This window comes from Nymphaea colorata, chromosome 4 (assembly GCF_008831285.2).
Source record: "Nymphaea colorata isolate Beijing-Zhang1983 chromosome 4, ASM883128v2, whole genome shotgun sequence".
NCBI lineage: Eukaryota > Viridiplantae > Streptophyta > Magnoliopsida > Nymphaeales > Nymphaeaceae > Nymphaea > Nymphaea colorata.
The window spans coordinates 20,736,870-20,855,810 of record NC_045141.1 but is presented as its reverse complement, the minus strand read 5'-3'; the positions used below and the strand labels follow the sequence as shown (position 1 = coordinate 20,855,810).

Below are 118,941 nucleotides of genomic sequence, written 5' to 3'. Positions count from 1 at the left end.
CACCAAGTTAAATAAGATCAAGAGCTCAGCACCGACGATTTGTGTTCACTGGTGAACCGATTGGTCTGACTAATCCCAGCTTGTCCAACAAAAGAAGGTAAATTGCAAGAACATGCGATTATTTTAAGCATCGTCTATTTGATATGGGATGCATATGTCAACGTTCTCCATCTATAATGAAATCCGATATCCCTTGCAGATGAAAAATCTCTCTTAAATAGTTCTACCTTATACCGAAGGATATACAACTCGGTGCTAAATTGAGGAACTAATACAAGATAATCAGCCAAGCCTTTAGACCTCCGCCTCACTGCTATGTTTTAGAGTCTAGACACCCTTGAAGGCTTCAAGCCCAACACAGTTAGCCCCAAGTACAAAGAAGTCCACTCCCTATGCGGCAGAAGCGCCGCTGAAGGTGGAATGTTAACTTGTATTTCACGATGAATAAAGTTGATTGAAGCTATATCACGCCTCGGCCTCTCCCGAGTATCATTGTTTGGTATAGCTTTGCCGCTTTGATCTGTTTTAGTGTGGGTCCAGTGTCTTTTGATCACAGAAATTTGAGATGGATGGAATATCAGATCGAGATATTTTCTCGTGAAACGAATGGTGCTGAGACCGACTGAAATGCCCATCTTCCCCAAAAAGAACTTGCTTCGAAAAGAAGTAAACAGACAGAGGAAAGCAATGGGGCAAAGGAACGCCCCACACCATAGCAACACGAGAGTCATTGGTGACACATAAACGGCAATGCTTGTGCAACATTATCCGCCTTGTTTGGATGATACTCTTCATCTAATCTATTCTATTTTTGTGAAAAATTGATTTTATGAAAACAAAATTTTTTAATGAGTTTTATTTTTTATTTTTAACTTGGTTGGCAAACCCAATGTCTGGTTCTTGAATAACCTATTGGGGTTGGGAGGAGGGCCTAGTGAGTGTTGATGGCACCCTCCAAAAAAACTTGGTTTTATGAAAACCAATTTTTGAGAAAACATGGTTAAAAAACTAATTTTGTAAACTTAGTTTGGATGTTTGGAATCTTCGGATGATAAATGAAAAACTTAGTTTATTGGCAAAAATCAGTTTTGCCTTAGTTTATTGGCAAAAATGAGTTTGCCCGAAAACTGGAGGAAGGGAGACAGGTTTTTGAAGCTCTTTATGAAAGCAAGGTTCCGCCAAAACTGGGTTTTGACAAAACCAAGTTTTAATATCAGCCAACATTCTTGAAACGGTGTTTTGGGAGACAAAACCTGGTTTAGGCTGTCATCCAAACACCCCAAAGGTTTTTTTCACTTTCTTTTACAAAACCAAGTTTTGTGAAAACACAACTTTCCTGAAACCCAGCTTTGACGAACCCGAAATACTCTAAAATCTTGATTTTAAAAGCAAAACCAGGTTCGGCATCCAAACCAGGTTTTTGGCTGTCATCCAAACATCCCCATCATCTTTTTATCGACATCACTCAATAACGACGAGACTTTTATCTTTTCAATTCCCTAAATATAAAGGCACCTCTTGCCCTTCTTATGGACTTTCCAGCTGCATGATAAAAGACTCTTTGGAACCCCAAGAGACTTCACTTTTGCACAAATAGGGCATGGCCCTACCCTCAACAAAGTTGGATGGACGGGCTACCGGCTAGGGCCCTCCGTAATTGCGCTGACCCTTTGTGGTCATTTAATGATGAAACTTTCCTTGAAAGCAATTTCTTCTCATCAACAAGTGAGTTTTTTGTCATCTTTAATTCAATCTTTTGGCATTTATGTGTGTCTACGCAGTGTTGAAAATGACTTCCCACATTTTTAAAAGCTTCAACAACCATTGCACCAGTTTGGGGCCATGAATATAATAGTCACATAGATGTAGCGGCGCATTTGTCATATGTGTGTTGAAAATCATGGTTAGAGAGAGAATGTGAAATTGAAGCAAAGTTCAACGTTTCTAAATGGTATCCAAAGCTCTCCTTGTACTTCCATTATAAATGAAGCTCTGCTAAGGTTTTCTTATAAAGGAATACATTCACATATTAATGTGAGTGTTTCATGAATTTACTCTAATTTTGAACCAGATTCATTCATGAAACATTTGCACCTTGTTACTAATGCCAAACTCCCCAAATGAATTTGGACCTGTTGATAGCGTGAGTAAAAGGTCTTAAGAAATGACTTGGTTCTCACTTCTCATGGTGAAGTTGGTGCATTCATTATATCTCTTCACATCTCTAGAGTTTTTTTATTTTTTATTTTTGTTAAGGGTTAATGATTCATTTCAACACTCCTAGGGTTTTCATAGAGCATGCTTCAGACTCTTTTACGGGGCAAACGTAGAGTGCACTAGAACGTGACAGTGACCACTTCAATACTCGAACCTGAATCCTTAGATAAGCGGGACCACCTTGCCGCTCAGTACACTACCACCCCTTGGGGTGACATCTCTAGAGCTTGATTAAAGCTTTCCCAATGACAATTTTTTCCTCCTCCTTAGTTAATAAATAATATAGGTAGCTATCTTTAGTCCATTAAAAGCCTGCCCGTCAGCCTACTAGGGCCTATCCTTGTAAGGACCCACTTCAAAAAGCAACACACAAGCCTCTAATTATTTGGATTGGATTCGCGGTGAGGTGACGTGTATTTATATATAGTGATTTCAAAACGTATATTTATCCGAAGCATACACACCGGCTTCTTTATGTGTGCATGCATGTGTGTGAGTGTACGCATGCACTAACACACACACACACATATATATTACCAGAGTCGGATACATTTGAGCCCCTAAGAAGAAAATCCAGCGTCCAACTAAGGTTCCGACGGACATGCCTGCCCGCTTGTCTGCCTACTTCCATGTGCTTCCACTCTAGCTTACAAGGATCAAACCAAACTTGCCCACCAAACAAAATAAGTGCAAAAGGAAACAACATGCATTCACATTCTGGTTTGACTTAAGGGTAGTCTTCTAAGTCTAGTCTAGCTCAGTCAAAGTCTTTTGGCCATGTCGAAAAAAAAGATTAGGGCCTAGAAGCAATGGCAGAGCCACATGCACGGCCCACACCAGCCACTTAAAATTTCTTTATTTTCACATTCGCAAATATATGTATATAGATATATACACACACCAATTATGAGTAATTTTAAACAAGTGTCTCTCCTGCCAATTTTTCCCGTTCTATGACTATGTGTAAGAAGAACTTACGATAATTTCTTTCGCAGATTGCATGCAAAGATTCAGGTTGATGCTTTTACTGGCCAAAGAACGTTTATGTTGTGTGAAGAATAAGGGAGACGTTCTTTCCTTGAAAAGATTGTTAAAAATATAGAGAATGACTGTGTGTTAAGGGACACATCACATCAAATGTACATGAACATGTCTTCGAATCATGGACTGGCCGTGCCCCTTAGGTCTGTGTGAGACTGCGATGTTGATGATTCTTTCCCTTCATGATGGATTCCATCTGCATCTGAAAAAAGATTCACCATTGCTTTGATTCCTTTGTGTATATTTTTTACAAGTAATCTCTCCCTCAAATAACTTACACTGAGTCCGTGTTGTTAATGAACATGGACTATGAGGACAGTGAAGAGAATAGCTGAGGTGCCATCACTAAATTAACTTACCCTGCTCAACACTTTTTATCGTTTAATAATTTATTCCAGCGTCATCGATCCATTGGACGTTGTAAATCGTAATACATGTTACTTTCAGTGCTTCTTTTGGGCAACTCTTTTGAATCTTCATTAACTAACTGTTCCGTGTTTCGCCGTGTTTTTATTTTTATTGTTTCTTTTAGATGATCCCCTCAGTGAAGAGCAACTGCAGTTTGATTTTCGTGGACCAACTTTCTGAATCTTTTTTCGGAAGGCATTGGATTCGAAGTCTTGGCTTCTTTTTACGAGTTATTAGATATAGGGGACCGGAGAAGGAGTCTAATTTGAATGCTGATATAAAGAAGGGTAGATGGTTAAGACCCCAAATATGTGAACAAAGATCTTAAAATAACAATAATTTTATATAAGAGATTTTAAGAAATATCAAACAGTTGCTTACAAGCTCGCATGTCATGTTATTAGTAATCTTAATTTGTAGCACATTCAAATACGAATTGATTAGGACAAGTCAAAATCTGACAAGCCAAATATTCGGGTTATTTTTTCGAGTGAGTGGAAGGAATATCCGACCATCCAAGTGAAAGCCGAAGCCGAGATGATGGGCGAATCCTTGTCGGAAAACCAATCTTATCTATAAGATATGATGAGTCTGGAACCCCACCCCCACTTTGAGTGGAAAGGAAGGCAGGGGTGGCATTTATAACAACCCGACCCACTTCCGAGCTCGGGCCCCTGGTTCGACGGATCCCAACTCACCCCCTAGCAATTTCGGTTTCAATCATAAAAAGGCTAGGAACTAGGACAATCATCTCATTAAAGCCTCCCTTTATAAGTCCTTGAAGATCACTCACAATCTTCGATACGGGACTAAACTTCTGCGGTGTTACAGGTGGCATCAGGCCTGGACCACGACTCGGGCTCATTCCTCCATGAACTATTTTGAAATTCAAGATTGAGGCCTGGACATCGAGTTCTGGATCTTAATTCTTGACCCATGCAAAACGGTGATTTAAAAATCTGTGGGCATCTGTGGAATTGTGTATTGATCAGGCTGTCACTGGGACCGTCTTAACATCTATAATCTTTAAGACTTTGTCTCTCTGTCTGTCTGTTAGATCTCAAATCCGCCGTGCTTTAGACTTGAACCGAACTGGAAGAACTAAAATTTTTTTGTGGTATCTGATCCCATTTGGTCGGATCCTCAGGCTTCAATCAAGGCCACTGAAAGGAGGATCTGGATCCTCCACCCAATTCAATGGCTTGGAAAACGTAGGCTGCCACTCGTGGACTTGCAATGAGTCGATGGGATTGGCAGTGGACTGCCCAAGATCCAAAACGTCAAGCTCCGGAACTGTTTGAGGTCAGGCTGATGTCAGCCAAAAGTTTGGGTGCCATCAATGCCAAAAGTTGTCGGACCCACCTCCACCGTCACCTCCTTACCCCAACTCGGCCCCTGTCTTCTTCTTCAAGTTCATACCCCCCTTATGGTTCATTTATTGAGCTAAATCGAGCCGAGCCGAGCCGAGCCTAGTCGAGTCGAGTTGAGTCGAAGTCGAGTTGTGGACAAACTAAGACTGAAAAAAAGGAGGAGGGCGGGGACGAGAGCTAAAGTTGAGCTCAGTCTTTCTCCAGCCGGTTGGTCCATGCACCACCCGCCGGCCGTCTACCAGCGGCTAGCCGGAGCCGGGATAGGGAGGGCGGCGCCACCTGTTTTAGCAGAAGATGACCAGGGGGGGTTAATCTGGCCCCGCCTCCGCTATACGACAAACTTTGCTTTTTTGCTCTCCGCGGAGTTGGTTCATTTGGTCATTAATGCCAAAAAAGGGTTGGGGAGGAAAGATTTTCCTTTGCCATCCCTTCTTTCTACTGAAATGCCCCTGAAAACGCGTGCTGTTTACTTTCCGACTCCTAAGAGTTGCGTCCTAGAATGAGTTGGTGGCGACCATTTTCTTTTCCTTTCTATAATATAACGAACAATTCAGGTGTTGGGTTTTCGTTATTTTAAATAGTTTTAAAATTACTTTCAAGTTACAGCTTGTTTTTAACTTCTCGATGATAGGGAGAAGCTTTGCTGGAAGACTCAGGGGCAGGAGCGTCAAATTGACTTGGGCTCTCATGTAATTTTAACTGGACAAGGACAGGACAGCCTTCGAACCAACTCCACCCAAAAGCTTTTTGCATTCAATTAAAGCAATACTTTGGACCTTTCCCCCACCGCAGAAAAGCCCTTCCCTCTTCCCAAAATCACTCGAATGCCATCTGCTGTCTTCTCCCTCCATAAGTCTGTCCTTATTTATGGGAAACGTCAGGGAGTGGCGAAATCCGAAGAAGCTCGCTACCAGAAATGGCGGAAGAATCTGATACACGCAGGCCACGCCGTCGACTGCACACCGGGTCCGAGCTGATCTCCGCGCTCCCCGACCACGTCGCACAGCTCATCCTCCACCGGCTGCCGCCGTCCCTTCTGTTCTCCGTCTGCCGCTCGTGGCGTCGCCTCCTCTACTCTCCCTCCTTTCCTTCGCCCTCCTTCTCCTGCCTCTACGCTCTCCTCTTCCCCGCCTCCGCCCTGGGCGGGGGCTGTGCCGACGGAGACGGCGAGACCGTCCTCCACCTGTCGGCTTTCGACCCGCTGTCGTCGAGATGGGGCCACCTCCCCTCCCCGCCGGTCCGTCTGCTCCTTAGCCACCCCTCCATCCTCTGCCACCGACTCCCCGTCCAGTCCCTCTCCTCCCGCCAGAGACTCCTGCTTATCTCTGCCACCACCGACCGCCTCCACCTCCGCCCGGCTCTGGACCGCCCCCTCGTCTTCCTCCCGGAGTCCCGCGCGTGGACGCCGGGGCCGCCCTTCACCTCACCACGCCGGTGGTGCGCCTGCGGCTCCGCTGGCGGTTCCGTCTACCTTGCCAGCGGCGTCTCGGCCGAGTTTTCCCAACACGTAGCTCGGTCGCTGGAGAAGTGGGACGTGGACTCACCGGACCGGAAGCCGCGATGGGAGCGGCGGGCTCCGCTCCCCAATTCGAAGTTCTGCCGTGACACGATCGAGGCCGTCGGATGGAGGGCCAAGCTGTGGATCGTTAATATCAAGGGCGGGCGCCACCGGGAGGGCCTGGTCTACGACGCCGGTTCGGACCGCTGGGAGGCCATGCCCATGGGCATGCTCGCCGGCTGGACCGGCCCTGTCGCCTCCGACGATACCGATGACTCCGGATCCGGGCCGATATATTGCGCCGACGAGCATCAGGGGACCCTCAAGGTCTACGACGAAACCGCCGATACATGGAGGGTCGTAGTCGAGTCGGAGCACCTTCGCGGCGCCACCCAAATGGCGGCCAAGTCCGGCAAGGTCTGCGTCGTGAGCAGGGGTGGTGGATCCATCAGCGTGGTGGATACGGTATCCCGGCCGGTTCGGGTCTGTGTGGTGGACCCACCGGCTGGGTTCGGTGTGGTCGCGGTTCACATACTGCCCAGGCCGGCCTAGCTAGACCCCGGGCAGGCTCGCAGCCACAAAAAAGGAAAAGGAAAAAGTTTTTCTTTCCCCTTTTGTTCTTTTTCCCTCTTGTCTTGTTTTTGTAAAGTTTATCTCGAACAAAGAGGATATACGATTCCTTGTTGCGATCCTAATTGTATCCAAACGGGACCGTCATATTTCGCCACTAATTGTACAAAAAAAAAATCTCTGACCTTTCCCATTTTTGAGTTCCCCAAGCCTTGACCCATCTCGTGGTTCACTAGCCTACACAAGTGTATTTTCGTTTTCATTTTTTATGGTTCATAGTGAGTGTTAATCTTGCTCCCTGAACAACTTATCCACGACTTTACTTTGAAAAGAAAGAGGCCTGGCTGTACTTCTCTTTCACGGGAATTGAATTGTTTGTGAATGACTTTTCCAGTGTTTGAATTGGGGAGAATGTCCTGTCCACGATACGACACCCCTAGTCTATGAATGAATAGTCATTACCAAGGGATCCAACTCAAGTCAGCAAATTATATGCTGTTACTCAATATATTGCATTTGATGGCCATCATAAATTGTCGACATTTCTGCAGTAGAAGGAGACAAAAAACACTTTTGGAACTAATACTCCAAATAATTTCGCCTGTTGTACTTCTTATATATATATATGTATATGAAGATTATAGTCATTTTCAAATTTAGGTCAAAACGCTGCAGATATATGTAATTTTTAATTGAGACAAGGGGAAAGAAAAGAGAGCAGAAAAGCCGTCTTTAACATGGCTCTGCCCAGGAGGATCTTGGTTTCAAATAAATCAATTGGTTTTTGGCTTCCTAACTCCATTTATGATTCATAATAAAGTCAAACTGAGCCGGCGATGTGTCGGTCATGGTTTCAATTCCGATATAGATTCAGATATGACTTTTCTTCATTTTTATTTTAATTGAATAAGGATAACGGAAACAACAGATAACAACCATGGTTAAGAGCAATTTTAATTCAAATCCGATCCATTTACATCTCTACCGGCACTGCAGGGCAATGGCAGAAAAAGAGATAAAGAAGCTGCATCCCATACCTAGTGATGGCCCTGGCAGTGGCAGCAGAGCAATGACAGGTAGATAGGCCATCTTTTGTCTGGTCATTGTAAATATGTAATTCGATTCCAAAGCTTAGACATTCACTGACTTGTGGTCAACATTTGCCGTCTTAAAAAGAGAATGTGTAGTGTCAGGACCATTTAATTCTTGAATCATGAGGTCTACAATGTATGCCTACATTCATTCTTACATACATATATTTTTATCATCAGTAGGAGGACCACCACATTGGACCAACTTTACTTACTAAGATTCCGGCAACTTTTACATGTCAATGTGCTTCTGCATCAAACTGAACCTCAACCTGCAAAACCCCAGAAAGGGATTCCCTCTTCGATAGTCGCCATGTGCCCTATCCCTTCATCTCGTAACTGTGAGGGGGCCCTAACCGCAAGCTGGGCTTTGGGAAATCCTGTGAGGCCGCCTATATGTGCCCAGCACTTCGCGATTTAGGGATTCATCGAAGGATTGCCCTGCTTGGTGCCTCACAGAAGCAAATCCGGCTAACCTTTTTTGTCTTCGTCTTCCTCTTATTCTCTGTCACAGCCGTTGCGGCTTCTTGACGTTTGAGTGTTCATCCTGGAGACCCCATTGGTAATCTTGTTGAGAAGACGAAGATCGGATCTAAAGAGCCACTCCGTTGCGACTCAAACATTCCCAACTCTAATCGGACAGACATGTTGTGTGTGGACAAAGCCCTCCATCCCCACGTCTTCATGTCATCCAATTGCAGAGGGAGCCAACAGAGAAGGCATTTGAATGAGTGTGGTTCACCTAATTGCATCCCACCTTTTTTTGCCGTCAATGTTACTTCCCACAAAGTCTAAGCTGGCTGGGACCAGCACGCTTCTTCCATAACTTTATCATTTTTCTTCCAGATTTTCTCTTAGCCTTTTATCTTATAAAGATCAATGGTCAAGATGGTGGTTCCTGATTCCTTATAAGAGATGATCACGTGCCTACCAATTTCTATATTATATACAATATATGTTCTTAAATTTAATAAATTTTAGCATATTTGCAATCGTTTGTCTGCCAATGAAAGAAGAAACATTTTCCTTTTCTTCTTAATAGATACCCGTTATTTCTTTAGAGTTTGACATCAATGAGGACTGTCTCTTAGCGAAAACATATCTAAAGTTGGTGGGTGAAGTGTCCCCTAAGAAAAAACTCGTTGTTGAATAAAGGACGAGGCAACTGTTATTGCTACATCTTTTTTCACATAGAATGACGTTAAGAAGTCTTCTTGCTTTGCTCTGCTCAACTAAAAAGAGAGAAAATCTTTTCAAAAACTGAAAGGTAAAGGAATATTGAAAATATACTGTTAGGAAAAACACTAACACAGAATGGGTTTGGGAAAGCTTTTCCATTTGTTAGAAATGAGAATATATATGTCCTATCTTTTTTTTTTTCAATAGGTTTATCCCATCAACAAGGCCCCAAGGCCCCATCATTCCCTCTGCCTTCAGAGTCGTGAACTGCGTTGGTGTCAGCGATAGCAATGGTGCACCCTTTAACTTGGTTATTGCGTCCTACCACCTTAAGATACAGAAACATAACACCCATAGAAATCGAACTAGAGACCGCCCCTAGCTCGACCAGCTATTCTATGCCCCTTGAGACTTTCAACCATTCATTTTTAAAAAATGACCAAGATAAATCTAACACTTAAGAGTCTAACACCTACCAATTTCTCTATAAATGTATATATTAGTGTCAGTAAGCCAAGTGTGTCTGGTCTCAACTAGGTCCAACTATGTTAGGTGTTCTCACTAGACCCAGGTCCATAGCTTGAGTCTCAAACTCAGCCTTCATTGAACAACAAATGGGTCTTGAATTTCCTTATTTGGTAGCCCAAATGAGTCCTGACTCTTGAGCCAAAAAATTCTAGCTGGACACTAAAAAACGTGAACTTTGTCCGATCTGGGTCGATATGTGTTGCCGTTAAGATGTATATTTCTCAATAAAGGACAGAAACTATACTTTTAGCATGCATGGACAAGTCCTAGTTTTGTTTTATTGTGTGCCGCAGATTTTGGGGATTCAAAAAGAAAACAGTGGGGAGCCGTTGGTTTGGTTTGCTTTTCTTTGTGCAGCAGCATTTAAGGGCGACACGCCAGGTTTGCAATCTAAAACTGGATCTTAAGCAAACATTCAACAACTTCACCAACTTTGTCCTGATCTGTTTCTTCATCAAACACGGTCAGGAGTGGAGCCATAATTTTCCAATTTTTGGATTCGGGTAGGGCCAATTGAATTCAAATTCAAAAAATACATTGCACAATTAAAAAATTTTATTTTTTTCAATGTAATTTTCTTTTCATTGGCCAGAGTAGGGCCATGACCTAGGTGACCCCCCCTCCCTCCGCCCCTGACTATGGCGTCTCGACAGTTGCAAACATTTAACGCGACAATCATTCTTGAATTTGAATTCCACTGTAGTGACTGTGCCAATAGAAACGCACTCTACTTGATATGTTCAGTTATGTTAACAACAACTGACTTCCTTGCCTAGTTAACAAGCAACCTCTAAATTAATCTTCGTTTATTTTTTGCATTTCCGTAACTTATGAAAAGAACATTATATTTTTGGAACACATGTTCCTCCATCACGTGCTTCAAAAGCACCATGTCCCTGTCCTAAGGATATTGTTCTTTAGTTAGTCGAAAAAATTAAACGCTGCACATTATAACACCATGAATCTTAAAGCAAGAACATGGTGCTTTGAGAATTTTATGTTCCATGTTGTTTTTGTTTGATACCTATCGAAACTCATTTTATACTTTCTGATCTTGCAGCTACCAAGCCCCAAAGTATGTTTGCTTGAACCAATGGCGGAGCCAGAAATTTTTTGTTATGGGGCACAACATATATAAATAAGTAATTTTAAGAAATCTATGTAAAAATAAATAAAAAATTTGTTGTTGACGTGGCTAGTTGCCCACACCTGCCTATATGTAGCTCTGCTACTGGCTTGAACCAAACATCGATATTTTTTTCATTGATCTTCCTTTTAGATATTTGATCCTTTGGTCTCCTAATCCGCAGGTGCTAGCTTATATAAGGCCCACATATACAAGGGCGGAACCATAAATTTTTTATGAGGAGGGTCAAACTAAAGTTTCTAAATTTTGACAAGGGTCGAAATATCATTTTTTAAAATTTTTATATAGAATAAGTGAAATTTTTTAAAATTTACATGTAGATAGGGACGAAGCTAGAAATTTTTTATGAGGGGGGCCGAATTAAAGTTTCAAAAGTTTGACTAGGGCCAAAATGTCATTTTTTAAAATTTTTATATAAAACAAGTGATTTTTTTTAAAAAAAATCATGTTTCTTTTGATGTGAGGCCATGGCCCATGCCGGCCCCACCTTGGCTCCGCCCCATGCACCTAAATGAATGGTAACAAAATATGAAAATTAAAAGATTGTGACAATTCATGAGTATGCTTTAATTAAGTCCACAGACAGCCAACCCAAAGTTAGTGCTTGTGAAATATGAGAACCAAAGAAAAGTGGCAGTTCATGAGAACTATTTAAGGCAACCTGCAACCGATCTGAAATGGACAATTAAATTGCTGATTGTCACACAACTCGCCATCACTCAAATAGTTTTCATATTCATCCAATATGTACTCTAAAGAAGTGCTTTAGTTAAAAGATTGAGGCAGATTCATGCATGAAACATATGTTCTAGTGCTCTATGAACATGTCTCGATCATTGACGCACATTCATAAAGCATTCACATAATGTTCATGCTGCCAAACGACCTCAAAATCACAAAAACTATAGATAAGAGATTAGGTTCACCAGCATTCCCCAATAGTTCCTTTATGAATTCCTTGAGAGGACCAACTATAGAAATGTGATCTACATGATGAAATTGAGAGAATCTACATAAAATGCAAGGTGAAGTATCTTAAGAAGAAGGCTCAACCTCAAAGAGTTAATAAATGTACATTAATTTGAAGCCCAAGAAATCATGTTATGTCATACAAAGGGAAGATTCAACAACCGATCTATCAGAGCAAAAGCATCTTTATCCCCCGATAACAAGGGCTGACCAATCGTCTATTTTATGGACGAATCGAACTGCTGATGCATAATATATATATATATATATATATATATATATATATATATATATATATATATATATATAAATTCCAGTTGAAGAGGCCCTAGAGGACTATGAGGAGTGAAGGTAGTAAATGAAACTTAAAGGGAAAGAAAGGGCTTCCTAAGCACTAGATACTTCTAGAGTTCCACTTGCATATGATAATAGAAGATGAGCTAACATTCATAAAGAACACCAAAGAAGGTCCCAATCATGCACAAAGAAAGGGTCTGAGCTGTGCCCTGCACCCAGAACCATCCAGATTGATCTACAAGGGAACACATGTCATTTTCTTATTGGCTTAACTTTGCGAAATTTCTCGCTTTCCGACCATTGGAAGAACTCATGCCAAGTGTTGGAATCGGATTTGATCTTGGGTCGTTCAAGAGAATGACACCAGCTTAGGGACTAATTTCACCAAGATTGTTTCAACACCCCAACAATGGCCAGTTCATGAGCAGGACCACTTTATTCATATATTAATTGCTAGCTATTTCACCATCAAATCATTTTCACTGTCTGCATCGCTATGTACGGCATCATTTTTAATGTCATGACTTCAGTGCAATTTATCTTTTGAAAATATTTCAGTTATCTCTTTTTCCACATCCACAAGTACTTCCTTTTTTCTCCATAAAGCTAGTCAAGTGGATGTAGTCTTCAAGTTTCAAAGCCTGAGAATTGACCCTGAAACTCATGCTTATATATATATATATATATATATATATATATATATATATATATGATTTTATTGGTAGTCACAGTTTGAGCTTTTTCACTTATGAAATCAAATGTGGGTTTGGAAAACAATAGAACTTTGATTCGATTCTTATATTGAAAGCCAAAAGACCACATTCATATAACTTGATTGGTGAAAAACACTACGGAAGTGAAGTCCAACCATTAAGTGTTACAATCAATCCCATTCTTTATATTTCATAATTTTTTCGTACTTGGCAAAAAGTTGTGAATTTTTTGTGTAGTGTACGCGACTACGCGTGCCTTCGAGTAACTCAAAGGGTCACTCTTTTATTGTGGCCGTGAAGTGGGCTCCGTCCTTACGGACCCATGCCGGGTTCCCTTTACCGCGAGGAAACATGAACCAAAGGGATCGGTGAAAGACGACGACCTTTGAGAAAATAAATCAAATAAATAATCGTTTACATCCAGAATGCTTGGATTTCGTGGGGGACAGCGGCACCGAAAGCCTAGCTTCTGATTCGAAATCGTGGTGCAACCTATATCTCCCAAAGTCATGGTACAGCCAGCTTGCTAGTTTGCTTACCTTGAATTTAGAAAGAAGAAAAAGTTAGGAATACAGAAACTCGTTATTGTCAAAATGAACGATCTGTAACAGTCTCGCCGGAAAATTTTCCGGCAGAGTTTGAGAGTATCCCATGTTGGTGATTGGAGCCATCACTTTGTGCATGTAATAAGAAGTAGTCCATATCAGGACTACTTCTATCAGGACCCCTGTTTCTGTTGCCCCTGAAATTGTAATCTTTCTGAAACACTGCTGATATTGCCACACCAACCATTCAATTTTTGCTTCTTTGCACAAAAGAGCACTAGATCAGAGTTTCCTTTTGGATGGCTTTTCCGGATTTCATGCTACATGATATAAATGACATATTGATGTACGCACTAGAATCATAGAGGACGAGGACAACAACAACAATCATAACAATGATGATGATGATGATAATACTATATCAAACATGCATCACTATTGATGTTGGTGCTGGTAGCACAGGCATTGAGAAGTATGGCTCCATGGATGTGAACTCTGCCCTTCCTCCAGCTTGGCCAGCATTGCAGTTGGTTCCAACAAAGACTTCTCTGGTCTTTCTTAGTAAAGAACTTACTGCAGATTTCATCCATCCTGGCCGGAGATGCCGGGAAAGCTGAACTGCAACTCTTTGCCTCCTCCTGAATGCTGTCGCTGATAAATTCTTCCCCCTGCCTCTGAACTTTAGCTTGCCATGTCTGGTTTCATCGAACTTCTTGGACATGTCATGGGCTGCAGAGTCTGAGACCTTTCTCCGACTAGATCGGCAATCAGCAGCAGGCCTTTTGGTTGAAGCCCTAATGAGCTTCTGGTAAGAGAATTGGAACCTGTGGGAGATGAAGGATTGGAAAGCCATTGAATTGCCTGGCTTTGGTGAACTGCATGGGTGATTTTTGAAGGCTGAGAGGGTAATATATATAGCATTGAGGATACTAAAAATGGGAAATCAAAAGGTTGTGAATGCAACATTTAATTCCAGCTTAGCTCTATGTGTTATATGGTGGACTATGTGTTTATTAATCACAAAAATGATCACATCACTGTTGAGAATGACTGAAAGTGAAGTCCTGACCCAACTAGCAGTGGTGGTAATTAAGAGTACTTCTCATCCATCCAAGCTTGAACCTGGCTATGAAAAGAGCACAATGAGCTTTGAAATAGTGATCTTTTACTTGAAACCACGAGAAAGATACCGATTACCAATTGGGAAGGCATACGCTATGGTGATAAATGTATAATTTTCTTACATGTATATGTGTACGTGCACGCCTGTCCACAAGCCTAATTGTGCAGAGCAGACAAGATTCAGGCTCGACTCTTTTAGTAAATCAGTAATATGGAGTTGGTCTTCCCATTGTGCAACCTTATTTGAGAGGCCTTCACCTTAGAATTTTACACCATCGAGATGGAGAGAGAGAGAGAGAGAGAGATTTTCTGTTATTGAAGAATATCTTAAGAGATTTTTTTGTGTTATTGAAGAATATCTAAGCTGTGGTTCCAATCAATCTTGCTTTGAAGTTAGTGGCACAGTTAGTTGGAGTTTTTTTTTGTGGAAGTTGGTTCAGAAGGCAAGAACGGATCTGGTCCTCTGCTAAATCATCGTCTCAGAGGAATCTCATTTCCTCACCATCGGTTGGTCTCCTGCAAATTCACTACTCTTTTCTCTTCACTAGCTCTTTGATTTGTCAATATTTCTCACTAAGTTGGCGTTTAACCCTTATCCGATGTCGATGCAGAAACAGATCTCACATGCAACAGCAGAACTACAAGCAATGATACTGTCATTAGAACCAACAATCTTTTTCAGAGCTTAAGCTGCAGCGATCTTCTCGATGAATCATGTGCTTAAGGCCATTGCATTAATTCTTTCGCTGAATCGACTAAAGTTTTACAAGATTACTTTTCTGTTATTTTTTCTGTTCCGGAACATTGCCGCTCACAAAACTTGGACGGGAACTCGATGGAAGAGCTGAATTTATCAGCAACCGACTCTTGAATTCAACTCGCCCTCCAAACCTTGTCAGGTTCTGGTTGGAATGGGATCTTGGCATGCATTGGCTTTGGCGGACAAAGAGATGACGATCACTTGCCTTTCAAATTCCTGATGTACCGAATTCATGCATGTGAAAAATTACAATTTTTTGTGGCTAAGATTTTGCTATTCGGACATCTAGAAGTGACGATTATCTGCACTTCCCATTGAAGCTGCGTTCAAATTATCACCGACAGTTAATTAAATGCAAGGCAACAGATACGGAAAGCCAAAGCAGCAACTTTACATTTGTATCTTTATAGGGAAAAGAACGGATTTTATATAGCGTATTTTCTGTTGAATATTGAGGAATGTGTGGCAATTGTAGACGAAGCAATAGATTGTAGAAATTACTGACAGTAAGGAGCAAAGAAATTCAACTCCACCACACACCAGATGGATCTCGAGATCTCTCTAACTTCTCATCGCATAATGAACACAGTTCTCCTCCTTTGATTCTCTTGTGTTCCTTTGTCACTTTGAATCTGCTGACTTCATAACCTTTCATTCATCTCAAAAGTTGCTCTTTCCTTTCTATGAATTTATAATCACCTTGTTATAATAACAAGACAATAAGTCAGCTTTCCATTGGTTAATGTTCATCCGATCATCTTTTCCTACCCATTCGGCGTCCGTTTTCGATGTGAGAATATGAGCTCATTTGCCTCCCCATATGCTTCAATTAATGTCTTCTAAAGCTCCCAACTATTTAATTTCCTGCACTTGCATTCACTGTTCGTTCATTACTTCACTGCCCACTTTGTTCTGTAATAACTAAGGATGCAAATGGGATTCACTTCCTCGCGGACACAGCAAATTGCAGCTATTTTTTAAGCTATTCCCTAAACTTGTGGAGGCATTTGGACGACGCTGCAAAACTTTTTCTTTTTTTTTTTTTGCCTCTAAAACCAAGTTTTTAGAGTATTGGGTGTTATCTAAATTGGGTTTGCCATACATTTAGTTTATTTATTGTATTTTATTGATTTGATTTCCCAATATTTCTTTTGTATTGACAATGGTCTCTCGAGCTAATAGAATACAATAGAATTCAATCGTAGATAAATCGATCTATTCTTGCGGTAAAACACAACAAAGAAATAAAATCATGCTTTTGGAAACTCGTTAGCTTTCATAAAACAAATTTTTTTTACAAAATTGGCTTAGCTGAGAGTGTCATGATTTTTTTTTTTTTTGGGATATAGAATAGAATTAACCATAGATTAGATGTGAGACTTAGATTAGATGAAATTTAGCAGAGTTTGCTCTGGTCATGCAAGTTGGTAATTTTTATCGAAGATCAATGGATTAGATTTTGATTGAATATTCGCTTGAAGCTATTTCACATCAGTTGCATGTGGAAAAATCTAGAAATCCAAGCTGAAACTTGGATATTGGAGAATGGCATCTACCATAATTCGATTGTGGATTTCTAGATATCTTACATCCAACTGCAGAAAAAAAAAAGGAAGCTTTTTGATGAATGCTTTCCGGGTTAATTAGGTTTTCAATATTAATGTCTCTTACATTCAAACTCAAGTTTAGATTCCATTGTATTGGATTTTCCATCTCAAGTCAGGTTTTGGATCGGGTTCAGTTGTGGTGTAATAATCAGATCTGAAAACGACTGACATTTTCTTCCTTTAAATGTGGAAACGGAAGTTCGACTATCTGATTAACCGGATTTGTTAGCGGATGCACCATATCCGAATCCAACGACATCAAATCACCACGGATCTATGGTCCGTCGACCCATTTTCATGATCTTAAATCCTCGGATCTTAGCCCTTCCCAATAAATATAATGCGTGTAGATGTAGATATATTTTGTTAATTATGAGGGAAGGTGACAATGTCATCGCATCGCATTGATATCTATCTTATCCTCCCGCTACAGGTGTGACATGGGGAGCCATATCATATGGCCCATTATTTAAAACCATGAGGCAGGATTGCCGCATGTGAGCCCATGAAGCTCCATCTCAGTTGACATGTTAATAAAACTTTAATTAAAAATCAATTTATAGTTGTCAAATTTCACGGGCCGGTGTCGTATCCATTGCTTAGAATTTGTATAATATAAGAAATCACGTCGGAGGAATCTCAAAAAGTTAGAAATCAATTTTTTTTTTTATAATAGATGATAAATGCTCACTCGTGATGTAATATTGTGGTGACCCTTACCATGTGCAGAAGATCCTTTTGGAAAGAGATAATTGGCAGGTCCAATATAGCAAGTTAAGTTGATTATATCTTATATGCATGTACAATTTCATGTATGTTTTACATAAAATAGTGAAAAATCTAAAAACGATGTTTTAAAAAATGAATAAAATTAGTCGAATATGTCATTGGTCCCTTCATTCAGTAGCCATAGCCATCAAATAATATGTGACCGCCCACCGACAGTGCATGGCAGCCGTCCATCCAAAGAAAAGGAAGACAGATGGACGGAGGAGATGTCGGATCTCTTGCCGCCAATCCACCGCCGCGGCCGGAAGAAACAAAAACCAAGTGCGAGGCAGAGCAGCGAGCGCGTTAAAGGCGCATATGGCTTTCTTTTCTTGCTTCGGACCCAATCAGCGTGAACTCCGCGTTAACGGGGCCCACTCTCTCTCTGACCAGCGGACGCCCCATTTACTGCGCCTGCTGACCCTCTCTCCCGAGATCCACACAAATCGAACTACCGCTACCGCCGATGAGGAGGTTACTTCCCATGGAATTCCGTTTTACTAATGAAAAATTTTCAGTACTTGACACGGAAAGCCAAGCGAATCACCCTTTGTCTTTGCGTTGGGTTTCTTCCTTCTTCCTCTTTTCTTTCTAATTAAGCAAAGAATTTACTTACCCGTCGATTTCACCGCATTGATGGTGAGCAAAAGCGAACGAACGCCTTCTGCTTTGATTCATGTGTTTCTGGTTTTCGGATTTCTTAAATGCAGAAGATGAAAAGGAACTGCAGGAGGCCGTAAATGGATAAAAGATGAAGCAATCAACGTGGTAGATTCAACGTTGGATCCGTAAAATCATTTGGAATCCGTTAGGAACTCCGTTTAATATTGCTGTTTTGATGCGCGCTTCTTTTCTGAGTGGAAGCCTCCAGGAGCCGAGTTTCCCGCCGAGGATCGGTGCCGCGAAAAGGTGAGAAGCTGCCTGGAAATTCAAAATCAGGTTAATGTCTGAGCTCGGTGAGTGCGTCCATGGACGAGGATTAAGCCGGGCGGAATGTTTGAATTCCAGCCAGCTGGTGCCGGTTTTCACTTTTGAGTAACCGAAGCTTGAGTTCCGGCTTTGGCGTTGAACGAAGGTTTGCTGGCCTTCAAACTGTTATGCTTTGATGGAAACGGGAATCTTTCTTCTAAAGCTGCTGATCATGATGAACGGATTCTGGTTGCTTTTTTCTTTTTTCCGTTCAATTTTCTTTCCTCTTTCATCTTTGAGAGTTCCCGCAGTCATTCGGGTTGCTCTTCTTTTGGAACCTCAAGCTGAGCGATCGGTTCTTAGTACATATTTCTTTGCTTATCGTTTACACTGCTGCTTAGTAATCTTTAGGAGCGGCCTCTCATTATTCTTTTTGAGCAATCGACTTTCTTTATTTACGACTTGGTTCACATCTGTAGCCAAGAGTGATAATTCCGCTGTAAGTTTTCGTAATTTATGGCGGAGATCGATTTTTCTAGGGCTTCTGGATCACGGCAGCCCCCTTTTTTTTTCATTTCTAGGGGAATTAATTTACATTTGCTCTTCTGTCTGCCAAGTTTCAGATCCACTCGGCGTCGCTTAGCTTTATATCATTTTCTTTTCTTTTTCCTTTTTCATTTCTGTTGGCAACGAATCGATTTTTTTTTACGCCGGATTTTTCTTGGAATGACTGTCCTCTGCAAGCTCCAGCTGCAGCTGTCCCAAAACTGTGGATGTGAAAGATTTCTCTCTGTCGTGGGCTTCATTTTCTTCCATTTTTCTTTTGCATGAGATTCTGTTTTAGTTGAGTACAGCTTATTTCAGTGAATCACAAATTTCTGTCCAGCCTCAGGTTTACCGGCAAAGCTGGTGGCCGGAGCTCACTGAACAACTCACGCTCTCATAAATAAAATTAGTTGTCTGCTTCATTGCTATCTCGCCACCTGTGAGTAGTTACGTTCTTTTTAAGATCTACTTTTGCTTTCGAAAATTTGCTCTTTCCTTTATGAAGGAACCACGTCAGAAAACATATCCTTCTTTTGTTTGAAGCTTTTGGAGGAGCCCGGTCGTATGGTACACTTTTTCATTGGCTAAAAAACTAAAAAAGACAGATAAAAAAAGGAATCTGCTGCACAAAGCTGGAGTTATCTTAGGGTTGATGAACCTCGAGTGCTAATTTGATCTTAGGTTGATTCTGCTTTCCTTTTGCTCCCATCAAGTAGACATTCTCGCTCAATTTCCATTCGCAGGCCATGTTCTGCTTTTTCTGTTTTCCTTTTCGCCTTCCCGCACTTTTTTCTGTTGGCGAGTGGTTGCAAATTGATAGTTTTTGGCTTTTCAACATGAAAGCATCCTCGCCCATCGGAAGAAGTGAGACATGTGAAGCGTGACTTTGATGACCTGGTAGTTGGATCGCTGTGGTGACTTTAATGAAATTAGCTCTTCATGTGCACATTGACTGTTTTACTCTCAGTGAGTTGCTCCAGTAATTTTAAGTCCCCACCCTCCTTCCCCTCCCACCACGATATAAACCCTCAGAGGCTTTGTTTCTTCTTGCGCAATTTCGTACTTGGCCATCATAAACCTTTTGCAATACTTCTCTCGGCTCCGAAGTGTCAATGTGAACCATCGAATCTATCCTTTATTTATAGGAGATCCAATTAATATCTATGTTCTGTATTCCGATAAACTGATCTACCTCTTCGGTTTTCTTTTCATCAGGGAGATGGCTGCAAAAGGAAATGGGCTTCTGTGGCTACTAGTCATAATCGCCGTGGTCTCACTGAAAGCAAATGCATTCTTTGTTGGCATGACCCTCGTTGAAAATGCAGTGGCAAAAGGGGCAGGTCATTAACGTTCTAAGAACTCCAAAGTTTCTGAACCAATTCTTCAGTATCATTTCCTTGTGTAAGCTTGTGTTATGGTGCAGTTTGCTTGGATGGAAGCCCACCTGCTTATCATCTCGACAGGGGCTCCGGAGCAGGGATAAATAACTGGATTGTCCACATTGAGGTGAGTTATTCCTTTGTTTAAGCTAAAGGGCCTCCAGTTTCCCTTAACATATAACCTATTAGTATGATTCCTTCTATTATTATGAAAAAGGTCATGCACAACTTAACATATAACCTATTAGTATGATTCCTTCTATTATTATGAAAAAGGTCATGCACTACAAAACAATCTTCTATTTTCTTAGTCTATCCCGCTCACGGCTTATCTTGGTTCATGCTCAATTCTTTTTGTTCTCATTTACTTGGCTATAATGTTTTTGTTCTGCGCATAAATGGATTGGATTGTCCAACATTATTGATTCGACCCATATTACGATCTTGCTTGAGTCCACATGTTGACCTTTGATAGGCAATCCACTTCAACATGGGCTATGGACTGGTAAACAAAACCCGAGGGCAAGAAAAGATTTCTAGAAAAATGCTTGTTCAGTTATCTGGAGCATATTTGAGATTTATGGGAGAAATTATAGCCCTTGTTGGTTCTGAAGGACCAGTCTGCACGTTCTCCATGGACACAACCTGTCTCACAGATATTGGTAAAATGTAAGGTGCAAAATATGTTCTTCCTGACAAGTCATGTATGGGCATCGCGGCTACCAGTCTGGAAGTCACTGGTGTCATTGTTTGTATCAAAAACACTATTGTTTGTGCATTTCGATTTTTCTTGAGAAATCTCTTCAAAATTTATGAAGTTGCTGAATAACCGTTTTCAGAATTTATGGTTATCATTCGACAAATGTTTAGACTGTTCTGCCATCTGCTGACGTAGTGTATCATTCGCTACTGCTTCACAGGGAGGAGGATGGTGCAACAATATTACCACCTGTCTTGCACGAAAAAGTACTCGTCTAGGCTCATCCAGTCACATGGTTAAGGATATTGCATTTTCAGGGATTTTGGGAAATAAACAATCACTTAATCCAGGTAATCTACTTTTCTCAATGCATAAGTGGTACAAACAATATGGAGAAACATGCACAATTGCCTAATCACTTATTTCATCAAACAGAAAGATGAATTTTGTTCTTAGTACTGTTTTATGATCCTGTTAACACGTAGCCATCATGTGAAGCTGCTCTGTTGACCAACTTACTTGATTTTGTTCATCTCCTTATTCCTTATGCTTTTCCTTTTGGACTCCGTTAGATTTAAATATCGATAATTGGATTCACAACGTCCCTAGTAATTTTAAATTTACTACTGCCACTTTCGTGTTACTCTCTAGATTTTTACAACTGGAATAGGGTCAAGGTCCGTTATTGTGATGGAGCATCATTCACTGGAGACATAGAGAAAGTAGATCCTGTAAGTACTTTTTTGTATGTCATCCCTGATTGTGTTTAATTTTGATCTCATATACAATATCTGGCACTGAGATGCAGCTCAATTATTCTTACTGCTTTTGAACAACGTTGCTTTCTTGTATTAGGCCTTAAATCTTCACTTCAGAGGAGCCAGGATATTTCGTGCTGTAATTGATGATTTACTGGCCAAGGGAATGAGTAAAGCAGAAAATGTATCATTCAAGTGCATTACCTTTTCCTTTCGTCTTTTCTTTTGTAATTTAGTTACGTACTTCTATTGCTTTGTGACCGACGATGGGATATAGGCTATATTGTCAGGTTGTTCAGCTGGTGGTTTGACAACCATACTTCATTGTGATAATTTTCGTGCCCTTATACCAACGGGTGCCAAAGTAAAATGTCTTGCTGATGCTGGATATTTCATTAATGCGTAAGTTTACTTTTGGCATACTTGTCAAGAAAATGAGGTTCTTTACCTTCTGTTAGAAGGATATGAACAATTGTTTTTCTCCAAAAGTTTTATTCACACTTTAATGGTGCAGATTAGATGTTTCAGGAGCTGCTCATATCGAAAATTACTACAACGAAGTTGTGACTTTACAGGTATCTATGCAATCCATTTCTTTATCTGAAGCAAGTGTCTTGGTATTCCTATAAGCTACAGCCACCTTTTATAGGAAATGGCAACCGAAGTGAAATTTGGCCAGTCTTTTGCGGAAGGATCTTATTTTCAATCTTCTTGGTTATTAATGAAAGCTGAGCAATGCCTTTCTCTCTTACAGGGATCTGCAAATAATTTACCATCATATTGCACGTCAAGAACTAAACCAAGTTTGGTATGCTACTTTTTCATACACGATTTCATGTTGATCATTTGTATTTTACTTAAAGTTGGATGATTCCATGCAGTGCTTCTTCCCGCAAAATGTTATACAACAAATTCGAACACCAATTTTCTTACTGAATGCAGCATATGATTCGTGGCAGGTACATATACATTGCTCTTTTTGCCTTCCAATTTCTATTATACTGCATTTCTTTGTTCCTCATAGTATGCATGGGATGCCTGGACTCAAATGAATTCACAGATTATATTTTATATCTTAGGATTTGATAAAATGACATACTGTCATTAACAATGCGACAGATATTTTTGAATACACACTTGGATGTTTCTGTGAAAATCATTGCCGGTATTACTGCAAACCAACGATTTAAAGACATAATAGTGTGACATAAGTTCCTGACCCTGCCTAGAAGACTCACACAAAAAAATGTGCTTTGGTAGTAGTATTCCCATTTTCACTTCATAATGGCAGTTTCATTTAAGAACCTAATAAAGTGTCTTTAAATTTCCAGATAAAGAACATCTTGGCACCAGGAGTTGCTGATCCTCATGGATATTGGCACTCCTGCAAGCTTGATATCAAGAAGTGCAATCCAAGTCAGATAGAGACAATGCAAGGTTTGCCACACCTAAACCCCTGAATTATTCTAGCTGTTCTTGAATTTTGCCTATTTGTGCATATTTCTTTTGAATTCAGTACTCCTGGAAACATCATGTGATAAAAGAACTTGATTTTTTTTTTTTTTGGTTTAGGAAGGTGCAAATTTTTTTTGTCTTTGTCCGTGCTAGATAGTTGTCATGATGAAATAAGTGGTTAAACTAAGCTGTTCTTGAAAATTATCCTGTTTTTTATGTTATTTTTTGTGGAACACATGGAAATGATCAAGCTCCTAGTTAATAGAGGACCTATTGATAGATCCTTCTATTCCAAACTAAACTAGATCAGTGTTCTTACAGAAAAGCATGAACATTTGGTCTGGTTCAATTGAAATACCTATTGAAGAGCTCATAGATTGGAGAGCACCATGACCATAGATCCTTAGCAATTTGCGAAAAAGCCAAACTGTATAAGCATCAAAACAGAGATGTTTTGATTTTGTAAACAGAAAATTGTATTACTTATTTAGAAACACATCAGCTGCCTTTTCTTCCGCTGCATGTTTAGATGATCAACATCGTTTTCTTGTTTTGCTGAATATTGACTCTCCTAGTCCCATTTCTGAACCTTCAAGTAGCACCTTCAACTGTGTAGATAAATGACCAAATTGGTCATTTATACTTCCTGGTAAGTTCCTTTCTTGCGCAGATTAACAGTGTGAAGTTTGTTTCCACCCACCTCTTTAGCTCCTTGTTCTGCTCTTGGAATTGCCATACAGATATGATAACAACCCGGCAAATATTATGAAGAGTTTATATTAGGGTGCCTAAGTTTATTTTGTCCAAGTGTTGAGTTTCAAGTAATAAATAATGTATCCTTAAATTCACTAGGACTCCAAATAAATATTGCGTTATTTGTAGGCATACATAGGTTTAAGGAAACATGGGTTCTTTAACGTACTGACATGGTGTCTTCTTTTTATGGTACTATTTTGAATTTGACTTGTTAAATTTCAGGGTTTAGGCAGGATTTCCTAAGAGCACTGCAAGGAGTTGACAGAGATCCAGCTAGAGGCATGTTTATAAACTCATGCTACGCTCACTGCCAGTCAGAGATGCAGGAAACATGGTTGAGATCAGATTCTCCATTGCTAGATAAAACTGTAAGATGACCGCTCATTTCTTTTTACTTTCATTATTTCCAACGTTAAGATTACCCAAGTTTTTTTTTTTTAATTCTCCTAGAACTGCACCATTACTTCGCCAAAACACAGCGCTTATTTGTGATCACTAGTTTATAAAGTCGCATGGACTGGGTGACCTATCCAATAACCAGGACAACTTGATGCGAACTTTGAAATTAAATCATCATTTGCAAGCCAAGATGGCAGGACATCAAGTAAAGGAGGGAGGGTGATATATTAGTTCAAATTCCCTAATGCAGTAGTTCTGCTCCAAGAAGCTCAAAGTCTTTTGTTTAACAATCAACATTTGAGATGGTACCTAGGATCTGGGAGGGTGATATATTAGTTCAAATTCCCTAATGCATTAGTTCTGCTCCAAGAAGCTAAAAGCCTTTTGTTTAACAATCAACATTTGAGATGGTACCTAGGATCTGGTTTAGGAGTTCAGCATACAGGTCTTCTCATCTTCTCCTTTGAGTTTCTTTATACAACCGACACGTGCATAATGCATGATAGCCTGATTTTTCAAAGTGATTGATATCAATCAACTATAATATATTGACATGCTGTCTTTTCTTTGCCTTTTTTGTTCTTTATTGGAAATGCCAGCCGATTGCAAAAGCAGTTGCAGATTGGTTCTACGACCGCCACCCATTCGTGCAGATTGATTGCCCTTATCCTTGTGATTCAACTTGCCACAACCGAGTGTTCGAACCATCTGAAGTTTCTTCGTCCTAGCAGACTTCCCCGCTTAGTCTTTTTACATTCACATGCATGATGTTCGTGCTAAAAGTGAGTTGGGCAGGAGCGAATGGATATGATTATTGACTTGCTATCAATAAACATCCACAGCACAGTTGCATGTGATGTGGCTGTTTTGTTCTTCAAGCTACAACTTGCAACAATAAAGAATATCTATTAGTTATACTACATAGGATTTGCACACACACACAGAGAGAGAGAGAGAGAGAGAGATTTGTGAGACTGCTACGCTTCTCATTCAACTGGTCGCAGATTGACAGCAAAATTTCATTGACGGCAAACATCTTGCTTGCTTTGAGATGGAAATGGTACAAAATTCCGATTTCAAACTAATCTTGAATATCTTTTCCAAATTTGAAACTATGCTAGTTATTTCTTTCCACTTTTATTGCATGTTTTTCCTACAAGATTTATATTGCAATTTTAAACTGAACTTGCTTCCCCAAGTACTAATCTATCTAGCCCACAGTGAAGTCTGTTTTGGCTTGGACCCTGACTGTCATTAGTTAAAAATGTTTGGTTGAGAATACGTTGAGAAAAGGTGCATAACTTTTAATAAATTACAAAAGCACCGTAAATTTCAAAAAGAAAATTAATCTCTATTTTTGTGCTTTATATTCCTTACCCCCGGCGGCGGAACGTTAAATGTTCAAATGTAAGTACATCTTTGTGCGATGTTCATATTTTTTTGCATCAGCAACCACCACGAACCCTAGAGGCAAGGGTCTGAGCCTCAAAAACTTAAACTTTAAACTGTTTCGGGGTCTCGCTGTGTATGTAAGGAAAACATGGAGTTCAAACTTAACTAACAATGAAGTTGGTTACTTCTTCAAATTGGTCTTGGGTAGACTTTCGACACAAAAGATGCATTTGTTAGTGCGATAAGTGTTCATGTCAAAGCTGAAAGAACAGAAAACAAATTTTACATGAAGTAGCTTCGGAACACCAAATTTTACATGAAGTAGCTTCGAAACTACTACAAGGTTTCTGACTTAGTTGCTCATTCTTCTTAAAACTAAAATTATATATCAAAACAAGAGACTCATTCCAAAACACCACAAGTTCTTACTTGTTTCGGTATTGCAACAACAAGCGGCCTTTGCGAACATTGTTTTGTGTTTTATGCTAAAATTACTGATCCAACTTTCTCCGGAAGCTATAGTCTTCACAAGATCCTACATTATGAAGGGGAGCTGATACGTTGAGGACGGGAAGAGGACGCCAAATCCAGTCACATCTAACTCAAGTAAAAACACCGACCCTTGAATCTAGAACTACCATATATCCAAGATAACTTTAGGAAAGATCGTATCATTCGAATGGCTTGGCCGAATGGGTTACGGCTATTAGGCCAAGCACTTGCAAGGCAATTGAGCGAGATTCTCTTCAGCTATAAAGCAACGGATAACTCCACAGTGCTTCTGCAGATTACCTTCCTAAGATCCAGTAGAACCAAAAGACCCTGGAACGCAGCATATGAGGTGAACCATTCAGATTGAGATCAGATCAGGCCCCTTCCCTGCTGGAATTACAGCCAGAAGTCAACCATGTTGCTTCCTTGACTAAGACGTGTATCAACTACTAATTTATCAGAGAAAACACTCACCAGAAAGTAAACAAAAATATACTTCATCGATTCATGTCATTATCTTTTCTCCAATAACAAATTTTGATTCAACGAGGCAGAGAAGATCCTGAAAATAAATATTGCCACCACCAGCATCGATGCCTCCTTAGGTTACATAGAATGATCAAGTACCTGCAACAATAATCCTACTAGCAGGAGCAGTGACTTAACACCAGACAGACGGGGAGGAACAAAATCGCTCGGACAATGTACATAAAGAATCGAATCATGAAAAAATAATGAAAAGCTTACAGATTAACCTCTATGACTACATGTCCACTTGACAAAAACTGAGCACCATCTCCGAGTTTTCAATGGACAAATTCTGCTGCAAGATCATGAACAGTAACAAAAGGGCGGGAGAATTAACAGAACGGTCCTGTAGATGCCATGTCCGGCAATTGCCATTGATCGAGAAACTTGCACTTACACGCTTCTCAAACCACAGGCTCTACCAAGTTGGCCTTCAGGCCACCACATTTGCTTGCCTGGTATTCCTCCATTTCCTTCACCCAGAGGTCAGCAAACTCACAATCCTTCCACCTCTCAAACCAAGGCCCCCCTAGCGTATAGTGAATGGCTTTGGGGAAAGTCTCAGGATCGTCCTCGACGACTCGATTGTGCCCAACAAGGAAGTTCCAGACGAACGGAATGTTGCCTATGTCGCTATCTTCGAGCCACGTGAATCTGTGCAGAAAGGCTCCAGTTTGGCTGTTCACCACTTCGGGCGTAAGAATTCGATTATTCGGGTGCCCGCAATTGTAGAGAACCATGGACGACCAATTCTTCCTCGGGTAGGTCGTTTGGATCGCTCCGTCCATCTTCGTCGTCTCCTTGGGCGCGTAGTCGTGCTGAACGCACATCACCGCGTACTTGTCGTCGGTCAATTCCACCAATTCCTTGATGTCCGTCGTGTAGAGGAAATCGCAGTCGACGAAGAGAGCCCAGCCGTCGAACCCAGCAAGGAACGGAGTGAGAAACCTAGTGAAAGAGAAGTCCGTGCTCTCCGTCGGCCCCCTCTCCCGCCAATACAGATTCCTGTTCCGCAGATCGGACTGCACTATCGGAGAGATCTCTACCGGAATAGAGGAACGCTTCAGGATCGAGTACCGGCACACCTCGAAGGCCAGGTCCTCTCGGGGATCGTACCCGATGAAGATCTTGAACTTCCGAAACCCCAGACTCTTCGCCGCGGGTACGCAGGAACTCCCCAGATCGCCACCGTTGGCTACCGCAGCGTCCAACTTCGAACTCTTGTGCAACGATAGATCGGATCCCGGTTCCCCCTCCCCCGGCTCGTCGAGAAGAACGGCCAAGCCTCGCCGTGGACCTTCCTCGCTCGAATTCTCCCTCATTTCTTGCCGACCCTTCGAGCTCTCGCCCTCCTCCGAGTTCGCGAGCACCGGAGACGACGGGAGACCAAGTCCAAGCCCCAGTCCCAGCACAGTAAACACATTGCCCAACCGATCTCTAGCGAACCTGGAACGGATAAGATCCGAAGATTTCGTGAAATTGTCAGCCAAAGATCCAGATCTAGCGAAGCTGTTACCAAGATGTCGACGGGACCCATAGCCAAACGGGGAATGCACGAAGCGAAGAATGCGAGGCAAAGAAAGAAGCGTCTCGAAGAATCGGCGGGTAAGAAGTGCCACCATGGTTTTCTTTCTCTCTTCTCCTTCTCAAAGTCTCGATTCTTGGGGGAAGGTCCGAAAGAAAAGACCGCAAAGAAAAACACCAACTTATTCAGGATTTTGGTGCGACTTTCCCCCCGCGATTTTGGGGAGCTGAATTCGCGGCAACCATGCGCGAGGATAACGCAAGTTTGCTTTTCTTCCTGAGGTCCAAACAGGACCGTTAGGAAATGAAAGGCCGTCAGTCCACTGTCTTAATAGATCGGGTTTAATTAGGTGGCGAGTAATGATCTTAAAAAGAATATATCCATATAATGTCGTTGTTTTATTTAATTTTAGATTTTGCTTCAGTGTATTATAAAATAAATAATGCAGAATTATTGGCCAATTCACTAGCTCTCCTGAATCGGTTGTAATTTGGCTAAAACTAATTAGCTTTTAAAAAACAAATGTAAATGTACAAAAAAAAAATCATTTAAAATATAATATCTTAGATATTTTAAAAATATAGTTAAACGGTGATCCGTGGCACTCCTGCAGCCACAAACGGGTGCAGATTCAAATAATGATTGGTATGAGTTGCGGAGGCCAGATGTAGGTCATGTGGCCACAAAAATTAACTTATTCTTACATTAATTCCTCCATAATTCTTACTTATGTATAGACAAACAAGTGTCTCAAAATCTAAATTCATAGGGAGCCTTTGGTAGGCTTGGATTTGATAACCCTGGGTTTAAGGTCAGACCTTTGATCTTCTCATCTTAAATTTTAAGATGTTTTTTCAACGAAAAGAAGTAAAATAAAAATCTTTAAGTGTAGATCTTAGTTAAGATCCTTAGTTTGATTGATCATCTGCCACATTAGTAAAAATCAAATCCAAAACAATCAAATTCCCCAAAAATACCTCTTAACAAAAAAAAAAAAAAAAGTTTCTGGTCCTCAAACGATTAAACTTGTTTGTTGAAAAAACATGTAGCTCAAGTCGATTTCAAGTGGAGTGGAGGCAGCCCGAAAAATCAATTCACCAAAAAGAATAAACGAGGGTGGGTTCTTTCAGCTGTCACTGCCAGAAAAAGTCTCACAATTCTATGCGTGCCACGTCAAAAGTGCCCCAAAGAATACTGAGGGTATTTTGAACCTTTAGTAAAAAGTCTCAGGGTAAGCAAGTAAAATATGACTGCTTCGTGGATAGCAGCCCAGCCCCTGACGCTCCCTCGCTAACCAACCAGTCCCAGCCCTCCTCTCCCTCTCAGCTCTGTCGCTTAATATCTCTCCCTCTCCGTGTCTCCAAGAACACCGGCCGGCCGGCGATGTACTGCGTCTCCGGCCGTTGCGGTTCTCCGTTCCTCCAGCTTCCGGTTTCCAAAGATGGGACTCTGGCTCCCGAGGGGCATAGACGCCAATGCAGGAGGAGGACGGCGCCTGCCACGTCCATCGTAGTCGCGCCTTCTCGGACTCAGAGGAGATCCGGGAAAGCAAGGGCGATAGAGGGCGGGCTAAACCTGCAGCAGGGGATAGCGGAGTTCTACGACGAGTCGTCGGGGGCGTGGGAGAGCGTGTGGGGGGAGCACATGCATCACGGCTTCTACGATTCTCAAGGCCAAGCCTCCCTCAACCTGGACGACCATCGGTCCGCCCAGATTCGGATGATCGAGGAGGCCTTGACCTTCGCCCGCGTCCCTGGTTCGTCTCCTTCCTTCTCTCTCTCTCTCTCTCTCTCTCCCTCTCTTCCTTCGGATGACCATTGAGTGGTGAGGTATGGAGCACGTCTTCGCCGTGCTTAATCTGTTTTTCTCTGTTTTACTGAATTATGCAATCAACTGCTTCTTTTTAAGCTTGTCGACGAGCGTTCGATGCCGAAAGAGGAACGCCGGTTTTCTTTTTATATTCGAACTTTTCTTTTGATGGGTTTCTATGAATACACAATTTGAGGTACCGGGCCAGGTTATAGTTTAGTGCCAAACCTGGGAGTAGATGTCCAAGGCTTGAGAAGACGGAAATGCTATTGTATCAGAGAAGTAAGAACCTACGGCAAGAAACACAAACTTCAGTTGTTCAACAAAACTTTTTCAGTTAGGAAAGTCGCTCTTTCATGATTTGGTGTTTTTTACTTTTTGAGCGAAAAAGAGTGGTGAACGGATAGGGCCACCTTTTCCAATCTCTGGGTCTTTGGTGTGTTGGAACTACCAATTGAGATTCATATTTGCCGCATCTTGTTTTAAGTGACAAATTCATGCATTTAAAGTACTTAGATCTGTAATTTCTACTTGGAGGTTTATGCCAAGTTACCCATTTCCCAATCTATACTAACCAAAGGCAAACCAGAGAGACCAAATTTCTAAGTTTTTAAATTTTTATATTGTTGTCGTTTTCAAATTTATTGTTATTATATGCCTCCGTTAGGTCTCCCATTCTTATGCCATGTCATATATTTCTCTCTCAAAATAAGGTTCCTTTTACTTTTGGAATGAAGCTGAGCATTTGAGTCTAATCAAAATATATCATTGCGTCGGGTTGCACTTGAACCTCCAGTAGCCAGTGGGTCAGTTGGGTCCTCTGGAGCTGGCTTCGGATCCTAGGCCTGACACACTGTAGACTTGCCAGTGGCTCATCCGAGTCTGGCTTGCCTGAGATGCCATCGTCTTCCCTTGATATTTAATGGTTAGGATATGGTGTTGAATCTTGGTTTTCTTAGGTCTTGCCTTTCTCATGTATATAATGAATCCAAATCTGAACTACTTTACAGTTTGTGAATAGCCAGCATTGTGAAACCACGAGAGGTTTCACTATTCGAACACGAGCAGCTGTCATGATTCCATCCCGACCACCAGTGGCGGAGGGCTTATATGGACAGTTGCCTACATGAACCCATACAATTCGGCTTATTACCTATTCATGCGCCCCACCATTTTACATTATATATGAAGGGTTCAAAATTTTCTGGAGGTTTGAAATTAATTACTATGTATTAGTATTCCTTAGCAAAAAAATTCTGACTACCCCATTGCCAAGCGCCAAACAGGAATGTCCATGTGCATGTGAGTTTTATTCACCGTTGTGAGGCCCACAAAATGCATGATACTTTGTATTTTTTTTAATACTCGATTCTAGTACTAGATCGAGAAACTGCATAAAAGCAGATAAGAAGGCATGGCATTATCTGTGAAATTCAGTTGCAGCCACTCAGACACATACCCTTCCGATTTGTCATGGTAAAGTTATTTTTCTCCATATGCGTTTGCAAATTTTCTTTCTGTGACAAGTTGGCTTCTTTGGTGAGGGTCACATCACTTCACGTCATTGAGTTAGTGAGACGTCACAACTTCAAATTTATATGGGCATGGCTTTGTGTGAGACTGATGCTGATGAGTCTCGCCGACAAGCAGCAGCCTCCAGCGCTGTTTGGAGAAGTCCTTTCTTTGGTCGTCGATGACTCGATGGGTGTCTTGTTTACCTTTCTTTACCAGCACCTGCCGTTGCTGTTAAAGCTTGTGAAAATGTCTCCATAGGGTCAACCTCTATATGAATCCAACCCTATATTTTAACGATTTTGAGGAAAAGGAAAGGAAATTTCTCCGAGAAAATTGGAAGACAAGAAGTTTCTACAAGGAAAACGGGAAAAATATGTTCTTAGCCTCTCTCAAAAAGCATTTATGCCCGAAAAACTAAAAGATCAAGGACTTAGGGATGGAGAACCTGCAAGATCTGATAGTTTTCTTAGGTATGTAATCTGGATAAGCACTAAGAGCAGAGTTGAGACCCCACCGGTTCGGTAAAAAATTTCTCTAAAGCACAAAAAAAAAAACTCTTCGTAGAATAGAGTTCCACATGTGTCTGTTTCCACAAATCAAAACCCTATCATAAGTTATTTACTGGATTAGAAAATAGTAATTCTATGGATTGAGCTAGTTTCTTAGTTCAGTGCGAAGAGCCAGGTATCTAATTCGTAAGTTGACGCCAATACTAGTCTAAATTCTTAAATGGTTCGCATCATGTTTTCTCTATATGGGCATTAATGCACCGACGAGAGTGAACTTCATCCTTGATTGAATCAAGAACTAAAGAGAATGCCAGCAATGGAGCATTTTCATCAGGCCTCCCATTTTCTTTCGGTTTCACAAAAAATCAGTTCTACCATTTTCTTCGGTTCCAACATAAAAAGGAAAGAAGTGCTTAGCATCACAATCAGAACTACCATCTTGAAAATGGTTCAAGAATTTTTGAACCGAATGTGCTTCTGCGTTTTCGTCCACACCTTTTCTCATGTCACATAATTTCATGGTCTACACAGAGCTAGTTGCATTCTGTTGACGGCAGTTCTGGAGACACCCTTGTAATACATAAGAACAACGTCTCCTTTTGCATTTTTCCGAGTCATAATCCGACTGATCAAAGGTTTGCAGATGATGCAAGTAGGAGTCCGAAGCACATTGTTGACGTTGGGTGTGGCATCGGTGGTAGCTCAAGATACTTGGCCAAAAAATATGGAGCTAAATGTCAAGGCATTACGTTGAGTCCAATTCAAGCTGCACGTGCTAACGAACTATCTATATCTCAAGGTCTTGACAATCTGGTAACTCTTCTCTCTCTCTCTCTCTCTCTCTCTCTCTCTCTCTCTCTCCTGCATCATGCTTCATCCGATCATCATCAAACATCCTCACCCCTTGTAAATCAACTTTTTCAATTGGAATGACACTGCAACCTAACCTGTTGGCAGGTCTCTTTTCAAGTTGCAGATGCCCTTGATCAACCATTTCTGGATGGACAATTCAACCTGGTTTGGTCCATGGAGAGTGGAGAGCATATGCCCAACAAGAAGAAGGTCTGCAGTGTTTCGCCAAATATCTTCATCATTTTATGAATGATAGAAGTTTAAGATTATTGCGATATGTGTATGCTCAAGGTTTGAAAGCTTCACCCAAAAATAGGGCTCTGGTTTGGAAATCTTTTTGCTTTCTAAAAAAGAAATATAGCTCAGTTAAAAGGACAATGAGGTACTTCGTTAAGTGCAACTGTGCAAGATGTGAATGATCGTTCTATCAAGTTGTTAAACCAAAGAGGTAGAACATAAGAGAAAAACCGCAGTTCTAGTCATATAGTTTCTGAAGACTGAGGCATATTTGGAGCATGCTGTTCAACCCATGTTGTCATGGCTAGAAATCAAGCAATTCACCTTATCATATTGGCTAGACAAAAGCGATTTTGGCTTGTGAAGAACCGGCTATCTTCCACTTATCTGCATTACACTGACAAAATACTTCCACTCTTCCAGTTTACTGAATATAATTTTTCTATTGTATTTTTTCTTCTTTTGACAGTTTATTGCGATATGTGTATGTTCAAGGTTTGAAAGCTTCACCCAAAAATAGGGCTCTGGTTTGGAAATCTTTTTGCTTTCTAAAAAAGAAATATAGCTCAGTTAAAAGGACAATGAGGTACTTCGTTAAGTGCAACTGTGCAAGATGTGAATGATCGTTCTATCAAGTTGTTAAACCAAAGAGGTAGAACATAAGAGAAAAACCGCAGTTCTAGTCATATAGTTTCTGAAGACTGAGGCATATTTGGAGCATGCTGTTCAACCCATGTTGTCATGGCTAGAAATCAAGCAATTCACCTTATCATATTGGCTAGACAAAAGCGATTTTGGCTTGTGAAGAACCGGCTATCTTCCACTTATCTGCATTACACTGACAAAATACTTCCACTCTTCCAGTTTACTGAATATAGTTTTTCTATTGTATTTTTTCTTCTTTTGACAGTTTGTAAGCGAGCTAGCAAGAGTAGCAGCCCCTGGGGCAACTATTATCATTGTGACATGGTGCCACCGAGATCTGTTACCTTCAGAAGGATCATTGGAGCCTCAAGAAGTGGATCTATTGGATAGAATTTGTGACGGTTTCTATCTTCCTGCATGGTGCTCTGTAAGCGACTATGTAAACATTGCAGCATCTCTTTCTCTCAAGGTACACCAGCCATCCATTTCTTTCAACATGAAAGTGCCACTTGTTCACTGTAATGAATCCCGACAAGTTTCAGAAACCAATTAAGATGTGTTCACACCCTATTAGTACTAAAACAGGGACCTTCGAACCGTCAGTTTAGCCGATGTGCTCTCTAATTTCTTGCTGATCGGTGAAGATAGATGGACAGACGAGCTCATGTTTTTCCATGTCTTATTGTTCTCCGTGACAGGACATTAGGACAGCAGATTGGACAGAGAACGTTGCACCGTTTTGGCCAGCAGTCATGAGGTCGGCATTCACCTTCAGAGGCTTCACCTCCCTACTAGGAACTGGTAATCTCCTTACAGAATCCGGTGTATTGCATACAAAGCAAGACCGACAAATTCGATGGTTTTCTTTAATTTGGTTAAATCTCTAGCGTCCTGCCATTATTGAAATCGTTTAGAAAACGTTGAACTAACTTCCCATGGGTGGGCGAAATAGGTCTAATTTGGCGTCGGGCCTGTCATGCTGTTTACTTCCTCAAGTAGGAAAATGAGATCCAATGGTATAGCTATGCAGGATGTATATGTATCTTGGAAATTCATTGTTCACCAAGTCTGTGTTGGATACAGATTAACCCTTCAAACTCCCTGCTTTTACTTTCCAACTAGTATAGATAGTGCACTAAAAGAGAAGCCGATATGGCATCAGAGTTGACATGTCATACTCCACAATCTGGCAGAAATTATGTTTTTCTATATAGTAAACTTTGAAAGGTGGGCTTAGGAAAACCCTACCAGGTCTATCTCAAGATGTATCCCGGCCTACTTCAATTTGAATGTCACACGGAGGCCAACTTCTTTCAGTTACCATCTACTAATTTAATTCCATGACTACATAGGATGGAAAACCATGAAAGGAGCACTCGTCATGCCATTGATGATCGAAGGCTACAAAAAGAATCTCATAAAGTTTGCCATCATCACCTGCAGAAAACCAGACTAAGCGATCCATAAGGAGAAATGTCACAGTTGCTGTTTTAAAGTTGTAAGCATTTTGGTTTGTACACAACCGTGCCAAAAATTTCTGTTCGGCATTTCTTGACCGTATTGATCTACCGATTTATTGCAGCCGATACAAATAGGTTATCACTTCTTTGTACAAAATTTTGGTTACTACTTCTTTGTATAAGGTGTCCACACAATTAAGATCTCAAGTTGAATGATTCCACTATCACGTTGACCGGATCGTTTTCCTTTTCTCCTTCGCTATGGCCCCGCAATTTTTAGGCCAAGAGACCGAAAGAGAAGTCGGCACTATGTCATTCTTTAAAATAAAATGCCAAGAATATTGAGATATTTAGCTTATTCTAATTTGTTGATAACTGCGCTAAAAATTCCGAATATTCTGCCACTGAAATGAATAATTTCACATCCTTCAGTTTTTGGGTGCGAACAACGGCTACATTCAACTCCCTAGGAGCTTAGACTTACACCTTCATGTTAGAAGGAGGTCAAGAGGTGAAGAACCAAGCCGCATTGTTGGTATAATCTGGTAGGGTTCGGCTTAACCCTAGCTTGCCTATGGGAAAAAAAAGAAAAAAAAAAAAGGCACCCGAAAATCAAAGATTGAATGCTTCCGTTCTAGATGTTATTCCACATAACAATGATGGGTTACAGCCTCAGACGGGACAGCGGCGGTTGTATCTTATCCTTCATAACCGTTCCCAGGAGTTAACCTGCGTCGCACCTACTCCTACTGGCAATTCAGAAACAAGTTGGATGACTCTCTCTCTCTCTCTCTCTCTCTCTCTCTCTGTCTGTGTGTATGTGTGTGTGTGCACGACATAAGCATATGAATATGAACAAAGAAATTGGACAGGCTTTTATCTGCACAGAAACCAAAACCCTAGAACTTGAAGAAACCTGCAAGAAACACAAGTTGGTTCCTTTCCTCACAAGATATTTGGCACCTGCGAATCTAATCTCAGCTGCAACTCCTGCACTTTGGAACACAGCTCCATCTTCTGTTCTTTATAGCTATGTAGGAGATAGTCTTTCCCTTCCATAACCTCTCTTAATTCTGCCACCTCCCTCTTCAACTTCTCAACCCTCTCTCCATCAGCTTCTTTCTCCTCTGCCATCAGAGGGATGCTTACAGCACCCAGTGATCTTGCCTCTAGTCCCACAGCGACGCCGTTAGCATAGCCATTCTGCTTTTGCCTGTTTCCAGAAAGCAACTGATCATGGTGTGACCTGGCATCGGCAGATGGACAATGGTCTACTATAGCTTTCCTCAGCCGTTGGATCTCCCTCTCAGCTTCTAGCAACTCCCTGTTGGCAGCATCCAGCTGTGATTGTAGGTGGGATGCATGCGTCATGCGCTCACTCAGAAACCTCTGCTGCTCTGTTATTCGGGCCTGCATCTCAATTATCATCTCATCCCTCCTCTTCAGCTGCTGCCTAAGCCTGTGTATGACTTCACGCTTGCTGAATAGATCAGATCCAGATTCTGACACACAAGGGGAGTCCGAACCAGCAGATTGATGATGAAATGGCCTCCTTGGCAGCTCCAGCCGCTCAGGAGACGACGCCCAGATAGCAGATGCTTCCTTTTCTCCCAGGTCAGAAGACTCTGCGGGCACACTCGTGACGATAGCTAACTGCCCAGGAAGTATATCAGTGTTTCTTGACAATGTTTCACTGGAAACATGCTTTGCCTCCATAGAACCTTCAGAAACACCTAAAATTCAACAGTTCAAAATCTAGTTTTTATGATTTCATGCTGCTTAACAATAATTGTCATTTTGTGACAACATAATATTAACACAATTATGGAGGAAGTGAGAGTTTGGCTCAGACGATGGGTGACCATAAAGGCCTCTAGGCAACTGATATAAATTTTAGTCGATAAATTTGGATCACTTTATTGAAGACACAGGCAATATGTCCTACGTTAGTCAATTGTTGTGATATACTACAGAGCACAATATGCTCCATCATTCAGACTCCCTGAGATCCCAATGGATCAGTCAAAACAAAAAATATAACGGTTTAGGAACAGACATCCAAATTGGAACCAGCCACCTGGCCGCAGTCAAGCACCAATTCTTAGATTAAAGATATATAATGACTTCAGTATATTCATGACTACAGGCATTTGCTGCAATAAAATTTAATAGAAAAACTAACCCTGTGTCTTGTTTCCAGTTTCCCACTTCATTCCAAATTCTAGCTGAATCCCTTTACATGTTAAAGCATCCACGTCCTATCTCTACTTGTTTAAATCCCTTTTTTTAGGTAATCATCACTAACTAAGGACTAAAGTTTTGTCTATTCAATTTCTACGTCTTTCCCTACCCCTTCCTCGTCCAATATTGCAGTCACTATGCAAACTAGTTAGAATTTATAGGTTCATTAGCCAATTGTTAATTCATGTTTTGGTTAAAATTTGAGCCCTTTAAGGACAAGTAATTCTTAGCCTATTAATAAACGGCCAATATCACTTGCAAGCCAAGTAACACTGAAAACCTGAGCTGACAAAAACCAAATGCAAGGCAATCCAATGCTCACTACTACTCACAAGTGCCATGTGAATTTCTTTTTCATAAACGATACTCATACATACTCTTTTCTAAAGTGTGTAATGATGCAATCCAAGGATTCCTGCAGACTAAAAATGCTATAGAAGAGTTGTGATTAGTTCCCCAAACCGTTATCTTGGTAGATACTGCATTAGACGACACACAACAATGAGAGGTAGCATGACATGAGAGGTAGCATAACATGATCAAGAAGCAGCACTGGCTCTCCTATGTCTCAGAAACCAACAGCAGGTGCTACTCCCATGTAAAAAGGAATTATTCACCTTATATCTATTGAACAATAATGCTTACCTACTATTTTCACATATTAACCATCACCACCGCTTAATGTGAAAATTTTGACAAAGATCCCACTCTGCCAACAAGATACTATATTCTTGTCTAGTGGTGCATTTCCATTTTCATGTTCAATCCCTTCCACAGCAAACTTGCAAAATGATTATTATCTTTTTTCTTCATAGGCAACTTCTCAGACATAGGAGTCAAAGAAAAAAAATGATGAAAAATGAGTTTTCAATTAGTGGATTTTACTGTTCACTTCATCCTTCAATTCCAGTTTTTTTTTTCATGTAAGCCAACAAACCCTATGCATTGCTGGAACTTAAAAATGCCATAAAAAAAACATGCGGAGCACTGCCACAAGCAATGAATGCAATTGGCAGTTGATTTTTAATATCACAGCATCGATCAACTTTGATACCTTAAAGGCCAGAACCTCACATCTTGTTTCATGTATACGTAAGCTGAACAAAATGAGGAAAGATCACAAAAGGGAGATAGCTTTATGGTTAACCTTGAACTCCAGACAAATAACACAGTAAAGTCTGGAAGCCCCAGATGCCTCATAATATGTTTCTGGTTGAACAAATGCGAGGGGAAAATATCTTTGACTCTCATTTGGTCATAAATCTGATCAATTTGTTTCACATAAAGGGCATGAGTGAATGGTGGGATTGAAAGGAAGCTTAGGCCCTTCAGAATATTTGTAACCACAGCTGATCTAACAACATACTTGAAGCCATTTTGCTTTTGTATCAAATTCGGATTTCATCCAAGGTGGGAAACTCTTCTCTTCAATAAGTAAAACACTTTACTGTCATTTCTCAAGTTGATAGCCTCACTTGAGCTCACTGTCAAGCTTCATCAATTGCAAGATATCTTCTAGTCTTCTTGAAAATTTTTGCCATCAGGAGACTGATTAACGAGAAAAATGCATACGCAACCAATAGCAGATTGCAGTCTTATAGCACCATTATATCTTTAGGTGAAAGATTTTGCTCCAACACTTTGATGAGTTCAATAATAGAATTGGTTTTGGAGATAGAATATAATTCTTAGATAAACAGCATTTGCAGTCTTTTAGCACCATTCTAACTTTATGTGAAAGATTTTGCTCCAACACTTTGATGAATTCAATAATAGCAAGGGTTTTGGAGATAGAACATAATTCTCAGATATGAAATCAAATATTGCTTGACTGCAATCAACAGTTTTTTCTTTTAAAAGGAAAATTTTGATGAAGAAAAATTTTCTTTCTAGAATCCAAAGTATGGCCTATTCAATGTCCTTAAATTCCAGATTAGGATCCATCTGTCTTATGATTTTGATAGTGGTTCAAGCATGGTAGCATTTGTAGAAATAGATCTCACATTGCATAAAATCAAAGAGATAGCTTGTCATGTAGTGAATCAAATCCAGGAATCTAATACTGGGTTTTCATTGAACCAGATAATACATTTTCGGTACTTTTCACGTATGCAACGCCCTAGAAGTCGATCAAAATCTTATCAGTTATTGTCTATTGATTCTTTCGTAGCTTGGCCATACTTACTATACTGGGTCAGTGACCCCAGAACCACAAGCCACAGAACAGCTACACAAAACCCTTCCGGCTTCCTGTTTCAGCTTAACAGATGTTTAAAAAGTCATTAGATCAATTTAAGAATCATCATAAATTCTTTTAGGGACAATAGATTTGGAGTATCCTCATTGGGAATTAAGACGAACATGATGACTGTATTTGTTAAGGCAGCAAAAACTCCACGTAGAAAACATAAAATTGTGGCCACAAAGTTGTAAGGATGAATGCAATCTCTGGATGGGCATTTTCAAACCTCAGCTGTATGATTTGAGGTAAGATGCCACTTCCTCTATGTGTTATAAAAAGCAAAGAAATCCTTACAGTAGGGGAGTGTAAGAACATGAAATAATGTAAATCCAAAGCATGCAATAAACTGATAATACATTCTGTGACATCCTGCATTTTTCCAATCTTTCAAGGATAAATTATAGCATAAAAAAACAAGCAAATTGGAGAAGAGCCTGAAAATCACCTGTCTATAGTAACATAAAGATTTTATCAGTTAGCTCTGTCACATAGGCATGAATGCAACCAAAAGGAGCAACATGATTAAAAAAGTGAAGGTACATAAATTTCTAACGAGGCAGGTGCATAGCCATATATCAATGTGATTTGTGTATATGCACGTGCTTATGACGATAAAACAGTATATGTATGCATAAGAAAGTTAAAGGTTATCAACCATGAACTACATTACGAAAGATATCAAAAGCATCTAACAGCTAATAGTCAACAAATGGTTAATGTAGTAGCACCAATGCCAACACAGGTGTCCACTTGAAGTAACTATACAATTACCATTTTGCCTTATTCATTGCCCTTCTGGGAAGTGGAAATGGGTATTAGAAAAGTCCATCCATTACTCTTTAATAATATTGCTATGTAGAACACATTTATTCATCTACATTGTGCATAAAACATGCTCGAATATGGCTATAACGCGAAATCACTATTCCTAACTTTACCTGAAACACAATGGCAACATCTGTCATCGTCATGTGTAAAACAATATGCATTGGAATGCAATGGGCAGGCTCCAGATCTCCTTTCAGGATTGGCCCTTGCATGCCCTAGTGCAAAAGAATATAAACTCAATCCTCACAGAGAAACAATGAGCAAAAACAGGACGTCATAAGATACAAAACAACAGACCTTTTGATAAGTTGCCAGCGTCAGTTGGTCGTCTGTCCAAGAGAACCTGTTTTATCTTGCAACCAGTCCTAATGGATAAGGTACCCAACAAAGCACCACATGCAATCAGCACCCAATTTGGTCCTCCCCCGTGCACATTACTGGTTCTCCGATCTCTTGAGAACTTCGCATTTGATTTTGAGTTCATTGTAAGCAGGACCTAGGTCTGGCAGCTGGGAACACTTACACATCTACCTAATGGACTACACGAGCAGATCATTAAATGCTATTAGATAAGACGAACAACATCAAACCCCAATCCATCACATCAAGCAAATGAGGCAAACATAACACCGATATTAAAACTAGCACAACAAGCAATCGTTTACTAATTACTAGTGAACTGCAGATGAAATAACAAGCGGAGTATCTAAGGATGGGTAACGCACTTCCAAAATTTTCAAAGAAAGAAGAATAAATCAGTTTTAACATCAAACTCTCGTTACCCAAATTTAACATTAACTAGAAAAGGAACATAATGAATTTTAGGTCACAACATGTCCAATCAAGATGGATAAGAGAAGCATCGTATCAACAACCCACTACGCACTTAACCAGAAAATCCAGAACAACAAAAGCGCAAAATGAAGACAATGGAGGAGTTAAATTTCGGGACGAGCTTTATTAAAGAAAAAACAGAACAACCTGCAGACCGAAGCAACGACACAGAACCCCCCAAAATCACAATCGTGGTCACAACCAAATGAAGGGACAAAGTGGCCAATAAGAGTAAAGGTCAAGCACCCAAACTGAGGATGAACGAAAACAGGAAAAAAAGCAAAAGAAAGTTTCAAATCAACCTCCCAGGGGAAAAAAGAGATAAAAAGCAAAGAAAAACCCATCTTAAAAAACCAAAAACAAAAAAGCAAAAGAAAAGAAAAGAAAACTAGAAAAAAAAAAAAGGAAGAAGGGAGTGCCAGTGAAGGATGAGGGTGGAGAAAGAAAAAAGAGAGAGAGTCACCTAATGATTCAGCCAACCTCAGGGGACTGGAGATGGTGATGCTGCTGCTGTTGCTGTCCCCTCACTCCCGTCATTACGAAACTTGGACAAACAAAAAGGCAGATTGAAAAGGGGAGAGGGAGGGTGCGGAGGGGACTATGTGGGGAATGGTGGGGGTTCGTTACAACTTACAACAAGGAAAACAAAAAGGAAAGAAGAGAAACGAGAGGGAGAAGGGAGAGAGAATGGAGGAAGGGAAGAGAGAGAAGAGACTGAGAAAGGGTCCTGGCTCCTTGGATTGGCGGCTTCGCCCGCGGTGATTTCGAAATGGGTCCGCCACCTCGGCTGCCACAGACGACTGTGTTGGGGAGGAAGCCCCACGAGCCAACTCCTCCCCACGAAACCCTGCTCCCCCTCTCTCTCTCACACACGTCCGCACACGCACAACGAGACTCACTCGTTAAAGTTAACTGAACGACATAAAAATAAGAGCAAGGTTCACTGAGAAAAATAACCCAGAAAGAACGTCTTCCAAAAGAATAACAACTTATTTGAAAATAAATTAGCAGACAACCAAACAAGGATCACATTTATGATGAATAATCCCGTGTGAGATGTACATACGTAAAAGTAAAAACGATAATAAGGTAAGTAAACGCGGCAAATAGCGTCATAAAAAAAAAAAAGATGGCGAGATGTTTCGCCCTTTAAACCGGAAAACCCCGCGAAATTTTCGCGACTCGTCCGAGATTTTGTGGAGGGCGAGCGCATGCACGTATGGACTTTGATTTGTCAATTTCCGATCTCGTTTAGATTAACTAACTCAGGTATCTCTTGCTGCCTGTTGATGGCAAATCCGTTAAATTTGCCTCGTTCTTGGGCTTTTGAGGTGTGACGGCCCCGCAGATACGTGTGAGCGTCACTGGGTGCTGACGAATGACGTTGGTGCCCTTTGACGCCTTCGTTTCGTTGCACCCTCTCTCTCTAGTAGCAACCCGTTTTAACTCAAAATGCAATCCCGTCGGTCAATTCTGAAAATCATCTAATGTAAGTCATTGGTTCAGAACTCCGATTCAGTCCAGATCCTGACTCTAGATCCTAAAAACAAGGGGGAAAAGGAGCATAGTTCATCTCAAAAACAATTCTAAAACAGAACCTGGGCATAAAAAGACCATTTGATAGTCACGCAGTGTTTCATGAATTTACCCTACACAAAAACTAGTTGTTTATGAATCTATCATAATCTTTTGAAAGCTCAACTTACCAAATGACCTGAAAAGTTCTGTCATAGTACAAGATTTTGATGAAAATACTATTGGACAGGTAGTAGATAGAAACAAGCATGCACTTGTTTCTTAACTGGATCCAGGAAAAGTTAGCTTTAAATGTTGGTTTGAGTCCAACCGGATCCAAATTGAATGTGATTCATCAATCTTAATGTAACGTGGAGTATAATCTGTCTTCATTTTTCATGATCCAACTGCAAAAAATAGCAGGGCGGTTTAGAGTCAAATAGGTTGAAACCTGCCATTCCTAATATCCAGGTTTAATCAAGGTGCGACAGGCTTTCCTTCTGCTGCCAAGAGATGCATCTGATCAGTTGATGATATCCGCCAGATTTGACATGTCTAACCGATTCAGATTTATCAGCAAAAGTTGTGAAGGATTCTTACAGAATTAGGCCGTTACATCTGGATACTTGAATAAAACCCATTAAGGTTGTGTTTGATTGCCTCGGTCTTAGCGGATTTTAAAACCTTGAATCTGAGATTGGAGGTTTTAAAGATCCTTGTTTAGTGCACTTCCTTAGGTTTGCCTCTCTACCCACCTTCCCCCTCTCTCTCCTCCTCTGGTTTGAGGTCCATGGATTTCAGAGATTTATTCAGCAAATCCAACCTTGGATCTGAGGTCCGAGACTGTCAAACACAAACTAAGTGAATCTAATCATTTGGGCACGCTATCAGATCAAGTAACATTGTCATCCCTAATTTGAAGACATGCATTGATTAGCAATGTTTTTGTCATACCATCAGATAAGCCCACGGCCCGATTAGGCTCAATCCTTTTTGAGCTTGAATTGGGGATCAGGCTGCTCAATAAAGTAACAAGCTACATACAGATGGGTCTGTCCACAAGGGGTGTGGAAGAGTAGGACAGGCTTGACCACTAGGCAAGCAGTCAAAAGTTGAAAAGCCCACGAGTGCCCACCTTTGTAAAAGCAAGTCCTTGCCTATACAGTGGGGAAAGGGTCACATGGTTTCAAAAGTTAATGTCTTTCCACTCAGGTTGTGGCTTCTACGTGCAAAATTGGAAAAACTTAATAATAAATACAAGCTGGCTTTCCGGAGAGGACCAGGTGGATCAAACCTGAATGCGCTGTTCGTTAAGTAAGTCGTACATCTTTTTATTTTTTAGCACAGGGATCCAACAGCTGAAGGCACATCCTTTCATGCCCGCAGAAACACACGGATTATGGGCATCAATTATGAGTCATATGATAATCTAACCTGATTGTTTACATATATTGTGCAAAATAACTATTTGAATCAAAATGGCTACTTGTTTATATATTGAAAAAACATGTTCTTGAACCATCTAATCATACATTGATCAGCCATGATAGTCGCAATTATGGTCTCTCTCTCTCTCTCTCTCTCTCTCTCTCTCTCTCTCTCTCTCTCTCTCTCTCTCTACATATATAAAACTCGGGTTCCCTATCATTAATAACCGCCAGCAAAAGCACAGTTAATAGGATAGCAGATTGACTTTCAGGAGATCAACATATGGGCCTCCTGAAATTCAGAAATACTGCAAAAATCCATCACTTTTTCTTGAAAAACTTCAGATATCCATTTTCTATTCCATTTCTCATGACCATGAAAGCCAATTAATAGGATAGCAGCAACAAATGATTACGCAGTCTGTCCTTAACCCTAGGACATAATACAACCCTGAAGGAGCAGCTAAAGACCTTCAAAAGAAGATAGCCATCTTATTCATGCTATTCCTTCAGTTCATCATAAACAACTAAAATCCAACAAAAAAAAAATGAAGCATGGTACCTTGTGCTGTCAATTTTATATATGATGAATCCATCTTCGGAACCATCATATTATCTTTGGAATCATCTTACATTCACCAATGCAAATAAAAAATTTCAACTGCATTCCTTTTACAACATGCATTATTTTTCAAGTTAACAATCTTCCATTGTAAACCAAAATTGGCCAACTGGGAGTTGAAAAAAAATGCCAGAGTGTAACTACTGAACTGAGGCAATCACTGGAAGAGATTCAGTACAATTCCATTATCCACATGAAAACAGCAGAAGGTTCTTGGTGCAACTACAACAAACAAGTATATGCTAAGCATGAAAACTGAGAGGTGAGTAAAATGGAATATTTTTAAGTCAATCAGGCTTTCAGTAAAAGGATATCAATACACTGAAGATAAAGCACTACTTACCAAATAATAAGACCTTTCACATCTTAAGCTGAAGGAAGAATGTCCAAAGCAACTTCCTTAAGAGTAGGCATTGACACCTGCGTATGTAAAGTCACATACTTACCATTTACTTTCCTCAGAACCTTCCAGGGTCCAGGATAGCATCTGCAAAATAATGTAAACAGTTCCATGTAGTTTCTGTCAATCAAGAATAAGTTTGGATGTAGAAGTGGAAAAGCACAAAAATTAACAGGTGTAACATAATGTCAGTGACTCGAAAAGCCACCTCTCTTCATTCGTCAGCGAATAAAGACATGATGTAATAAAAAACCACATAAGGACAAATTGCACAGAAGAGAACATTAGCTCATAATCCCTTTCAGAGTGAAAATATGCTTCTAAAACAGAATTCCAAAAAAATTAGGAAAAGGAACATAAAATCCAATAACATGAAGCATTTTGAAGTTGGTGCAGTTACTTTATATGCCATTTTTTATAGGTCCAGTTTTCTATAGCTTTTAAATGGAATAATGATTTTGTGATGGAAGGCCATTTGTCTTTTTCCAGTGAACTTCAGAATCAGGAAACTGTGACATTTTATGGCATACTTTTCCTGTTCACCCCGCCAAGCACTTGAGACTGGCTGCATATGACTTTAGGTTAAAAGGAAGTCAGGTATTTGCTTTCTTTCAATTCCATAACAATTGCAGATCAAAGCTAATGCTTATTCAGCTGAAATAAGTTACCAATGGGTGTACAAAACTTTTGCTTCCATTCTGTGTCTACACATTCTTGCTTTTCATTATTATTGCTAATTGCTCTGGCTTTCTCTCTTTTATTCTTCTTTCAATCTTACAAAATAACTAATCTTAGGTAACTCAGCAACCTCATCCATGAAAGTCTCAGTATAAGGAAACAAACTTATCAGTCCAACAGTACAATATAACCATTTCAGTTCATACCAATGTCCTGCAAGCATATGCATATTTGAAACTTTCAGCATATTAACCAAACTGAAAGACACAAATAAACTATATTCAAATCCTTGATAAGACAAATATTACAAAAAAAGATCCATCTTGAAATGTCTTCCTAATGCAAAATTCACCAAGACTACCAAATAAATCAGAATCTGCCTACCAAAGAGACTTGACATACTCGTAGACAACAAATTGGAAACAACGAAAGCTCTCAATTCTCCAGTCAGCACCCTCTTTTTATTATTCAAAACAGAATAAAAGAAGATTATATTCAAATACCTGAACAGTGTTCCTCCTCTTTGGCCTTTAAAATTGTGAATGTAGTAAACAGACTCCAGCTTAGGGAGGAATGTCTTGGAAAGTTTTGCAAGCTTTGGATAGAAGAAAGGTGGGTAATCTTGATTTATAACAGATAAGGCCATGATACAACTTCCCCATGATCAGAGAATGAAGTGTTTAATTATAAAAGAAAAGAGATGCAGTTCAAATCTCTGCTCAGCTGATTCACTATTCTCACAGGAAAATCTAACAAGGGAAGAATAAACAAGGCATTCATACAGACGCCTATATTCAATGTGTATTCATGGATGACAAAGAAAAATATATTCATAAAGTAATTTGACCACGGATAAGACTTCATCACTTGCATAGAAGTTTTCCATGACAACTTGGAAATGAACAGTGAAGGAAGAAAGAGTGTGCCACTTGAAAAAATACATCTGTTCCAAGAATCTTCCAAAAATACCAGCACCATGGGATTTTACATATACATGACATTCAGAAGTATTATGTTAAAAAAAATTGTAAAAGGCAACAACATGGAAAAGCTTTTATTGAAAAAGTTGTAGAATCAGTTCATTTGAGGTCAAAGGAAAATGGAAAGATTTCACTCTTCAACTCATCATGCTGACAAAAGCAGGTTCCACAAAGCAGTTAGATACTTGGTAACAATATCTGACAAAATATAAAAGCATGTACTTGAAACCATAACAATAAGAAGTAGAAAGGTTGCCATGTCCAAAAGGATACAGCCTGTCCTAATACGGTCAAGTTCTCCATTGAATATAATCAGCTTACGTTCAGTATTCCTGACTGCTTCTTCGTAAAGCTCTTCAACAACAAGCATTTCTATCATGCATGAAGCTCCATGTCAGACAAATTCTTTTAGGCTGTTATCTAATAAAAAGTTAACAGTTACCATTGACATTGAAGTAAGGATATGCAACCAAAAATATCTGGTCCTCAGGTTTAACACGATCTGCCATTTTGATCTTTGAGCCAAAACCAAAATCTTCGAACAGCGATGGCTTTGTAAGATAGTCTAGCTTGAACAATGAACCTTGAAAAACAGTTTTTTTGGCAAATACAACTTCATTGGCCTCTGGAAGGAACTGTACACAATAACTTTCATATCAGAAACAGAAACATGGCAAGGAAATTCAACAAAAACTAAAAACAGGTCTATCTTAATGTGGTTTGGTGATTGTGCAAGGGTAAATTCTATGAAATGAACAAGTTACTGATAATCAATTCCAAATCAGAATAACTTTTCCACTAAAGAAGCCCCTTGGCATTTTCACAACCTTGTAAAATCTGACACCACATATTGCACAAGCAGTGCCCCTTAAATTAGAAAAGAACAAATAGTATGAGTGAATATTAGGTTCAACCACATCTGCCACTTTACTTATGCAAGGTTGTGAACCAGGGCATTCAAGACCAGATCCAAACTTTGACAGCAAGGACAGGCCTGTTTAATGAAATTATAGCTATTTTTGTTACTATTATGTAGTTAATATGGACAGGTGCAATGCTGAAGTGGATTAATTAACTTACTATTCTAGTCTTTGTTACTTTTTCTGAAGGCACAAAACGTTTACAGTACTCATGAATCAGCTGCATGCTTTCTGTCATTTCTATCCCTCCCTCAGCGTCTCCTGGAAGAAAAATGTCAATAAATAGTAAAAAATCAAAATGCATCCTCTGCATCCAACAGATGAATTAACTGAGTGAATGAAAATCTGAAATAAGCACCTGGCACAGATGCAAGTCCGGCAGTTGGAATTTCAATTTCCTGCAAAGCATAATTTGTAAGTTGTCGCAGCCCAAAAGTTATTATATTTCACCTCCCTCATTATGAAAATTGTGATCATTCTCACCAACAACTGTTTGTCATCTTTCAGGGCAAGTTCAGTTGCTACTGTTGCCTGCCAATCATGCATACAGTCAATATGCAGTGTACTTCAGAACCTGCCAGTCAGGCTTTGCCCTAGTGAATATTTGTCCAAGAAATATTAAGAAAATGTTTTCTTCAAATAGAATTATATAAAACTTAGAGTACATAAAGCTTGAAAAAAAAAGGTTGTGTTCTACCAGAAGGCAATCTGAAACAGCAAAGAATTTGCCATTGCAATTAGCTTCAGAAAGTAGAGAAAACCTTCAACCAGATATGGACATCTGATGAGGTGTTACCCTTTTGTTTATATTCTATTAGACAAAATTTTCTGATTATGTTTATCATGAGATGACAGGTGAATTATTCACTTCAAAATGTGTGCATGGTTCGTAAAATCAAAGAATAACCAAAACCAGAAGGAAATATTCACAATGGGATAAATAATTATGAAATACATTGCTAGCCACAACTCTTCATTAGAAGCCACAACTTTCACGAATAAGGAAAATACAGAGACAATCATCATCTTTATGTTCAAGAGAATAATTTGTATATATATATATATATATATATGTTTACTCTCTTTTATACTAACTCAATGTGTCAACTTGGTAGCTTCCTCATAAAGCATTATCATCTTCTCAATCTTCTTGATACAGAATGTCATGTTACCGTGACTTTGAGCAGTATTAAGAACATAATTTTCAGGCAGTCACAAAATTCAGATATTCTTTACAAGACAGATAGCCCTTTACTTATTGCTTATATACTTCCTAAAAATAGTCATTTTCTTGTCCTGTTCTGTTGGTAGTGGCACGTAGCTGTTCTGCATGATTTTTCATTAGCTCTGAGTCTCTGACTCAGCAGCTAATGGGTGTGCAGTTCCTAGAAATTGATTCTTGGAAACCTAAATCCTATTTAGGCATGACTCTTTAACTGCCAAAAGTAACTCAAAATGCACTGTTATACCATATGGCCAAATAGAACATGTAACAACCAAAGCATCAGGTAAAGGGAGCAACCAGTCTCTTTCATTCTCTTATTCAACTGCAGTAGACATCAACCAAATAGGATTGTGAAATGCACTTTTATACCAATGGTCAAATAGATCGAATCTGTAAATTACCGAAGCAACAGGCGGAATAAGTAATCACTCTCTTGCAATCTCTTGCCTGCAAGAGGGTCTACTACTTTATGATGAGTTAAAAACGCAATCTCTTTTCTCGGTTGAATGGCTCAAGACTCTTAACCAGGGATAGAATTGATAAATAGCATTGCAATTGAAACAGATAATACTTGAACTGACCTCAAAAATTTATCTAAGAAATCATAACATGGTCAGAAAGGCAAAACGTACTTGTTTGAGAAGCTCAGTGTAGTCCGCAGGAAACTGGACATCATGCACAACACTTCCACCTTCTCTTGAAAAGGCTTGCAATGAAAGAGAGTACATCTTGGGCACCTTGACACCACTAGCTCCGACAGAACTTTGTTTTCGACAAGCCAGGTAAAATCGTGTTGCCTTCCAAGGTTGATAATTTGATTGTAGCTTCTGATGGTAAGCCTGTTATTTCAGATGTCGACACGTTTAGATGAAGGCGAAAAGGAAGAAAATGATTTACAGCCAACGGCTACCGAGAAAAGCACGTGTTTCTCCATAATGTCATACAAGAGAGAGAAGGGGGTGGTTGGGGAAGGGAGGGGGAGATGGGGAAGAGAGAGAGAGAGAGAGAGAAAAATGTTTGACGACTCGAATTCTGATTCGGTAATCAAGAAACAGGTGCAACATGGATACCAGCGGATTGAGGAATCGCAAACTCCATAAAACAAAACAATGCAGGAAGTCCAGAAGAAAAATTGATTAGAACAAGTTCTACTGACTCGTTAACGTTGGTAAGGATTGGTAGCATGACAAGAAGATTCAAGAAAAAGAGAGCAGAGAGGAGGTATTACGTGAGTCAAGGTTGGAGGGAGTGAAGCACGAATCCCAGCGGAAGCCATGGGAGCTGGTTGGGAAACTAGGGGACTTAAGCCTTACCGTTGTTGGTTGGGTTTAGTTTCCTCCCTCCAATTATCCTCCACTAGAACTCATATCGTATGAGACAGGCATACTAACTATTGAAGCGCTGACACCTCGTTGTACATAAAGGTCAAGCAAAAGACTTGCAATCTCATTATCTTTTCCTTGAGATTTAGCTTTGATTACACGGAAAAATAAAATGAACTTTTTCCATTTCTTTTCAGTCTGTTGCAGGAAACAAGAGATCGAAATTAGTTATTCTATCGAAAATCATGGCAATCAAATTGAGTTATTCTATTGGAAAACATGGGGAAATCTTTTGGCCCTCTTGAGCAGCAGAACGCCACCCTCATTTTACAGTAGGGGTGTCCATTTCTCACAAAAACAACTCAAATTGGAGGACTAGATCGGAGTCAAACAGCGTGAGCGTTGGCCGAGCCCAGGCCACATCTGAGTTTGTTTCAGGCCAGGTCTGGGCTTCTTCCAGGCCTGCCGATGGCCCAATCGGATGTCAACCCTAGTTAGAGATTTTGTGATCCGAATATGAGGAAATCTTGAAAAGTTACCAAGAAAAAAACATGTTTTTGACATTGTTGAAATACGGCTTAGCTTTTATGTTATTACGTCAAAATGTGTTTTGACGTAAAGCTAAGCCTTGATTTTTCTTTGCCGATAGACAATGACATTGTAAAAACGGCGTGCTAAACGGATTTAAATCGGCAGGCTGACTGCCCAAGCTGGATTTGGATTGCACGGCGGAATTGACAGAGCTCTTGCGATGTTACCCACCTTCCATCAGAAAGAACCAGAAATTGAACAGCACATCATCCTCATCATTGGCAAAGGCCACCAAGTTCATCGATTCATGTTCATTTTCTGTTTCTTGCATTGAGAACTGCAAGCCTAGAGTTTAAACAAGGAAGCTTCGTGTATAGACATTATCCAAAAAACAAGGTCAAAGATGTTGACTAGTCGAGTTCACTAAATGATTTGCAGAACCAAACACTAAGATCACAACAATTTTTGGGCAAGAAATTAACTGCCAGAAATGCCTTAGCCAAAATTGCTGATGGAGAGGTGAATTTTTCGCTTTCAATATTTGACAATGATTCTTCCGCTCCAGAAACCATTTCAGGAGGCGAACAGAAGCAGCAAAACAATTACATGAGCTATCATGACGAGCTTCTCCATGTTAAACTTGTTATTACCACCGACAGCCCAAAACTGATTGCTTGTACTTGCATTGGGGCTCAAAAACTCAACCGAGATTGTCCTTTCATCATCAATCATTTGCAGGAGACCAAGGAACTTCAATTCTTAAGCAGACTGTGCACCATGGATCTCCTCTGGATCGCTGCTTGAAGCTTCTACTGGGCCCTTTTGAATATTATACTGATCACAACTGACATTGAGGACTTTTTGAAGCAATCTCATCTTTGTCTGCAGACTGCACTCTGCACCTTCTCTGCCTTCGTCAAGAGGATGATAAGTTTTTAACAGTGGCTCATGCTTTTCATCTCCGGTTTCAGCTTTTGGTTATGAAACTGTTCAAGACCGCTAATAAAGCCTCTTCAAATTGACATGCATACGCAACTTTCTACTCAGGACACCAGAACTCCGGTTCTGGTGTGTGAATGATAGTTGCAAACTGTACAGAACCAAAGAAAACGTGTCAGTTGCTTGATTAGAATTTAGAAACATACACAATATAGTATCATCGAAAGTAAACCAAACGTCTAAACTAAAGTTATAATAAGGTCACTTAAACAGAAGTCAGAAACATGTCACTATGGTGTATTAACCTGCACTAGAAAGAACAGAACAAAAAGAAACAAACCAAAACTCAAACCACTGAGATCAATAATCGAGAAATTTGGAATCTGCTTCAGTGTGCAAAGCTTACACCATATGTACGTGAAAATGGTATGAGGAAAAAAACAAAAAAAAAACCACTTTATGGACAAACCTTTGGTGCAGTTAATGCCAGCATAATTCCCACTGATCACTCTTCAACACCCATCCTAGCAAGAAAAATTTCCTTTGCTTCACATAGATATACGATCTCATGCTTTGGACCGATGCCAATGTAATCACCAACATAATCTTCAAAAGGACATTCCATAATGATGGCAACATTGAATGAGAAAGTTGAAACATCTGGAGTCATATACAAGGGTACATTTACTGTATAGAACCTCACTTCTCCTGAACCTCTGCAATGAACCAAATCTAGAAATGTATGCTGCACAATGCCTTCCACAACCATTTGCAGCCATATTTTATCTGTATTTGATACATTAAACAACTTGATCTGAAAGGGAATGCCAACAGGTAACCCTGGGATAAAAGGCAAAGGGTTTTCACTGTCATTGTTGTTTACGTTCATTTCTGCTCTGATGTGCTTGAATCTTCCACATAAAGAAAAGGTTCTCAGTGAGAAAGATTTAACCAACTTACTGAAAGGAAATGTACAAGGTATATCTTCCACGTTTTCTTGGCTGAATATTTCTTTTAAATGTCCAATGAAACCAGAGGGCTTAGCATCAGGCAATGTTGCTACCTGAGGTAATAGAGAAAGCAACTTCCTGATGGTTAGACCAGAAAAGTTTCCTGGGTTTGACAGTCTTATTACACGAGCTAAAAGCATCAACTCCCCAAGGTGGCTCTCTTCTTCCATGCTCAATCCACGAAAGGTGCACATAATTCTTCTAAGAGCTGCATCCAGCTTCTCCAAAAGAATATCCCATGTGGTCATTTTAACAGAAAGCAACATTTCAGGGGTCAACTTTCCCCACAACTTTGCTAGCAGTCTGAGGACCTTCACATACTGAAGGGCAAAAACCAGCACGGCATCAATTGCATTGGAACTGCGAAGCATTTCAAGTTCATCAATAAAGCCCCTGTTCCAGTTCAAGCAGCAACCTAGTTAATATCAGCCATAACATGTTGGGCCTCAACAAAGAAACAAGAAAATCTGAGATTCCCTAGGAAACCTTTGTGATATCTTACTTGAAAAAAAAAAAAATGGAACTTGAGTTACAGAAAGCATGAGATTATAACCTCAACACTCTGAGTGCTTCAATTGTAGACCTTGACTGAATCAAAGGCCAGACTCGCCCAACTCGAGCTAGTAAACATTTCACCACAATTATTGTTTTTTCAGGGTAAAGCCTCCCCTCCATGTGGTCACCTACTTGGATTGGTAGTTCTTCGCTGCCACCATGCCCACTTTCCTGGAAACACAGTGTTGAACACACCTCCTCTTTCTGTGAAAGAGAATGTGTACTTTCACTATTAGCTTCATTGTCATGGTCCATGCTGATTACTTGTTGAGACAAATGCTTGTATCTGTGCACAAACTGCAAAAGCAGGTCATTGTTTACAATACCAGCCAAGCAACCAGATAACTTTCCAACAAAGCTAGTTCCAAAAAGAAGCAAAAGAGATTGTATTTCGGCATCAGCATCTTTCTTTGACAAGATCAGTGCCACAATCAGCATCAGAAAAGCCATAACCATCGGTCTATCCAAGCTGAGTTCCCCATTTTGAGAAGGATGTATCTGAAACATGACCAGAGTAGCTTAAACACCATCAAAGGATGAAAACATACTGCTGCAACTGCATACATGTCATGAAGATGAAAGATAGACCATTTCAGATAAAAGAACATGCCACTGAGTCACTGACTAAAGAGACAGGGAGGGAGAGGAGATTAACAGTGACCAAGACTACCATGTATTGAAATTTGCCACAATAAGTCAAGTTACTTTAAGTAAAATGTGCCATCCAATGAAGGGTATTCTTGGACAGCAACTGTGAGCACCACCCTTCACATAAATCAGAGAAATGCATTGTACATAAATAGACATTCCCTTAAAGAGAAAATGCAATCTCTTTTTGTCTTTTTTCATGAATAAACTGAAAAAATGCCTATTAAAAAGTGACAACAAGTCATCAAGAAGGTAACTACTATTCAAGTAAAATCAGCCATCCAAGAAGGATGAATAAGTGAAGGTTGCTGCCTAAGACAGACAGCACGGGGCATCTACTTTCAAGAATGAAGCTAGGTGGATTAATCTCTGTCAAAAAGATTCTGCAGTTATTTTCCCGTCACATAAACCACCATCCTAAAAAGCTTCACTACTTTCATTTCTGTACCTACCTCCATCTACCACACAACAGATGGCTCCAAAGGACGCTCTTTAAAAAGGCACTAGTCTTGGGTCCATAGAAATGTCCATCCAAGCAGGCTTGTGGCCTACTTCTGCAAGAAAGGACAGCTCCACAACATATGATCGGCAACCTTGTCCATTTGATAACACAAATTGCAGCAATCAGCAAAGGCAAAATACTGTATCCAACTCATCAGCAGAATGAAATTGTTTCCATCAATGAAACACAACACAAAACCACATGCTCAAAGGCTTCTCTTAGACAGCCTTACGAAGGCATGCCTAATTTGAGGTCTATCTTTATGCTAGAAGCCTAGAAATTAGACTTTCAATATAGATCATCCAATGAGGACTCGACAGAATATGACATAGAAGAATGCATGACCAAAAAAAATGAAAAAGAAAACATCATTAAGCAATCATTTGCAAAGTTGAAAAAAAATACCAGTGGCAGAAACTCTTTGGCATAACTTCTTAAAAAGTTTAGATGGTTCCTCCCAATAGAAAAAATGACAGAGAGGCAATCAGGTCCATCCTGAAAAACAAAAGCAGCACAATAAGAATTGATCATTTTATTCTTCGAACAATAAAGGGAGCGGTGCAAAAAAAGAAAATCACTACATAAATAAGGCATGAAGGAATAGCAGACTATCTTATAATTGTCAATTGGAGACCAAAACAAGACTAGATACAATTGAAAAAAGCTGAAAATGTCACTTTGGTTACACACCTCAATTTTCCCTAAACAAGTAGAAGCACAAAACTTTCTCACAAGGACCACTCTGTAGGCAGGCTAGACTAGAGCAAGGCGCATGTTGCAATTTCTAAATTCTAAGGGACTTTTTGAGAGACCATAAAACAAGTGTGCACCTAAAATGCAACCACAAACTGAAGTAGGGTTGTGCATTGGGCTGGGTTGAGGTGGACCGGCCCAAGGCCCAAGGACCTTGTTGGCAGCCCAAGCCCAGCCTACCTAGTTATCAGGCCGGCCCAACCATCAACTTCATGTCTATTCGGTACCTACCCTGATACTCACTCTTAATTGAAACCCTCAATGTTTCCTTTTCTAATATCTCAAAAACCCTTGGCGAAATGCCGAGAGTTTCTAAGGGAGCCAATCATGGGCATCTCATCGAGGAAGATTATATACATAAAGAGAGAATGAAATGATAAATACGAAGAGATGGGGTTTAAAGGTGCATATCGGGCCGAATCAGACCCTCGATAACCCAGTTTGTTTTTAACCAGGCCAGCCCATGGGTCAAATAGCCAGCCTATCACAGGGGGGCACCCAATTGCCCGTCAAGTACCTGGCCCAATGCCCACCCATATCACAAACCATGCCTTTTAGGACATGTTACAAATGAGCATGTGGCAAGCATGCAAACAATGCCATTCTGGATTTTGGATTGTGCGCATTGAACACATTGTTGACCAAGTCATGGATGGTTATAAGTGATCATTCAAGTATGTTAAGAAAAAAAGCCAGTCAGGGTTTAGATCATGCTTATTTTCCATCAAAAGAAAGGAAAGAAGCTGCATTTCTTCAAGTCCAGAACCAACCTAGCTACTTCTGGACATGAGGTGCCCATGCCAAATCCTGGGCAGGTACAGGCCCCAAATGATCAAGCCTGCAATCACATTGATATAAAATATCCAAAGAACAAGATCTAACAGCAGAAGGATAAACTGGTGAATTTTACGTGATTCATACAGATGCCATCCTCCTTTTATCTTGCTAAACGGGGATGACAATATCTATTCGCTAAAGTAACTGACAAGCAGATGCAAATAAAACACGACGCAGATGAAGCATGAAAACAAAAAATTAATTAAGCAAAATATTTCTTTTGACTTTAAAAGCTCATGACTGACAACATTAATAACTCAAGTGCATACTTCTACCTGCACAAATGATTTTATATTTGTAAGAAGACCATTAAACGTTGAAATAAACAGGCCAAGGTCTGGCAGCTTTAATATCCGCAATACTTGTCTGGCAGCTGATCTAATGTCTTCATTAACATCCACGAGCATACCAACTAGCTGCATTCAGAGAAAAAGTTTATTAGTCGCTTAGAAAATAAAAATAAAACTAAAAAATTAAGCAAACAAATAGATAAATATGTCCACCAAAGATATACATAACTACAAATGCCATCTATGCGTTTAGGTTAGGCAAAAAGTACATAAACTTGAATCATTAAGGGGGCTAACAAAGAAAGGGACCCACATTTATGTTATAGGGATATTCCGTTCTGAGTGTGACATGTCTTTAGCCCTACTGACATGACATAAACCAATAAAGATAATACGTGCATGAGTATGCTTACATATGTGAATGTGCATGTGCAAGTAAATTCCGCCCAAAATCGTCACAGAGGATAATCACTCTATATCTCAATGACAAAGGCCCAATATAGTGTGTTTTCTTTTCAACAAAAACATGTTTCATCTCCCTTGCAAGCAAAATTACAGTGCAGCAATTAACAGAAAGAGTGCATGGAGACCCGGGAGTAAAAGTTTCAAATTATGCACACTCAGCTTATTATAGATCTAACGTTTTAATCCAATTACCGTGACCACATGCCTTTCCTGCACCTTCAGACAACCAGTTGCCATCACATGAGATATTGCATCTACTGCTTTTAGCCGAACAACCCCAGAATCGTCATTCAACATGTCCGTGAGTAAATTTAGGACATCGGCAGCAAACTGATTAGATAAAATGGTCAGCATGGCCAACGAACTGCAGGTTGATTTTCGAACCTGCGAAGAGGAAAAACAAACGTAGTATCAAATATAAAAGGGGAGGAAAGGGTACTTAATTCTTCAGGAACTGGATAACGTGTTCTTTGAAGAAGCACTACTAATAACAGCACTCATGCAGATGCAAGGCTATTGACTACAATATTTTAAAGCATCGACGCTTTATTGATAAGAATCTACACAAGGTCTCGATATTTAGAAAAACAAGGAAGATGATGGGGATCTTTTTAGCAAAAAAATATATATATATATATGAAAGCATCGACGCTTCACAATCCATGTATCTAAATAAAGAAAAAAAAAATGCTTAAAAGAAACTCAAGGACGAGGGGTGTATGGAGAAGCACTACTTCATAGAATTCATCAGCAAGTCCCTTTATATAAGCCCCAGCAGCGTCGGCTAAGAGTGACTTAGGCATTCCATCCACGGTCAGCGTTTTCTTAGAAAGAGAAACGCGAAGCACCTCCTCGGACACTGACGTCATACTACCAAGAGCATCCAATGCCTTGCATCTCACTCCCACAAACGTGTCGCCTGACAATGAGCAAAGCTACAAAACGTTCAGAAATACCACAATGTTAAACGACTGAATATCCATAAGAAACGTTCGTTATACAAATTTTAGAAAACTCAATAAATTCGACTTTATGTTTCCTTTTTGTGCCATGTCCAGGAGAGGGGGGAGGAAAAATGAAAGAGAATGAAGCTGCATGAACTACAAATTCTCGATATTTCCTTACAAAGTAGGTACCGATAATTTGCATCAAAACAAATGAAGAAGCAAAACGAACAATTTCAAATAGCCCACATAGTTACCGACCGCTACCTGCAGAAACACCAAATCTAGTGACTCCTGACGATCGCCTTCTCCTTTCTCGGCCAACAGAGCCGCCCATTTGCTAATCTGACTTTCAAGAATCAAAAGCAGCGGCATCAATCGATCGGCTTGGAGCAAACTAAAAGACTTCCTAAGCATATGTCAGTGCAAATGAACCAGCTAATGATTACCTAAAACTCAACCTCATAATATAATTGTCTAATGCCCACAACAGAAGTTGAGGACTTTGGAGGAACTTCAACTATCCAAGAAGTGGGATACATCGGGAAATCCATCTGATCATAAACGGACGTGGGCAAGTCCCAACTTCTTGAACAATTGGGCATTACTATAACTTCAAGAAAACCATATCCAAATAATGTACTCACGATCGAAACAGCGCCAAGCCGCACGAACTCGTCGCGATCACTAGCTAGATCACAAGCGCGACGATAGCACTCCTCCATCAAATCATGTCCTACATCACCCACAGACCTACCCGCCAAAATCACGACTAGAGCATCAGTCGCAGCCCTCCTGACTGAAGGATACATATCAGAAGCCATCACCAAAAGGATTCGGACGACCACCGGAACTGCGAAAAGCCCCAAAACCCTCTCGTCCTCACCGTTGCTGCCACCGCTTCTCCTTCTCGCACTCTCCGCAGCAAGCAACAGGACCATCTGATGCCGAACCGCAACGCGAGGGCTAGAAAGCAAAGAAAGAGTAAAATCCTCGTCCAACCGCACCGGACGGGTCGAGGAAACAAGCAAGCCAAGGGCCTGCGCATGGGCTCGGTTATGGCGGCCGCCTGCTGCGGTGCGCAGGAAGCCAAGGACGGCATCGTAGGAGCGAGAGCCGTCATCGTCTTCTTGCGTCTGCAGTTGTAAGAGAGTGAGGAGGTGCCGAAGAAGGACCGAGTCCGTCTCTTGCTGAAGACGCTGAACAATGGCATCGCGCAGGATGGCCCCCACGGGGACAGGAAGGACGAGTGCAAGGGAGGACAGGGAAGCCAGTGAGCGCGGACGGTGGAGCTCCGGTACGAGGAGGTGGAGCAACATGGATGGGTCCGCCATGGGTGGTGGCGGTTCCGGGGACGGGGCGTCCGCTGCGGCTGCTTGGACGCTCCTCCGGCGTCTGTACTGCTTCATAACCGCGACGCCCTCCTTCCTTCGATCTTGGCGGCATAAGAAAACCCCGAAGAACCCGCGAGTTCAAATCTTTGCCGCCCTGGATTCGAAGACACAACCGGTCTAAAGTCCATTTTTGGTGCAAGAGCAAGCCTGGTTTTGCTACGCTGTTTTAAACCTTGTTTTAATTAAACTTTCGTGAGTCGCTTATAAACCGCTGGTGGAAGTAATGCACCTGTAAAAATTATCATACAACTTCATTCGGCAAACATTGTAAAAATTCATCAATTTTAAAAGTGAATAACATGGTAAAATGTAAGCAGTAACAAAATCATAGTAAAAAACCTTGCCTTAAAATGAAACTTGTTATATTTACATGTGTGTGTGCGTGAGGTTTGCATATTGTAGCCTGTAAATATATGTCTTTCAATAGTAAATGGCTGTGCCTTTAAAGCATCACTTTGCGTGTAGTTTTTTTTTTACTTCCAGTGGAGTTTGTTCGATGGCTGATATCAACTTACAAATTTATTTGGTCGACACTTGTAGAAGGACCGCCACTTAAGTAGGTAGAATTATGCATACATGGAAAACTGGGCATCAAAAAAACGGGTTAAATTTGTAGTGACCAAGGCTGGTGCTAAGTACAAGGTTCAGAACTTGGTTCTTGTCAGATTCAGTGGCGGAGCCAGAAATTTTTGGCTATGGGGCACTAGTACATAGTTTGTGAAAAAATTTTCTGTTATTTTAAAAATAAAGCAAATATTGGCGTGGGCAACACAGGGGTGAAGTTGGGTTGAGACTCCATTTCATATGGAGTTTTCTTGAGCTGGCGTGGGCAGGCGCCCACACCTGCCCCACGCTAGCTCCGCCACTGGTCAGATTGATCTCGTAATTAACTATAAATTGGCAATCAAGTTGAGGGAAGACCACTTTCAACAAATGAATTATAAATGATTAAATAGCTGGTTAATTTTATAAAAGTTGTTATCTTAATGTATTTTTATGCAAAAAAAGGAAAAAAGAAAAACAACTAGAACAACAGCATTAAGCTTTTGTTATGTTTCCTTCAAAGTTGAATGTTATAAAACGATGCATACCCTTGAATTCCAAAGTGATTGAGTGTTTCCACATAGGTCATGTCAAGGTGATCTCCTGCAGTCATTGGCAAGGGCAACGTTTTTTATTGAGTTAATGCATACAACGTGATAAAATAATGATTTTCTTTTTTTTTTTTTTGGCATGAGTGGTTTCTAGAAAATTTTATGGAAAGACACTTGTTTAAAAACACTCAAATCTAGTCGAGCACTCAAACGAATAAATATTTAAGATTCTCAATTAAAAATAGAGAACTTTTGACCATATGGCTACGCCACTGCATGGTTTTGTGCCGAAGAGAAGTCATGGTTTCCTTCATGCCCATCATCTACATAACTCACATAGCTTATTTCAGGACCTATTATTATTAATGAAACAAGGTCGTGACAAAATACATATAATTTAAGGTGGACCCTTCCCTATGGGCAGCCTCATACACAATAGTTTTTGAAGAACACATGCATTTAAATGTATTCCATAAGGAAATGATGTTTATTAAAGATAACGGCCACTTTATTGTTGCTCTCCATATTAAATGTTATTATATACTTTTAATAATTTAAACATATGAGCAATTCACGTGTTACCAATGTTGAGAGACAAGACCAACAAAATGGAAAATGCATTAATAAGTATGACGACATGTTATTGCCAAGTAGAAAAAAAGTAAAGAAAATCATGCAAACACGGGTGCAAGGATCAGCCTTCACTTGGCGAACAAGAATCAAAATTAACATACAAATTCTATCCAAATCCAACCCTGTAGCATCACGCCCAGACCACAAAAGGGCGAGGGGTCGAGAGGGAGAGACGGGTGGCAGGACAAATTGGCGCCCACAAGGGCCACCACTATCACCTCACTAATTCGTCTTCGTCGCTACGCAGGGAGAGAGAGAGTGATGCACATGATCACCCCACGATCTTCCCTGAGCCACTCGATCCTCTCCCCACCAAATATCACCCACTCCCGCCCCTCTCTAAGCACCAACCATCCGACCCACCATATCCTCTCTCTCTCTCTCTCTGTGGCGGGCAGAGAGCAAAGGAACCTCGTTTCTTCTTAGAGCATCCGACGAGATCGTCCTCTATTTCCGAGGTAAATTTTAGTGAACAAGCAGAACTGTAAAGGCTTCTCTTTCTAACATTTGGTTGATGATTGATCTAGTGAGAGCGGAACGCCTTATGTTCTACCTTTATCGCGATCGGTGCGTTTAGACGGAAATCGATTAGTTAGTCTCCTTCACTATCCCGATCGTTTCTGCCGCATCTCGTTTCCGTAACATTGTTGGTCATTGTCAAGCAAAATGCTGATACTGTGGGAGTGATGATGCCAATGCTATTGGATCTCTCGTTGCGATTGCTTAGCTCTCGGGATTCAATGTCATCTGTCCGCGGCTTGTTGCTGATGCTGGATGCCGGTGAAGTAGTTGCTTGGTTGATTACTACTTTTGAATTATCGATTTGAAAGTGTCCCTGTTTAGGGACTCTAAATTAAAAGTATCATATTCTTCGCTCATCCTTATTTTTCTGGGAGGGCGATTGCCCACCTATTTTCTTGCGTCTGTGTCGACGTAAATCGATTTGCTCTCGTGATTGACTTTTGCTACGCAGTTACATCGACTGACTTCCATTTAAGCCAAATTTTGGAAGACGTGTATTTGAACTCTGGTTCGTTGGTGCAAAATTATAGGGGGAAACTTCAGCTGATTTTGGTTGGATTTATTCTCAATTCCACTCCTAACTTTTTTCTGATACTATCTTTGTTCTAGCTAGGACTTGAATATTGATCAACTTTAACAATTTCTTCCATCTTAAACAAATTATTATCTTTTTTTATTCTCTTTACAATTGTGAGGCATAGAACTTTTAACTTACAGGCGCTAGTGTTTATGCAACTACGTTTCACTTTGCCAATTGTCAAAGGATGTGTTTTTTACATCTCATTATTGGCGCTTATTTTCCTTTGAAGATATACATAGACTCGCATATGTTTGCCTATTCTAAAGAGTAAGCCACGGACCATCGTAGGTTTTACCGTGTCAAAATTCCTTCTTTTGGCGGGACAAAGCAGCATGTGCATCTAGAGAACATTTAGCTAAGTTCAAGGTAACTTAATGCGAAAATTGCAAATAGCATCATCCTCCATGAATTCCCCATTTTAGGTTGGAATAGGCCAGATCCGGTTTGAAAGTTGTCATTCTTTTATGTACAGAATCTGATTTCCAGAATTCCTCTAGTCTGTTTTGCTTTCCTGGGTTTGACCTGTTCCTGACCCATAACCCCTTGGTAGTGGCAAAGGACTATATGCATAGACCTCGCATATGTTTACCTATTATAAAAAGCAAGCCATAGACGATCGTAGGTTTTACCATGTCAAAAGCCCCTTCTTTTGGCGGGATAAAGCAGAACATTTAGCTAAGTTCAAGGTAATATAATGTGAAACCTGCAAATAGCATCATCCTCCAAGAATTCCACATTTTAGGTTGGAGTACGCCAGATCCGGTTTGAAAGTTGTCATTCTTTTGTGTACAGAATCTGATTTCCAGAATTCCTCTAATCTGTTTTGCTTTCCTGGTTTTGACCTGTTCCTGTCCCAGGACCCCTTGATAGTAACAAAGGACTTCAATTTTCCTCAATACTGTTCAAAGCAATCAGGCAATCATAATACCGGACCAGTAAAATGCTCGTCTTTTTTTGGAGAAAAGAGTCAGTCTAATCTATTTCCACCTTACCGTGAATGGATGGCTCTCATTGGTTAAGGGTTTTTATCCATCCCTTTTCTCCTCTAGAGTGCTGAAAGCGAGCATGACAACATCATAGTCTCCAGTTACAGCATGAGATGTTCAACTTCTCCCTCATCCTCCCCCTCCCCCAGAAAAAAACATGCACACAAAACAGATCGTGTTGAAGCTCCAATTCTATTTTCGTGATCCAGCACACCATTTCACATGGCTTTACATCATGTATATTGATTTCCATTTAACTTAGGTCTACAATTTACCTTTATATAATAAGTTAATAACTGAAGTCAGCTTGAATGCTTGACATGCAGAGTGTCATGAACAGAGACGTTCAATGGAAACTCATGTCTGTACTTTTATCTTTTTTGAAAAGGCTAAAACCTGGTTCAGCGCTTGACATGCCTACTCATATATGGAGGTCCATAACTGGACAAATATGCATGCATAGAATCTTCTACAAACATTTAATATCAATGCCAATCATCGGTGCTTCTAAACATTTCACAAAATGAGAAAAACAACCCTGCTGCTTAGTGCACACTTTTATTCGTTTCCTTCCTGTCCGTCTTTGTTTGTCAGTTGATTTCTGATTGTAATCTTATTGTGACATGCAGAAGCTTTGGCATAAGGAGTACCTTGCATTGGTTTGTAATTGCATCCTCAGCTTATTGTGACAACTGTTCTGCTTTAATAAATTAAGTAAAATGAAGCTGGGCCTATTTTCCGCTGAAGTTTTACGTGTGTGCTGACTTGGTGAAAATCATCATAATGGCTACTGCAGCAGTGGTTGGACTAAGCACAGGGAAGAGGCTTCTAAGTTCTTCATTCTTCACTCTTGATTTAGCCGAGAAAATTTTCCCAATTCATGATCATGGGGCCACATACTTTTTTGCATCTTCTCAAAGGAATGTCATTGTTTCGAAAAAATCTTCCAGTTTCAGCTCCAGGTTTCCATCTGGTCAGCACATACAGTCAATGAAATCCCTTAAAGAGCACTCTGATATGCCATCTGTTCATTCTACTACGGAGACATGCTTTCAAAGTTCAAACTTTTTTGAGCAACAAACAGGATTGGATGTTGAATCTACATTGGAAGTTCTCATACTTCTCCAGAAGTCCATGCTGGAAAAGCAATGGAACCTTTCACTTGAGCAACAAAGGACAAGTGATGCATTAAAAAGGAACTCTAAAGAAATTGAAGTGACTCGTTCAGGGTTATCTGCAAGGCAGCGAAGAACCAATCTGAGGATGAAGTTACAAAATCAAGCCATCTGTAAGATACCTGCAAGCAAAAGGAGGCAGGTTGGTTCTAATATCAACCGAGAATTGCTGCAGAGTCATGTACCTGGTTATCTGAAAGGTATATCAAATGATGGTTTACTCACCCACACTGAAGTTGTTCACCTATCAGAGAAGATCAAGGCTGGGATGCATCTTGAGAAACATAGACAGAGGTGAGTAAATACTTTCTTAAGCATTTTTAGTGAAATGTTTGCAAGAATCCTGTAGGTGCTCCATGCTCAGTAAATCTCTGATTATTAAATATTTGGTTAGGGAAATATCTTTTATATATCCATGATGGAAATCAGATTATATGAGTAGGGTGTGGGGCTTTGCTCTTAATGGTTTTAGTGTTTTACACAAGCATCCTGCCATATGGTTAGTAGGCAAAGAAGATCCTTCTTTGTTCTGCTTATGTGGCATCTTGTTTGTTTATGCATTTGGGAAAATAAAAGCAAATAATATCGTTATATATTGAAGCCTGAAGGTTGCTGTTTCAGGTTGAAAGAGAGACTGGGATTTGAGCCTTCTGATGAACAAATTGCTTCTTCCTTGAAAATATCCCGTGCTGAATTAAATTCACAAATGATTGAAAGCTCTTTGGCACGAGACAAACTGACAATGAGTAACGTGCGCCTTGTTATGTCTATTGCGCAAAAATATGATAACATGGGAACTGAAATGGCCGACCTGATTCAGGTTTTTGTCTTTGTCCTTGACTCTTGAACACTTCCATTATTTTTTTTTTCTTTGTAACTTTTTAGTCCCGTTATGAGCATTTTCTTGGCATATCCAAATGCTTTCAGGAATTACTTTATTGACTCAGAATTCTCATTTGTTTTGTCTTTTCTTTGTATAGGGTGGTCTAATTGGATTGCTACGTGGCATTGAGAAGTTCGACTCCTCGAAGGGTTTCAGGATCTCGACATATGTTTATTGGTGGATACGTCAGGTAGAGTGGCCTTTTTCTTTTGTGGAGATATGGTAAACAACTTTGTAGCAAATGATTTTCTAAGTTGATGTATGGTCTGAGATGCATTTAGACATGACAAGAATGTAAACTTTATTTTGTTGGCATCAAACATTGTGACTTGGCGTAATCCCCTGATCGCATGAAGCATCTCTACATATATCAAAGGATGGTGAATTTTTCAATATTTTCATGCTTTTGATATGATGAAACCAAGTTGTTTGGTTGAAAATCATGGTTATTGAAATGCATAGGAGAAAATGAAAAACCTTACATAAGAATGAGAACAATTTCAAGAGGATGACATGGAAGTTCGTCTTGTTTTATCTCTCCAGGGAGTTTCAAGAGCTATGATCGAGAACTCAAGGACACTAAGATTGCCTACCCATTTGCATGAAAGATTAAACTTAATAAGGAATGCTAAGACAAGACTGAAAGAGAAGGGAATAACGCCTTCTGTAGCGGTAAGTCATGACTCAAAGCAATAGGTTTGTCCAACCAACCAGATGACATGCATCTGGTTTCAGATGGTTTGCACGGATATGTGCATGAAATTCAAACTGATTTTGGTTTGTGTTATTTCAGATGATAGCAGAAAGTTTGAATATGTCAGAAAAGAAGATCACTAATGCAACAGAGGTATCATCTGGAACTGCTAAGAATTACTGATCAGAGTTCATTAATGAGCCTGCTGTTGGTCTTTTCAATCTTATCTAATAATAAAAACATTTTCTCAGGCAACCAATAAGATATTCTCCCTTGATAGGGATGCATTTCCATCATTGAATGGTCTTCCTGGAGATACTTTCCATAGCGTAAGTGAAATGGCTTCTTTTAGTTTTGTATTTTGCTTTCTGAATTTTACATTGTATTCACAGTCTGCATCCTTTTTATTATAGAACTTTTTTTTTTTTTTTTGTAGTACATTGCAGATAACAATCTCACAAACAACCCATGGCATGGGGTAGAAGAATGGTCCCTCAAGGTAAATAGGCATCTTGTCAATCTGGAATTCTTTTCGCAAGTCCTTTTAGTAATTTTATTTTTTAGAGATTAAAAACTTGCTTAAAGTCGACGACATTTTACTCTCCCAATTTGCAAATTCACGGCGGTGGGGGGGAGAAGGAACTGACAATTTTTTTGTTCTTAAACCTTCTTTAGGATACTCATTCAAGCCTCAAAATTGATAGTTATACTGCTTGTAATGGGGCTTGGACTATTGTTATGATCTTCAGAGAACATCTTACCTTTCTATTAGTTTTGTGCTTCTAGTTTCTTAGGCGCCATATAATTGAGATGATACTCTCATAAACATGGTTTGTTTCTTCCCAATAAATGACTCCTATCCTACACACTGTCCCTCTACCATCTCTGCAGCATTTAATCCTTGCTTTGATGCTATGTTTGTCGTATGCTTTTATTGCTACCTTTCTATTTTTCAACCAAGTTATCTCCCTCATTGACCACTATGTGTCTAACTACTCTAAACCTATCATTCCTGAATAATTGTTTGCTGCAAGTTTGTCATGCATGCTGCTTCTTTCAATGTCAGTTGCATTTATCAGAATGTGTATTTCAGTCATGCCAATGGCCATAACATTTGTGATGGCAATTCATAAACCATATGATCTGCAGAGACAAAAATTATAAGACTGTTTTTATGAAATCATGATAGTGTTGGAAAAAAGGTGTTTGTTCAATAGTATAAGGATTTAGTTTGCCAAAATATTTTTTGTTATATTAAATTTATGCTTGTGCCTGGAAATAAATTGTATCATTAATGCAGGATGAAGTTAACAGGCTTATTAGTTCAACACTTGTAGAGCGGGAGCAGGATATAGTGCGACTTTACTATGGATTGGATAGAGAATCACACACATGGGAGGATATTAGCAAACAGTAAGTATTTCTATATACTAATCTACGAGTAGATATGGCTTACTATCTTTTTTCTTGCATGTGCTCTTTTGGTGACATGAGGTTTGACTGTGACTTGAAAACGTCCTGGTTAATTCCACATTGAATCTGGAAATATCAGCTCTAACAATTAAAAGGTCTGCCACTGACGTCCATCACAATTACCATCAAATATAGGAAATGTGCTCTAACTGTTCTTGATTTCTACAATTAACTGCAATTGAGATCCATGACGACTACCATGAAACCTCATTTTTAATACTTTTCTTCCTGATACTTCTGCTCTAGTTGAAAATGGCGAGTGCTGATCCTAACTGGTTGGTGTTGTTTTGTTCAGGATTGGATTATCAAGAGAGAGAGTTAGACAAGTGGGACTTGTTGCCCTGGAGAAGCTGAAGCTTGCAGCCAGAATGCAGAGGCTTGAGGCTATGCTGGTTAAACATTAGTTGGTGGTCATTTTTTTCGTCCCCAGCGGTCTGGGTTATTTATTTAATAGTTGTATATAGCATACCTCCACCTTTTTCGGCTTTAGGTGAACATAAAAAACAAAAAAGAAGGTTTCTCGAAGGAGAGGAATTTTATCCTTGAGCCTGTCTGCAGGAACTTCAGCAACTAGGCGGCTTGATGTTAATACCGGTTTGGGCAGAAGACAGAGAATGGAATTAGATTAGAAAAAACTTGTATCCTAAAAAGCAACAAGACTGGCTATATGTATGTAAAATATAATTTTTTTTTGTATTATATAAATATGTCCTTGCTTCGTGCCTGCATCAAGTCACGTGAAAAGCCGAACTGCCTTGGCGAAACATTCTTCAGCTTGCTAATCTGTTCAATCCCATCTTGAACAAGATGTGTGATTGTGCTGCTTTTTGTCCGTCCAACTTTCCCTCAGCCCACAATGTCCAAGTTGGTAAAAGCTTGTGCCACCGAATCGGCTGTATCCGTATCGAGGATACTTGTTTTGAGCATTGATAATCGACGAACAACATCAATGAACATGAGAAGGAGCAACATTATCAAGATTTGATGACTCAAAGATCTTTGGTTGACATTTCTGATGTGATTCTGCGTTTAAAAGGTAAAAAGGGGAACTCGCAATATGCTCATAATGTCAGCTTTTCTGGAAAGAGTTAAAAAAGTTGCAAATGGACTCAAAACAAGTTCCAATTATCTCACTTTTTGCTTCTTATTCTTTGTCATAATCTCATAATCGCAAAAGAATGATCAAGACGCAAACAGGCTGGGAAACGAGGACTTGGCTTGTATCAACCATTTTAAATAAAAAGAAGAAATTTTGTCTTGCTATCACTTTATTGAAATATCCGTTGATATGGAACTGAATGGACCGATCTTTGAAAGGTCGCACACACCACCGCAGATGCCGATTAAACTTTGCTCTTCAAAATGAAGTGCAAGTCGGAAAACCGTGGGTTCCATAGGATTCATCAGATCTGCGGCCTAAGTTGTTCTGACATGGACAAATTTGGCCTAAATAATTTGAATCAATGAAAAATCTAAGGAGTGATATGACAGTTTTGTGCAAATAATGCAACCGGGAAATGAAAGCCACTGGATCGAATATCTAACCCGAACCACGATCCCCACCGCCCGCTTCGCGTTTCCTATAGAAGTCGGTGCTCTTCGAAATTCAAAGTTTCAAAACTGCAAGCGAGAGATAGAGAGGGAGAGAGAGAGAGAGAGAGAGAGAGAGAGCATGGCGTCGAGAGGGGGAGGCCTCAAGGGTTACTACAGGCAGAAGAAGAGCAGCGGCAGCATCGGAAAAGCAGCTACAACGGCGTCAAAGGCGAAGCAGGGCGTTAGTTTGGGCGCCCCTTCACCACAACCGGCTGCCTTGGTCACATCCTCCGGCGGATCCCTTGACCTGAGAGGTTAGGGTTTATGTTTCCTCTCTCTTTCTGTATCTCTCTCTCCATTTTGGGTATCTTAATGTGCTCTATAAACTGTAAGCGAGTCATTTTCCGTGAACTCATAGCCCTTGTTGTTCACTTTACTACCATTTGAAATGCACGAGACTTCGATTGGTGGAAGCCGGAAACTCAAACGCCAAAAAGAACATACCAAAATCGCGAAAAATCCAAATATTGACCATTTCTGATACACTAATGCGCTTGTTGTTGTCCATATTTGATGATGGTTTAAACGGGTATGGGGATTTGTGGCCAAAACAATGGACCTTGAGAGCCCAGACGACGACCAAGCTTTTTCCTTTTCTGTGCAAGGCCCGTCAAAAACATGACGAAATGCTATTTTTTGGCCTCTTCTTTGCCTGGTTTGTTGTAACTAGATGTAATATTTGGATTTTGGTGAACCCTGACATGCTTTCTTGATTGGCAGATGATGTTAATCAGGACGAGGAGATCCTTAGGCAGTTTGATCTGGACATGAGCTTTGGACCGTGCCTTGGGATTAGCAGAATGGAGCGCTGGGAACGAGCTGATCGCCTAGGCCTGAACCCACCCAAGAACGTGGAGAGCCTTCTGAAAGCAGGCAATGCATCCCTTGATTGCCTCTTGGAAGGGCGCGTTTAGAATCATTGTCGGTTCCACGTTTTCACTGTGAAAAAAAAAAAAAGAAAAAGGAAAAATCTTTGATGGGCAGTGGGTTTCTGCTGGTATCAGAGAAAAGCTTCCACGAATGTAAAATGTTAGCTTCTGCTGTTCTTCTTCTTCGTGAAGAAGTCTCTGCAACCTTGCTGGTGACTTTGTAATGTGGTTATCTAGCCGTTTCCCTTTATCCTACTTAAATTTGGCGTTTGATTCGCAGTTTCCCCTATTACTGGTTTTGGTATTTTTCTCCGATGCCCCTTAGGCGAGTTAAGGTTTTTCTATCTGTTGCCATGCTTGGAGTAATTTAAAATTTCTGCTGACGAAAAACCTGACATCTACAAGTCTTTGAAGACATGCAAGGAGTCATAAAGAACTGCATCTGTTCAATTTTTACTAGTGTCTGTTCCCTGCTGGCTAACAAAATCTCGTTGTTTTGTTTCTAATAACCGGTTACCGATCCAGAGTGCAACAAGTATATCAGTTCTGTGATTTTGAACACGTGAACGCAGCTTAACTGATGTTGGGCCTCCGAGCACACTTTAGTCTTAGACCCGCCAGAGCTTGAGCGAAATCCATTCTAGAGACGACCAGATCCTCACTTTCTTAAAAAAGCAGGGGCTTTGGGTTTTTCTTTCCATATCGAAGCGCACCCGGTGTTACAAATCGATGAGATGGTAGTATGGGGCCGTTTGATAACACTAAGTTTTGTTACATTCTAGTCTGACAACAGTTATATTACGGTGTTCTACAAATCCCTTTGAATTTCTTGTATAGCTTCATGGAATAATAGCAAACTGACATTTGAGAAGGTTTAGCTCATTGATACGGTTACAAAGAGGTTGAAATATATGAAAATTTTCATCGACTGTACGTGTCTGACTCCAAAACATGGATTCGGATTTGCTAGCAAACGTCAAGTCTGCTGACAAACTGGTTCCGTCTCAATTCAATATTCGCCTCCAATTTTAATGGATATAAGATCATGATGGGTGTCCAGGTCCATGATAACCAGGAAGATGGAAACTGTGAAAGCGATGAAAAACAGGCGAAATATAAACACTGAAAATACACGGCCAAAAGGCTAGCGAACGGAGCACTTTGAGTGGCTATTTCTTCTAAATAATCTAGTTAGATTAATTGAAGTTTGAATAATTCTGTCTACCACTCAAGCACCAGGGTCGGGACACTTTTCTTTTCTTTTTTACCGTTGACATCCATGAATCAACGGTTCAAGATTTCAACCAGGCCGCAGGGGGACGAATGGATGTTACTCTATCCGATGGGACCGAGCGGAGCGCTTATTTATTTGCTGAACACTGACGGAAAGCTAAGGCGGAGCGAGCCTCTGCCTGCCCCGATCTGTTCGGTTCATGTTCCAACCTCCCATCGAAACCAAGGTCTCCCTCCAACTCTCCCTCATTCCAACTCGAAACGGCGGGAATCCATTTCCCACCGGCTCGCTCGAGCCCCTCCCTCCGCCAATCGCTGGTTGTCCTCCAACCCTCGTTCCCCTCCCCCATCGTTGCCCCATTCGGCATTATCGTGTCATGAGAAGACGTCGTCGTGTTGTTGGAGTTTCGTTGTCTCCTTCTTCTTGTTGTTCTAGAAGATGCAGGCTCCTTTCTTGATGGTTCCTTTTGTCTGCTGAAAGAGACAATGGAGCCCGAAATCTTGGGCGAATTGCTACTGGTAGAGCAACAATTGCAGGAAGTTCAAGGTATCTGACTAATTTTCTTTTGTTTCGCTCTCCGCTATCTGGATCATATTGCTCCTCCACGAGCATCCGGAAATAGTTCTGGCATTTGATGTTGTAATCTTAAGGTCCAGAGAACTGATCTCTTTCTGCCAAAGAATCATCTATTACTTTTGCCACGTTTGTTATGTATTCAATTCTCTGTCACTGCTTTCCTTGTCATTGACGAAGATGGAAGTAGGGGATGTTACTCGTTTCTGTTTCTTCCTCAGATCAGATAAAGCTTTTACTTGATAAACAAGAAAAGCTATACGAAAGGCAGTCCGATTTGAAGGTCTTGCTAGAAGAATGTAAAGCGCATGGCGGCTCTGACGCAACTGTTTCAGTTTCTAACGAGAACTGGTCTGGGCAGTTTGAGTGGGATGGGCGAGCTGAAGATATTCGTTTCAACATTTTCGGGATTTCAGCTTATCGTGCTAATCAGAGAGAGGTAAGAGTTTGAAGATGTCAATACGTTGGTCGTGCGAGTCTGAATTATAATAGTTATGAAGGCGGAAGAGCGTTTGTGCGTCTCGTGATGCGCGGTTTTAGGGCACAAGGTCTTATAGGCGGTTCCCTGTTGCTCCGATCTCCCCTACGCCTAGGACGTTGTCTGGTCATGAGTGTCAAGGGCCACGTGTGTGCTTGTTTGCCTCTTCCTGTGTTTACGATGTTATGCATATTGCATTTTGCAAACAAGAAGAAATTCCTATTTTTGTAGGATTTCCATCGTCTGCTCCCTCTATAGGTCTGCTCTGCTCAATGAAGCAGAATATTTGTCTTTCTCCGTGTTAAATAATGATAAAAGGGAAGAAAGATTTGTCAAGGAAGATTAAGATTCATGTTGTTTTCGTCGGTCAATGTTACAATAGTCAATAGGCGCATCTACATACAAGTCATGTCCGAATTTGGTGATTTGGTCGGAATTATTTCATGGGCCGATCAACAAAAGGAGAAAAAATCCATAAACATGTATGTTTATGTTTGAATCCCTATACCTGTTTGAAGGTCAAAAAATTCTATCCCTTAGCATAGCCTGTTATCGAGCTGATATGGGTATTGGTTCCCTGGAACTGGATACGCATATGGCCAGGATGGGTACGAAGAGGGATCCAACTTGAATGTATATATGAGGTGGAAAAACGGAAGAAATATAATGTAACAGATATATAAAAAGTATTATTCTCCTCACAGTAGGTTAACGTTCTGTAGCCCATTTGAATGCAGGCTGGACCTAGAATAGTGCCCTGACATGCTTCAGCTGGAAGCTTGCTTTTATATAGCCAAGTGGTAGTTCAGCCACCTGAGACTGGTCTTTAATCAGCATTACTCCGCCCCTAATGGAGCCTGTTCACCATTGTAGGAGTTAATAACTTCAGCACTTTCTGATGCTGTAAACATTAGGCTCATTTTTCTGTATTTGGACATACATCTGTACCATACACAAGTGAAGTAATTTGGTTCTGTTTTCTGTTTTTTGACTCCTTAAAGTTTCAAGGTTTTAAGGTCGCTAACAATTTCACCTTTGAAGTCTATTTGATGACCCAAGTTTTTGCTACCATGTATACTTGAAAGCTGAAAGTCTCTGCAGATAATCAATGCAGTTATGAGTCGAAGGGATGTTCTTGTAATAATGGCTGCTGGTGGTGGGAAAAGCCTCTGCTATCAACTACCTGCTGTGCTTTGTGATGGTGTCGCACTGGTCGTCAGTCCATTGCTTTCTCTTATCCAGGATCAGGTGCCTCTCTTGATGCACTCGTGCTGCTTTTTCTCAGTTTGAAGCCTAAGCACATGTTTCCTTTGCTTTAGGTGATGGGTTTGACTGCTCTAGGTATCCCGACAAACATGCTAACTTCAACTACTTCAAAGGAGGATGAGAAGCTTATATACAAAGCCCTTGAAAAGGGTGAAGGAGAACTGAAGATACTATATGTTACTCCAGAAAAAGTATCAAAGAGCAAGAGGTTCATGTCTAAGTTAGAGAAGTGTCATCATGCTGGGCGACTTTCGCTTATCTCTGTTGATGTGAGTTCCATGATTCTGACTTTTCCCTGTGAACCTGATTCCTGTAAATCATCACCAGTCATCAGTGATCATACGAAACACAGTTGTCACGGTCAATAAAGGCCCACTTACCTCCAGGCTTTGCACAATGCCAACTGCTTTTTGATGAGATTGCCATAGTCATCAGCAAACTTGATCATGAAGCAGGACCTTTTAGTAGTGATTATCACCTTAGGATGCATGGATAAAATAGTGCGAACTGGATTCAAACCAGACGATGGAGAATACTGGCGGCTTGAATATCATTTACCAATATCATTGGTTGTTCAATATAAGTTTCTTTCTTAGTTTTTTTTATAACCATTTGATTTTCTCTGCCTCAGCAATGAGGCCTTATTCAGCCCTGTAGGCATGATCATAAAAGTATAGGCCTTGGCTGTATGCGGAGTAATCATAAAATCTTGAAAAAGTAAAAGGTTTTTAACAAACTTGGAAAATCGTGGCACCTAGAGAAGTAAGAAAAAAGGATGTTCTTATATCTCTCTCTCTCTCTCTCTCTCTCTCTCTCTCTATATATATATATATATATATATATATATATATATATATATATATATATATATATATATATAGATATATATATATATATATATATAGAGAGAGAGAGAGAGAGAGAGAGAGAGAGAGAGAGAGAGAGAGAGATGTGAATAGCTATTGAAATGTAAATAACTACATAGTTATTGAAACATTGGAACGTAAAAGTGGGAAGGAAAGGTGGAAAACAAGGTTAAATTCAAGAATACGAGGTTTATATTGCAGATATTAGGGGCTTATACTTCCTCTGTCTTCACTCTTCACCTATGAGGTTTATATTGTATAAGCCAATGTTATCTGTATTGTACGATACGTACCGTACAGATTTAGAAAACCTATATGTTATGCTGGCAATACACGATACACTTGTGTATCGTAAGCGTATTGCAAGTCTCGTATGATACTGGGAAAAACTTAAAAAAGGGGCCATTAGGCCCTTTTTGCATTATGTTTTGAACTCTCCTCTCTCTCTCTCTCTCTCCTTGTTTTTAAAGACTCCAAGAGACATGAGAGGGAGAGATTTTGCTCATTTTTATCAAAAATCACTGAGGAATCATCGATTTGGGAGAGCCTACTAGCCGTTGAAGAAGCTTTCTCGTATTGGGAATGGTGGGAAGCTTGGTAACATTCCAACAGAAGGGATAGAAGCAATTAATGAAGAAAATGAAGATGATGATAAAGGTGATGATGCAAATGACAAGGATTATTGTTGAATCATGAAAGATGATAACTATATGTTTTGAACTTATGAATTGTGATTTATTTTTGTTTATTTTTCCAGATTTTTTTTTTGGATTTTTCATGATTTTTCTCTTTGTTTTTTCTGTTTTTTAAAAAAATTTAAATTAAAAAAATAATTTTATAATGCGCTATGCTATGTTTGCGATACGTTACGATATGGCCTATAGGTCGGCCCGATTGATACACATTATGCTATGCCTTTTACAACAGTGGTATAAATGCAGGAGGCTCACTGCTGTAGTCAGTGGGGACATGATTTCCGTCCTGACTACAAGAATCTTGCCATCTTGAAGACTCAATTTTCTGATGTTCCAATGATGGCATTGACTGTAAGTTTCTGACCAGTACTTGATGTATGCCTAGAATCTTAAAGTCTAACTTTACTAATGCTACATTTCATGTGTACTAGGCGACTGCCACCCAAAAGGTCCAAGCTGATCTCATAGAAATGTTGTGCATTCCAAACTGTGTAAAGTTTGTAAGTACTGTGAACAGGCCCAATCTATTTTACAAGGTAATTCTTGTTACCTGTATATTTATTGTTGTTTTAGAGTGCCTGTCTTCGTTTTGTCTTAGCTGCAGGGTTGAAAAACCTTACAAGAGATATTTGGATGTTATATGTAGGTAATGGGGAAGTCATCTGTTGCAAAGGTGGTCATTGATGATATTGCAAATTTTATTGATCAATCATATCCAAACAATGAGTCTGGAATTATTTATTGCTTTTCTCGGAGGGAAAGTGAGCAGGTATTGACACTGCATGATTCCTCAAGCACAATATTCCCTTCTTCCAATTTTAGTTACTTTTCATTTGTGGAGAACATATTTTGGACAACCTTTTCCTCTCAAGGAGCTACTCTCAAAATGTTTTGTTTGTTAAATGCTTCCTGTTGTGCTGATATATAGCTCTGATGCCATGTCAGAGTGAAATCACAATGAACAGAATGCACAGAATTAGTGTTAGGAGTAGAAATTTCATTAACTCATGAAGTAAAAGATTCATGAGCCAACAGTTTGGCCCTAATTGGAAACCAAAGGCAGGCAAAGGTGTCCTTAGCTTTATATTCTTATGAGACACTGGGGTCAAAGTTGTATTGGGACTATAGTTGAACTTGCAACATTGATATGTTTACACTTTACATGGACATAATACAGTATTTTGCATTTGCTACATAGTGAAACCGTAAAACGAACTCAAGCTTCACTGCACTCTGAATGTGTCACCGCCAGCTGTTCTTGTATGCTATGCTTGTAGCTCTCCTTTCCTGCAGTTTCAGTTAGAGACTGATTTTTGTGCCTATACTCATTTGCTATAGGTTTCAAAGGATTTACGCCAACTGGGTATCTCTGCTGACTATTATCATGCTGACATGGACGCACATGCCCGTGAGCGAGTGCATATGCTGTAAATTAAACTTATGTTTGTTTTGGTGCCCCTAAAATATATATCTTTTCATCCATAAGATTATTAAATTATTGTTCTTTCTTCTGCTTGGCGAACAACCTAAATTGTTTGACACATTTGTTCTCAATCTTGCGTAGAATCTAGTGTTAAGCCTCTTCAAATGTTAGTTTGAAATCAAACAGAGCAGATATGACACAAATTAGCTTCAGTGAATTTATTTAGATAAGGGACATAAGAACTTGTGGAAAACAATTCAGAAAAAGAAAAAAACAATAAAAGATTGATGTAAGGGACTTGGCGTGATAATTAGAGCTCCTCGTTATATTCCCCACAGGAAAAGCAGCAGAAAACAAGGAGCAAAGGAAAAAACACAGAACAAGAGGAAATTCAATAACAAAGGGAGATCCGGGTTTTTCTGATCATCAATTAGTCTAAAACAAAAGAAAAACGACCTTTTTAAGGGGTCTAAGCCCTAGATTCGAATTGGATCTTGGACCCACTAAACAAAAGGATCCAAATCCTAAAGAACATCAATGCCAAATAAAACCAAATGTAAGGCCTAACTGGATCTGAATCTGGAATCCGTTCTGTGAATTATAAGAGAAGAACAAAAAACTAAGGTAGAACCATGATCAGGAAAGTCCAAGCTGAGCAGGGAAAAGCAAGAGGAATGTGGCATACAGAAACTGAAAACAAGACCTATATGCATTGAGGAGATTTAATGATCCAAGGCCATTTACGCAATGATGCTATAAGGAATGATGTCAACTCAGGATTGAAGAGGAAGAATTGAGATAGAACCCATTAGACTTCCACTGCCTTCCTATTTTGTATATTATAAATTGAATATCTTTTCTCCTACTGTTTGCAAGGTCATTGTATGATCTTTCTTTTGATTGGGATTTCTAAGTCTAGGTTTTTGGTTCATCTAGCAACCTTTAAACTGTTCTCATGCTCTCTGAACACTTGTTCCTCATATTTCAACTGACTGACATAATTTACGTAGTTATACTGCCAAAAATAATGGGAATAAAAAGTGCCATGTTAGCAGTTTCTTCAATTGTTGATTGATCTTAGGTTATGAATATGCTTCATTTGAATTATGGATTGCATTGGGATTTTTTTCTATCATTCTCTAATTCAAGGTTTTGTTGTCCAGTTGGTCCAGTAACAAAATACAAGTTATTGTTGGCACGGTATGTCCTAGACATGGAATATTTATCATTTTACAACCATTTTATCCATCTTTCTCTTTAAGATATTCTTTCTATTTCAGGTAGCTTTTGGCATGGGAATTAACAAACCAGATGGTCCGTGATGCATTGAATCTACGCCAAATTTGTCGTTTCTATTCTAAAATTCTTCCTTACTGTTAGTTGTCATTTTGAATTTATTTTTTCAGTTAATTTCCTTGAAAAATGTATTTTGATGCATTCTTTCCATAGTTATTTTTTGATTGTTGAATTTATGTATTAACTTGTTCTCCCTCATATGTAATTCTTTTTATGCAATTAGTCAGGTTTGTCATACACCATAGCCTGAGTAAGTCAATGGAGGCATACTACCAAGTAAGATTTAGAAGTCCTGTTACTTAGTTATTTACAGAGCAAATTCCCTAACTTCCCCTCCTAACTACAGGAGAGTGGTCGTGCTGGGCGGGATGGCCTTCCTGCAGATTGTTTATTACTTTACAGGCCTGGTGATGTTCCTCGACAGGTGACAGCCTTATTTCGACCTTTTAAAAGCTTCTGAGAAGTTCTCTCTGTGATTATGTCAAACATCTGAGCTAATGATTCTATTGAATTGGCCAGAGCTCTATGGTCTTTTATGAAAATTCTGGCTTGCAAAATCTTTATGATATGGTGAGATACTGCCAGGTAAATCTTTATGATATGATAATTTGATTGGTATGTTTGTGATGCTATTCATTGTTTGCACATTTTAAAATGTAATCCACTACACATAGAAAATGATAATCCAAACTTAACTGCAACCGATGTTAGAAACTTCATGGAGGCAATGGAGTCTCAGTTGACTTGACCCAAATCCTAACGAAAAAGATTGACCAGATAGTCATCTTCACTCGGTTGAGTCAGCCAAGGTTTAGCCCAACTGGGTTGAGTCATTGGTTGTCTTGTTCAGGTCACGGCTTACCTGATATGTATGTCTTTGTGCATCAGATCCACTTAATATGTTAGAAATACAATTACAAAAAAATATATGAGGATATTAAGTTATATGCATACATGAATAACGTACACAATTTATAGAGTAGACTCGTTATAAAATGTATAGAAAGCTTGTGATGACTTGGCCATGTGAAAAAACTTGACCTGCTGAGTTATGGGTCAACATGCCGTCTTTGCCCATATCTCTATTCACTCTGGTAATTTGCGTATGTTTATACTTTATAACCTCTGTAGGCTTCTTAGGTCAACTGGAACGTTATTTGCATCTTGTTATCAGTTATCACCCAATCTTGTTCCTTATACTACAAGGTAGAGGAGAAAAAGAGTGTCTGTGCTCTTCAACCTGCAGTTATAGTTCTGTAAAGTAGATGTTTTGGATACACTTTTATGTCTTCGTAATAGCATCCACTACTGAGTTTTATTAGCTACCTAACGTAAATAAATTGCACCTTGTATTTTCTTTTCCTTTCCTTTTCAAAAGTTGCTTCATGCTCATTCTTGCAGTCAAAGGAGGCCTGCCGACGAAATGCGTTCTTCCGTCATTTTGGAGAGCCTTTGCAAGATTGCAATGGTGAACATGCTCATTTCTTTGTTTTAATATCTAGCCCAGAAAGATGTTTTCACCTTTAAGAATATTTAACATTGTGAATTCAAATGTCATTGTTTAACCCTTTGCCTTTTTTCTGACCAGGGATGTGTGACAACTGTGCACATGCTGTTGAAACTAAAGAAATAGATGCGACCTGTATGATGTCTTGTTCAATCTATTAACTGAATCTATGATTGTATTTATCAAATGCTGTTGTTGGTTTCTGTAACAACCTTGAGGCTGGAATCCAGTCAGTTTGCTAGATGATTAAGTGTGATGGTTCAAACAAGCAGGAATGTTTTCATTCCTTGAAGTTGTTTTCATTGTCATGCATACTATCCATTCACATCAGACTGCCACGACTTCCCAGCCAAGGAAGGAGAATTTTTTTCTGATCTGTTTTCTGCGAAAATGTTGGTTATTGAAACTGTTGTGTCCTATTGTCAGTGCTTGACCTATATGGTATGGTTACATAGTGTGCTGATGATTGACTGATACCATTTAAGTTTCTTCTGCTTGATATCTGTGGGTATATATCTCAATTTGGATCTGTTTTTATTTTTTTCTCATGTGAGACCCTCTTTTCATTTTGTTATCTATAGTTCCTGTTCTTTCATCATTTTATTCCAAAATATATTCTATGCTTCCAGTTCCTGATGACTTGAGAACGGCAGCTGTATTTTGGCAATGCATCATTTCTTTTGTTTTTGTCTCTAATGCTATTTTAGATTCTGTAGAAAACTGTTCTATGTTGTCTAGAATGACTGACATGTTGCATTTATATTCTTACTAACTGTCTTACAGCCATGACATCTTGGCATTTGGCATGGACTTCTACTATTTTTTACTTGAATAACCATTCTGATGATTTTAATATAATTATATTATGATCTGTTTGGCAGCCTGTGTAAAGGTTTTGGTCTCTCTTTTACAAGAGAGGCATGGGAATGATCAAAGGATTACCATGTTGCAGCTGGCAGAGAAATTGAAGCTAAAACTTAGAGAAACAGGTAATATGTGGATTAACATCTCCTTCATTCAGCAAACATTGTCGACCATATCATATAGGTGAGGTGAGTGCAGATGTAGATGCGAGTGATATGGCATTCTGTTTGCAGGGGTGTACATACACCTGCTGACTCACCGGCACACACACATAGTTGATGAAATATGTGGACTAGAAATGCAAGTGATATTTGGTTGCTTATGAGTCATCTGATCAATTTGATTGCTAGTGCACAGGGTGCCACATGTAGATTACCTTTTCAAAAAGGTGGATGACAACTAATATTTTGAATTGGAAAAGATAACTTTGCATGTGACAGATTGCGACTCATGCATCAAGTGACTTGGACAACTGGCATAATCAATACACTCTCCTTATATTTAGACTTTAGAGAGAGAGAGAGAGAGATCACCATGTCAAATAGATGCAGCTTTAGACATGTAGAATGTTATATACTGCTATTTACAGTGTATGTAAAAGATGTATTACATGGATTGGTCTCATTAAAAGTTTTAATTTTTTGCTTCTCATTCACATTTTTCTTCTTTGCATTGGTTAAGCATGAATAAGCTTATACATGGGAAATTTTTTGGTTATCCAGGACGTTCAACAGATTGTGTACCAGAATTGAAGAGGGAAGAGATAGAGCAGCTAATTGTGCAGCTTTTGTTAGACCATGTCTTGGTGAGACCCGAAGCTTAGAAAATGTTCAGTTTTGATGTGGTGTATACTGTAGTCAATATTATGTGTGACTAATGTTTCTTGCAATTCTGACAATACAAATTATTCTCATGTTGTTGAACTGCCAATCTCATCCATCTAATTCTTCCATCTGGCATAAATGACAGAATCTGTTGGTACTCTGGAGAATATATTTGCAGTTTTCTACTTTGGTACATAGTTATCTAGGTTTCTGAAAACTTGCTAGCTCCCCGTCCATTGTTTCAAAACTGCAGCTATAGTAGAATCTATGTGATAAAGAATGGAGGTAAAACAACAAACATGGCAAGAGAAATACAGTTAGATGGTTGGTACTTCTGAAGTGCTTAAGGGTGTTCTTTGGATGAAGGATCCATAGTCAAAGGCCTTCTGCAAGCAATAGTCAACTTCACTTACAATAGGAGTGGATGTGGCCAAGTGGATCAAGGTTTAGTTTATAAAAACATTTTGGCAAGCTACAGATTTTACTGACGTCAAGTATCTTTTGAACACAATGTTAGGCTTTTGCCTGTTTCCTTGAGTATCTTGAGTATTTAACTTTGGTTGCAATAAATATTGTTTCTCATTTTCAATTTTTTCTCTTTCATGTTATGATATTCTGCATTTTAAAAAAGACTGCATTCACTTAGCAGTGACGTCCAATTTGAAGGAGTTGTTACCAGTTGTTGACATGAGATGTTTGTCGTCATTTTGTTCTTGTTTCAGTTGATTATGTTGGTTGTCTTTTTTTAATTTCACTACTGGATTTTCAGAAACCATATATAAGAAAATTATCTGTCTATACTTAATTCAAAGTCCAGGTTTCAGCAATCTGCTCTGCTTATCTTGGTCTTTCATATGCCAGTTCTCTCATTTAGCTTCTAGGGTGAACATATGTTAATGCTAACGACTACTTTTCTGTTGTTAATGTAGTGGCTGCATATTGCTGAAGTGTTGCATGTGTATGTTGTTCAGCTTTAACATTTTTCTGCTGTCACTAGGAAGCTCTCCTATGCTTTGCTACTTACACGTTTCTTTTTATGATAGATACATCAGAATGTATATTTTGATTTAATTATTTTTTATTCTTTCCTAATACAGAAAGAGGAATTTCAACACACTGCTTATACAACAAATGCTTATGTTACTATAGGTCCCTTATGGAGGCAAGCATTGCATGGTGAGTACTTTTCTTGACACATTAACACAATATATGGTGTGCTGGTGATTAACGGTTGTATAATTCACTTGATAGTTCATTTGGTCATAAAGCTTGTGGGTTCCAGATAGTTCAGGCCAGTGAGGTTTCATCAGCATGTATATGGGTCTAATGGTTTTAGTGTATCTTGTCAAAATTGTTTAGGAGTGGTTGGAGGACAAGTTGGAGCAATAGGTTTTGGATGAGAACTTGGCTAGCAAATGGGAGAGATTGGGGAGGAGGAAGGAGGAAAATGACAATTAGAATAAGGTCCCTACCTACTAGTCTCTCTTTTTCATCTATTGTAACAATTGGAAAGTCCACCCATCTAGAAAAATTCAGACCTCGTTTTTGAACCGGTTAAAACTACTAGATGAAATCATGGAAATCGTTTCTTCTCATGGTATCCCCTCTTTTATTTAGGTAAAATCACATCTATTCCCAACTTGCTTAGAAGTGTAAGGTATTTTCTTCCTTGACTGGATTTGGGAATTCTAGTTGTTCTTTTTTGTACTTCTGCTGGCTCAGATAATAACCATGTGCATCATTATTTCATATTTCATCAGCTGTTTAGCAGTATGCATGTCTACTTTGTTTTGAAAAGGAGAAAGAATGTTATGGATAGAGAAATCTTTAGAAAGACAGTATTATCATGTCAATATTCTTCTCACACATTTTTACATTTGTTGTTCCTCGTTTGCTAATGGTCATACAATGGTGTGATAACTACATGATTATCCATCGTTATTTTTGCATGCTGAATAATTTTGGGTTTTTCTACTTCACTTGCCTGATTCATTCCTCTAACACCAGCTGAGTCTGTATTCCATGTGGCAGGGGAAAAGGCCGTGAAATTGGCCATTTGCACTGTGGACAGGAATAATTCAAGCACGACTAGTGTTGCAAAACAGTCCGTTGTAGATGGCTTAGAATTGGCCCTTGACAAATTACGCAGGGACCTTGCTTCCAGCCACGGTGGAATATTTCCTCATGCTGTTTTATCAATGCAGCATATCAGTACGCTGAGTGCCCACAAGCCCACATCCTTTAAGCAGGCAAGTCATGGAACTCATTGATCAATCATTAATTACCAGAAATGCTCCCCCGTTCCCTACAAATTGCTTGGCCAAGTTGGTCAAATCTAGGAAGTGCCACTTGTTGATGAGCATTGCGCTTGTCATTTGCAGGTGGAGAAGATAATCGGCAAGACAAAGGCAGAGAAGTATGGGGATAAAATTCTCCAACAAATTCAAGGTTATATTGCATCTGATCAGCCAGATGAAAATTCAAATGTAGAACCTGAAGAAAGAAGACAGAAACGTAACAAGCGCTTAAAGACCCAAAGAACTATTGTTCATGTTCAAAGCAGTGATGATGACATTTAAGCACCACTTTTACCATTAGTTCATAGCATAACACTTACTCTTGCGCCGTGTCCATTTTAGTGACTGTCCAGAGTAGTCAACTAACAAAAATTTGACTCCCAACTTTTGTGATTCTGCTAATTGATATCAGCTGGCGAAGCTATTAATGCTCAAATTTGAAGCCATGACAGGTTCCGACGTAGACAAACATTGTGCTGTTGAAGATGTGATCTGCAGCATTGTCATCAAGATGCTTCGTTGGACACACCAGGTTGTGGTAAATATTATGTGCATCTTTTATTGCACAAGGCTTGTCACATGGATACAGTTGAAGGCATGGCGATACAACCATTTCTAAGTTCCCAATGAAACTTCCGTGCATATTTATGTTCTGAAAATGGCATGTCTAAGATGGAGTATTTCCTAAAAGTATGCCATTTTATGTTGTTGGCCCTTGAAAAATTTTTAACCTTGTAGGAGACCTTACATTGCATGAGATCTATTAATTTGGAACTGTTTGTTTGTGGAATAGACTGGAGAAAGATTTATCTGTTTTGTTTTTGAGATATAACATGCCCCTACAGTGTACTAGTATGGTTTATGTCTAAAGAATAAACTAGTACTTGAGATAATAAAACTCTGAACTTATCGTGGCAAGGTCTCCATTATATAACGGATTGCATCCTGCTTGGAGGAAACGGCCTCTTATGATGATCTACATTGCGCATCATTATGGTGCAAAGAGACTATAAGATTGTGGTGATGATCTTCTCAAGCCATTAAATTGACGAACAAGCTTTAAGTAGTTGCATGAATCGATATATCAATAGACTTAAAGGCCCTTTTGATTAGCCTGAAAAGTTTTTCAGGGTATGATGGACGGGTTGAACTTCACCTGCTCACCAGCACAATGATTTTTTTTTTTTTCAGAAGAAATTGGCCCGTGAAACAGAAAGGCTTAAATTTTCATAAAAAAAAGGAAGTCCGCTAATCTGCTATACTAGGAACAAGAAGATAGAAATGGATTTTCCAAATGCATGCAACTCCCGAGATATACATAAACTTTATAAAGTAAATATTTGTCCCAAAGAAAAAAAAAAACCAAAGAACCCATTCTAAGAGTACTTACATCTTACAGTTAAATTCAGTAAAAATAACAGATGAGATCTACCAGATAGTATTAACGGTGGGCAACAACATCTAACTTTTCACCTCTGTAAAACGAATGTATCTTGTGTGTTTAGTTGTTTGACCACACAAATACAGTCGGCTAGGCGGGGAACCAGATTTGCTTTCTCACATTTTATGCTTCGGAAATTGAGAACAAAATTCCAAAATTTGTCTTCACGTTAACAAACATAAGCTCCTGTTTTGTCTTGTGCTTTCAACAGAGCATGTCACTAAGCTTGGTCACCATATGATTATGAACAAATAAAACCGAACAATCACCGAGAAGAAGAGCAGGGGGTAAAAGGAGAACTGTGGAAGGTGTTAATGAGGTGAAGAACTTTGTGTTCCTCGTTGGTAGGCTCATAAACTAGTCTGTTCTTTAAAAGTTTTCACAATATATACTTATATAAGAAAAAAGAAAGAGAATAAATCACCTATAATCTGTGTAGTAGTAGTAGTTCATTAGGTATAAGAAAGGCAACGAGAATCTTATAATGTCCTTGCCACCAGTGAGCTGCCCAGCCTCCTATTACCAATGAATCTTGGTATAAATTAAGGTTGATTTCCAAGAGAGGAAAAAAGATGCTGTCTGAGAGCTGGTAGAAGGAGGTGGGTTTTAGGAACAGGTTGGATATAAATTACTAGAAAATAACTTCGATGATGGAATTATGTTGTGAGAGAGAGAGAGAGAGATAGAGAGAGAGAAAGAGAGAGAGAGAGACAGAGAGGAGGTAGGGATTAAAAATTTTATTTGACTGAAAGGTTTATACTTTTATTACACGCCAATATGTATTTGTTTCCCAAATGCTAAATATTTGAGCCTTTAAATTTATCCTTTTATCCTTTTTATTAGTTGTTCACAGATTTGTTTTTGACGGTGTGCATAAAATTAGCGTGGCCATCTCTGGTTCTCTCGTGAGGTTAGGTGCACCAGCACATTATTAAGGCTTTGAAGTATTATATATATATATATAAAGAGAGAGGGAGAGAGAGAGAGAGATATGTCGTGCAAACGGTTGCAGGAGGCGTTGGAGGAATGCCATCGCCGATTTAGGGAGCCGGAGCGTAGCGCCCTCTGCAAGCACACGAACCGGAAATTAGCCTCCTGCCTCATCGCCACCGTCTGCCCCGCGGAGGTGGAGGCCGTGCAAGACTTGTGCACCAGCAGCGGCACAGCCACCAAGCGCTCCAACTGTCGAGAGGCCCAGCTCTCCCTCGCTGTCTGCCTCTCCCTCCACCAGGCGCCTCCACCTACCAAGTGACGCAGTCCCAACCGATCAACTTCGGCCTGTGAACCTCGACCCCTCACCAATTAATTTCTGCTTGTCTCCTTGATAATGATGGCGGTGGTGTTATAGCCGTTAACGATGCTTCTTTCCCGCTAAAACTAATTGGGAGTCGCATGTCCGCCATGGCGTCACTTTGTATTCTTCCCCTCTTAAATGGATTAGGATTGCCAGTCGATGGTGATTTTCGATCGGCATGTTAGCCAATTTAGAGTTTGGTTCCCCCTGAGGGATTGCAGTGTGCAAAGAAACACGAGAAGATCATTTAAGGAGCATATTCAACCTCTGGACATTCTTTGGCTACGTTCATCTTCACCGTCCCATCCCTTCTGCAGTCAACTATTATCATGAACATCCCACTTGGGTGAAACTGCGATCTACTTTCTACTGTTCAACAGTTTGATTGAAAGATGGTACTTTTCCTAAATAATTTATTGAAAAATCATCTTTTCTGGTTCAACTTATTTTGTTGAACATCTGCTTTACTGTTAGATTGTCACCTAGGAAAATTATGTGCACGAAATGCTGCATTGCTTCATCTCTGTAGTTTGTTATGAAGATTAATTATTTCTACTCTGCGTTAGTAGAGTCGGCAATTTGTTTTTTGTTGTACTGGGAACCTCGCGAGAACGCACTGCTGTCAACCTTGAGCCTGAAGTAGGAAAATAGACTATAACTGTCCTCTTCATTATGGGTTCAGAATCTACTCTGTAACATTGCTGTCACACCTGAATGGTTCCATCTAGTAGTCCTTCTGATAGCATGTCCCTAATTGGCGTCTGTTTACTGCTAAGAGGTTTCTAGGTTTCAGGAATGCTCACATCCTATTTGTGTTACCTAGATCAACACATGTAGATACTTTCCGTGCTTCTCTATTTTCTAACTGTTCTCTGACATTTTGATCAAAGTTGCAGCCAAATGATGAAGCTGGTTATACTGATTGACTCGGCAACACAGATGAACCTGCATTGTCCGCATTCCCGTTTCAAGTGTTGCTTATAGGAGTCAGCAACTTGCAGTTCATGCAATTGATTCTGGCCATGTTAACATCTCCTGGTCCATGGGCCTTTTTTATCCTGGAATTCTGTTTTTAACAGTTTTTTATCTCTTCTTGTTAACTAGTCTCTCTTTATCTCTTGAGTTTGAGGTTGATTTTAGGGGTTTTTACCTTGTGGAAATATGCAGAATGGACAAAAGATACGCAGATTCTTGTTCGTCATTCTAGGCTAAGATTTGAAATCTAGATGAAGGTCAAAAGCATGTCCAACAATGTTGTGCATCTGCTGTGCCTATATTGTTCTTTCGATATTGGATGCACACATACAGCTAACAGTTAAAGAAAAGAAGAGAATGGAAAGGGGTACAATATTCTAGTGGTCTTAGCAATGAAGCCCACTTGAATAAGATGCTTATCCTTGAACATGAAAGGTGCTTTTACAAAGGCAGAAGGTTCTATCCTCACACTCTGGTAAGTAGAGTATGCCGTTGTCCAGTGAACCATGAACTTAGCGGGGGGAGTGGTTACGCCCTCATAATAATTGGCCGATTCGGATGGAGTTTACAATCCGCATCAGGTTTTCTTCATCATTCTTGTTGGCAAGCCACAAGCGCCGCCTGCTTTTGGTTATTATGGAGGTTTTTTGACGATTAAAAACGCTTATTGGACCCTCAGCCGCTCAGTTTTGAAGGTATTAGTTTGGTATGTACAAATTTGAACCTAAGCATGGTGGAACAATTAAAGACTATGTTTCTTCCACAAAGGCAACCAATGTTTGTTTACGAATTAACTTGAGCTTGGCATGTTTTCCGTGTGCATCAGGTTAGTATGTAGGAGCTTGGCATGTTTTCCATGGCATGCTATGTTTATGTAAATCACAAAATCCCAGTTTTCTGTTTTGGACTTACCTACTATCCTTGAAGTTGAGGGTGAATACACTTGATCTTTGGTCACAGTCCCATGTATCAATTTTATCCTCTTGCTGGGATTTTTTTTCAGGATATTGATGGCTTTGCTTACATAAATGAAGGTCAAAACTCAAAAACATCCCCGACATTATCCTTCTGATATTGGAGGCACAAAATACTGCTTACAATAAAATTTAACTTCAGTTTCTTCTTGTAATCCCAGAAATTACCACTATAATTGTCTTATATGATTGATTTGTATTTAGAAATAATACGAGATTCTACACACCAAGTTAAGTTTGCTCCAGAGCTGTCAAGTTGCTTCACATGCCCCAAATTATCAAGTCATGTCAAGTTGCTTCACATGCCCCCATTTGAGTGGAAGCATGCCTCTGAAGCGCGCCTGTATGTTGATAGCTTTCCTAAAGGATACATACATACACACGCACATATATATGTATGTACATGAAACATTTTCTGCAAGCAAAGAATGTCAACGACAGATTCTCAAATCAACCTGTTGATCAGCGCAATCAAGAAGTGGTTCTTCATTGGTAATCATTACCGGGAACAAAGAATGTTGAAAATGGAGAGTCAAATAAACCAGTTGAACAACCTGTCGCGGCAATCAGGTCAATGGTTTCTGCGTTGGAAGGTGCATTCAAGAAGTAGGTCGTCAGCTCAGCCGCTGGAAAAGAAAAGATGCCGCCTCGTTTTTTACTGTTTCCGTCTTCTTCAGTTGTAAAGTTCAGTCCTCTTTGTATGACATATACTTTGGACCAGGATAGGCCACAACCCATGGTTTCAACAAATATTCATATTTTGATGTTAAAATATTACATGAATATCAAAATAAATTCAAAGGCTGATCGCTGCGAGTGTCACAGTTGCAACAAAACTGCGATAAATTACGAGTGCAACCATAGCCGATCCCTCAGTCGTTCCTCACCTGCACCATACATTTCATCAACTCTTTCACCATCTCGAAAGAATCGGAAGGTAGGAGTGTAGCGTATGTTCTGAGTTGTTTCAGGGCACTCGTCTATGTCCGCATATACGAATGAAATGTTTGGAAACTCATTACTCAATTGGCAGAAGGAAGGGAGGATCTGGCTGCAGATGCGGCACCTGCAGAAACAGAAACAAGTAAAATAACACTCCAAAGCTAATTATCCAACAGATGAGAAAGAGAAGCACTACCATCACAACGGAAACCTAAACCCAGAAAAAAAGAATCTAGGTGAAAGCCGATTACTTAAAGACCGCAGAGATTGGTCTTAGAAAACCGTGAATGGATACTTTGTCTCAAGTTAAGAAAGAAAGACGAGAATGAATAGATACCATGATGCTCCATAGTTGATCACGGCCTGCCAATCATGCTCCCCACCAACGAACGAGCGAGCGAAACAGAGAGAGAGAGAGAGAGAAACCAATTAGGAAACGAGGTAGACAGGCAAAATCCCAAATTACTAAGGAAGAGGAGAGAAGAAAGGAAGTGAAAGCCTTGTGAGAGAGGAACTAACAGGAGCTTTAGACGATTTGAGGCTTTGCAGAGTCTCCTCCATCTTAGAGTCGCTGGTAACGATTTTGACCCGACGATTGAGAGGGAGCATTGTGAAGTTGTCTGATCCCGCCATTCCACGAGCATCTTCCATTTCTCCTTCTCTGGCGATGAAACAGGCGAGCGAGAGACACCTGATAAAGAGACACCACAGAAAATGAGGTTACCCTCCTAGTAATGAAAAGAAATAAAGAGGGGAAAAAGGGTTTCTTCCATCCAAGATCACGTCACAGTGACGACCACGGTATCCTTGTCACCATGCTAAATTGATCAACTGAATGAATGAAGCCTATGATTACCGGCGAAAAGCGCCTAGATTGATTATGCAAAGCTTAAGCTTTTTGCTGTCCTCTAGAGAATCTGAAACAATAACTCTACTAATTAGATGTTTGGCTTCCTTCGTTTTGCTAATAATCAGTAAAATAATATATCTAACCAACTGAGGAATCTTCCTTGGGTATGCCCTTCAAGCACGCCGGCTAGTACTCGGTTCCAGTTTTAGATTTCCTTTTCAGAGATAGAGAGTGCCCAAGCAAAATTAGCTCCGTCTCATTAGCGATCGAGATATCAATTGGGACATGTTTAGTTTATTATTTCATGAATATTGATTGGATGGTTGATTAATGCACATAGTTTAAATTCAAATTTGACTTGACCTTCGTATACATGGTGGCTTGTTTGTAGGCACGACTTAGCTACACTTACTCATTTCTGTGGTGAGCAGACCACGAACAAACATTTTATGAGCGGAGCCAAGTATAGTCGGACAACCGACTGCTAGATTCCTTTACCTGCTCAGGCTCTACCGGTGTCAAGGTGGGACCGGGTTCAACCTTGCCCAGGTCCAGTGGAGATCCGACCCTTTGGTAACACCATGTTCATTCTGCCTGCAATCTCCTGTAAGGAAGGGAATGAAGTCTGCGGAACTTCATCGTCAGTCAGCCTGTGAGAGGCCTCCAAACTTCCACGCGTTTAAGTTGGGAGCCTCTCCTCCTCTTTTATCCTGTCCTGTTCGCTTTTTAAAGAATCCAATCTTGCCTAGGATGCAAAAGACCTAGCAACCTGCAGATAGATTAGCAGTAGCCAATCCAGTACTGTATGGCGAATGTCACATCCATTGCCCACTCCTTTGCCCTCCTCGTCTCGTCGTCCTCGCGCCACAATGGCAATCCTCTGCATGCCAAATCGTTACTGCCATCCTCAGTCCCGGCGTTCTTCTTCCATGGCAGATCGTCTAATGGAGGTGGGTTTGTGAGATGTTTCTTCTATGAAGTATCCGTTTGTCTCCGCAAGCTTGAATTGCTGCATTGCTTGCTATCTCGGGTCGTTTTGCAGGCACCATAGCTAGGCGCATTTGCTTCAATAGTAGTTTAAAGGACTCTTTGCCTTCGACATTTTTGCCTGCGAGTGCGAGGGACGAGGAAGAGGAAGAGGAAGAGGAAGGGAATGGTTGTGGTGGTGAAGAAACAAGGCTGTATAGTGTAGCGCCCCTGCCTTTCCTCTTCATGGCTGCACTGCCGGGAGGTGCTTTCTTGGCGTTTTCTCTCCTCTCTCTTTCTCATTCTTTGTGATTGAATTCAGCTGAGTTGGCTCCGTGCAAAGTGCAAATACATAAAAGGTTGTGTCTGCCTGTCTCAATCCTATGTTCGTGATGGTCTTAAATTTAGAGAAATTAGACTATGAGGACATCCATTTGGATGCTAGTGGTAGATTAAGAAATGGGAAAAGCCTCTGTTCTTCTATCCTTCCTCAAAGAAGGATGAAAGAAGGAAACAAGAATCATCCAGTCAAGTCATATGTCGTCCTTTCCACGCATCTTTGTGACGGTTGAGCTTCATTGGTGCAACAGCTGCAGCAGTGAGGTCTGCATTTGGACCCTTCGTGGAACTTGTGAAGACATTGAACCTCCCCGATTGGCTCGTGCATTGGGGCCATCCTGGAAATATGGTAATCGTTTTATCTTCTTCATACAGGCCATCATCGCCGTCCTTTTTCTTCTTTCTGTACAACTTCAACCTTTTTTTCTAAGTTGTTTAGCTAATGAATGATGGAGAAAATGAAGTTCGACTGGCTTGACATATTCCAAATGGGTGTAAAGCCAAGTCCTGTTATGGGGACTATGCGTGCAGAGTTGCATCTGATTATTGGCATAAACACTTCAAATTTTCACCATGATCTTGAACTTTGTAGGCTGTGGTGTTATTTGCCATGGGAGGATATGGAACATATCTAGGCTTCAGAATACGATTTTCAGACGATGTGGTATGTCAAGGGAATAACTTCTCACGTCATTTCGACTTTCTATTCATATGCTTGTTATCTGATCACGGTTTTTCACTCAATAGGAAGAGAAAGCAAAAGCGAAGGATTTGCACCCCAAACTCCTTGGAGGAATGTTCTTTTTCTTTGCCCTTGGAGCTACTGGTGGTATAACTTCCCTCCTGACTTCAGACAGACCCATCCTGGAAAGGTACTACCATTGGTTTTAAATGGCTTCTTTCATATACAAGAAGCTTAGTTGTGTCGACTGCAACCCGATCATCCTTCTGATGTTACATGTTGGCTAAATTGAACTTTCATCTATGCAGTCCACATGCTATTACAGGGTTCTTTGGATTGGCTCTACTGACCATCCAGACAATTTTGCCTGCCTTGTTTGAGGTAAGCAGCAAATCATCAACAGGTACACGTAGAAATCGTCATGAATTGCTAGTGCTGTGAAGTCTATACTCAAAGGCCTTTGCACAGACGCGCGCACACACACGTGTACAGACAGTGAAGCACACAGTATCTATGTACCTTAAAATTTCTCAAGTTAACAAAGGTGTTCATAGTTTTTTTGGGTTATTTTTATCTGAATAGAAGTATTTATGTCCTTACTTTTTAATCAAACAGTTCGTTTTCCTATAGCTTCAAAACAGAAGGAAGCCGTCTATGTACCATATATACTAGTAGGCGGTGGATAAATGCTTTCTTTCAGGCAAAAAAAGCCTAAATATGTTCACCTCTCTTATCTAACTTGCAGGAGAATCCATCCTTACGAAATGCACACTCGATCTTGGGCAGCAGCATCATGGCTCTATTTCTAGTGCATGCATTCCTAGGTCTTCAGTTGGGCCTGAGTTATTGACGTTGTCTAGTGCTACATGAGCGTGAAATGCGCAAGGGAGGGACTCCATCCGATGGTGACCGTCTCCCGCAACAAAATTGTTCTTACAACTGCCATAAGTTACACTCCATTCATGGCGATTTACAGTAGGGGAGAAGCACAGTGACAAAAATCCATTGTCAGAAGAAAATATGTTGGAGAATGATCATGTTCAAATGTACCTGAACTACGTAGTTTTGAAAGGTCATTCTGATATTCAGGTTTAGTTGAACTGCTTTGTTTATGTGCTATGGAAACATCAATAAAGGAACAGCTAAATTTTCAGACATCCATGTGCTAGTATCATAATTAGGGAGAGGTGGTTCTGGTCAGTCGGAAAGAGTCTCCATGTCTGCGGTTGAAGGATCTTTCATTTCCGAAACACTGCTCGAGAAGCAATCATAGTTTCTGCAGATTAAACCAGCATGGTCTGGTCTCACTTTTATTACTCTATGCCATGTGATCTGTGATTGCAGTTCGCAGTGCTATTTAGGGTTGCAAGATTTCACAAGATTAAAACCTGCAAAGATCCGCCCTAGATTTGCAAGTATTCCTTATTTGAACGAAAAAAACCAAAAAACAGTATCAATTTCGTTATGTACATGCCAGGCAAGAGAAGTAAGCTTTTGAGGACGGTGGGGTTACTTTCACCTGTAAAAACTTCGAGAGGCACACATGGTTATGTCCTATCCAACACTAAGAACAAACAAACACGCATAAGCGCACGTACGCTCTCATGACTTGCACCAATGGACCAATCAATTTGACAAAATTTGTTATTAGTAAGCAAAAGATTTTCTCCTGTACATGAAATCAAGGCTAAAAAATTACTCGATATTAAATCTTATTGCAGTTTGTTGGCTCCCCAAGCCAAATGTAATGCAATGAGAAAATACATTGAAACCAATGGCTTTTCATAAAGAGGGGAAAAAAAAATCTGATGTAATCAACAAATGAGATGCTTTAATAGCTTCTGAACCTCGACGAAAACCTTGTGTCTTGTATCAAAGGGAACCGAGTCTCTGCATTTCAGCACGCAATGTTGTATTTGTGTTCAGAGCCCTTTTTGCAAGGTTCCGTGTATCTTCTCGAATAGATTCATGTGCTATACGGATCAGCTCCTTTATTGCTCCACCGGAAATTATAGATTTTGCATTTTCTTCTGCAAAAAATAGTGACCATACAAAGGTGTCATTTATTGCATAGGTAAATGAATAAATGAAAACTATTACACACATACCTACTGTAAGCATGTAAGATGCATATTACCGTGGGAATATAGGGATGATTATGAAATATACATGAGTAGGCCTTTCTCTAAGTCGTCAAGCATTTGTGCTTCATAACCGTATAGTTATAAACATATAGCTACTTACCTTTATTTATGAACATGGGCCATGAACTGATCCTCTCGAGATATTTACCGACTGAACAAATGAGCCACTCAAAGCTGTCCCAAAAATTGGAAAGATGAAGATAAAATTTCAAGTAGCATGAAGAATCATGCTCTATGATAAGGATGGATAGGCACCGAAGTGGAGGAAAAACATCATAACTTCCTTTGCCTTTAATGGAAAGGAAACTTCTCATGCTATACAGTCCTCAATTCTGTAAATTCCTATATCTATCATGTTCAGCATGAACAGGTAAGTGATACCGTCCCTGCATAGTTTATTTAACCTACCCCATGAAAAAACATAGCAAACATAGAGTAAAGAACTCTATGACAAAGAGAACAGGAAGTGGCAGGCAGAGGAAAAAGGGTTACAATTTCTACAAGATCCACATTCATGAACATCCTTTATGGATATTTATCCAGAAACTCCCAAATAAGTTTGTGTAAGCCATAGAATAGGAAGTGGCAGGCAGAGGAAAAGGTTACAATTTTCTACAAGATCCACATTAATGGAAGATTTGCTATGGATATTTATCCAGGAACTCCTAAATAAGTTTGTGTCAGTCATTTTCCCTTTACTTTTCAACTTGTTTTATCCTTTTTGTACGACTTGTGCTCCTTTTCTACGTGGTACACAATGGGGCACCTCACTGTTAGTCCCTTATTGGATTCTCAAAGTGATCTCATTATGCTCCTCATATCCTTCACACATTGGTGTAATGTTGCCAGAGATAAATTACAAGAGTTATTTTCTTCTTCCTTATCATCAAATTTTTGAGGTATTGAACGTTTCTTGCTTTTCTATCATATTCAGGAATCCCCATCAATAAGCCAATATCAAATCTAGATTGATGTGATAAAGTTCAAATCATTACTTCCTTGAGCCGAAACCTGACATAAGGTTACTTCTTGCAAAAAAAATGTATAGCAATGACTGCACCAGACAATAAACCGAAGTATACTAGTTTGAAAAAGAACAATCCATAAAAAACAAAAGCAAAAAAAAAAGGACCTGAATTTTCATTCTGCATTCCCATGTAAGAGATATTCAAAGGTCAACAGAATTTTCAAAAGAGCATGCATGCTATTGAATCTCTCAATAAATGTACCCACATAGGACTTGTATTTAGGTATAGCAAACCAAAAGTGATAGCTCACCATGTTGAGCCAAATGGCAAAGTGCAAGTTCAACATGACGCCTGATTGATGCTGAGCTGCAATACACATTCACAATTATCCAAGTAAGAGCACCATCTTCAATGAGTAGTGACTGACCATTCCTGGAACCTGTAGAAACGTTTTCGACAATTGTGATATGCATCTCAATAATATGTCCATGACCTGTCATATAGTTGAACTAGTGACCGTGTAGATTGAGGTGTGCATGCAGCACTGACCGTGTAGATTGAGGTGTGCATGCAGCACTCTGTATATACAACATATGGTGGTGGACACTTAATCAACGTAAACCGAACCTTCAAAAGGAAGCTTAACCTCGGGATCATATTTAACATGATTTATTTATTATTTTCATGCATTAATGTCAGCCCTACATGCCTTCTGGACTTTTCTGAAGACTGCTTTATTCATCCATTACAAATCTAACTTGTCAGCAATCCATTTATCACCATATCAAATTTCAAGTTTCATGCATGGAAGTTGATTAAACCTACTACCATAATAATAGATCATTTTCATTTTTCAGGACAACCTTAGAATAAAATATAACTTGTAACGCAACATATATATGTAAGCTATTGTGGTGTCAAAGCCATCACATAATTTTGTTCACATTACATACACACACGCACACAGGATGCTTCATATGCAGTGCCTCTGTTTAGTATGCATCTCTCTAATGATAGCTATCCATCTTGAAATGTTAGGAGGTGAACATGGTTTCCATTCCCAAAAAGAGTTTAGAAGGTGCATATATATATATATATATATATATATATATATAGATATATATATGTCTCATTTTACTTTCTTCTATGCATACTTCAGTTTATATACATACATATATGTACAGATACATGTAATCACATAAATACACATGAAAATATATATGCATGTATATTTCTGCATGTGCATATGTGACACCTTCCAAGAAACTCCTTCATAACAAAATATGCAAATTGCCACCACCAAAGCTATTCTAGAGAAAGCATAGAATATGGATTAGAAATTACATGCATATTTGTTAGGGTAATATATGCATAATGGACCTAAGTGCATCTGTTTCCACAGACAACTTTGAAGAATACCTTTCTCTCACTCTTCATAGATGTTTTAAACATTTATTTATTATTCTAATGCTCGCGATGAAGATCATAACAAAATATGCAGACAAATTCAATCTGCTGTATTTTTTCTCAGTGATTTTCACCTTTTAAGCATTAAACACAATAATGCAAGTTATATTACATTATCATAAGGTGGAAGTGCACCCTTTCTGAAAAGGATCAAACTAATTCAAGAGTTCATGCCAGAACAACCCCGTTATACCTCCCCGAGATTCACATTTAGCGAAGTTTGCAAATCCTCTAGCAACTTGTGCTATTACATCTTTGTGTCCAGATCTGGCCATTTCTAGAAGTGCCTTTATGCCACCATCCTCTTTCAGTTTAGCATGCAATTTTTCTGCCAAATTAGCAAAAGGATTATTCTTTGGCAAATAAAATATGAAAAAACAATAAAAGAAGAAGAGGTATACAAGATGCATATATAACATTTTTAAGATGCAGAATAATATGCCCACCAGAGGAACAGGTCTCTAGACTCTCTACTGACAACAGTTACATCACAGGCACCAACATGAATTCTAAAAAACATATATCCAAATAAAAGCACGGATTTTTCTGCAGGGCAAAAAATGCTACTAGGACATCTAGATATATTTACAAAAAATGAGTCCTTCATGGAAAATAAAATTGGGAACGGCTATTTACAAAGTTAATCCAGACACAATATAATTATGCACACTTATGAACATATACTGCTTGCAGTTAAAAGGTGCAGAAAAACAATCACATAAAACAAAACTTTCCAAACCACCAGAGCATTTGTTATCAGAAAGACATGTTTGAGATATAGATCCAGACATACACAAAGAGGATAAGAGAAATAGAGCAAGCTTCAGGAACAAATTACACCAACATCAAAGAAGAATCATTGTGTTGGCAGAGAATGAATTGAAACAATTTGAGAGGAAGCAACATGGAAAAAATCAAGCTCAAATCATGATTAGATGTTTGGATTATATCCCCATTCAAGCAATAAAAAAAATGAACCAGTATATAAAAATTTGTTCATACCATTTCCACACAGATTTGCAATAGCACCAGCCACCATTCGCTGAGTCTGAGAATCATCTGTCTTCGAGGCCATATTTGATAACAAACGTGCACCACCTTTGCACATTATCAGAGCTTGATTGTTTTCTGGAGTAAAAGAAATCATCTCAGTGATGACCTATACGCCCATGGTACCATAACCTTGTTCAAACATCTATGACATATTTGCAAGTATAACTTATGTTTGTTCATATATACATTGTATTTTTCAATGTGTGCACTTGCATATTATTGAATATATGTGTATATGTATTTATAAATATATAGTACATGTGTAGGAATGATTTGCATATTTTCATTTCCAACTTTATTTTTGTATTTTTCATTTTCTAAGCTGCAATAGGCAGCATTGAGTTACCCAAATGGCTAGCCCATTGCTGCCCTCCATAAATAGATGGCACCTCTGCTCTATTCTTCATCCTTGTGAGGATTTCCTCCTTTTTTCTTCATTTTTGTAGTTCTATTTTTTCAATAAGAGCTTCCAGCTTTGTGCCTAACTGCACACCAACTGTCTGTGCCTTGTGTTCTTTATGCTCTTTGTGCCTTGTATTTTGGCACATTATCTTGCTTATCTTCATTCCTTTGGAGAATTTCTGGACATCTTTATGAACCTATTAAACTAAAATAGCTGGCTGCTAACCCACAAATTGAAGGAAACCAGTAAGTTGTGTTCACCATGCTGGACAGGCAATCTTACCTGCCGATGCAGCATTGAAGTTGGAAAAAGAGCAAACCCATAGGGCTTGTACTCTCCTCTTCACAGTCTTCAAGCTTTCACTGCTTGTGGTGGCAGTATAATGCCAAACAAAAATTTACGATTTTTATTCCTAAATCAAGCTTCAGAAGCGCATGTGCATAATATGCATGCCCACAAACTGAACAGCTACTTGGTGATAGGATTACCATAGTTAATGTAATGGTTACTCCATATTATGTTATTAGTTTCTCTAACCAATAAAATGACCACTCTATTTTATTTACATTTGAGAACTGCTAATACAGAGGATAGTGATTCCAATTAGGAGGTAGTGCTCTAGCAACTCTCAGAAAGAAAGGTTATGGCATAACTTATTTTGATAAAGTAAGCTGCCCTCAACAGGAGAAGGCTTACCATTCATTGCCAAATTTGCAATAGCACCAGAAGCAACTCGACGAATTGTCTCATTTTGAGAATCCAACAGCAAGAGAAGAACATCCAGACCTCCCTCGTTAACAATCTTCTCCTGGTTTGCATCTGGAATTTTTCTCAAGTTGGAAACTAAAGAACAAACATGCAGTTTATTCTAGCAAAAATGTCCTCATATCGAGTCAGATATTTTCAAAGTTTAACTTTAAATAAACTAAAGTGAATAAAATTTTTCTGTCACAAAGAAATTTGGTCACCTAAAGGAAGAACAGACCAGTAAAGAGTACGAGACAAACAACAGATACCCTTACCAAATATCTGGCTCAAAAATCATCAAATTGCACTCAAGAGAATGATTGGTAATAGCAGAAAAGAGAAACCAAAATAGGACATCTTCACCTCAAATATGAAGCAAAAATAGTACCTTCAGAAGCAAGGTTTGCCACCACCTTGGCTGCATGGATTTGCACATCCAAGTCTTCGGACCGCAATAAAGCTACTATTTTTTGCAGTCCAACTGAGTACATGTAAAAATCCATTAGACATACAGAAATATTTGTTAAAAGTGCGACAGTTCTAAAAGTATGCGCTGGCCTTGCCTTCCTCAAATATCTTTGTGATGGTAGCCCTTTGAATGGAAATAGTATCTCTTGATTGGTAAGACCTAAATTTGCCTGAGTGATTCTCTATTCCCCACGCAAACTGATCAGTATTTTCTTTACCATGAGATCTTGTGACCTGCAAAACATTTGAAACCTAGTAAGTTTATCCAGCGATATACAAAGTATAATGACAGTCTTCCTCATTGTAGAAATACGACAAACCTCACAGTTGGAGCTACCAATAAGCATAGAATTCTTCAGTTTAGCAAGTTCTTCTTGCAAATGTTCTCGTTCTAATACAGAAGCAGAAAGTTTTTTCTGCAGCATTTCTTTTTGCTCACTGAGATTTGCCTTCAAAAGAAACAGAAAACATGAGTGAGCAAAAAAGAAAAGGCAGACCTAAAACTGCCATATATTGAATGGTCAAATACTGAGTTTGTATTTTCTAGTACTATCATAATATTTGATTTGTATCTACGAGGAATCCATATTGAACATGAAAAAAGATAATTAAAGTACCACAATGATTACCTGGGAAACTAGTGACCCTTCATTTTCCAACTTTAGTAGTTGAATGTCTCTCAAAGTGCGTTCATATAGCATGCGCAACTCCTTTAAGCTTTTCCTTGTTTCATCCAATTCAGTTTGTTCTTGGATCTGAATTCAAATCATAGTATTGAAAAATGGGGGGAAAATAGCAAAAAAGACATCGAGAGTAAGATAAAAATTGACACAATTATGCTTGGCATATCAGTATGTACAAATGCATATGAAACTGCCAAGAAGGGTTATAGAAGTGGAACCCACACATACAAATGCACATATACACATTTGAAAATAGTTCAATGTACATGATTTGTAAATCTTTCCATTTTACCCAAAGGGTATTATTATAACATAAAAGCTAGATGTTGGGAATGTACAACAGCAAGTCCAGCTGGCCATGGGACACTCCCAATCGCTTTATGTCTGGCTGCACATGACCCAAGCTCAAACCAAGCTAGGGCTGTTGGAGTTTGAGTTTGACAGCTAAAGCTCTGCCTTGCTGCGTCCAAGTTAAGCTAAACTTAGAAAGATTTTTTTTTTTTTTTCAATGTAAAAGGGCCATGTCAACAAGGGGGTTTGAATTTGAAACCTCTTTTACAAAGGGATAGAAAGGGCACAACTGCACCAAAGCCATGCCCTACAAAATGTGTAGAAAAAATTATCTATACATTAATGAGTCTAATCAAGCTTAAATAAGTTTTTGAGATTTGCTTGTTAATTAGTCCAGATTAAAGTACTGGATTAAACTCATCTCATTTATCTTACAGGTTAAGCTCAAGCCAAGCTTAAACAAGTCAAGCCTCAAATGAGCTCGAGCTATTCCACTTATTGCTACACAAGCTATATACCCTTTAAGGTGTATATCATCGTTAAAAATAACACCATTTTTTAAGAAACACAATAGAAAGAGAAAAAACAAGCAATGACGAACCATTAAAAAAAGTCTTAATATTTAAAAAAAAACATTAAAATGAAAATGTCATGTTTCTGTAACATTTGTCTAGAACAAGCTTGAGAATGGTATTTATGATAATTTAAGTGATTTGCACCCTTTTATGTTATTATAGGTATAATAAAAGCCCCTTCGTATTTGTAGGTGTGGATCCTTTTTAAGTGTGATTAATGAGTTCTTGAGTAATTTTGAAGTGAACAATTACTTTGAGTGATATATTTGTGAAGCTTGTTGGAAATATTTGTGAAGGTTTGCAATTTTACAAAAATAAGATTTTTTGTAAGTGCATGTAAGCCTGTAAGGAAAATAAAAGGGAACGAATCGGGAAATCATCAAAAATTTGCATAGGAATTGGAGGGGGGAAAATGGCATTTTCTAAAATTTTATAAATTCCAAAATACTAGCATGCTGCATAAGGCTGTAGTGCTCTGCCTGCCATGTTTGAAATTTGAACTCCTAACGAGTATTATGGACCAGAATCCACACAATAAGAGAAAGGAAAAAACCACAAAAACACAACTTCTATCTTATTAAATATGATGATGTTCGTACATAATAAAGGCAGCATCTTGAATTATCATAAAATGTCCCAGAAGGGTAGGAGGAAAAACAGCTTTACAGAACAAGAAAAGCAAAAGGCTAAGTGCTGAAAATATTCAGAAGGTTGGACAAGCTTCTGATATTTAGGAAAAACAAGGAACAGAATGTCTTTGGAGATGTATATAAGATATCATTACGCAAAGGCATAGTAGAAATATTAACCATCTCTAATTGATTCAAAATAAAAAAATATGAGCATGTTCATTATCTAGTGATTTCTATTATGAGAACTGGATGCAAAGCACAGGTAGAAGAAAGAAGTTTACTTGCTATTCAAATTTTACGCTTGTACAAGCAATGTTATCAGAACCGGCATGAGTTGGATGATTCGAAACAAATAGGTAGCAAACTGAGTCAAACCTGTGGTTGATTCAAGAGTGCCACATGTCAACTGTTTAACTATGCTTCAAAACATTCTAGAATTTTTATTTTTAAGTGTTTTAACACATTTGTCATTTATTTTTTGGAAAATAATTTCTAATAATTTTGGCTGATCCCTAAACGATTTAAAGTTAATGTATTGGTTGACCTGTAATGCCATTTAATTGTATAAGTGGTTCACATGACTTACATCTAATAATAAGCCATAAAAAATTGAATTTATTTACCCGTGCAGCTGCTAGCTGGTCCAATAAACAATGAGCCCCAAAGGCCCAAACATTAAAAAAGGAATAGAAAATTGAAAAGACCACATTTTAGCATACCTTTCTTGATGATTCTTGATCAGTCAGATGTTTCATGAATATAAATTCTTTTTCTAAGATTTTGTACTTCGTGTTTTCATCTTCAAGTTGTCTCAACAAGTCTGAGATCTTAGTTTCATACATGTTTCTAGCATCTGCAAATGTTTCATGACACGCAGTGATCTCAAGGCGAAGCAGCTGCACCAAAGAGAAAAAAAGGAAATTTTAAGAGAATACATAATCAGAACTCAATAATATTCATACTTCTACCATATAATAAGAGTGGGAATTTAGCATAAAAAAAATTGTTTGTTATTGAATAATAAACACTCATGGATGTCCACTTTGTACTATAAGTTACCTGCTTCCCTCCAACTCTCTCTCTCTCTCTCTCTCTCTCTCCCACACACACACGCACACACATCAAGAATATGAATGTTTTAACCACAAGATAACAGAACAACACTATTACTTCCATGCAAATCCACTGACTGAATGAGAAGTGGCAATCACAGAGAATAAGCTCGCAAATCCTTAGTGGCAGTTGACACAACCAAGAGTACCACATTAATCTTGAGAAGAAAAAGACTTACCTCAAGTTGTTCTTCTTCGTGCACCTCCCTTTTCATAGTCCCAAGTTCAAGGTGTCGTTCATTTACAAATTCATTATGCAGTTCATAACAGTTGTGCTTGTGGTTATACATTGGAGACATCTCATTTGCAAGATTCTGCAACTCCACTTGCAGTTCAACCTACAAAGATTAATATGGCATGAGAGAAAATTGATAAATGTTAATTCCACAATCATCTAATCTGAGATGACTACTCAATGGTTCACAAAATGGACAGATTTAAGTTATTTAACTAAACAGTGTTTAGAAGCATAGCATGAGAATCCATTTGCCTGAATAAGCAACATTTAAATGCAAACACCTGACAGTATTAATCACAAAAGAGAACAGACTAGTTGAACAACCATCTAATTTTTTATATATATTTTCATCTGTTTGTTCTTTTGGGACATGCTCTATGAACTCCAATTCAAGAAGCCATTTTCGATTTCTCTGCTACTCTCTCTAAGTACCATACTTAGCAGGTTTCTTGGCACCCCCTCATTTGTCAATCTCTCTCAGTCATTTCTAGCAGTTTTCTAGGCGAAATGAGCAGATTTAGCCTGCCATACTTTTTCACCCTCCCTCATCCCCTCCTTTTTCAATTTTCAACTATCCTTACTGTTGCTTCTATTAGGTTATGATACAACTATAAAGCTCTGATACTAAAACTGGTGCAGTAAAGCTCTCGAATAGCTACTGATACTGAACTAAGTATGAAGGAAATGCAAGGAAATAACTGCTAAAATTGAAAATAACTAAAGGAAATGTAGGAAAGGAGGTAAATACAAGGAAATTGAACTACAAAAAACAGAAAATAAAGGACAACTAGAGAAAAGTTCCACTTTACAACCCTTTAAATAGAAAAAAGGTGCATCTGTGGATCTGGATCCACTTGCATAAATTTGGACCTACCCAGATAAAATTATATGAATATTGATCCAAATTCGTGGATCTTTACATTGTGGATATAATCCAGGGTCCAACAAAAGATGATCAAAAACTTCAGTCTAAACTCTAGATCAACTGATCAGTCACCTTGAGATCCAATATGCATTGGGTCTGAATCTGTTTTGCTTCCACTTTGCCCTGATTTTCTGCTTTCTTACTGCCGCTTTTTTGGGTTTCGAAGATAAAAACAAGCAAACTTGGCCACAGGTTACAACCAACAGCAGCCAGTAATTAGGTCATCTAATAGCCAATCAGGCAAAGCAAATTCTAGCTCTTCTTTCAGTTTTCTGGCACCAACTGCCATTTCTCAAAGTTTTGGTGTCTCGTCATTTTCTGATGCCCTCTTACTGTTAATCTCCAGATATGATTGGAGAAGTTAACTGAATCTTTTCACCATACAGCAAACAACAAATAAATCTCAATGTGCACTAAGGCACCCAACTGAAAATAAAACTCTTTATTGCATGTTTCTTGACTCGAACTTGAAAAAAACAGGCCCAGCGAACTACCTGTCATTCTGATTGTGCCAAAAGAAAGAAGAGAACAGTAGGGTAAAATCTCTGAAAAATATATTCACATTTGTAAAACATGTTGCATAGAATATATGGAAGTTCTGAATGAGCTAGCCATTGGACTAGCTCCAATGATCAGTTATCTAGCTGTTGGAGCTAGCCAGCAGCTAGCTCCTTGCTGGATATAGTTGCAGCAGGAAAACAGAAAAAGATAAAGAAAATTACAGAAAAGAAAAAAAAATACAAAGAAATTGATTATGAATAAACCTGTGTATATCACAAATTTGTTGACAAGTACATACGCATACATGTATACATATACTCACGAATAAACACACAATGTACTTGCATAGATCTCCAACACTTACTGTCAGTTCCATCAGATTTTCTTGGTGAACTGAGAAGACAGTCAAGCTATAGGTCACAACAACCAAAAGCGGCCATCAACAGGGCTGTCTATTAGCCAATTTCAACTCTCCTTTGAGTTTCAGGACCATCCCAGGACCTTAAATTTTCTGATCCAAATATGTAAAATTTGACAAGCTTTTCAACCAAAGATACAAATCACAAGCCATAAGAAAATTTTACCTAATAACTGTCCTCCAACCTGATGATCCTGTAAAGGGTCTGATTTGCCAAGATCTCTGGTTTTTATGATCTTATGAATGAATTACAAAATTGCAATACCGTTTTTCAAGGCCATTGATTTTTCTATGCTTTTTTGTATACAGAAGTATGTTTCTATCTTCCATTAACGATGATTAATTGCATAGCACTTTCGATAGCCAAATGGAATCAGGTTAAGGGATAGTATAATTCTTAATCATTTTGAAATTTTTTGTTGCACCCATCTTGAATATCGTAGCATCATCCTAGATCAAAGAGTCTTGAATTTCAATCCAAGCAGAACTTTTCTGTAAGCAAATATGTAAATTGTAAGAGGAATATTACTGCTGAAAAGGAATTAAAAAATGTTTGCTTTATGCAAGAGTGGAAGCCACTTTAATCCTCAAAACGAAACCTATTGAAAATGGTGAAAGAGAGTAATTTCATAAGTAAACGCATGACAAATATTTCATGCAAGAACAGTTAATTGCATAAAAATATATGCCATGACACATATGCATGTACAGTAGGCCTTTCATTTGGGTCCTCTGATGTCATTTCATCTACTTATTTTCCTTCTTTGTATTTATCTTTATTGTCTTCTTGATATTTTTGACAACAATGTTGGAAAGATTGATTCTTGAACCAAATTGCCAAGCTGATGATTTGGTGAATCAGCTGATTCATACATTCAGCTGAAAGCCTGAAACAGTCATAAATTGAGCAAAAATAGTACAATTTCATCTTATAAAATAAATTATAGTATCCAAAGATAATTTCAAAATACAAAAATCTGAGAATATTTTTAAAAACAGTTAGAGCCTTAAGGGCTAACATATGAGAGCCCTCAATCAGCTGACAATGAATCGGTTTGGCATTGATTCAGCTTGAATAGGCCAGTTCTGGCAACATTGGTTGATATCCTTTTCTTTTGTGCATTCGTCATTTCTGATTTCTGTTTTTTCTCTTCACAATAATTTATTTCCACATCCAATTTAGTGTAGAATCAGGCCAGCATTTTATTAGCTACTAGGTAAACTAAAAATTTGAGAGTACCAATGGCTAGCAACAATTTACTCTAAAATCTCTTCCAAAAGAGATTAATATTGTAAATGAACTAAAACATAGTTTGCACCCAAACACAGATAACATGATAAGGGACACTGCCAACTACATGCCACATTTAAATCCATAAGGCCAATGTGCCAGCCATAACAATTTCCCTATTTTTGACAAGTTATCTCCACAAGGAAGCTTTAATACATAAACACATAAAGTGACAATAAACAGTTTCATACAAAATTCATGGTAAGGCAGCCAAACACCTATCTGAGCTAAAATCTGGATAAAATCAACCAATGATGGATTTGGAAGGAAATTTTCAAGTGATAGACTTGGGGTATTGATGGATTTGGAATCATACCCTCATGTTTCTCAAGCTTAATTGCAAGCTTTCAACTTCTTTGCACATCATACCATGCCGCTCCTTTTGAACACTTAATTCAGATAAAATATGACCAAGTTCTTCTTCCAACGTACGCTTCTCCCTTGCAGATGACTGCAAAAACAAAAGAACAGAGTAAATAACAAAGGGTCAAATTTAACAAAAGAAAATTTGTCTTAAAACTAGAAAATGAGATATACTTCAGAGATCAATGCAAGACTTTTTCCTCGTTCACCCAAGGACTGCTCATATTCCTTAAGCTTATTCTGCATTTCTTTCATCTCAACATCTCGTAACCTCTTTTCCCTCTCATTCTCAGCAGTAAGAAAATCAAGTTGTAATTCCAGTTTTCGGCAAAGAGCTTCATAATCACACTCTTCCCTTAGCTTCATCACATTCTCAATTTTCATAGCCTGAAATAAAAAAAAAAAAGTTCATTACAATTCCCAAGACACGAGCACTGAAAACAAAGCACTAGATGGAAGTCTATACTAATCGGAAACCTTGCACCTAAAAAATTACAAATTGGAGAAAGAGTTAAACGTTTAAGTCCCAAAACCATATAACTGGAGAAGGGCATGGATTGGTAGATAGTCATTGGAAGTAATTGTTCTTCTTCTCCTGTTATAACAGAGGGCATGCTACTCCTATTAATGTTAGCAATCTATGAGCTCAGTAAATTTCCAGATGCTAAGCCTCTTAAATTAAGGCTTTTGGGATGAATAACATGCTTTGACAATAAACATAAATATTGTGACCATTTTTATGGAATTATATTACAAATTAATGAGTAGTTTTGTCTCCAATTTTCAGTGCAAGAACTAACATAGTGTTGATGATATTTTTCTCTCATACCTGAGGACCAACCTAGTAATGATGTGTCTTTCTTATGAGGACATTTTATGACATACCATATATGGTAATGACTTGAGAACAGTTTCATGTCTTATATTTGTAGGAAGTGGTATCAACATTTTTATGGACCGAATTACTAACCTTCAGAGAGTACTCAAATAGAATTATAAAAGCAAGTTAAGAGGAGGTTTGAATCTGCCAAACTAAGTGCTTGAGTTAGTTTTGGGTCAAGTTAATTGATTATCACCTGATTGGCTAGAAAACACAATTAATTCATCCACAAACATCTAGACAATTAGACATCCGATTAGGCATGCTTTAATCAACTAGAATACTGAAACTTATATGGTTTGGATGCTTCATTAGATTGTATTTATCATAAAAATAATGTAACCACCTACCATTTGACGATGGCTATATTAAGTACCATCCCATGCTAAATAGTATAAAAAAAATATGGTGACACATATTTGAATCAGTACCATGGCAACGTTCAATAATTTTAAATAAGGAAACAAAAAAAATTATATACCCTTTGCCCAAACATGATTGTGCTTGTTGTTTCACCAATATGCCGTCCAGAAGGCCCAATTGTTATAACAAGTGAGGTCCTTGCTGAACCTACAGACCCACATTAATAGTAAGCATAAATCATTCAAATAGCATTAAGCAAGATATTGGCAGAGCATATTGCTACTGAAAATATGTGGGTAAGAAAAAAATTGTCGATTTGAAATCTAAAGTTTGCAAGCCTGACAGCTTGCTACAGTGAGTCACTGAATTTGTAGGTTAGAGTGCAGCACTGACGAAGACAAAGCTCAATATATGTGAAAAACCTTAAAAGTTATGTATCTCAATGTGTTTTTAAAATTTAAACATAGGTAATCAGTGTATTACGTACAAAAGAGGAACCCAGGTTATCCTATAGGAAAGAGAATGCCAATATGATGACAATGCAGGAGATATTTAACAATGAAAATAAGAGCATGGTTACAGACATACATAAATACACATGCATGTGCATGCACACACACACATGTATATCGTGCATTTCTGCAGTATTGATAAGGTTACCTTCTTATTTCCTCATGAATGCAGTAGGCACAAGCAACCTTGGTTTCGATGCCTTTTACCTGCGACCTAGTTCATGTGGTTTGTGAGAAAAGATGAAATGTGTAAAAAATAGCTGCAAGTGGACCTCAGTTCACCATAGGCAACTGAATGCTCGGTCTATTAAAAAGCCTCTGTCATTATTTAGCATTTTATTTATTGTACACACCAGATGTGCAATCATGTTCTGCAGCTTTGGGTAAAACATTCTAAATTTAATGCATGTTTAGTACTATACCAACTTGAGTAACAATTTGGTTGTTTTCCCTTACACGGGTGTGTTGATAGCCAGAAACCCTTTCCTAGAATGCACTTTTTAGAAAGAACTCATTTTTGAAATAAAGAAGGGAAAAACCAGGCACACATCTGGTACGTCATACAGATGCCAAAACTTAAGGTTTCCATATGAAGGTTGTAGGCTTGTAGCTGATGAACATATGAAATGTACAGAAAAAATTTGTGAGTCAAGCCAGTTTGTCCATGTCAGATAGGTAAGAAATGTGTTAAACTGCTAGTCTATTAAAGCATGTATCTAGGAGGATATTCTTGGTGCCCTCCGTGCATTAGACTGAAAAATGGCCCGCAGTCATGTTCTTACTTCATCATATGCCATGAAAATACTTTGGCCATTAAATGCAGCCCTGAAAACTAGCCTGTTCATATGGAACAATGTGACAGCTACTTTTCATTGTAACCAAATAACATATAAAATCATGCAATATTATCTAGTGAATTTCCAATAAGTCATTAATAAATGATGTAGTGGAAACACAGATGAGCTTGGATCAGTTAGGAACCTCCAAAAGAATCGCGAAGCAGTCTTGTGAGTTTGGAATCCCTTATAGGTATATGTGGACTATTCTCTGCAATTGCATTGATGCACTTTCCAAGGGAAGTGAGAGAAAGATTTATGAACTTGGCCTCTTCAATCATATGACCATCACCACCTGCATGGTGAGAATAAGACGAAGACAAGAAGTGAGAAAAGTTAAAGAACAGTGCCATATAAAATTCAGGAAAAGACTTATCTAGACATCATTAATTGACTGCTTATGATTTTAGTCACTAGGCTTGTGAGAAATATTAAATTATAATTGTGATAGACCATCTTTTTCAAGCTTCACTGCTACATACTTTTCCTACATTGACCAGCCAAACTCAAACATATTTCTCAACAAAAATGTGTTACATAATAGTAATTCGCACATCTAATAATACAAGTTTATAAAAGTGGAAAAGAATAGAAAACATATTCTATATATTTAAAAGTTCTCAGTATTACAGCTACAAAACTGACCTGTATTTTCCCTTCATGACATGGTCAGTTGATTGAACAGCTAGGATGAGAGAAATACTTGAGATTCTAGAACTTTGATTTTTACCCATCATATAGTTATCAACTTTTGTACTAAAAGCAATGTATCAAGTGTTGCATACTGGAATTCAGAGCATATATCTTCCAATATTTATGAGAAGATTAACCCAGTTATGGTAGGTTCCTTGTATGTTTATGCCTCTTGATGAGAAATGGCTTGATGGGGTATAGCAAGGTTGCATTGAAAGCCTAAGTTTCTTTGGAATTTCTCATGAAATTCTAGTGATTGGTACTGTTGGTAGAGATGTTACATAAAAGTATTCATCTGAATTAGAACGCATAGTTTTGAAAGAAAGGAACATGTCTGTCTGTTTAGATAAACTAAATAAAATATTTTATGAACCATCCAAAATAATTGAAAGACTTTAAGAGCATGGTTAGCAACCAAAGGCATACACCGAGAAGGTCCATAGGCACCTGATTTGTCTATTCTTTCCGACCCTGCAAGGTCAACCATCAATAGTTTGCTTCTTACTACAATAGGCACATCACCATCATCCACTTTTTTTATGTTAATAGACGATTCAGATTCCCCTTTCCCTTTGACTGATCTTTGAACATAAACCTATGCAAGAAAAATTGAGTTAAACAGATTGCAAGTTTGCAACTCATCCCCAATGAACTTCCTAAAGAAAACTGTCTAGATGTTTAAATTATCTGTAGTCCATAACAATTATGCAAAACTACCAGTGACATTACTAACCAAAAGGATTGCATGACTTCGTGAGGACTCAGTGTTGTACTTAGTGTTTGCAGTATGGCGATTGCTTTCACCAATTTCCAGGAGCTGCAGGGCATGATGAATGTCTCTGACCTTAATTACGGTAGAACCAGGCAAGGACACTTCAGCGGTCTTGGAATCCTCCACAATTTGAATATTGGACTTTTCAGGAGCCAAAAGATCTTGTATTGATTCCATATACAGCTATATTCATGAGAAAACAAAATTAACAACGAAAACATATTTCAACTGCTTAACCTACTACTAAGATAAAAAATTGTCCATTTTCCTCAGATTAAATTTGTGGCCTTCATGTAAATTACCTTCCTGATTTATGAAAAATTTTGCATAGTTGTCATGAAAGTCAAATCAACATTCTCAATCATCCAAACGTTTTGAATAAGAAACTCGTTTAGTAAATTCATGAAGAACTTCCTAGTAAGACCATTAAGACAGAAAATAATAATGAAGATACCTGAGGTTTTGAGATTTACTACTTTGCACACTAAGAGTTGACATTCTATTCTTCTAAAAAAAAATTGCACATTTAAAAAAATTTGACTTCTGTATTTCCTTATTCACATGCAATACCATACATATAATATTATATATATATATATATAATATTACAAATATATAAAACATATATATTATTATATATATGACCTGGGATAGATTGTCAAGGCGCAGCAGTTTATGAGATTAGATCATTAAGTAACCAACTGATTTAACACTTTTGATTGGAGATTTTATTTGCAATTGGAGCTAGAACTTTCTTGAAGTTGCACATTAATATTGTTGATATTGGCTTTTCGCTTATTAAAGCCCATAGTACTTAGATTCTTTTAAGCTATTTCACACAAGTACAGAATGCAGGTGCACATGTGCATGGATGCAGGCATATATATATATATATATATATATATATATAAGTTGTCTACAAACAACAAAAGTAACAATTGAACGAGTTGTGGTCTCCCAATGATTCAATAAGAAAGAAAGCGACTTGTCTGTTTCATAGTCCATGTTATTTAGCTGACGAGTGATTGGTTTTAGTGCAGTGTGTGTTGCTATTAAGCAAATTCTGTTTTGGACATCTAGAGCAGATTTCTCGTTAAGTACTAGCATATATAATATCTGTGTGATATTGATATGTATTTTGACCCTACAAACCCTTTGAGTTATTTTTATGGCAGTATTTGTTAGAATAAGCAGCAATTTTTATTAAAAATGTGCTTCCGATAACATCCACTCATAAGGAAGGTCACCTTCTTACTGAATAATGCACTATTTCAAAATGCATAAATTACTAGCATTATTTAAGAAGAAAAATGGTTAATTTGCAGATGAAAAGATTTTTCCATGTGGTACCAACAAGTTCAAACTAGATGATACTGAATTTTCTTGGAATTTGGAATAATAATGTCCACTTTACTATTTCATAAACACTAAAATACGACCTTTCCAATGGCTAATACTTGTAAGGTTTGTGGGGCAATTCTAGATTGCAAGAAACAATGAAAATCTAATTACTCAACACATAGAGGAAATGTTTCTTACTTTACCTGAAGATAAGAGATTGCTACTGCATCTGCACTTGGAGATATACTGGAAAGTATGTCCTCTAAAGCTCTAACCATGATTCCTCGTTCAGAAGGGTCATGCTTACCAAGTCGTCCAAGTGTGTATGTTTTTCCACTACCTGTCTGACCATAAGCCATCACTGTTCCATTATACCCATTTAAGACGCTCTGCAAAAGAGATTCACAAGAAAAGACATATATGAACATGCAAAACCATGTATTTGAGTCATTCATTCTAGGTCAAAGCCAAGCAGTAAAACCAATACAACGCTATGAGGAAGATATCACAAATATTTTAAATTTGGAGTTCAAATCAATGTGCTATGTTCACCATAGGATGACTTTAAAACTTCAAAAGTTATCCAAAAGGAACCACCAACATGTAAAGATGGCATCATCCCTTGATGATATGGTCAATTTTTTAAAGTCAAAACAAATAAACCTTATGAAAGAAAGTGTGCATCTCCCTATATAGTCAGAATCAGGACAATTCGGCCTAGTAGTCTACCCCCACTCTATGACTCACCTCCATAAGTCCTGACTGGATTTGCTGACTAATCAATTAACTGGAGCAACCATTCCTAACTAGTCACCACCTATTTTACTCTCATCCTGTTGTCTACTGGTTTCATGTAAAGCAAAAATCCAAAATCTGTTATCTGTCTCACACATCATTTTTCTTTTTCCTTTTTTCTTTTTCTTTTTCTTTTTCTTTGTTGGCTTATGATGCAATCTATAAAACTTTTGGCTGTTGCATATGTCTTACATATGTTTCTGGTCTTCACATATGCTTGAATCACATTGATTAATGGTGAACATGTATGGACTTTAAATATTATATTCATATACCATATAGTAATAAATATCATTCCCATAAATTTCTAAGTAAGGGTTCTCTCAAAAGTCTTGTTTTTTCTCAGGAAAATCTCAGAAATTCAAAAAAAATACAAAAAATATTGAATCATAAAAAATCATGAAATTGTAACTTTTACTAATTATTTTAGAAAAATATCAACAAAAATCAAAAATTTGTTTTTTAATCTAAAAAATGGAAAAATATTTACCCAAAGTACAAGGAATAAAAACATTTTTTGAAAAGGATAAAAATATCACCATATTTACTTTCTTTTCCAATATTTTGAAAAAATTGAAAAATTCTCCCAATAAAAATGTTTCCTTTTTTTCCAATGATAATATCACAATAATTTCAAAATATCACCAATATTTTGTGAGTATGATGCCACCTGAAAAAATTCCAATAATCCTCCAGAAAGAAATGCTTCATTCCATATTGCTTTTCTGCAAAGTATCAAAGCATACTGTTTTCCGATATGCTTATCCTGAAGTTTTCAGCCCCTGAAGGATTCAAACAAGAATCGATTTATCATAAATTGCTAAATTTTTTTATTCACCTGTTTTTCTCGTTCTCAGTTTCTGGACTTTGAATCATTTGAGTCATCTTTGATAATGTGGGCGACCAGAGTGTTGAGCAGGTAACCAATATTACAGGCGTTCTGGTATTTTCCCACCCAGTACTAGCTGGTAGCCGCCTATTATGTGGTCTATTTCAAAATATGAATGTGCAAATTCTGTTGCATCTGCTTTGGGTGGGAGAAGGATGTTGCACCTGCTTTGGGTGGGAGAAGGATGTTGCATTTTAGCGATCAGTCTTAAAACCCTATATTGAGTATTGCCCCTACATAAACACAAAGCTATTGATCTGCCAAACTGCCAGTGCAAACTTGTTTTACAGAAACTATGAACAGAAAGTTGCTCCATGAAGTTCATCAGCATGAAGCATCACTAGCCCAAAGTCAACTAGTTGCAGTAGAACACTCATACAGAACCAGAATAGCATTATGCTGTGTGCACCAACCACATGTTTAGGGTTTGGAATCCCAAGCATCTAGTCTCTGTTTCAGTGCCCAGGTTACAGTCACAAAACCCCTAACTCTGCCACTTCTTCAGAAAACCTAAAAAATTATCAGGAAACCACTAAAATTAGACATTAGCTGCCTATATATACAAAGGGCACACTGTGAAGTAGGATCATATGAAATCATGGCATCTTTTGAGGGTTGTCTCTGACACTCTTGTAAAGCCAATACCAGTATTTACCACAAAGATAGATGGATGGGTACTATTTTGACAAATTGAACCTATGCAAATGACTGAAACAACTGTAAATCAGGCTCCAAAAATTACAAAAGAAACCAGGTACACCGCCTGAAGAAGGCAAAACAAGAATTTTGGACACCCAGTCTCAATTCTCAAACCACAATTCTCACACTTCTGGAAATCAGAATTATATTGAAGAAGAGCATCATACGAAGGCACTCCAGCCATACAACAATATATGGGACTTAGTCCCTTATTTATAGAAAAAAAATACGAAGAGAGATGAAGGATCTAGCATGTTGAGCCAACAGCTAGTTCCTTCTCAGCTGAAAGTGCAGCTGAAACATAAAAAACAGTAAAATAAATACAAAAAACATCAAAAAATAAATAAAAAATTTACATAGAAACCTATGCATACTTATATATATATATATATATATATATATATATATATATATATATATATATATATATATATTCACAAATCATACATTGATCAAACACTAACCATATATCTACAAACATGAAATCAGAGTCAGCAATGTATGACAACATATATATACATACATATATATATATGTACACACACACGCGCGCGCTCATATATATATATATATATATATATATATGTGTGTGTGTGTGTGTGTGTGTGTGGATGCGGGCTAAGTTTATGGTAATATAGAATTAGTATTGACTAGCTACCTAGTAAAGAGCATACAACCGAACTCTAGAACCACAAATCCAATTAGCAAGTCTCTAAACTCTACATAAAATTATAATGAATAGAGTCTAGTGATATGTAATTTCTAAAAGATCAATTAGAAAATATTCAAAATGAAACATACATATTTCTCATTTGCAAGAAGGAATGCCTACAAATTGTACCTAAAAGCGTAAAAAAAAAAACAAATAAATAAATTTTGAGTTCAACAAAAATAAAATAACAATTTTTTTGAGGACCATGAGAATCACTTTAAGCATATAAATATATCATGAAAAGTTTTAAGATGCATCTATCTATATACTCATACATGTAGCCGCGTTGTATAGTTATCATACAGTATAGCCGTATATTTATGCATATTTCAGTATATATTTTTCTCTTTTTATTTTATGATTTGAATTCCTTATTATATTTTTTTTTTCTCATGCAATAGTCGACTGTCCATTATGCTAGTTCCAACAGGCTCTAAAAAGAGCAATTGGAGCTAGTCCTTACTCCTACCATGTGTAGCATAGATAAGAAACTGCTGTCCCAATGTAATGAATGCTTCTTTGAAGCATTTTTCTGGTTTTATTTAAGAGATCCTTTGTTGTGCCTTAATGCTCATTGAAGCTTGTTCTTGTGAATATTGTTCATGGGAGATTTAGGTATTTGTGACATAGGCATATCTCTATATATATGTTTTTACAACGAGAGAGCACTGTTTTACACTAAGAGATGTCCTTGTTCCACTAAACAAAACAAAAACGAGTATTCCCAATGGTAATGATTCTACTGCAGGAATTTCACTTACGTCTCATTAAATATAACTTGAATGCTTGCTAATGAAAGCAATAAAGGTAGACAGGCAATCATAAATCCAGAGACAGTTCTATAACAGATAACTAGTTTTTAAGGAGCTGAAAAATAGATTCAATGCTTACTATTATAGTCAGGTTTTAACAAAGAGTAGCAGGAGTTAGGTTCAGTGAGACAGGCATATCCCAGTAGCAAACATTACCTCAGCTTGACAAAGTATAATACATGCATTTGCCCTTTTGTAGAATTAATACAAAGAGAATGCAAGTTTCAGTAAAGGAGTTTGATGTCTAATCTGTATATTCCAGCACTGACCTCGGCTACAGGCTTGGCAACCGCATCATAAACTCTTTTTTGAGAAGCAGCTTCTACAAAAACTTCGTCAAATTTGTAGGATTCAGAGCTCCAATTGTTCTTTTTTAGTATTAATCTTTTCAGCTGCAGAATCAAAGACCTGATTGATCGTCATAAAGTTTTACAAATGCCACCGAGGAAATAAATTAATGATAGTGTAAAATAACCAGCTTATGAAACTGAAATAGAAATGCATGGTTGTTTCCATGTTATTTATAGCTATGCATCTACCATGGTGATGCATTACACCTACATTCAAGCTCAGGTAACATGAAATGGCCAGACTTATTTAAGAAACTCCAAAGAGTTTTTCACCACGGGCAAGTGTTTGAACTCATCAGTAGCTGTGGTATGCATATACAAGCAAATTTTTGGATATGCCAAATAATAAACGTTACAATCACATATAAAGATCCGCAAGCATGTCCATGTGTGTCACAATCTTTCTTAGAAATGAAGCAAATTGCACAAGCAAGCATGCATGTATAAGAAACCACAATTTACCAGTAAACTTGTGGGGAATAGAAAAACGAAGCATCAGAACCCTCCCTCAGAAAATGCATCATGCACACACACATGAATGAAGACATAGAGAACCAGCATTCAAGTATTAAACTTGCCAGTAACTGAAAATGGAAGCATTAGGACGTCCGCAAGCTAGTTACACTCGTGTACACCATTTGTTTCTTATTTATCATCAACAAGAAGGAACATCTATTTCATGAGGCAAAAGGTATAACCTCTGGTTGTAATTCAATACAATCAGCAAAATCAGCTTCTGAAGAGAGCTCTTCTGCATTTTTTGGACGAACCCTTACGGCTACTCTTACTCTTCCTGGAGATGTGACATGTGATATACCAAAGTCATGCTCACTATAAAATATATAAAGTATAAACCAAAAAAGATAAAATGACAACAGAAATATTAATGAGGAGCAAATTTCAAATCATTAATCGTTCAAAAGCATCAAACGAGCAACTGTGCTTTTCTTTTTTTCATGTGTGTGTGGATAATAAGGAACTTCCCAAGGAATGAAACATTTAGCGGATCCAACACCAATAAGCAAACCCTAGGTGAGCTCCTTCATAATTGCAACTAATACAAAAATTATATTTACACGTGTACGTCTGTATATAGGTGTAAGATGGTGCATCATATTTTTTACATTCCATTCTGTATGTAGGGTGTGCCCCTTTCCGTTTTATATGCATCTTGTCGACCAACAACATCAGTAATTTTTTTTCATATTTGTTGTGTCTTTAAAACTTCAGATACAGCTTGTGCTTCTTGTTCTTATTACCCTTTTGAGTTATAGTGAAAGAGTTCTTTGAGAACTCTTGAAATCAAATGCTCTGTATAGAACAAATTTGAGGACATCGTCTGATCCTTATGAGCTGAAATAAGGGAACATGTCATTGGCCATTAATGTTTTCATGAGTTCTTGTGAACATAACGAAAGCACCTAAAATTAAGACCAGAACTGGCCCCACCTTCCAGTTTATTTTTTCCAATTGTTTTTTACCTGAATTTACATGACTCCCAAACAGCAAAATATGTTATAATCTTGAAACGATTCTGGCCTACGACCATTCCAGGAATAAGGAAGAGCTGTGATTTGCCTAGCACCTATATTCTCGTGAGATTCATGTACAAAAAGGTACTGCATCCTGTCTGCCACAAATCCCGGATTATTTAAAGAATTTAGGGATGAAATTATGTGGATCTGACAATTTACTCTTTGCCAAATGCTAAAAGTCTAGATCGCCTCTTTTAACCTCATACTCCGAAAGCGCCTCCAACTCTAGTCCTCCGATACTGCATCAAGGACGCTATCCTCCACAAAGCAACCTCTCTCCACGTCCGCAATGCAACACATAGCACGCTATAAAGTATTGAAGATAGTAAGACTTCCCAGTTGATTGGATCGAGTGCCCTCGAATGATCTCGAGATTGGTGCTAGCAATCGAGCAACAGAACCCGCACATGAGACGAGCGCATGAAGCGCTAACGGCTAGGGTTTCATCAACCAAGAGTAACCCATGGACCGGAAATTCAGGAACTTGTCTTGGTTGGAATTCTCAACGGAAGTATGCCTGATTTCTATAACAAAGATAGAGTTCGTCAGGCTTTAATCATCTCAACTTAACGCGACTGATGTAGGAGCCGAATAAACGGGGAGAGCAAAAGAGCAACCGCAAATAATTAAAGATTCATTTCCCATTAAACAATAAGAAAAATCTACAAAATCGAAGGGCTTGGGCGGGAATAAACCAAGAACAAGACAAAGGCGAAAAAACAGAGAAAGAGAAACCTTCGTCGTCGTCGTTAGAAGGAGGTGGTGGTCTAGCAACGTTGCGTCTGGCGGGTGAAGGAGAAGGCGAAGGCCTCCTTCTTGGAGCCGAAGATTGAGCAGCATTACCCCTTCCCTGCTTCTCCCCGCGGGACATGCTCGATGATCTGGACGCCATCTCCAACGACGCGGTCGGCCCTCGCCTGTAGCCCCTCTGGCCCTCTCTCTCCCCGCTGGAAGACGAAAGAGAAGGAAGGAGCGTCCTCCTTCGTCATGGACGTCGAGGTCTCCGGAACTCCGATGGTGGCGGCCATTGACCCGACGGCGAATTGGGTGTCGTCGAGGCTGGCACGTCGGCTGATGGCTTTTTGAAAATTGGAGGGAGATCAAAAGAAACGGCTTCCCGCGCTGGTTTTGTGTTCTTCTGATCTTGTCGCTTCACGTGCGTAACTGAACCGAGTCGGTTTCCTGTGTAAAACGGGTTTTCATGCATGGCATGACTCGGTTAAATGAGATCAACGTAAACGAATCTCAAATAAAGTTTATTTTTGCTACTTTGATGTAAAAATCAAAATATAACAAGTTAATGTATTTAAAATTGTTCACTTGTATGTGTTGCCTCTAAAGTAAAATTTTAGTAAACATATGATTTGTGAATATACGAAACCAACGG

At 38.9% G+C, this 118,941-nt stretch overlaps 14 protein-coding genes across 25 annotated transcripts; 8 read left to right on the top strand and 6 right to left on the bottom strand.

The window, feature by feature from the left end:
* The first annotated feature begins 5,841 nt into the window (after window positions 1-5,841).
* LOC116252234 (F-box/kelch-repeat protein SKIP25) lies at window positions 5,842-7,548 on the top strand. The gene has a single exon (XM_031626364.2). The coding sequence runs from the start codon at window positions 5,953-5,955 to the stop codon at window positions 7,084-7,086; it is 1,134 nt and encodes a 377-aa protein (XP_031482224.1). The 5' UTR covers window positions 5,842-5,952; the 3' UTR covers window positions 7,087-7,548.
* A 10,684-nt stretch (window positions 7,549-18,232) lies between these two features.
* LOC116253311 (pectin acetylesterase 8-like) lies at window positions 18,233-25,652 on the top strand. The gene is made up of 14 exons (XM_031628074.2): window positions 18,233-18,390; window positions 18,541-18,739; window positions 20,501-20,625; window positions 20,709-20,791; window positions 21,585-21,714; window positions 22,016-22,095; window positions 22,220-22,306; window positions 22,400-22,524; window positions 22,637-22,697; window positions 22,877-22,930; window positions 23,004-23,081; window positions 23,454-23,559; window positions 24,556-24,701; window positions 25,332-25,652. Exons 2-14 carry the CDS (start codon window positions 18,669-18,671, stop codon window positions 25,458-25,460), a joined length of 1,275 nt encoding a protein of 424 aa, XP_031483934.1. The 5' UTR covers window positions 18,233-18,390; window positions 18,541-18,668; the 3' UTR covers window positions 25,461-25,652.
* Window positions 25,653-26,768: 1,116 nt separating this feature from the next.
* Window positions 26,769-28,973, bottom strand: LOC116253312 (protein CDI-like). Its single transcript, XM_050077666.1, has 2 exons — window positions 27,113-28,973; window positions 26,769-27,003 (listed from the first exon to the last, which is right to left on the bottom strand). The coding sequence occupies exon 1, from the start codon at window positions 28,764-28,766 to the stop codon at window positions 27,549-27,551; it is 1,218 nt and encodes a 405-aa protein (XP_049933623.1). The 5' UTR covers window positions 28,767-28,973; the 3' UTR covers window positions 26,769-27,003; window positions 27,113-27,548.
* Window positions 28,974-29,928: 955 nt separating this feature from the next.
* On the top strand, window positions 29,929-35,929 carry LOC116253313 (probable tocopherol O-methyltransferase, chloroplastic). The gene is made up of 6 exons (XM_031628082.2): window positions 29,929-30,425; window positions 33,146-33,315; window positions 33,460-33,564; window positions 34,502-34,705; window positions 34,935-35,037; window positions 35,589-35,929. The coding sequence occupies exons 1-6, from the start codon at window positions 30,053-30,055 to the stop codon at window positions 35,690-35,692; spliced, it is 1,059 nt and encodes a 352-aa protein (XP_031483942.1). The 5' UTR covers window positions 29,929-30,052; the 3' UTR covers window positions 35,693-35,929.
* Window positions 35,930-36,310: 381 nt separating this feature from the next.
* Window positions 36,311-42,747, bottom strand: LOC116252903 (uncharacterized). 2 transcript variants are annotated; one of them, XM_031627517.2, is made up of 4 exons: window positions 42,305-42,747; window positions 41,305-41,546; window positions 41,118-41,222; window positions 36,311-37,417 (listed from the first exon to the last, which is right to left on the bottom strand). In XM_031627517.2, exons 2-4 carry the CDS (start codon window positions 41,489-41,491, stop codon window positions 36,642-36,644), a joined length of 1,068 nt encoding a protein of 355 aa, XP_031483377.1. In that variant the 5' UTR covers window positions 41,492-41,546; window positions 42,305-42,747; the 3' UTR covers window positions 36,311-36,641. The 2 variants fall into 2 exon arrangements, with proteins under 2 accessions (XP_031483377.1, XP_031483376.1); XM_031627516.2 differs by having other exon boundaries at window positions 36,311-37,429; window positions 42,305-42,746.
* Window positions 42,748-45,251: 2,504 nt separating this feature from the next.
* On the bottom strand, window positions 45,252-50,994 carry LOC116252317 (protein LPA3). Its single transcript, XM_031626488.2, has 10 exons — window positions 50,837-50,994; window positions 50,241-50,447; window positions 48,867-48,914; window positions 48,742-48,781; window positions 48,544-48,644; window positions 47,906-48,098; window positions 47,737-47,835; window positions 46,987-47,104; window positions 45,749-45,892; window positions 45,252-45,627 (listed from the first exon to the last, which is right to left on the bottom strand). Exons 1-9 carry the CDS (start codon window positions 50,882-50,884, stop codon window positions 45,772-45,774), a joined length of 975 nt encoding a protein of 324 aa, XP_031482348.1. The 5' UTR covers window positions 50,885-50,994; the 3' UTR covers window positions 45,252-45,627; window positions 45,749-45,771.
* A 764-nt stretch (window positions 50,995-51,758) lies between these two features.
* Window positions 51,759-59,881, bottom strand: LOC116252272 (protein SIEL). Of its 5 annotated transcripts, none has more exons than XM_031626428.2 (9): window positions 59,052-59,881; window positions 58,672-58,749; window positions 58,195-58,395; window positions 57,653-57,844; window positions 56,981-57,121; window positions 55,521-55,610; window positions 53,964-54,463; window positions 52,870-53,803; window positions 51,759-52,551 (listed from the first exon to the last, which is right to left on the bottom strand). In XM_031626428.2, exons 1-8 carry the CDS (start codon window positions 59,811-59,813, stop codon window positions 52,906-52,908), a joined length of 2,862 nt encoding a protein of 953 aa, XP_031482288.1. In that variant the 5' UTR covers window positions 59,814-59,881; the 3' UTR covers window positions 51,759-52,551; window positions 52,870-52,905. The 5 variants fall into 5 exon arrangements, with proteins under 5 accessions (XP_031482288.1, XP_049933185.1, XP_049933186.1 ...); XM_050077228.1 differs by having other exon boundaries at window positions 58,195-58,379; window positions 58,672-58,753; window positions 59,052-59,192; XM_050077229.1 differs by having other exon boundaries at window positions 58,195-58,379; window positions 59,052-59,188.
* Window positions 59,882-61,761: 1,880 nt separating this feature from the next.
* LOC116253109 (RNA polymerase sigma factor sigA) lies at window positions 61,762-68,570 on the top strand. Of its 2 annotated transcripts, XM_050077613.1 has the most exons (11): window positions 61,762-61,983; window positions 62,053-62,305; window positions 64,243-65,082; window positions 65,410-65,608; window positions 65,769-65,861; window positions 66,215-66,343; window positions 66,465-66,518; window positions 66,617-66,694; window positions 66,802-66,864; window positions 67,666-67,778; window positions 68,134-68,570. In XM_050077613.1, the coding sequence occupies exons 3-11, from the start codon at window positions 64,397-64,399 to the stop codon at window positions 68,240-68,242; spliced, it is 1,524 nt and encodes a 507-aa protein (XP_049933570.1). In that variant the 5' UTR covers window positions 61,762-61,983; window positions 62,053-62,305; window positions 64,243-64,396; the 3' UTR covers window positions 68,243-68,570. The 2 variants fall into 2 exon arrangements, with proteins under 2 accessions (XP_049933570.1, XP_031483737.1); XM_031627877.2 differs by lacking the exon at window positions 62,053-62,305.
* An 880-nt stretch (window positions 68,571-69,450) lies between these two features.
* On the top strand, window positions 69,451-70,589 carry LOC116253338 (uncharacterized). Its single transcript, XM_031628114.2, has 2 exons — window positions 69,451-69,685; window positions 70,152-70,589. Exons 1-2 carry the CDS (start codon window positions 69,511-69,513, stop codon window positions 70,343-70,345), a joined length of 369 nt encoding a protein of 122 aa, XP_031483974.1. The 5' UTR covers window positions 69,451-69,510; the 3' UTR covers window positions 70,346-70,589.
* A 1,113-nt stretch (window positions 70,590-71,702) lies between these two features.
* LOC116252664 (ATP-dependent DNA helicase Q-like 2) lies at window positions 71,703-84,133 on the top strand. 5 transcript variants are annotated; one of them, XM_031627083.2, is made up of 20 exons: window positions 71,703-72,080; window positions 72,329-72,546; window positions 73,687-73,833; window positions 73,905-74,120; window positions 75,659-75,763; window positions 75,844-75,948; window positions 76,059-76,181; window positions 76,751-76,839; window positions 77,999-78,035; window positions 78,116-78,149; window positions 78,355-78,407; window positions 78,478-78,555; window positions 78,651-78,716; window positions 79,533-79,599; window positions 79,720-79,773; window positions 80,520-80,627; window positions 81,225-81,307; window positions 82,424-82,502; window positions 83,358-83,575; window positions 83,708-84,133. In XM_031627083.2, the coding sequence occupies exons 1-20, from the start codon at window positions 72,020-72,022 to the stop codon at window positions 83,903-83,905; spliced, it is 2,139 nt and encodes a 712-aa protein (XP_031482943.1). In that variant the 5' UTR covers window positions 71,703-72,019; the 3' UTR covers window positions 83,906-84,133. The 5 variants fall into 5 exon arrangements, with proteins under 5 accessions (XP_031482943.1, XP_031482945.1, XP_031482944.1 ...); XM_031627085.2 differs by lacking the exon at window positions 78,651-78,716; XM_031627084.2 differs by lacking the exon at window positions 79,720-79,773.
* Window positions 84,134-86,027: 1,894 nt separating this feature from the next.
* Window positions 86,028-88,246, top strand: LOC116252599 (uncharacterized). Its single transcript, XM_031626968.2, has 2 exons — window positions 86,028-86,753; window positions 87,255-88,246. The coding sequence occupies exon 1, from the start codon at window positions 86,056-86,058 to the stop codon at window positions 86,314-86,316; it is 261 nt and encodes an 86-aa protein (XP_031482828.1). The 5' UTR covers window positions 86,028-86,055; the 3' UTR covers window positions 86,317-86,753; window positions 87,255-88,246.
* A 798-nt stretch (window positions 88,247-89,044) lies between these two features.
* Window positions 89,045-90,142, bottom strand: LOC116252598 (thioredoxin-like 3-3). The gene is made up of 4 exons (XM_031626967.2): window positions 90,106-90,142; window positions 89,769-89,940; window positions 89,587-89,612; window positions 89,045-89,373 (listed from the first exon to the last, which is right to left on the bottom strand). Exons 2-4 carry the CDS (start codon window positions 89,898-89,900, stop codon window positions 89,154-89,156), a joined length of 378 nt encoding a protein of 125 aa, XP_031482827.1. The 5' UTR covers window positions 89,901-89,940; window positions 90,106-90,142; the 3' UTR covers window positions 89,045-89,153.
* A 527-nt stretch (window positions 90,143-90,669) lies between these two features.
* On the top strand, window positions 90,670-93,243 carry LOC116252597 (uncharacterized). The gene is made up of 7 exons (XM_031626966.2): window positions 90,670-91,049; window positions 91,142-91,330; window positions 91,656-91,753; window positions 91,997-92,068; window positions 92,152-92,276; window positions 92,395-92,467; window positions 92,832-93,243. Exons 1-7 carry the CDS (start codon window positions 90,905-90,907, stop codon window positions 92,934-92,936), a joined length of 807 nt encoding a protein of 268 aa, XP_031482826.1. The 5' UTR covers window positions 90,670-90,904; the 3' UTR covers window positions 92,937-93,243.
* Window positions 93,244-93,763: 520 nt separating this feature from the next.
* On the bottom strand, window positions 93,764-118,617 carry LOC116253049 (kinesin-like protein KIN-UA). 2 transcript variants are annotated; one of them, XM_031627775.2, is made up of 21 exons: window positions 118,290-118,613; window positions 116,718-116,812; window positions 115,939-116,061; window positions 111,966-112,151; window positions 110,383-110,604; window positions 110,097-110,244; window positions 109,102-109,251; window positions 107,727-107,815; window positions 106,540-106,752; window positions 106,319-106,453; window positions 102,809-102,967; window positions 102,237-102,413; window positions 99,966-100,091; window positions 99,657-99,785; window positions 99,432-99,570; window positions 99,257-99,349; window positions 98,818-98,940; window positions 97,668-97,793; window positions 96,859-96,993; window positions 95,509-95,637; window positions 93,764-94,116 (listed from the first exon to the last, which is right to left on the bottom strand). In XM_031627775.2, the coding sequence occupies exons 1-21, from the start codon at window positions 118,444-118,446 to the stop codon at window positions 93,959-93,961; spliced, it is 3,012 nt and encodes a 1,003-aa protein (XP_031483635.1). In that variant the 5' UTR covers window positions 118,447-118,613; the 3' UTR covers window positions 93,764-93,958. The 2 variants fall into 2 exon arrangements, with proteins under 2 accessions (XP_031483635.1, XP_049933456.1); XM_050077499.1 differs by having other exon boundaries at window positions 93,952-94,116; window positions 95,509-95,564; window positions 118,290-118,617.
* Window positions 118,618-118,941: the final 324 nt, after the last annotated feature.

Bases quoted from the DNA above. Each gene is read 5' to 3' on its own strand.
- LOC116252234 (XM_031626364.2), top strand. From the start codon at position 5,953: ATGGCGGAAGAATCTGATACACGCAGGCCACGCCGTCGACTGCACACC.
- LOC116253311 (XM_031628074.2), top strand. From the start codon at position 18,669: ATGCGCGCTTCTTTTCTGAGTGGAAGCCTCCAGGAGCCGAGTTTCCCG. The intron at 20,792-21,584 runs GTGAGTTATTCC...ACTGCTTCACAG, and splicing joins ACTGGATTGTCCACATTGAG to GGAGGAGGATGGTGCAACAA. The intron at 22,931-23,003 runs GTATGCTACTTT...GATTCCATGCAG, and splicing joins CAAGAACTAAACCAAGTTTG to TGCTTCTTCCCGCAAAATGT.
- LOC116253312 (XM_050077666.1), bottom strand. From the start codon at position 28,766: ATGGTGGCACTTCTTACCCGCCGATTCTTCGAGACGCTTCTTTCTTTG.
- LOC116253313 (XM_031628082.2), top strand. From the start codon at position 30,053: ATGTACTGCGTCTCCGGCCGTTGCGGTTCTCCGTTCCTCCAGCTTCCG. The intron at 33,316-33,459 runs GTAACTCTTCTC...ACCTGTTGGCAG, and splicing joins CTCAAGGTCTTGACAATCTG to GTCTCTTTTCAAGTTGCAGA. The intron at 33,565-34,501 runs GTCTGCAGTGTT...TTCTTTTGACAG, and splicing joins ATATGCCCAACAAGAAGAAG to TTTGTAAGCGAGCTAGCAAG.
- LOC116252903 (XM_031627516.2), bottom strand. From the start codon at position 41,491: ATGAACTCAAAATCAAATGCGAAGTTCTCAAGAGATCGGAGAACCAGT. The intron at 41,223-41,304 runs GTCTGTTGTTTT...CTTTTGCACTAG, and splicing joins CGCTGGCAACTTATCAAAAG to GGCATGCAAGGGCCAATCCT. The intron at 37,430-41,117 runs GTAAAGTTAGGA...GTTGAATTTTAG, and splicing joins ATGTTGCCATTGTGTTTCAG to GTGTTTCTGAAGGTTCTATG.
- LOC116252317 (XM_031626488.2), bottom strand. From the start codon at position 50,884: ATGGCTTCCGCTGGGATTCGTGCTTCACTCCCTCCAACCTTGACTCAC. The intron at 48,645-48,741 runs GTGCTTATTTCA...TTTTTCTTCCAG, and splicing joins CGGACTTGCATCTGTGCCAG to GAGACGCTGAGGGAGGGATA. The intron at 45,893-46,986 runs GTATTTGAATAT...ATTATTTTGCAG, and splicing joins AGAGGAGGAACACTGTTCAG to ATGCTATCCTGGACCCTGGA.
- LOC116252272 (XM_031626428.2), bottom strand. From the start codon at position 59,813: ATGAAGCAGTACAGACGCCGGAGGAGCGTCCAAGCAGCCGCAGCGGAC. The intron at 54,464-55,520 runs GTATTTTTTTTC...GTCATGTTTCAG, and splicing joins CCAAAGAGTTTCTGCCACTG to ATACATCCTTCTCAAAATGG. The intron at 53,804-53,963 runs GTTATAATCTCA...GAACTGGAACAG, and splicing joins GAAGCACTCAGAGTGTTGAG to GGGCTTTATTGATGAACTTG.
- LOC116253109 (XM_031627877.2), top strand. From the start codon at position 64,397: ATGGCTACTGCAGCAGTGGTTGGACTAAGCACAGGGAAGAGGCTTCTA. The intron at 66,344-66,464 runs GTAAGTCATGAC...GTGTTATTTCAG, and splicing joins GAATAACGCCTTCTGTAGCG to ATGATAGCAGAAAGTTTGAA. The intron at 66,695-66,801 runs GTAAGTGAAATG...TTTTTTTTGTAG, and splicing joins CTGGAGATACTTTCCATAGC to TACATTGCAGATAACAATCT.
- LOC116253338 (XM_031628114.2), top strand. From the start codon at position 69,511: ATGGCGTCGAGAGGGGGAGGCCTCAAGGGTTACTACAGGCAGAAGAAG. The intron at 69,686-70,151 runs GTTAGGGTTTAT...CTTGATTGGCAG, and splicing joins CGGATCCCTTGACCTGAGAG to ATGATGTTAATCAGGACGAG.
- LOC116252664 (XM_031627083.2), top strand. From the start codon at position 72,020: ATGGAGCCCGAAATCTTGGGCGAATTGCTACTGGTAGAGCAACAATTG. The intron at 79,600-79,719 runs GTGAACATGCTC...TTTTCTGACCAG, and splicing joins GCCTTTGCAAGATTGCAATG to GGATGTGTGACAACTGTGCA. The intron at 80,628-81,224 runs GTAATATGTGGA...TTGGTTATCCAG, and splicing joins GCTAAAACTTAGAGAAACAG to GACGTTCAACAGATTGTGTA.
- LOC116252599 (XM_031626968.2), top strand. From the start codon at position 86,056: ATGTCGTGCAAACGGTTGCAGGAGGCGTTGGAGGAATGCCATCGCCGA.
- LOC116252598 (XM_031626967.2), bottom strand. From the start codon at position 89,900: ATGGAAGATGCTCGTGGAATGGCGGGATCAGACAACTTCACAATGCTC. The intron at 89,613-89,768 runs GTTAGTTCCTCT...CATGATTGGCAG, and splicing joins TCAAATCGTCTAAAGCTCCT to GCCGTGATCAACTATGGAGC. The intron at 89,374-89,586 runs GTATCTATTCAT...CTGTTTCTGCAG, and splicing joins ATCAACTATGGAGCATCATG to GTGCCGCATCTGCAGCCAGA.
- LOC116252597 (XM_031626966.2), top strand. From the start codon at position 90,905: ATGGCGAATGTCACATCCATTGCCCACTCCTTTGCCCTCCTCGTCTCG. The intron at 92,069-92,151 runs GTATGTCAAGGG...TTCACTCAATAG, and splicing joins TACGATTTTCAGACGATGTG to GAAGAGAAAGCAAAAGCGAA. The intron at 92,277-92,394 runs GTACTACCATTG...TCATCTATGCAG, and splicing joins GACAGACCCATCCTGGAAAG to TCCACATGCTATTACAGGGT.
- LOC116253049 (XM_031627775.2), bottom strand. From the start codon at position 118,446: ATGGCGTCCAGATCATCGAGCATGTCCCGCGGGGAGAAGCAGGGAAGG. The intron at 106,454-106,539 runs GTATATCTCATT...TTGTTTTTGCAG, and splicing joins GTCTTGCATTGATCTCTGAA to TCATCTGCAAGGGAGAAGCG. The intron at 94,117-95,508 runs GTGAGCTATCAC...TATTTTTTGCAG, and splicing joins TTGCCATTTGGCTCAACATG to AAGAAAATGCAAAATCTATA.